The following is a 144,179-nucleotide window of genomic DNA, read 5'->3' as shown; positions in this document are numbered from 1 at the left end:
TGCAGTGGTTGAGAAAGTTATGCTTAACTTTCAAACGGATAGCGATTTAAGAAGAAGATTCGAAAAAGCTTATGTTGGTAAAGTCTGTATTACGAGTTCTGCTTTCAATGTACAGACTCATATGGAGATGGAGGGTGTTTTCGCGATCAAAGTCACTCCTCTAGGAGGCAATAGTTGCTTACTTGAAGAAAGAGAGGAAGGTTTTATCAACGATTTAATCAAGGAGGGCGAAACGTGATGGCAGTCTTGGTTTACGCATATTGAGAAGTGGGAGGCAAGTATGATTGACTCATCAAGGGACGCGTGGTTCAGGATTTACGGTATACCGGCCCATGCTTGGTGCTCTGATTTTTTCGTGGCTTTGGCTCAGTCTTGGGGAAGATTCATTTGTGTAGACGAAAATACGGCTAAAGGGGAGGCGTTGGATGTTGCAAGGATCATGGTGAATATCCCTTTATCGATGTCTATTCTCGAGTGCGCTTCAGTTATTATCGATGGATCTTGTTGGAAGCTGTACATTAGGGAAGATGCAGCAGGTTGGCACCGTAAAGAAGTTGTTAAACAGGATGCCCAAACTAGACGAAAATGGGATTATTAATCGCAACAAGGCCCGTCTTGTTGCTCAAGGGTATAGCCAAGAGGAATGGATCGATTATGAGGAGACTTATGCTCCGGTTGCCCGACTCGAAGCCATACGCTTGTTAATTGCATTTGCATGTTCATAAACTTTAAGATATATCAAATGAACGTTAAGAGTGCTTTTCTAAATGGGTTTATTAATGAACAAGTCTATGTATCTCAACCTCCCGGCTTTGAAAACGATGATCATCCCGATCATGTTTATAAACTTAAGCGTGCCTTGTACGGTCTTAAACAAGTTCCTATAGCTTGGTACGAGCGGCTTAGTAATTTTTTAATCAATCAAGGTTTCTCAAGAGGGGAGATAGACACCACTCTATTCATTAAAAGACATGAAAAGCATTCTATATTGGTTCAAGTGTATGTTGATGATATTATTTTTGGGTCCACTAACATGACTCTTGTCAAGGAGTTTTCTAAGCTTATGCAGGGAGAATTTGAGATGAGCATGATGGGTGAACTAAAATACTTTCTTGGACTCCAAATAAAGCAACTAAAGGAACGCTAATTTGTGAGTAAAACTAAATATTGTCAAGAGCTTATCAAATGCTTTGACATGGCAAAGTCAAAGGCCATTGACACCCCAATGCCTATCGCGGTCAATCTTGATTGGGATGGACATGGTAAGCTGGTTGATGTAAAAAGGTATAGAGGTATGATCGGTTCCCTACCAATCATGTCCTAAGGAGTCTCACTTAAAGGCCGTTAAGCGCATACTTAGGTATCTTGTTGGTACAACTAAGTATGGCTTATGGTTCTCCAAAGGTAGTGATTGTTCTTTGGTTGGGTACTCCGATTCCAAATTTTCCGGTTGCAAATTGGATAGGAAAAGCACTAGTGGTACATGTCATTTCTTCTCAAACTCCTTAGTTAGTTGGCATAGCAAGAAATAGGTTTCCGTTGCTTTGTCAACCGCCGAGGCGGAATATGTGGCGGCCGGTAATTGTTGTGCTCAAATCTTATGGCTTAAGCAACAATTACTTGACTTCAATGTCAAGCTTGATCATATTCCCATCTTCTGTGATAGCACAAGTGCTATAAATTTAACCAAAAATCCGTTCTTGCACTCTCGCACTAAACACATAGAAATTTGACACCATTTTCTTAGAGACCATGTGGAGAAAAGTGATGTAGTGTTTGTAACACCCTTCTAAACCCCCAATAAATTAAATGATATTTTCAGAGTAAACATGTGATTAAGAGTGTTACAATTATCTCATATAAAATAAAACATCTGCCATGCTGTTCTGAGGAACATAAACAATTGCAAACATGTTTAAAACACAACGGAATACTTTATTAGATGAATAATCAAAACCATCATCTACCACGTTCAAGGCATAAACAACATTATTCAACAACAAAACCAAAACTAGAGTTATCATCCAACTCTAAACACAAGAGCCCCCCAGTGTTACAAGACCAGAGCATGACACTGACACAACCGAACTACACGAAGTAACTCTACGAGTTATCCTCACCCAGCACAAGCCGCTAATCCTTAATCTGAAAAATAATCAACAATAAGGGTGAGTCTCATTCGCAATTAAACAATGTTATCAGTTCATAAAACGATAAAACCTCAACAGTATAATATTCACCCATCATCATCATATATTCAGGCTATACACACATACATCAAACACACAACATTATAACATTGGACAACTTCCATTCATGTTATAATAAATCAAACACCTAATGCAATGCAACTACATGCATGTGGTACCAATCATGGGACGAACCCATCTCACCGATCCACCATCGTCAAGGATACGGCGACACCCACTCACTAATTCCACGCAATGGGAATTAGCTACCACTGATCCACCATCGTCAAGGATCAGCCACATAATGATTATGAAATGCATGTATCAACCATAACATGCTCATCATCCACATAGACCAACCAATGTCATAATCATCAACCAATATAGTACCCAATAGCCACACACACAGTTATGCTATTCCCAACCAAATAGAATACATATTTTACATCGACAATATAAGTATAACAAACACCTATTACAACCACAACATCATAACAGATATAATATCCACCACACAGTGCAACAACAATAGCACCTCTCACAATCGTGTATCAAGTACAACAAATCAACCCAACAACAACAGAGCATTTACGTCATCATTCCTCAAAACACATGATAACCATATTTACCATGAACAACATCCATTTGCATAACAAGCAGGAGCAATCACATTATAACAACACACATCATTGCACATATTCAATTATGCAACCAACAATTCATTGCTCCTTATCAATTATGCAAAACAAGAATAAACCCCATTTGGAGAAAACGATACTTTTCAAAATAAAATCAAGTTATTGTTTTATTTATTTATTTCATATGGTAGAGCATTTAATTAAAGGAACAACGTCCAAAACAACGTCTAAAATGGATTTACAGTTCAAAAGATACGAATTTTTGAAAATAAATATTTTTCGTAAAAGCTGCAACGTAACGGGTTACGAAAAGGCGTAACGGGTTACGAAAATAATTTTTCAAAAAAAGCTTCAGCCGTAACGGGTTATGAAAAGGCGAAACGGGTTAGGAAAATAATTTTTCAAAAACAGTTTCAGCCGTAACGGGTTACGAAAAACACCGTAACCGGTTACGAAGTCGTAACCAGCCCAAAAACCCCATTTTCACCACCGTAACCGGTTACAAGCCTGACCGTAACCGGTTACATCACCTGTAACAGCAAAAAAAGCACTTTTGACAGCAACTTATTTCCATCCAACACAACCCAAATCGAATCATTTCGACCATACACGAAAAACAGAATCAATTCACAATCATTCCATGTTATTTCATGCCTCAACAACACATCCAAACATAATCAAACATCAAAAACATGCATTTACACATAATTTATCAATTTGAACCTAAATGTCAAAACCCCAACCTAGAACATACTCCTCTATTGAATCAATACCATACAAATCTTAATCCTATCATCTACAACCCGATAATAGAGGTTAATCGGAAGAGTCCCCCCTTACCTTAGCCAAGGATCTTGATTAGCCCTTTTCCTCTTCTGTTCCTCTTTCACGTATCAGCACATCTACTCTTCTGCTCCTCTTTCACATCTATTTTCCTTTTTTCCTCAATTCCTTATTTTTATGAAAATAGATTTTAATTTAGTAAAAGGCCTACTAGCATAGCACCCCCTCTTTACTAACACCACATCAAGCCCAATAACCTCTTTTTTTCCATAATTCTTTAATTAAATCCAATCAAATGCCAAATAATTCCAAATAAATAATTTAATTCCAATTTAAATCAAATAATGAAAATATGGGGTGTTACGACTCTCCCCCACTAAAAGAGTTTTCGTCCTCGAAAACATACTTCAAGTGAAAAGTTCCAGATAGAGCCCTTCATCTGACTCTCCAGTTCCCATGTAACATTTTCATCGGTCAATCCTCAAAAATCCATCTGACATAACCAACAGGAAACACATCTCACGCATTCAATCTCGGCTCTTACGTCGCACTTGACCACCCAAAGGTGTACTACTCGTTATACCTCCAAAAGGTTAACAACAATAGTACATTGAGGTACGACTCATACAATATGCCCAATAATTGAATAATATAATTACACAACCCGTGGTATGATCACACCTTATCGACACTGTAGCAATGCATTCCATATACGAACGTACCAACCTGAAACACACTTTTCCATTTGAAAGATAAAATAGTACTTTCACCAACTGCTTTTCTCAAGAACCTCAATAATAATATTCTTCATACCATTGAATCCCAATTATCTGACTTCTCTTAAGTTACTCCATCAATTATCCAACAGTTTACATTCTGCTTTTGCCGCATTACTCTGGTCACTCGTTACCACCATCATTACCAATTAGATTTCTGAGTTACACTCAACTCTGGTCCTCTTTACTCATTCGTTCAAGAATCATTCTTTACCATCCATGGTACTAATCTACCACTTAGCAATACTTACTCGCACTCAAAACAATTCATGAGTTACTACATCTATTAAAACATTCCAACCATCGGAACGAGTACACACAAGTAGTTATAATCACACTCATTAGCATCAATATATCGTTGTTTACAAAATAGCTCAAACTGAGTCCCGCTCTCTACTAAGAATCAAATCAACCTCATCCTTCATAGAGTATAATTACTCATTATATCTGGAATCTACAATATCACCTTAATAACAACACAAAATTATTACAGCATCATATAGCATCAACTCCTCGTTTCAATTTCGCCGAATACATACTCGTTAACTACGTACAACCATAATAACATATTCATCATCTCGGCAATTATTCAAAAGGGTTCTAATTCTCCGGTACAACATTCTTCATCCACTAGATCCTAAATCCAACATATAGATCAATACATGTTCTCTACGTAGGCTCCCGACATATTAATTCCTCACTGCCTATGAGTAGTACTCATAACACCACTCCACATCACACTTTCGCTGTGCAACTCCGATTATCTGTCTTAAGTCACCGTTCAATATGTTGCACTTTTTCATATTCACTTTTCCATAAGTTCACACAACATGGTGAGTGATTATTCTCACGGCTTAGTATTCATCCCTGTCGCACGCTCGCGAAAAATGAACAGAGTCGCCACCAATATATTTATCCCATAAGGGAAAGGAATATCAGGAAACCTAACAAAGGGTAAGAACAGGGTCTTGCGACCAGAGAATCAAGGTACGGGAGTCGGTTACGCAAGGGGAAGGTGCTAGCACCCCTCACGCCCATCGTACTCGATGGTATCCACCTATGTCTGTTTCTATCTAAAGGGTGTATAACTATGTCTATGTCTAAATGCGAAATGAATGCAAAATGTAGGGAAAATAAAGAATTGTACTCGCACGGGCCCTACCCCGCTGCCTACGTATCCTTTTCAGGAATCAGAGTTACCGTAGCTCGGCTAAAGATTTTCTGTTTGTTTTTGTGTTTTTTTAGTTGGGCGGAGTTAACGCTCGCGCTCTTGCATAAGGGATCGCCTAGGATGCAATAGAGCGGAGATAACATGCCCTTAGAAAGGAGAAAAAGAGATTGGTTTGTATCTTTTAGGGTAATTCCATGATGACGAAGACCCACTACAAGGCTTCGCATCACTTCCTTACTTTGTTTTAAATCTGACCATTTATTAGTGCTTTGAGTGTTTTTGGTTGGTGTTTTTTAAGGGAATTTGTTTGTGACTCAGATCATACCAAAAAGAGTTTGTTTTGCATATTTAGAGAACGCACATCGAGGCCTACGCCACAATCGTTTCTCTAAATAACGGTTAAGAAATACATCGAGGTTTCACACCTCAATCATTTCTTCTCCGCTAAGTAAAGGAAATACAAAAAGGAGTTCTTTTGTAAATATTTAGAGAATGCACATCGAGGCCTACGCCACAATCGTTTCTCTAAATAACGGTTAAGAAATACATCGAGGCCTCACACCTCAATCATTTCTTCTCCGCTAAGTAGGAAAGAACATACATCGAGGCCTACGCCTCAATCATTTCTTTCCTACCATGAAATAAAGCAACTGTATGATCTTCATCGATATTTATTAAGTATTTTAAAAGTTGAAAAGAAAAAAAGAGAATGATAAGGGAACTATTCCTAAAATCTAGTCTAAGTTGTCTATACAAGGGGAAATCCTAATGTTAACATGGGATAGATTCTAAAAAGAGCATTAAAAATGGTATTAACAAAGTAGGCCTAAAATAAGGCCAAAAATACAAACAATAAAATCATACAAGAGTCATACAAAAATAACATGGAAATAACGCCGAAAAACAATTCAAGCATTAATGCGAAATTAAACTAAAACTACTATTTTTATGAGATATTTATGTGGGAAATTTTATCAATTAATGACTAAAAGAAACTACAAATTAAACTCTAAAAAAAAAAATCTAAAATCTATCAAGTTTTTATTGATTTCATATGCATTTATTATCAAAAATGTAGTAAAAAAAACTAAGTAAAAAAACCTAAAACTATCAATTTCTTATGTGAGTCAGGGGAGTGTGAAATCAGAAAACAGTGGTGCAGTCAATGAATTGACGCAGGCCCAGCAGAGGAGGCCCATAAAGTTTTTGTTTGCTATTGAACATACCGAAAATGATGCTAAGGGGCTTACTGGGGGGTGAGAGTCAGAATTAGGCCCAATGAGTGTTTTGGTGATCCATTATTTTGTTCAGATTCAATTATTTTTTAGATTTTTATCTGAATTAAAAAAACGAATTAAATAAAAACTAACAAAACTAAGAACGAAAATGGAAATTAGGGTTCAAGTTAATGTGACCATTCATCTCTCAAACGCAAACCTTTCTTTCTCTCGTACATGAACTCCGGCGAGAATGTTCACCGCGAACTCCACCTCACGCCACAAATCCGGCGACCTTCTCCACCTTTTCTTAACCAAAATTTAAACCTAAACTCAAAAATAAACTTGAATTCGCAGAAAGCCACACCATCGGACGGAATCGGAGAGCCTAAGTTACGAAACCCTAGCTATTTCAAATTGCAATTAAACGGCGCATAAGAGGAATCCAGACGCGAAACCTTAGGGGAAACGCACATGAAGGTCTAATCCCCACATTGACATCAAGAATCGGGCAAATACTGTGCAAGAACGAATGATCAGGAGACTCACCGGTGACGACGATTCCTAGAGGCGCTTCAACGGAGAAGAAGATACCAGAGGTTCTTCAGGTAACTTCGTTCCTTCAATGCATCGCGACTCTTCTCCTTCTTCTCTTCTCTTTTCGATTTGCGAAATTCTGAGTTTTTTGAGTTGTTCTGGATTGAATGTGTGAAGAATTTTCCTGTGTGAATGTTGAAAGTATTGAGAATTGTTGATAGAAGGGAGTGGTGGCTGAGCTCGGTTGTTTAGAGTTTCAGAGGTTGGAACTCTAACAACAGTGGTGGTTAAGAGCTTTTGAGTGAGGGTGAGAAATGAATGGTGATGTAGGTTGAGGAAGATGATGATAAAGTGTGAAAAATGGTGGAGAGAGAGGTTGAGAGGTGAGGGATGAAGAGTGATAGGTGGACGGTTATGGCGTTGAGGTTTGAATTGTGGAGGGAGAACTGTTATATAGAAGTTGAGGTGGTATGAAATCAGTTAGAGATTGAGAGTGATTGAGGGCCCTAGGATCTGTGAATTAGTTATTGAATTGAAGGGTGGATTAGAGGTTAGTCTTTCTGTTAAAGTCTGTTTGCTGAACTGGAAGTTAATTGTTAGGTTGTTTATTCTGTTTTGGACAGTTAGAAGTTATAGGAGTTAGTTAGTCATCGGGATTGGAGGGTGGTGATTGAAGCTGAGCTGGCAATTCGGTTATGGTTAGTTAATTCTGTTTTTGATGGTTGTTAGGAAGCTGTTGGTTAGTTATGGGATTCAGTTAGATGTTAACTGTTGTGTAACTGATTTTTGGAGGTGGTTATGTGAGGTTGGGATTAGTTGAAGGCTGTTTTTTCTGTTAAAGATATTAATTGTTAATATGCTGTTAATGCAGGGAGGCTGAGTTTGGTTTGAAAATGATATCTTGTGCATGCGTTCCAGCATCAGAAACCGTGGCGGAGGTTAGTTCAGATCCAAAACCACCAAGGCTCAGGCTAACACACTCTGGAGTATGGAATTAGGGATGACTTGGAGTAGGTATATCAGAATTTTCCTCCTCCAAACTTGTATGGTCTTTCATGCTTGAAATCTCTTTGATCAAACCGGGCTTCCTGAATTTCATCCGACTTGTACATGCCAACTGTTAGTTTAACAGAGTCATGTTTGGACTGAATTTTGATTTTTGGATGATGATGCATGTTCTGATTTGGTTTTCTTTGTATTTTCTGCTGAACTGATCTTTGGACAATTGTTTCTTGTTTGATTTTCCTGAACTGGAACGAATAAGGAGTTTATGGCTGTTTGTGTTTGCGCTTGTGTGTATGCAAGACTGTTAATGTGAAAGGTTTGAAATTAGTTAAGGTGAAATGAATCGGTTAGTGATGGTATATGTGATGTTTGTGGCTGTTAGTTTAGGGGACTAATTGGTGTGTTAGCAAAATTGGTTCTTTGTCATGACAATTAGGATTGGTTAGATGTTGGTAACTGAATGCTAACAGGTTTATTCTGAGAATGTTATATCTAAGCTGGTTTATGAACTTTTCTTTGGCAGGGTACATGGATCTTGATATGGTCGAAGCGACATGAGGTCAAAGGTTGGAAGATGAATGGAGATGGCTAACGGAATAAGAAAGTGCAAGTGAAGGGTTTTAGCAAAACACGAGTCAACTGTATTTTTTGTTGCTGAAATTTTCTACGTAGTTGCAATATATGGATTTGTAATGGGAATTGGACTTTTGAATTTTTGTAATGGATATTTGTATTGTATGATTTTTGTAATGAAATTTGAGCGGGCTTTTAGTAACGGATGAGAACCTTTGGACAATTTTTGTAATCTTGTAAATTTCCCTTTATGAATAACTTTGAATCCAATGAGTCCTTGAATTTATCTCTTGACTTTGTGGGCATCTCAACGGTGTTTCTTTCGATTTTACCTCTAGATCTCAATGACATGAAGAATGAATGAAACTTGGATAATACTTGAATGAGCTTGAATCGAATGTTGAACTTTTCTTCAAGTATAAAAGCTTTTGCAAATATTCCAAATTCCTTCCACTTTATCTTCCAATGTTGTATGCCTGAGAACTTTGATTTATTTTACAAAGGTAACCACAAATTCAACTTCAAAGTGTTAATGAATCCAAATTCGACTTCACCCCTCAAGGAAACCTTGACTTCAATTCGATCTTCTAATCCATATCAAACTTGCATGACATGCGCCAAGTAACTGAAAGAGTAGAACTTAAAATTCCATCTTCAATTAATGGGCCTCAATGATCACATACCCAAATCTTCTCATTCCTTTATATTGAGAGGCAACTTCATGACTTGATTTGTTCGACAAAGAACCCAAGCAAACTTATTTGAACCCTTGATGGACCACTTAAATATTTGATCTCTTGAGAAGCCCTGAGTTTAATGAAGTTCATGATGACCAAATGCTTTGTGCCGAGACCCAAGTGAAACTCAACTTGCTTTATAACCTTTGGTCACATGCTTTTTAAATGTTAATGATGCATGAGTTATGTTAATGCCCTAATGGAGGTATGCAGATGAAATGGGAAGTATAAGCCAGTTAAAATAAGGGGTAGGACAAATTTGGGGTATGACAGCTGCCCCTATTTAATCGTCTTAAACCTGAAGGTGAGATTGGCGCTAGCCTTTCGAACGTTCAAGGTAGAAGAAGATTAAATATCAAGACCTGAAATTTGTCCTGAAGAGACGATGGTGTAAGTGTTATCCTCTTTTTTTTTCGTTTTTGATATCTGCTGGGGAAAGAGGTTTTTTTTTGGTGGCAATATTTACAGTGAACAATGGATTTGGATGGAGATAGCTTATAACGTGGTAGCGGTGCCGACACGGGGTTTTCAAAGAGGATGGTTGTATGAAACAATGACCGAAAGGAAAAAGATCTCGTACGATCTATGACTCAACATCGACTCGACATCAGGAGAGGACCTAAGCATGATCTTCAGGACTGAAAGAATAAGATCTATTACGATCTATGACTCAACATCGACTCGACACCAGGAGAAGACCTAAGCATGATCTTCAGGACTGAAAGAATAAGATCTATTACGATCTATGACTCAACATCGACTCGACACCAGGAGAAGACCTAAGCATGATCTTCAGGACTGAAAGAATAAGATCTCTTACGATCTATGACTCAACATCAGGAGAAGACCTAAGCATGATCTTCAGGACTGAAAGAATAAGATCTCTTACGATCTATGACTCAACATCGACTCGACACCAGGAGAAGACCTAAGCATGATCTTCAGGACTGAAAGAATAAGATCTATTACGATCTATGACTCAACATCGACTCAACATCAGGAGAAGACCTAAGCATGATCTTCAGGACTGAAAGAATAAGATCTATTACGATCTATGACTCAACATCGACTCAACATCAGGAGAAGACCTAAGCATGATCTTCAGGACTGAAAGAATAAGATCTCTTACGATCTATGACTCAACATCGACTCAACATCAGGAGAAGGCCTAAGCACGATCTTCAGGACTGAAAGAATAAGATCTCTTACGATCTATGACTCAACATCGACTCAACATCAGGGGAAGACCTAAGCATGATCTTCAGGACTGAAAGAATAAGATCTATTACGATCTATGACTCAACATCGACTCAACATCAGGGGAAGACCTAAGCATGATCTTCAGGACTGAAAGAATAAGATCTCTTACGATCTATGACTCAACATCGACTCAACATCAGGAGAAGACCTAAGCATGATCTTCAGGACTGAAAGAATAAGATCTATTACGATCTATGACTCAACATCGACTCAACATCAGGAGAAGACCTAAGCATGATCTTCAGGACTGAAAGAATAAGATCTCTTACGATCTATGACTCAACATCGACTCGACACCAGGAGAAGACCTAAGCATGATCTTCAGGACTGAAAGAATAAGATCTCTTACGATCTATGACTCAACATCGACTCGACACCAGGGACAAAAGAAGACATTGTGTCAGACACTCATCAGAGATTGAAGATACCTCGCCTCGGCACCGTGGTTGGAAGAGATTTGAAATGTAGTAGCAGATATCAATCAGAATTTGTAAGGACAACCTTTTGTGTGGGGATGTATTATTGTCTTGACTGGGTGTGGATTTGTATTATCTGGCTTATGCTTTGTATGCATGTTTGAATTTTTCTGTGGCGTAATGTTCCATTTTGATGGATATGCTACGCTTTTGAGGATGCAATGTTATATGCAGTGAACGCTATATGCAGAGTGCCAAATAAAGGCATTAGTGAGGTAAACACCAGGGAAAATCCCCTTAGTGTTAAGGACCATGTGGAGGTGCCAATAGATATTGGACTTTGATTTGTAAGATGCACTTTTCTTTGACTTGAAGAATGATTTCTGACTTCTCACCATGTGCCACTGGTTGGAGGATTTTCAGTTTGAGGAGATTCCCTCGATTCACCATGTTGGGGATGAGAAATCCAGATAAGGAGCTTTGATTAGGGAAGTAGAACGACTCCTAGGAGGAATAAACCCTTATGCTTGAGGAGAGACCAAATTTCTAGGAGAAATAAACTCCTATGGTCATGGAGCAACAAAAAACTCAGAATTGTCCCCCAGGCTTCGTGACTTATGGAGGGATTTGCCCCAAAGGATCCTTGGAGAGATTTGTCGAATCTCGACGTAACTGCCCCAGATTGGTTGAACTCAAGAGAGATTCCTCGACTTGATTGCCCCATATTGATCAAGGCTCGAAGAGATTTGTCGACATGATTGCTCCAGATATGCTGAATTTGAGAGGTCAAACCTCGACTTAATTGCCCCTAATTAGGTTCATCGGACTAGAATGCTCAAGCTTTCTTTGTTTTGAAGTCAAACAAACATGGAAATAACTTTACCATGCTCAACGGAGTCTTCAAACTCTTCACCACAGGGTAGTCAAAGAACGCATCAAGTATTCATGCCCCACAGAGTTCTTTAGAGAATCTGCCCCTCGATGGTCAGCATTTGGGATGATTAGCTTTTACTCCTTGGAGTTCTCAAGTCTCTTGTACTTTGACATGATCAAGTTACTCACTGATTCTGATCTTTGAAAATTCCTTTGATGTTAAGCACATATTTTGCATGCAAAAGAATGTTAATTCTAAGAATGATAATTCTAATGCAAAGCTATGTTAGTCTTGAAGTTATAAGCTTTTTATGAAATGAGGTTGCGACACAACCTCGATTTTTGCATGTGGGAGATAAAGCAAGCATACGATACCAACATGGATATGAGTCTCGCTTCATTGGGAGTCAGTTGAACGCTATCTCATCGGAGTGTGTTTTCAAAATAAACCCTACTTCAATTAGGACTTTTAAGGGTTGTAACTTGGCCGGGTTCACGGTTTAAAGAAACAAAGGATATTTAGGCTCAAAATTATTTGTACCCACCCCCTTCGTGATGTTCTCCAGTCCTATGTTCAATTAACTCGACACGAGTGCTCATCCCTCACAAGGAATTTTGAGATGGTTGAAGAATCAATGAGGATTTTTGGACATGGCGGTCGCTCACCTTTTATTCTTCTGATTCATTGTCACACGACTTTGGTCTTGCTTGGCAATTTCATCATCTTTTTCTTTTGCCATTTTCTTTTCATCTTTTTTATTTTCATTATTTTTTCGCCATTTTTTTTGCTATTTTTGAACAAGTCGTGTGACCTCGCATTATCTTTGATTCATTGGAGGTGATTGCGACCGCCTCACTCCTTTGATTTGATGAAGCATTACCATTGTGGTATCGTCATCTATTGATCTCTTGATGGAATAAGGATAATCATTGCGGTTTTGACATTCCTCAGCCCTTTGAAGGATAACCCTTGTTGTATCTTTAGATTCATACCTTTTGGTGAGTTTTGAACACTCGATCAAGTTAAATGAACACTACCCTGCCCCAAGGTTAAAATAAGGTTTTTTTTTTTTTATGATTAGAAAAGAAACTCCTACTTCAAGGCCCAAAGGGGTTAACGAGGGTCTATCTCCCTTATATCTCCGGTGTTTGGGGATTTGAAATAATGCCTGTACATCCTCAGTAGGGTTTTTATTCAAAAACACACGATTGCATTTTTGTTTTTCATCATTCTCCCTCAGCTTTTTGCCTAAACAAGCAATTAGTAAAGTTGGTATCGTATTGCCAAAAGCATTTTATGAGTGAAAACGAATGGATTACTTCAAGACAAACATAAACAATGTATTATGATTTTCATTCAGAAATTAACAAGTTTTTACATGCTATTGATACTTAAACAAACAAAGGAAGAATTACAATGAGAATGCAATAAGAAACTAAATGAATGCCATTGTTGAGGAGACTTGACTCCGTCTGGACTTATTGATCTTGAATACTTCTTGCAGTTTTGAGACCTCATAGGGACTTTAACTTATGCATGAACCTCTTGGAATGAACGACACACAATCCTCAGTTGAATGACTTTTGTGCTCCAGCAGGGTAGTCAATTAGTATTATCATGTGTTCCTTCCAAACACTTCAGATTACTTCAGAAGAGAACTCCAACAAAGTCACCCATGAGTTGTAAACTTTTGCCTTGCTTTAGGGATTCGAGCAATGCGAGTGATGCAATGCTCAAGATAAGAGTACGTCTTGCTTATCCCTCGTGCGGGAGCCCCAAGCATAGTTGCTAGAGTAGTAATCGCCATCCTAAATGGAAAGAATCTTGTATGATCATCAACTCAAGAGATACTTGTGGTGAAGAAGACCCAATACTAGAATCTTAACCAATTGTGATTCCAACAAACAAGGAAACGAATGAGTACAAGGCAATAGAATCACGTCAATTTGTTTCTCATATTCTTCTTGTCTCTGTTAACTAGCAAGGCCACTGAGAAGGAGATCCTGAGAAAAGGCAACTGATATATGAAGTAGAACCTTGAGAATGAGAAGCATTGTGAAGAACACTCTTGATTATCACACGGAAGAAGATTCTGACGAAGTCGCCCAAGAATTTGTAATGCTTTAGGGATTCGAGCAAGGCGAATGATGCAATGCTCAAGATAAGAGTGCGTCTTGCTTATCCCTCGTGCGGGAGCCCCAAGCATATTCATTGAAGAAGTATTTGTCATCAAACATGGAGGAACCTTGCGTAGTCACCAAACTTAGAGATGCTACATGTTGTAAGGAAAGACCAAAACACCAACAGAAACACTAACCTCCACAGATACAACTGAGCATAAGAACCTTGAGAACGAGGGATGCTTCTACAGAACATTCTTGATTTCTTTTTTTTGGAAAAGATTATGACGAAGTTGCTCGAGAATTTGTGGTGCTTTTATTATTATCATACCAATCAACTCAGACAAGGAAGTAGTCTCCAACAAAATAGGGAATACTGAAGTGAGAATACGGAAATGAAATGATGATTGCCAATGTTGAGGAGCCTTGACTCCATTTGGGCTTATTCTTCCTTTTTTTTTTTTGTGATACTTTCTGGAATGCGGGCATTCACTTATGCATGAACTCTTCGTTTTATGCGCAGGCCATTTGGAGTGAATGATATTACTTTGGAGTCAATGAGATCTTGGACTTTGTGTTTCAAAATATTACAATCCTCAGTTGAATGTCCAGATGTCCCAGAATGGTACTCACACCTTGCATTTAAGTCATATCCTTGAGGAATCGGTGTTGGAGGGGGCTTAAACTCCCTTAGTTGGACCAAGGAATCCTTGAGCAAATGGAAAAGCAGCTGACTGTAGGTCATAGGAATTGGGTCAATTCTTCTTGGTGGTCTCCTTGGCATTTGTGGACCCTGTTGATGGCAATGATTCAAGTACCCATTCTGTTCAGGTGTCTTCCTCTTTTGATCTGGCTGTGAAACAAACGGAGACTGATGAGGTGGGAAACCTGGAACCCACGATGGTGCCTTATGCTTCTGATTTGAAGTAGATCTGACATAGAAGTATGAATCAACCTTTTCCTCCACCGCAGTTGGAACTCCATTTCCTCGAACAAACATACCCTCGGGGGTGAACAAAATCACTTTTGAATCAATGAGATCTTGAATTTGCTGCTTCAGCGCCCTACAATTCTCAATATCATGACCAGGTGCCCCAGAATGGAACTCACATCGAGCATTGGCATCAAAGGTGGGGGGAAGCTTTTCAGGCGTAGCCAATTCTCGTAGCTCAACCAACTGAAGCTCCAGCAAACGGGGAAGCAACTGAGCGTAAGGCATCGGGATAGGATTGAGAATTCTCTGAGGTATCTTAGGCTTTTTCCCACACATTTGGCCTCCTTGAAGAACAGATTGGCATGGAGGTAATGGCACATGGAGTTGAGGAGGAACTTCCTGAGGTATTCCATGAGTGGGAAAGGATCCTACTGAAGAGAAGGGATCAACAACTTCTGTTGCAGCAGTAGGAACAACATCCCATTCTTTTCTTAGTACCGTCTTCAAAACTTCCATGACCAGGCTCAACTGAGTCTTCAACTGATTGTTTTCCTCTTTTAGCGCATCCTGATTATGGATCAAGTCTTGCATCTCCAACATAAGATGACCCATTTGTTCCCTCATCTCATCCATTTGCTCACGGAGTTGTTCCATAGTTGATCTTGGAGTTGTGGCAGTGAGAAGTCAAATCTGTTGTTGATCTTGAAATCGGGATAGAAATGGTCCCATAAGTCTTTGAAAGAACCATGAAATGCATGATAGTATGAATGCATGTTTCATTTATGAGAGATCCTAAAGTCTTTTCACACACTTTCATTCTTCTTTTTGGAATTAAAGCTTCTTTTTTTTTTTGTATAGAATATCTTTTCTTTCTTTTCTTTCTTTTTCTATTTCCTTTTCTTTTACATATCTTTTCTTTTCTTTTCTTTTCTCTTTTTTTTGGAAATAGACTTTAGGATCTTTCATAAATAGAGTGGACAAAGCAATGATGTTATGTAATGCAAAAGCATGGGATCAACGGTCCATATAATCTTAGTAACCACTGTACAATCCTCTGAATAACTGATACAGGTCAAATGTCACAGGATCAAAGGTCCGACACCTTTTTGAATACCAGGAAAACCAATAGTCACCAACAGAACAGAATAGTCACCAACGGTACCTGTCATGTATATCCCTCTCCACTCACGGGTGTAGTCTAGGTCAGGGTAGGTCAAAATGGCAACCAGCGTTATCAGTCCTCCTGAGGCACCAATGTTGTTGCATCTACATGCCAACAATGATACCCCATTTGGACCTCGACTGGGCGTGGGTCTCATGATCGCACTAGACAAGACCTGACATCTCATCGGCGTCATGACTATCCACTCTATCCTAGGTATCCTATGTGTCACTCTTGCCTGGGTATTGGGCCTTTTACCTCATAGAACATCCCACCCAACCTGCAAAACAGAACAGAAGACCCCAAGGAACACAGAATATAATCCATATGCATGATGTGCAACCAGAAATAAACATGATATGCAAGCAGAAAAATAAACATGCAAACATATATACAAGGTATAGACATAAAAACAAATAAACACCCAGTAAATAAACAAACAAACACAGGCTAGGATCGACTCGCTAAGGATGGACCAGCAACAGGTCTAGCAACATCCCCAGCAGAGTCGCCAGCTGTCGCACGCTCGCGAAAAATGAACAGAGTCGCCACCAATATATTTATCCCATAAGGGAAAGGAATATCAGGAAACCTAACAAAGGGTAAGAACAGGGTCTTGCGACCAGAGAATCAAGGTACGGGAGTCGGTTACGCAAGGGGAAGGTGCTAGCACCCCTCACGCCCATCGTACTCGATGGTATCCACCTATGTCTGTTTCTATCTAAAGGGTGTATAACTATGTCTATGTCTAAATGCGAAATGAATGCAAAATGTAGGGAAAATAAAGAATTGTACTCGCACGGGCCCTACCCCGCTGCCTACGTATCCTTTTCAGGAATCAGAGTTACCGTAGCTCGGCTAAAGATTTTCTGTTTGTTTTTGTGTTTTTTTAGTTGGGCGGAGTTAACGCTCGCGCTCTTGCATAAGGGATCGCCTAGGATGCAATAGAGCGGAGATAACATGCCCTTAGAAAGGAGAAAAGGAGATTGGTTTGTATCTTTTAGGGTAATTCCATGATGACGAAGACCCACTACAAGGCTTCGCATCACTTCCTTACTTTGTTTTAAATCTGACCATTTATTAGTGCTTTGAGTGTTTTTGGTTGGTGTTTTTTAAGGGAATTTGTTTGTGACTCAGATCATACCAAAAAGAGTTTGTTTTGCATATTTAGAGAACGCACATCGAGGCCTACGCCACAATCGTTTCTCTAAATAACGGTTAAGAAATACATCGAGGTTTCACACCTCAATCATTTCTTCTCCGCTAAGTAAAGGAAATACAAAAAGGAGTTCTTTTGTAAATATTTAGAGAATGCACATCGAGGCCTACGCCACAATCGTTTCTCTAAATAACGGTTAAGAAATACATCGAGGCCTCACACCTCAATCATTTCTTCTCCGCTAAGTAGGAAAGAACATACATCGAGGCCTACGCCTCAATCATTTCTTTCCTACCATGAAATAAAGCAACTGTATGATCTTCATCGATATTTATTAAGTATTTTAAAAGTTGAAAAGAAAAAAAGAGAATGATAAGGAAACTATTCCTAAAATCTAGTCTAAGTTGTCTATACAAGGGGAAATCCTAATGTTAACATGGGATAGATTCTAAAAAGAGCATTAAAAATGGTATTAACAAAGTAGGCCTAAAATAAGGCCAAAAATACAAACAATAAAATCATACAAGAGTCATACAAAAATAACATGGAAATAACGCCGAAAAACAATTCAAGCATTAATGCGAAATTAAACTAAAACTACTATTTTTATGAGATATTTATGTGGGAAATTTTATCAATTAATGACTAAAAGAAACTACAAATTAAACTCTAAAAAAAAAAAATCTAAAATCTATCAAGTTTTTATTGATTTCATATGCATTTATTATCAAAAATGTAGTAAAAAAAACTAAGTAAAAAAACCTAAAACTATCAATTTCTTATGTGAGTCAGGGGAGTGTGAAATCAGAAAACAGTGGTGCAGTCAATGAATTGACGCAGGCCCAGCAGAGGAGGCCCATAAAGTTTTTGTTTGCTATTGAACATACCGAAAATGATGCTAAGGGGCTTACTGGGGGGTGAGAGTCAGAATTAGGCCCAATGAGTGTTTTGGTGATCCATTATTTTGTTCAGATTCAATTATTTTTTAGATTTTTATCTGAATTAAAAAAACGAATTAAATAAAAACTAACAAAACTAAGAACGAAAATGGAAATTAGGGTTCAAGTTAATGTGACCATTCATCTCTCAAACGCAAACCTTTCTTTCTCTCGTACATGAACTCCGGCGAGAATGCTCACCGCGAACTCCACCTCACGCCACAAATCCGGCGACCTTCTCCACCTTTTCTTAACCAAAATTTAAACCTAAACTCAAAAATAAACGTGAATTCGCAGAAAGCCACACCATCGGACGGAATCGGAGAGCCTAAGTTCCGAAACCCTAGCTATTTCAAATTGCAATTAAACGGCGCATAAGAGGAATCCAGACGCGAAACCTTAGGGGAAACGCACATGAAGGTCTAATCCCCACATTGACATCAAGAATCGGGCAAATACTGTGCAAGAACGAATGATCAGGAGACTCACCGGTGACGACGACTCCTAGAGGCGCTTCAACGGAGAAGAAGATACCAGAGGTTCTTCAGGTAACTTCGTTCCTTCAATGCATCGCGACTCTTCTCCTTCTTCTCTTCTCTTTTCGATTTGCGAAATTCTGAGTTTTTTGAGTTGTTCTGGATTGAATGTGTGAAGAATTTTCCTGTGTGAATGTTGAAAGTATTGAGAATTGTTGATAGAAGGGAGTGGTGGCTGAGCTCGGTTGTTTAGAGTTTCAGAGGTTGGAACTCTAACAACAGTGGTGGTTAAGAGCTTTTGAGTGAGGGTGAGAAATGAATGGTGATGTAGGTTGAGGAAGATGATGATAAAGTGTGAAAAATGGTGGAGAGAGAGGTTGAGAGGTGAGGGATGAAGAGTGATAGGTGGACGGTTATGGCGTTGAGGTTTGAATTGTGGAGGGAGAACTGTTATATAGAAGTTGAGGTGGTATGAAATCAGTTAGAGATTGAGAGTGATTGAGGGCCCTAGGATCTGTGAATTAGTTATTGAATTGAAGGGTGGATTAGAGGTTAGTCTTTCTGTTAAAGTCTGTTTGCTGAACTGGAAGTTAATTGTTAGGTTGTTTATTCTGTTTTGGACAGTTAGAAGTTATAGGAGTTAGTTAGTCATCGGGATTGGAGGGTGGTGATTGAAGCTGAGCTGGCAATTCGGTTATGGTTAGTTAATTCTGTTTTTGATGGTTGTTAGGAAGCTGTTGGTTAGTTATGGGATTCAGTTAGATGTTAACTGTTGTGTAACTGATTTTTGGAGGTGGTTATGTGAGGTTGGGATTAGTTGAAGGCTGTTTTTTCTGTTAAAGATATTAATTGTTAATATGCTGTTAATGCAGGGAGGCTGAGTTTGGTTTGAAAATGATATCTTGTGCATGCGTTCCAGCATCAGAAACCGTGGCGGAGGTTAGTTCAGATCCAAAACCACCAAGGCTCAGGCTAACACACTCTGGAGTATGGAATTAGGGATGACTTGGAGTAGGTATATCAGAATTTTCCTCCTCCAAACTTGTATGGTCTTTCATGCTTGAAATCTCTTTGATCAAACCGGGCTTCCTGAATTTCATCCGACTTGTACATGCCAACTGTTAGTTTAACAGAGTCATGTTTGGACTGAATTTTGATTTTTGGATGATGATGCATGTTCTGATTTGGTTTTCTTTGTATTTTCTGCTGAACTGATCTCTGGACAATTGTTTCTTGTTTGATTTTCCTGAACTGGAACGAATAAGGAGTTTATGGCTGTTTGTGTTTGCGCTTGTGTGTATGCAAGACTGTTAATGTGAAAGGTTTGAAATTAGTTAAGGTGAAATGAATCGGTTAGTGATGGTATATGTGATGTTTGTGGCTGTTAGTTTAGGGGACTAATTGGTGTGTTAGCAAAATTGGTTCTTTGTCATGACAATTAGGATTGGTTAGATGTTGGTAACTGAATGCTAACAGGTTTATTCTGAGAATGTTATATCTAAGCTGGTTTATGAACTTTTCTTTGGCAGGGTACATGGATCTTGATATGGTCGAAGCGACATGAGGTCAAAGGTTGGAAGATGAATGGAGATGGCTAACGGAATAAGAAAGTGCAAGTGAAGGGTTTTAGCAAAACACGAGTCAACTGTATTTTTTGTTGCTGAAATTTTCTACGTAGTTGCAATATATGGATTTGTAATGGGAATTGGACTTTTGAATTTTTGTAATGGATATTTGTATTGTATGATTTTTGTAATGAAATTTGAGCGGGCTTTTAGTAACGGATGAGAACCTTTGGACAATTTTTGTAATCTTGTAAATTTCCCTTTATGAATAACTTTGAATCCAATGAGTCCTTGAATTTATCTCTTGACTTTGTGGGCATCTCAACGGTGTTTCTTTCGATTTTACCTCTAGATCTCAATGACATGAAGAATGAATGAAACTTGGATAATACTTGAATGAGCTTGAATCGAATGTTGAACTTTTCTTCAAGTAATAAAGCTTTTGCAAATATTCCAAATTCCTTCCACTTTATCTTCCAATGTTGTATGCCTGAGAACTTTGATTCATTTTACAAAGGTAACCACAAATTCAACTTCAAAGTGTTAATGAATCCAAATTCGACTTCACCCCTCAAGGAAACCTTGACTTCAATTCGATCTTCTAATCCATATCAAACTTGCATGACATGCGCCAAGTAACTGAAAGAGTAGAACTTAAAATTCCATCTTCAATTAATGGGCCTCAATGATCACATACCCAAATCTTCTCATTCCTTTATATTGAGAGGCAACTTCATGACTTGATTTGTTCGACAAAGAACCCAAGCAAACTTATTTGAACCCTTGATGGACCACTTAAATATTTGATCTCTTGAGAAGCCCTGAGTTTAATGAAGTTCATGATGACCAAATGCTTTGTGCCGAGACCCAAGTGAAACTCAACTTGCTTTATAACCTTTGGTCACATGCTTTTTAAATGTTAATGATGCATGAGTTATGTTAATGCCCTAATGGAGGTATGCAGATGAAATGGGAAGTATAAGCCAGTTAAAATAAGGGGTAGGACAAATTTGGGGTATGACAGCTGCCCCTATTTAATCGTCTTAAACCTGAAGGTGAGATTGGCGCTAGCCTTTCGAACGTTCAAGGTAGAAGAAGATTAAATATCAAGACCTGAAATTTGTCCTGAAGAGACGATGGTGTAAGTGTTATCCTCTTTTTTTTTCGTTTTTGATATCTGCTGGGGAAAGAGGTTTTTTTTTGGTGGCAATATTTACAGTGAACAATGGATTTGGATGGAGATAGCTTATAACGTGGTAGCGGTGCCGACACGGGGTTTTCAAAGAGGATGGTTGTATGAAACAATGACCGAAAGGAAAAAGATCTCGTACGATCTATGACTCAACATCGACTCGACATCAGGAGAGGACCTAAGCATGATCTTCAGGACTGAAAGAATAAGATCTATTACGATCTATGACTCAACATCGACTCGACACCAGGAGAAGACCTAAGCATGATCTTCAGGACTGAAAGAATAAGATCTATTACGATCTATGACTCAACATCGACTCAACATCAGGAGAAGACCTAAGCATGATCTTCAGGAATGAAAGAATAAGATCTATTACGATCTATGACTCAACATCGACTCGACACCAGGAGAAGACCTAAGCATGATCTTCAGGACTAAAAGAATAAGATCTCTTACGATCTATGACTCAACATCAGGAGAAGACCTAAGCATGATCTTCAGGACTGAAAGAATAAGATCTCTTACGATCTATGACTCAACATCGAATCGACACCAGGAGAAGATCTAAGCATGATCTTCAGGACTGAAAGAATAAGATCTATTACGATCTATGACTCAACATCGACTCAACATCAGGAGAAGACCTAAGCATGATCTTCAGGACTGAAAGAATAAGATCTATTACGATCTATGACTCAACATCGACTCAACATCAGGAGAAGACCTAAGCATGATCTTCAGGACTGAAAGAATAAGATCTCTTACGATCTATGACTCAACATCGACTCAACATCAGGAGAAGGCCTAAGCACGATCTTCAGGACTGAAAGAATAAGATCTCTTACGATCTATGACTCAACATCGACTCAACATCAGGGGAAGACCTAAGCATGATCTTCAGGACTGAAAGAATAAGATCTATTACGATCTATGACTCAACATCGACTCAACATCAGGGGAAGACCTAAGCATGATCTTCAGGACTGAAAGAATAAGATCTCTTACGATCTATGACTCAACATCGACTCAACATCAGGAGAAGACCTAAGCATGATCTTCAGGACTGAAAGAATAAGATCTATTACGATCTATGACTCAACATCGACTCAACATCAGGAGAAGACCTAAGCATGATCTTCAGGACTGAAAGAATAAGATCTCTTACGATCTATGACTCAACATCGACTCGACACCAGGAGAAGACCTAAGCATGATCTTCAGGACTGAAAGAATAAGATCTCTTACGATCTATGACTCAACATCGACTCGACACCAGGGACAAAAGAAGACATTGTGTCAGACACTCATCAGAGATTGAAGATACCTCGCCTCGGCACCGTGGTTGGAAGAGATTTGAAATGTAGTAGCAGATATCAATCAGAATTTGTAAGGACAACCTTTTGTGTGGGGATGTATTATTGTCTTGACTGGGTGCGGATTTGTATTATCTGGCTTATGCTTTGTATGCATGTTTGAATTTTTCTGTGGCGTAATGTTCCATTTTGATGGATATGCTACGCTTTTGAGGATGCAATGTTATATGCAGTGAACGCTATATGCAGAGTGCCAAATAAAGGCATTAGTGAGGTAAACACCAGGGAAAATCCCCTTAGTGTTAAGGACCATGTGGAGGTGCCAATAGATATTGGACTTTGATTTGTAAGATGCACTTTTCTTTGACTTGAAGAATGATTTCTGACTTCTCACCATGTGCCACTGGTTGGAGGATTTTCAGTTTGAGGAGATTCCCTCGATTCACCATGTTGGGGATGAGAAATCCAGATAAGGAGCTTTGATTAGGGAAGTAGAACGACTCCTAGGAGGAATAAACCCTTATGCTTGAGGAGAGACCAAATTTCTAGGAGAAATAAACTCCTATGGTCATGGAGCGACAAAAAACTCAGAATTGTCCCCCAGGCTTCGTGACTTATGGAGGGATTTGCCCCAAAGGATCCTTGGAGAGATTTGTCGAATCTCGACGTAACTGCCCCAGATTGGTTGAACTCAAGAGAGATTCCTCGACTTGATTGCCCCATATTGATCAAGGCTCGAAGAGATTTGTCGACATGATTGCTCCAGATATGCTGAATTTGAGAGGTCAAACCTCGACTTAATTGCCCCTAATTAGGTACATCGGACTAGAATGCTCAAGCTTTCTTTGTTTTGAAGTCAAACAAACATGGAAATAACTTTACCATGCTCAACGGAGTCTTCAAACTCTTCACCACAGGGTAGTCAAAGAACGCATCAAGTATTCATGCCCCACAGAGTTCTTTAGAGAATCTGCCCCTCGATGGTCAGCATTTGGGATGATTAGCTTTTACTCCTTGGAGTTCTCAAGTCTCTTGTACTTTGACATGATCAAGTTACTCACTGATTCTGATCTTTGAAAATTCCTTTGATGTTAAGCACATATTTTGCATGCAAAAGAATGTTAATTCTAAGAATGATAATTCTAATGCAAAGCTATGTTAGTCTTGAAGTTATAAGCTTTTTATGAAATGAGGTTGCGACACAACCTCGATTTTTGCATGTGGAAGATAAAGCAAGCATACGATACCAACATGGATATGAGTCTCGCTTCATTGGGAGTCAGTTGAACGCTATCTCATCGGAGTGTGTTTTCAAAATAAACCCTACTTCAATTAGGACTTTTAAGGGTTGTAACTTGGCCGGGTTCACGGTTTAAAGAAACAAAGGATATTTAGGCTCAAAATTATTTGTACCCACCCCCTTCGTGATGTTCTCCAGTCCTATGTTCAATTAACTCGACACGAGTGCTCATCCCTCACAAGGAATTTTGAGATGGTTGAAGAATCAATGAGGATTTTTGGACATGGCGGTCGCTCACCTTTTATTCTTCTGATTCATTGTCACACGACTTTGGTCTTGCTTGGCAATTTCATCATCTTTTTCTTTTGCCATTTTCTTTTCATCTTTTTTATTTTCATTATTTTTTCGCCATTTTTTTTTGCTATTTTTGAACAAGTCGTGTGACCTCGCATTATCTTTGATTCATTGGAGGTGATTGCGACCGCCTCACTCCTTTGATTTGATGAAGCATTACCATTGTGGTATCGTCATCTATTGATCTCTTGATGGAATAAGGATAATCATTGCGGTTTTGACATTCCTCAGCCCTTTGAAGGATAACCCTTGTTGTATCTTTAGATTCATACCTTTTGGTGAGTTTTGAACACTCGATCAAGTTAAATGAACACTACCCTGCCCCAAGGTTAAAATAAGGTTTTTTTTTTTATGATTAGAAAAGAAACTCCTACTTCAAGGCCCAAAGGGGTTAACGAGGGTCTATCTCCCTTATATCTCCGGTGTTTGGGGATTTGAAATAATGCCTGTACATCCTCAGTAGGGTTTTTATTCAAAAACACACGATTGCATTTTTGTTTTTCATCATTCTCCCTCAGCTTTTTGCCTAAACAAGCAATTAGTAAAGTTGGTATCGTATTGCCAAAAGCATTTTATGAGTGAAAACGAATGGATTACTTCAAGACAAACATAAACAATGTATTATGATTTTCATTCAGAAATTAACAAGTTTTTACATGCTATTGATACTTAAACAAACAAAGGAAGAATTACAATGAGAATGCAATAAGAAACTAAATGAATGCCATTGTTGAGGAGACTTGACTCCGTCTGGACTTATTGATCTTGAATACTTCTTGCAGTTTTGAGACCTCATAGGGACTTCAACTTATGCATGAACCTCTTGGAATGAACGACACACAATCCTCAGTTGAATGACTTTTGTGCTCCAGCAGGATAGTCAATTAGTATTATCATGTGTTCCTTCCAAACACTTCAGATTACTTCAGAAGAGAACTCCAACAAAGTCACCCATGAGTTGTAAACTTTTGCCTTGCTTTAGGGATTCGAGCAATGCGAGTGATGCAATGCTCAAGATAAGAGTACGTCTTGCTTATCCCTCGTGCGGGAGCCCCAAGCATAGTTGCTAGAGTAGTAATCGCCATCCTAAATGGAAAGAATCTTGTATGATCATCAACTCAAGAGATACTTGTGGTGAAGAAGACCCAATACTAGAATCTTAACCAATTGTGATTCCAACAAACAAGGAAACGAATGAGTACAAGGCAATAGAATCACGTCAATTTGTTTCTCATATTCTTCTTGTCTCTGTTAACTAGCAAGGCCACTGAGAAGGAGATCCTGAGAAAAGGCAACTGATATATGAAGTAGAACCTTGAGAATGAGAAGCATTGTGAAGAACACTCTTGATTATCACACGGAAGAAGATTCTGACGAAGTCACCCAAGAATTTGTAATGCTTTAGGGATTCGAGCAAGGCGAATGATGCAATGCTCAAGATAAGAGTGCGTCTTGCTTATCCCTCGTGCGGGAGCCCCAAGCATATTCATTGAAGAAGTATTTGTCATCAAACATGGAGGAACCTTGCGTAGTCACCAAACTTAGAGATGCTACATGTTGTAAGGAAAGACCAAAACACCAACAGAAACACTAACCTCCACGGATACAACTGAGCATAAGAACCTTGAGAACGAGGGATGCTTCTACAGAACATTCTTGATTTCTTTTTTTTGGAAAAGATTATGACGAAGTTGCTCGAGAATTTGTGGTGCTTTTATTATTATCATACCAATCAACTCAGACAAGGAAGTAGTCTCCAACAAAATAGGGAATACTGAAGTGAGAATACGGAAATGAAATGATGATTGCCAATGTTGAGGAGCCTTGACTCCATTTGGGCTTATTCTTCCTTTTTTTTTTGTGATACTTTCTGGAATGCGGGCATTCACTTATGCATGAACTCTTCGTTTTATGCGCAGGCCATTTGGAGTGAATGATATTACTTTGGAGTCAATGAGATCTTGGACTTTGTGTTTCAAAATATTACAATCCTCAGTTGAATGTCCAGATGTCCCAGAATGGTACTCACACCTTGCATTTAAGTCATATCCTTGAGGAATCGGTGTTGGAGGGGGCTTAAACTCCCTTAGTTGGACCAAGGAATCCTTGAGCAAATGGGAAAGCAGCTGACTGTAGGTCATAGGAATTGGGTCAATTCTTCTTGGTGGTCTCCTTGGCATTTGTGGACCCTGTTGATGGCAATGATTCAAGTACCCATTCTGTTCAGGTGTCTTCCTCTTTTGATCTGGCTGTGAAACAAACGGAGACTGATGAGGTGGGAAACCTGGAACCCACGATGGTGCCTTATGCTTCTGATTTGAAGTAGATCTGACATAGAAGTATGAATCAACCTTTTCCTCCACCGCAGTTGGAACTCCATTTCCTCGAACAAACATACCCTCGGGGGTGAACAAAATCACTTTTGAATCAATGAGATCTTGAATTTGCTGCTTCAGCGCCCTACAATTCTCAATATCATGACCAGGTGCCCCAGAATGGAACTCACATCGAGCATTGGCATCAAAGGTGGGGGGAAGCTTTTCAGGCGTAGCCAATTCTCGTAGCTCAACCAACTGAAGCTCCAGCAAACGGGGAAGCAACTGAGCGTAAGGCATCGGGATAGGATTGAGAATTCTCTGAGGTATCTTAGGCTTTTTCCCACACATTTGGCCTCCTTGAAGAACAGATTGGCATGGAGGTAATGGCACATGGAGTTGAGGAGGAACTTCCTGAGGTATTCCATGAGTGGGAAAGGATCCTACTGAAGAGAAGGGATCAACAACTTCTGTTGCAGCAGTAGGAACAACATCCCATTCTTTTCTTAGTACCGTCTTCAAAACTTCCATGACCAGGCTCAACTGAGTCTTCAACTGATTGTTTTCCTCTTTTAGCGCATCCTGATTATGGATCAAGTCTTGCATCTCCAACATAAGATGACCCATTTGTTCCCTCATCTCATCCATTTGCTCACGGAGTTGTTCCATAGTTGATCTTGGAGTTGTGGCAGTGAGAAGTCAAATCTGTTGTTGATCTTGAAATCGGGATAGAAATGGTCCCATAAGTCTTTGAAAGAACCATGAAATGCATTATAGTATGAATGCATGTTTCATTTATGAGAGATCCTAAAGTCTTTTCACACACTTTCATTCTTCTTTTTGGAATTAAAGCTTCTTTTTTTTTTGTATAGAATATCTTTTCTTTCTTTTCTTTCTTTTTCTATTTCCTTTTCTTTTACATATCTTTTCTTTTCTTTTCTTTTCTCTTTTTTTTGGAAATAGACTTTAGGATCTTTCATAAATGGAGTGGACAAAGCAATGATGTTATGTAATGCAAAAGCATGGGATCAACGGTCCATATAATCTTAGTAACCACTGTACGATCCTCTGAATAACTGATACAGGTCAAATGTCACAGGATCAAAGGTCCGACACCTTTTTGAATACCAGGAAAACCAATAGTCACCAACAGAACAGAATAGTCACCAACGATACCTGTCATGTATATCCCTCCCCACTCACGGGTGTAGTCTAGGTCAGGGTAGGTCAAAATGGCAACCAGCGTTATCAGTCCTCTTGAGGCACCAATGTTGTTGCATCTACATGCCAACAATGATACCCCATTTGGACCTCGACTGGGCGTGGGTCTCATGATCGCACTAGACAAGACCTGACATCTCATCGGCGTCATGACTATCCACTCTATCCTAGGTATCCTATGTGTCACTCTGGCCTGGGTATTGGGCCTTTTACCTCATAGAACATCCCACCCAACCTGCAAAACAGAACAGAAGACCCCAAGGAACACAGAATATAATCCATATGCATGATGTGCAACCAGAAATAAACATGATATGCAAGCAGAAAAATAAACATGCAAACATATATACAAGGTATAGACATAAAAACAAATAAACACCCAGTAAATAAACAAACAAACGCAGGCTAGGATCGACTCGCTAAGGATGGACCAGCAACAGGTCTAGCAACATCCCCAGCAGAGTCGCCAGCTGTCGCACGCTCGCGAAAAATGAACAGAGTCGCCACCAATATATTTATCCCATAAGGGAAAGGAATATCAGGAAACCTAACAAAGGGTAAGAACAGGGTCTTGCGACCAGAGAATCAAGGTACGGGAGTCGGTTACGCAAGGGGAAGGTGCTAGCACCCCTCACGCCCATCGTACTCGATGGTATCCACCTATGTCTGTTTCTATCTAAAGGGTGTATAACTATGTCTATGTCTAAATGCGAAATGAATGCAAAATGTAGGGAAAATAAAGAATTGTACTCGCACGGGCCCTACCCCGCTGCCTACGTATCCTTTTCAGGAATCAGAGTTACCGTAGCTCGGCTAAAGATTTTCTGTTTGTTTTTGTGTTTTTTTAGTTGGGCGGAGTTAACGCTCGCGCTCTTGCATAAGGGATCGCCTAGGATGCAATAGAGCGGAGATAACATGCCCTTAGAAAGGAGAAAAAGAGATTGGTTTGTATCTTTTAGGGTAATTCCATGATGACGAAGACCCACTACAAGGCTTCGCATCACTTCCTTACTTTGTTTTAAATCTGACCATTTATTAGTGCTTTGAGTGTTTTTGGTTGGTGTTTTTTAAGGGAATTTGTTTGTGACTCAGATCATACCAAAAAGAGTTTGTTTTGCATATTTAGAGAACGCACATCGAGGCCTACGCCACAATCGTTTCTCTAAATAACGGTTAAGAAATACATCGAGGTTTCACACCTCAATCATTTCTTCTCCGCTAAGTAAAGGAAATACAAAAAGGAGTTCTTTTGTAAATATTTAGAGAATGCACATCGAGGCCTACGCCACAATCGTTTCTCTAAATAACGGTTAAGAAATACATCGAGGCCTCACACCTCAATCATTTCTTCTCCGCTAAGTAGGAAAGAACATACATCGAGGCCTACGCCTCAATCATTTCTTTCCTACCATGAAATAAAGCAACTGTATGATCTTCATCGATATTTATTAAGTATTTTAAAAGTTGAAAAGAAAAAAAGAGAATGATAAGGGAACTATTCCTAAAATCTAGTCTAAGTTGTCTATACAAGGGGAAATCCTAATGTTAACATGGGATAGATTCTAAAAAGAGCATTAAAAATGGTATTAACAAAGTAGGCCTAAAATAAGGCCAAAAATACAAACAATAAAATCATACAAGAGTCATACAAAAATAACATGGAAATAACGCCGAAAAACAATTCAAGCATTAATGCGAAATTAAACTAAAACTACTATTTTTATGAGATATTTATGTGGGAAATTTTATCAATTAATGACTAAAAGAAACTACAAATTAAACTCTAAAAAAAAAAATCTAAAATCTATCAAGTTTTTATTGATTTCATATGCATTTATTATCAAAAATGTAGTAAAAAAAACTAAGTAAAAAAACCTAAAACTATCAATTTCTTATGTGAGTCAGGGGAGTGTGAAATCAGAAAACAGTGGTGCAGTCAATGAATTGACGCAGGCCCAGCAGAGGAGGCCCATAAAGTTTTTGTTTGCTATTGAACATACCGAAAATGATGCTAAGGGGCTTACTGGGGGGTGAGAGTCAGAATTAGGCCCAATGAGTGTTTTGGTGATCCATTATTTTGTTCAGATTCAATTATTTTTTAGATTTTTATCTGAATTAAAAAAACGAATTAAATAAAAACTAACAAAACTAAGAACGAAAATGGAAATTAGGGTTCAAGTTAATGTGACCATTCATCTCTCAAACGCAAACCTTTCTTTCTCTCGTACATGAACTCCGGCGAGAATGTTCACCGCGAACTCCACCTCACACCACAAATCCGGCGACCTTCTCCACCTTTTCTTAACCAAAATTTAAACCTAAACTCAAAAATAAACGTGAATTCGCAGAAAGCCACACCATCGGACGGAATCGGAGAGCCTAAGTTCCGAAACCCTAGCTATTTCAAATTGCAATTAAACGGCGCATAAGAGGAATCCAGACGCGAAACCTTAGGGGAAACGCACATGAAGGTCTAATCCCCACATTGACATCAAGAATCGGGCAAATACTGTGCAAGAACGAATGATCAGGAGACTCACCGGTGACGACGACTCCTAGAGGCGCTTCAACGGAGAAGAAGATACCAGAGGTTCTTCAGGTAACTTCGTTCCTTCAATGCATCGCGACTCTTCTCCTTCTTCTCTTCTCTTTTCGATTTGCGAAATTCTGAGTTTTTTGAGTTGTTCTGGATTGAATGTGTGAAGAATTTTCCTGTGTGAATGTTGAAAGTATTGAGAATTGTTGATAGAAGGGAGTGGTGGCTGAGCTCGGTTGTTTAGAGTTTCAGAGGTTGGAACTCTAACAACAGTGGTGGTTAAGAGCTTTTGATTGAGGGTGAGAAATGAATGGTGATGTAGGTTGAGGAAGATGATGATAAAGTGTGAAAAATGGTGGAGAGAGAGGTTGAGAGGTGAGGGATGAAGAGTGATAGGTGGACGGTTATGGCGTTGAGGTTTGAATTGTGGAGGGAGAACTGTTATATAGAAGTTGAGGTGGTATGAAATCAGTTAGAGATTGAGAGTGATTGAGGGCCCTAGGATCTGTGAATTAGTTATTGAATTGAAGGGTGGATTAGAGGTTAGTCTTTCTGTTAAAGTCTGTTTGCTGAACTGGAAGTTAATTGTTAGGTTGTTTATTCTGTTTTGGACAGTTAGAAGTTATAGGAGTTAGTTAGTCATCGGGATTGGAGGGTGGTGATTGAAGCTGAGCTGGCAATTCGGTTATGGTTAGTTAATTCTGTTTTTGATGGTTGTTAGGAAGCTGTTGGTTAGTTATGGGATTCAGTTAGATGTTAACTGTTGTGTAACTGATTTTTGGAGGTGGTTATGTGAGGTTGGGATTAGTTGAAGGCTGTTTTTTCTGTTAAAGATATTAATTGTTAATATGCTGTTAATGCAGGGAGGCTGAGTTTGGTTTGAAAATGATATCTTGTGCATGCGTTCCAGCATCAGAAACCGTGGCGGAGGTTAGTTCAGATCCAAAACCACCAAGGCTCAGGCTAACACACTCTGGAGTATGGAATTAGGGATGACTTGGAGTAGGTATATCAGAATTTTCCTCCTCCAAACTTGTATGGTCTTTCATGCTTGAAATCTCTTTGATCAAACCGGGCTTCCTGAATTTCATCCGACTTGTACATGCCAACTGTTAGTTTAACAGAGTCATGTTTGGACTGAATTTTGATTTTTGGATGATGATGCATGTTCTGATTTGGTTTTCTTTGTATTTTCTGCTGAACTGATCTCTGGACAATTGTTTCTTGTTTGATTTTCCTGAACTGGAACGAATAAGGAGTTTATGGCTGTTTGTGTTTGCGCTTGTGTGTATGCAAGACTGTTAATGTGAAAGGTTTGAAATTAGTTAAGGTGAAATGAATCGGTTAGTGATGGTATATGTGATGTTTGTGGCTGTTAGTTTAGGGGACTAATTGGTGTGTTAGCAAAATTGGTTCTTTGTCATGACAATTAGGATTGGTTAGATGTTGGTAACTGAATGCTAACAGGTTTATTCTGAGAATGTTATATCTAAGCTGGTTTATGAACTTTTCTTTGGCAGGGTACATGGATCTTGATATGGTCGAAGCGACATGAGGTCAAAGGTTGGAAGATGAATGGAGATGGCTAACGGAATAAGAAAGTGCAAGTGAAGGGTTTTAGCAAAACACGAGTCAACTGTATTTTTTGTTGCTGAAATTTTCTACGTAGTTGCAATATATGGATTTGTAATGGGAATTGGACTTTTGAATTTTTGTAATGGATATTTGTATTGTATGATTTTTGTAATGAAATTTGAGCGGGCTTTTAGTAACGGATGAGAACCTTTGGACAATTTTTGTAATCTTGTAAATTTCCCTTTATGAATAACTTTGAATCCAATGAGTCCTTGAATTTATCTCTTGACTTTGTGGGCATCTCAACGGTGTTTCTTTCGATTTTACCTCTAGATCTCAATGACATGAAGAATGAATGAAACTTGGATAATACTTGAATGAGCTTGAATCGAATGTTGAACTTTTCTTCAAGTAATAAAGCTTTTGCAAATATTCCAAATTCCTTCCACTTTATCTTCCAATGTTGTATGCCTGAGAACTTTGATTCATTTTACAAAGGTAACCACAAATTCAACTTCAAAGTGTTAATGAATCCAAATTCGACTTCACCCCTCAAGGAAACCTTGACTTCAATTCGATCTTCTAATCCATATCAAACTTGCATGACATGCGCCAAGTAACTGAAAGAGTAGAACTTAAAATTCCATCTTCAATTAATGGGCCTCAATGATCACATACCCAAATCTTCTCATTCCTTTATATTGAGAGGCAACTTCATGACTTGATTTGTTCGACAAAGAACCCAAGCAAACTTATTTGAACCCTTGATGGACCACTTAAATATTTGATCTCTTGAGAAGCCCTGAGTTTAATGAAGTTCATGATGACCAAATGCTTTGTGCCGAGACCCAAGTGAAACTCAACTTGCTTTATAACCTTTGGTCACATGCTTTTTAAATGTTAATGATGCATGAGTTATGTTAATGCCCTAATGGAGGTATGCAGATGAAATGGGAAGTATAAGCCAGTTAAAATAAGGGGTAGGACAAATTTGGGGTATGACAATCCCATCTTATCTTATACCACTAAAGTAACAAACAATCTCACACCATCTATATGATTCCATCTACTATCAACAAGAGATTAAGGGTGATCAAGTCCTCAATTTGTCAATAGATAGCCGACAATCATATTTAAGCATAAACTGTTGTTACTACATAATAGTGTCCTTTCTGAGTTTGCACTCAAACTCATTAACATCATCATAGTCCAATAATTCACTACGGTGTCCTTCTTCTAGAATACTCTTTCGAAGTTCAGCAACATCAGGAACACAAATTTTGTCACCAAACCTCAATATACCATTCTCGTCAACTCTGAATTCACCGCCCTTGCCTTGAATAATTCAAAGTCAACTTATCGACTAATTCAACATCAGCTTTCTGACCTCCTCTAATCTCGTCAAGAATACCACTAGTCAGCTTTAGCATACCCAATCTAACATTATTAGGAGTGTCTTCACATACCAAACTCAAATCTCTAAATTGTTCAGTTAAATCCAACTCTTTCACCATTGGCACCGACATATTTAAAGACTTCCTACGCAACGCATTATCACAACATTTTCCTTACCAGGATGGTAATTCAAACCAAAATCATAATCTTTAAAGAATTTTAACCACCTCATCTGCTTCATATTCAGCTCCTTCTGATAGAAGAGATACTTCAGACTCTTATGATCACTAAACACTTCGAATTTCGAACCATACAAACAATGCCGCCATAACTTCAAAACAAACCCACGGATGCCAACTCCAAATCATGAGTCGAATAATTCCTTTCATGCACTCTGAGTTGTCTTGAGACATAAGCTACTACTTGCTGATCTTGCATCAATACACCACCCAAACCTATCAGTGACGCCTCACAAATACGACTTCAACCGTTCTAAAGTTTATCTCACCTTTACTACTAATTCAATTCTCACTAAAATCCATCGGCACTCAAATCATCTTTATTACCGAACATCTCATCAACTTATTCATCAACAACATGTTCTACTCAACTTCATTTCAAACAATCACGGTAGTAACCATTCCTATTCAACAAGCTTCACGCTTTCTTAACCAACTTTGAAATATCTCTTTATAGGATCACCCCACTGTATTTATAACTCTCTTATAAGGTATAACATAATCTCTCCTCTTCGTAGGTTCAAACGACACGTTAATCCGACACTCGGAACTCAAGGTATGAATTTTCCAATCGTTATCCGAAATGCAACATCGACATCATGCAGCGACACACTATATGATATATCCAAAACTCCTCAATTGGTACATTTAATTCCTAAAATTGCTTCTCAACAAACCTTTTAATTATTCCTTTAATCCTTTCAACTCTGACACTGATATCCCGTGTAGTACCAACAAACAAGTCTAGTTCTAACAGCAAGCGTAACCGCAACTTCACCTCTTTCCAACATCATTTTGTCACAATTAAATTTGTTACAGCTTCTGCAACCATTTTTATAACAAGGTTCATCTCGTTAGATTTCTGTCGCTTCAAACGGAACTCAAATCGGATGCCCAGAACTCCAGTTATGAATTTTCGAAGTTTCATAACGATTCAACAACTTTCCTGCGTTTTGCTTGCGGAAATTCCACTTCGAAACTCATCATCTTCAAATCAATCACATTCTGTAGCAACCTGCCCTAAAAATTAAGCTTTTAGAGTCGCCACCTATTCTGAAGGGCGAATAGGAAACCCTACGCAGTTTAGAGATTCGGGTAAGTTATTATAATCAGGTCGAGGGAAGGTGTTAGGCACCCTCGACCCTTTCCTATTGGCTTTGAATCTAAGGGTCACGTTTTATGGCTAAAAGTTAAGGTTAATAGCTAAGGAATTGAATAGGGGAAAAACTGAGATTTTAGGGAGGGGGACTCGCCTTGGTTATCCAAGTGCCTACGCATCACTTAGGGAGAATCAGAGTCAACGTAGTTCGGGCACAGGGTTGTACGCCTTAGAATTAGATTTGAATGGTTTGAAGGCTTTTTGAATGGCCTATCGTAGTTTTGAGTTTGTAATTTGAAAGGCATTTTGAGTTGCCTGATTGAAAAGGATGAAAATCCGTAGTTTGTGGTTTGATGTGTTTTAAGTGTTTGGGCGTACAACCCTGGTTTGATATGGCACCGTTAGATGCGGTGACCAATAGATTTGGTCAGTATAGCTAACGGATTATGGGGCATTGCTGGTTACTCAGATCGATAGATTGATCGTCGCGGGCAGCAAATTAAAATGTATTTTAATTTATGTGTTTTTTTTATCTCTCGTCTAATGCGACTAATAGATTTAGTCGGGTCGAGGAGAGAATTAATCGAAGGTTAATGTTTTATTATTTTTATCTCTCGTCTAATGCGACTAATAGATTTAGTCGGGTCGAGGAGAGAATTAATTAAGGATTGATGTTTTTTTCCAAATGGGCGGTAGGATTGGGCAAACCCTAATAGTCATAAACCTTTCTAGGAGTTTTGTGATTTAATAGTTAAGGTTAATTAAATCAATTAAGTCGAATAATCGACATAACCGAATCATCGGGAAGATAAATCCTAAAACCTAATATAGCCCTAATCCTAATTTATTATTATAATCCTAATTGAATAATCTAATTAAATAAAATAAATTAAACATCATTTATAATTAACCTAAATAATAGAAATAGAAAAAAATACATATATGTATACATATATGAAAAACCTGGGCCATGATTCTGTGCAGCGTGGTCCTTGAGGGAGTATGGTGTGTCTGCGCTCCTGGGCCTCTTGATTACGCACTGGAGAACATCTGATGGCGCTGAGCGAGGGTGTATGATGACTCTACATGGAGCAGGCGCACTGGATCTAAGGGCCAAATTTGCTTAAAAAATAAAGTGTCTCGCCTGGGTATCGAACCCAGGCTCTCTCGCCTACTGCTAATCACAGTAACCTTCCACTACGCCATGAATCATCCGCTGATAGTAATGTGAACAACAAATAATATAAAAACAAACGAACCATTAAATTTTCAAAACAAAATCAAATGCGCGGTCCCTGTACTTCTTCTTCCTCATGGACTTTTTGAAACAAACACCTTTGGCCACGTTTCTTTACCGTTTCCGTATGCCCACAATTACCATGCATCATATAATCCGAATAAAACTAGATTAAACATCCAGATCAACTAAGAGACACCTTCCGAACGCAATGGGACTGTTAATTTTGTCCAATTTTGCTTCTATCCGTGATTCCTAATTCGAAGGTCCTAAAACCCTAGCTATGGCATATGCTTCAACATTCATCCAAACATAAATTAAACTGCCTAGAAATCTTCTAATCATCATTGCAAACACGATTATACCTTCAAAACATACTCATGATGTACAAATATGAACGTTCAATTCGAAAAAAGGAAGGAGCAAAACCGGGATCGTAAAACCGTTTTTCTGGGCGTGATGGCTCCTTGCAACGACCTGTAATGGCTCAGGGAAGATCGAAGGACACGTTTGGACGCTTCGTTTAGCTCGAATCGGTCTCAAACCTCTTCTCCCATGGCACTGGTTTTCACGTTTTTCAGAGCTCGGGATACCCTTCTTTTTTCACAGTTTCACCAATATTACTTCAAATTTCTATGTGCTGCCTTTTGTTTATGTTTGTATCAAATGTGTCAAACTTCCATGAATAAGAACTGAAAACAGAGAGAGAAAAATAACAGAAAGTATAGAGAAGATGAAGATTTTGTTATTCAATCGATAATTCTGTTACAAATTGTATTCAGTTAGTTCCCCAATGAACTAACTCTTATCACTATATAGCCAATAGAAAAACAGAAGGAAGGATTTTCTATCCTCTAAGGTATTGTCCACTAGTTCCTATCCTACACCTCTAATACTCCCCCTCAAGTGGGAAGGTATATATCAAACATTCCCCACTTGGAAGTTAACAGCTCATATAGTGGACGCGAGAGAGCTTTTGTGAGAGGATCGGCAAGCTGCTGGGAGGACTTGACATGAATCAGCTTGAGGAACTGAGTTTGTACATGCTGGCGAATGAAATGGCAATCAATGTCGACATGCTTGGATCTTTCATGGCTCAACGGATTTGATGCCAGCTGAATGGCTGCCATACTATCACAAAACACCATAACAGACTGCAATCGTACTTCAAAGGTTCGCAAGAGCTGTTTGATCCATAGCAATTCAGAGGTAAGAGAAGCTAAAGCCCGATACTCTGCCTCAGCAGATGATCTAGCCACAGTAGGCTGTTTCTTTGATTTCCACGAGATCAATGCTTCACCTAAGAACACACAAAAGCCAGTAGTTGATTTGCGTGTTACTTTACAACTGCCCCAGTCAGCATCCACAAATGCAGTAATGCGAAAAGAAGATTTTGCTGGGAAGAGTAAGCCTTTTCCCGGAGTCCCCTTAAGGTACTGTAAGACATGATGTACCCCTGTCAAATGTGTGGTACGAGGTTGTTGCATGAATTGACTCAGTTTGTTGACCGCATATGCAATGTCAGGCCTTGAAATTGTCAAATACATGAGTTTACCTATAAGTCTTCGATAGGCAGAAGCATCTTCAAGCAGTTCACCGTCAGAATCATTGAACGATACCGTCGAATCCAAAGGCACACTCATAGGTTTAGAAGCAAGATAACCCGTGTCTTGAAGTAGCTGCAGGGTGTACTTTCTCTGACATAAGTGAATCCCCTTTTGTGAAGTGGCAATTTCCAATCCTAGAAAATAATGTAGATCTCCCATCACTTTTAATTTGAAATGTTGCTGAAGAAGACCTTCAACTTGCTTCAATCTTTGTGGATCCGGTCCTGCAAGTACAATGTCATCTACATATACTAATAATATGACTAATGACGAGGCTGTACCACTGAAGAATAAAGAATGATCCGCTGATGACTGCTCAAATCCCAGAGAAGTAATGGTGGAACTGAATTTTTGATACCATTGCCTGGATGCTTGTCTTAAGCCATACAGAGACTTATTGAGTTTACAAACCAAGTTCTCCCCCTTTATAGGATAGCCTTTAGGGAGTTGCATAAAAACTTCTTCAGAAAGATCACCATTCAGGAAAGCGTTATTAATGTCCAGTTGAATAAAATTCCATTTATGTTGAGCAGCAATAGAAAGCAAAATCCTGACCGTGGTGAGCTTTGCCACAGGAGAAAACGTGTCTACGAAGTCAACCCCAGCTTGTTGTGTGAATCCACGGGCTACCAAACGCGCCTTATACCTGTCCAAGGACCCATCAGCTCTGTATTTTACCTTGTATATCCATTTACAACCCACAGCCTTCTTGCCCGGTGGAAGAGTTTGAAGGGACCAAGTGTGATTTGCTTCAAGGGCCGCAATCTCTTCTGCCATGGCTTGTCTCCATTCAGGACTTGAGACAGCTTGATGATAAAAGGAAGGTTCATAGATATTGGACACTTGGCCTATAAACTGTCTATAATCTGGCTTCAGCTTTCCATAGGACAAGTGGTGTTGTATCGGATATTGGACACTGCATTGGTAGTCTTGAAGATAAGAGGGAGGTCTGTGAATTCTAGATGCTCTTTGATGAGGGACAATTTGGTCAACAGGTATGGCAGCAGTGTGGTCATGATGTATATCCAGGGTATCATGTATAGGACTATGCAAGTCATCCTGTGGATGTTGAACATTACCATGAACCAAAGGATTTTGTGCATGAGGAGTGAAAGAATCCGCTATGGCTTTGGGTATCACAGTGTCAGAAAAGAAACCGGACAGTGCCGTGTCATCAGCAATGGAGTGAAAAGGAAACACATTTTCTTGGAACATTACATCCCTAGTGACAAGGACTTTTCTAGTGTCTAAGTTCAGAATCTTGTAGCCTTTGACACCATGTGGATAACCAAGAAACACACAAGGTGATGCACGTGGAGTGAATTTTGACCTATATGCAGGAATGGTAGATGCATAACACAAACATCCAAAAACTCTCAGAGATTCATAGTTTGGCAACTTACTATGCAGCAGTTCAAAAGGAGATTTGTTGTCCAATCCTGGGGAGGGGACTCTATTGATTAGGTATGCACTGGTATTGACACATTCACCCCAGAATCGTATTGGCACCTTGGAATGAAACAACACAGCTCTGGCAACATTTAGTAAATGCTGATGTTTCCTCTCAACAACTGAATTTTGCTGAGGTCGATGAGGACACGACAGTTGATGTATGGCGCCTTCAGCTTGCAAAAATTCAGTAAGTTGTAGTTCCTTTGCATTATCACTGCGGACTCCTTTTATGTTAGTATTAAACTGAGTTTTTATAAACTTAAAAAACAGTTTAATCAACATAGGTGCTTCAGATTTATGTTTCATCAAATGAATCCAAGTGTATCGTGTATGATCATCAACAATAGTTAAGAAGTAATAATAGCCATCATACGTAGGTTTAGCAAAGGGACCCCACACATCACAATGAATCAAATCGAAAGGTGATTGACTACGATTATTATGTGAAATAAAAGGTAAACGATGAAACTTAGCAAGGGGGCATATTTTGCAGAATTCATTATTCTCTTTATTGGAAGGAAATACATTTGGAACTTGATGATGAATAGACTGTAAAACCTGATCAGACAAATGTCCTAATCTAGCATGCCAAGTAGAAAAAGAAACATTAGCAACAGTACAAGTAGGTATATCCTCAAGAGTAGCTGAGGTATGAGTAGGTGCACATTTGAGGAAGTAAAGACCATGAGTGTAATCACCCGAACCAGTCACCTTCCCCTGCTGACTGTCCTGAATCATAAACCCAGACTTAGAAAAAACAACATACAAATGAGGGTTTTGTAGCAACTGTCCAACAGACAATAGATTTATGCGAAAATGAGGAATATATAGCACATTTCGTAAAATCAGATGAGAACTAAGAGTAACTGTGCCTATGGCAGCCACTGGAATTTTAGCATTGTTTGGTAAAGTCACAAACTTGTGTGATAGAGATTTATATGAATCAAACATTTCTAAAGAGTGGACAATGTGTGATGTTGCCCCTGAGTCCACTATCCAAGTATTGCTAATAGGATATGAATTTTGATAAGATGAAGTAAAAACCATACCAGCTGAATCACCTGATGGAGCATCTGAGCTGGAGTGTCTTGCCATCTGACCTTGAATGTAAGCAATGAGTTGCTGGTACTGCTTTGTGTTCAAGGGTGTGTCTTCCTCCCTGATGTCCGTGTGAACAACATTAGAATGTGAAGAATTTGAACCTTTTCCCTTTTTGAATCCAGGTGGATAGCCATGAAGTTTGAAGCACTTGTCCTTGATGTGACCAAGAACACCACAGTGTGAACATAAGGGACGATCCTTCTTACCAGCTTTAAGCTTCGCACCATTAGAGTCAGTAACCGCACAAGCAAAGTTTTCATTGTTTTCATTGGTAATTGCATTTACAACACGTTGTTTCTCTTCCTGAATTACCAATGAGAAAACTCGACTAACCGATGGTAAGGGATCCATGAGTAGAATTTGACTTCGAATAGGATTGAAGCTTTCATTCAATCCAAGCAAGAATGTGAGAACGTACTCACGGTTTATGTGTTCAATCAGAGGATTTACACCACCACAAACACATTGGTGAATAGGGCGAAATTCGGCGAGTTCCTCCCAAAGACCTTTGATCTTGGAGTAGTAAGCACCAACGGAGAGAGTACCCTGAGTACACGTGATGAAATCTTTGCGCAGTTGGAACAAACGAGGACCGTTGTTCTGCAAGAATCGTTCTTGGAGATCATTCCAAATCGCCGCCGCAGTGGAGGCGTAGATAACGCTGGCTGTGAGATCTTTTGATACTGAGTTCAAAAGCCACGAAGCAACGACATTGTCGTTACGTTGCCAGAGTTGGAACTGAGGATCATCGTCAGGAGGTTGCTGAATCGAGCCATCAACGAAACCAATCTTGTTCTTTGCACGAAGAGCAATGATCATTGCACGACGCCATGACGGATAGTTCTCCTCCGTCAACAGATGCGAAACCAAAACAAGACCGGGATGATCGGAATGATGAATGAAAAAGGGATTCTGCTGTTGATCATCCATGACGATGCCAAGGAAGGGAGATGACGAGCTTGACACCAAGAATCGGAAGCGGAAGTAAAATCAAAGCTTGCAATAGCAAGATTTGCAGAGAAAATCTACTGATACCATATCAAATGTGTCAAACTTCCATGAATAAGAACTGAAAACAGAGAGAGAAAAATAACAGAAAGTATAGAGAAGATGAAGATTTTGTTATTCAATCGATAATTCTGTTACAAATTGTATTCAGTTAGTTCCCCAATGAACTAACTCTTATCACTATATAGCCAATAGAAAAACAGAAGGAAGGATTTTCTATCCTCTAAGGTATTGTCCACTAGTTCCTATCCTACACCTCTAATAGTTTGCGTTTTAGTTTTGAGGTAACAACGGAAAGAGAGAATGTTCTTTCTTATTTTTTATGTGGTTGACTTCTTGGCGTATGTGTTGAAAGAGATGGATCAATGGTCGGTTAGAAAGAAAGGTTATATGTACATGTGAGTGATTTGTGAATCGGTTGAATTGTGGCCTAATGTGTCTATTTAACGAACATCCTTAAGAAAAACATTGGAGGTTATGTATATGAAGAGAAAAAAGTTAAGAAATTGTTGACTGTGGCTTTGATTTTGAGGCAAGGTTCTCCTGTGATAGAAAAAAGGTTAGAAATTCGGTTTTGGACTATGTACGTGAGAAAGTTAGTGCATAAAATTGTGTTGGCCTCCCCTAATGTCTACAAAAATATTATATTTATATTAGTCAAATTAGGGTTTTTTTTACACCTAATGGGCCTATTGCCCAATTAACTTAATAATTATAAAAAAGACTAAAAATAATCCTAATAACAATAATAATATTATTAACAAACTTCTGACTAATGTATGATTAATTCCTAATTAATTAATAACAAAAAGGTTAATGGTTCTATAATAATAAATACAATAGTAATTAATAATATTAGTTAGTAAAATATAAACATGCATATTGATAATAAAATGAGTATAGTAGAATGGTGAAGAAGAAATCCTTAGAATGAGATATATGGACCAACAGTTGGGCCCAAATATCTGTTAATTGCACACCTCCGTTTAATTAAGAAGAGTTTCATAAGAGATCAGGTTCAATAATAGATATATTAAACCCTGCAGCCCTTAATTTTAACACCCTTAATAAATTAACAGACGCGAATTTGATCGGGCAAATTTTAGGGTATGACATGTAACACTCCATTTATTTTCATAATTTAATTTAATTAAATTAATTGAATTATGAGGAATTAAGCAATTGGGCTTGAGTTGTGATTAGTAAGGAAGGGGGTGCATTGGTAGGCCCTATTACTAATTAAAATAATTTTATTTTATTTTTAATAAAATAGAAGGAGTGGTGGAATAGAGAAAGTTACAACATTTTGGGAAAAGAAGTCTGAACGTGAAAAGAGAAGAGGAACGGAGAAGTGCGACCGAGGAAGAACGAAGAATCAACCTTCAGGTAAGGGGGGACTCTTCCGTTTATCTTCTATTATGGGATTATAGATGGTATGATGGAATTGATCGTGTTATTCGTATCAATTGGGTTGTGCTTAGGTTGTAGAAATGTTAGGTTTTGGGAGGATTGATGCCTAATGATTATATTGATCATGTATTGGTGATAATTGGATGGTTGAATGTATTATAAATGTGCTACAATATGTGTTATTTCACTGTATGCGAAATCTAGTTGGAATGAGATTTGGTTGGTAGTGATTCGGTGAAAGAGGGACGAAATCGCAGGCTGTTTTCTGCTATTCGGAGCGCTGGGATTCGCCAGTTCGCGCCGCGTCCAGGAGTTGGCGCCGCGAACAGCTTGGCAGAAGGCCAGGAAGCTTTGTTGTGCTCAGTACGCGCCGCGAACATATGACCGCGCCGCGAAGGCGTAGTTTTTATTCGTTCCGCGCCGCGAACCTTTGTTTGCGCCGCGAAGGCGTAGTTCCTATTCGTTCCGCGCCGCGAACCGTGTGTGGCGCCGCGTGCTGTTAGTTGTTGCGACTGTCCATTTTGAAAAGCTTTAAAGAGGTGTAACTTTTAAACCGTAAACCGGATTTTGGTGCCGTTTCGAGTACAGTAAAGCTAATCAGATAATTTATATAATCAAATGGTGTTTTGAGTGGTGGCTTGAACTATTTTTAAAACACCGAGCTTATTAATTTGTGGTAGGATATGTTTTTAGGTACACTAATGAATGTTTACTTGTATGATGTTGTGGTTGTAACTGGTGTTTATTATACATGTATTGTTGGTATAAAATATGTGTCTTATTGATGATTATGACATTGATCGATTTATGTGGGTGATGAGCATGTTATGGTTGATGCATGCATTCATAATCATTATGTGGCTGGTCCTTGACGATGGTGGATCAGTGGTAGCTAATTCCCATTGTGAGGAATTAGTGAGTGGGTGTTACCGTATCCTTGACGATGGTGGGTCGGTGAGTTGGGTTATATCCCAGATTTCGGTACCACATGCATGTAGTTGCATTGCATTAGGTTGTTTTGTTATTATAACATGAATGGAAGATTGTCCAATGTTATAATATGTGTTAAATTTGGTTGTTTGCTTTCTGATTCTATGGTTTGAATCTGATCGTAACCGTGATTGAGTGAATGGCATGTGAAATGATATTTTATTATTTATATCTTATAACATTAGTTAAATGTGAATGAGACTCACCCTTACTGTTGTTATTTTTCAGATTGAGGAGTAGCTCTCGTACTTGGTCAGGATTAGCTCGTCAAGTAGTTCGTTAGAGTCAGTTGGGTCCGTGTCATGCTCTGGTCGTGTAACACTGGGGGCGTCGTTTAGAGTTACTTGTTAAACTCTTTTTATTTTGGATGGATTTGTATGTTGATGTTTTAAGTCTGTGACTTGGCTGTTTGTTATTCAGATGTTAAAGATAATTCCGCTGTGTTAACATGATGAATTTGAATAAATTTGGTTGACGTTCTCCTTTATGGCATGACATGAGTATTATTGTTTAATTATATGGAAGTTGTAATGCCCTTTTTCATGTTTACTCTGATTATTGTTTATTATTTATGCGGGGTATTAGAAGGGTGTTACAATAGTGGTATCAGAGCATAGTCGGTCGTTGAGTCAGAGTCTTAGTGTCGGTTAATCCCTCGTATGCGATTAGTGTAAGATTGACACTGTTGATACTTCTTGTTCTAATAGATATTGTTTGATATTTAGCAGAACAATGGCTGGAAGAGGAGGAAGGAACGACGACGCGATTGTTGAGGCTCTCGGTATGATTGCTGGTGTGTTGGGAGGGAATGCCAATGGAGCTGGAATTGGTGCTGACAGGCAGCTGAATAGTTTTCAGAGGAACAACCCTCCGTTGTTCAAAGGCACTCACGATCCCGAAGGCGCCTAGAAGTGGCTGAAGGAGATTGAAAGGATCTTTCGGGTGATTGATTGTGACGAAAATCTGAAGGTGAGATATGGTACTCACATGCTGTCTGAAGAAGCTGATGATTGGTGGATGGCTAGTAAGGACGAACTGCAAGCTGCAGGTGTTGCGATCACTTGGGCTGTGTTCAAAAGAGAATTCTTGCGGAGGTACTTTCCTGAGGATGTTAGAGGCAGGAAAGAGATTGAATTTTTGGAACTGACACAGGGTAACCTGACTGTGCCAGAGTATGCGTCCAAGTTTGTTGAGCTAGCAAAGTATTATGTCCACTACAATAATGATGAGGCTAGCGAATTATCGAAGTGTGTTAAGTTTGAAAATGGCCTCCGTGATGAGATTAAACAGGGTATCAGATACCAGAGGATTCGCAGGTTTGTCGATTTGGTTGACTGCAGCCGAATCTTTGAAGAGGACAACATTAAACTGAAGTCGTCGCACTCTCGCGAGTTAGTCGACAGGAAAGGGAAAAAGCATATGGATCGTGGTAAGCCTTATGGTAAGGGTAACCAGAAAGCTGGAGGCTGGAAGAAGCCTAGTGGGGGAGACTCTAGTGCCCCTATTAAGTGCTTCAAGTGTGGAGAACCTGGACATCGCATTCACGAATGCAAAAGTGAGGAAAAGAAGTGCTATAGATGTGGAAAGGCAGGTCACATTGCTATTGAGTGCAAAGGGAACACTGTAACTTGTTTCAACTGCGGGGAAGAAGGGCATATCAGTCCTAAGTGTCCTAAGCCGAGGAAGAATCAAGCTGGTGGTAAGGTGTTCGCCTTATCTGGTTCAGAGACTACTCCAGATGATCGGTTGATTAAAGGTACGTGTTTTATCCATGGCACTCCTTTAATTGCAATAATAGATACTGGGGCAACTCACTCGTTTATTTCATTGGATTGTGCTAAACGACTGAATTTGGAAATATCTGAGATTAATGGAAGTATGGTCATTGACACTCCTGTGTCGGGTTCAGTGACTACTTCGTTTGCTTGTTTGAACTGTCCAATTGATATTTTTGGTAGAGAATTCGGAATGGACTTAGTGTGCCTTCCGTTGGAACAACTTGATGTTATCTTGGGTATGAATTGGTTGCAATTTAATCGGGTTCATATCAATTGTTTCACGAAGACGGTTATTTTTCCTGAAGATGTCAGTGTTGAGGATTTAGCGATGACGGCTAGACAAGTGGATGAAGCAATGAAGGACGGGGCTGTCGTGTTCATGTTGATTGCATCCATGGAAGGGAAAAAGAAAGCGGTGAGTAGTGACTTACCGGTAGTAGGTGAATTTCCGGAAGTTTTCCTAGAAGACGTAAGAGAATTACCGCCAGAGAGGGAGGTGGATTTTGCTATTGAACTAATTCCTGGGACTAGTCCTGTGTCGATGGCACCTTATCGTATGTCGGCATCGGAATTGACTGAGTTGAAGAGTCAATTGGAGGAGTTACTTGAGAAGAAATTTATTCGTCCTAGTGTCTCACCGTGGGGTGCACCGGTGTTACTAGTGAAGAAGAAAGAAGGTTCAATGAGGTTGTGTGTGGATTACAGACAACTCAACAAGGTTACTATCAAGAATCGGTATCCCTTGCCGAGGATTGATGACTTGATGGATCAACTGGTTGGAGCTTGCGTGTTCAGCAAAATTGACTTGAGGTCGGGATATCATCAGATTCGGGTGAAGACGGACGATATTCAGAAAACGGCATTTAGAACGAGGTATGGCCATTATGAATATACAGTGATGCCATTTGGAGTAACCAATGCACCAGGGGTTTTCATGGAGTATATGAATAGGATCTTCCATCCTTATCTGGATCAGTTCGTAGTAGTATTTATTGATGATATTTTAATATATTCTAAGAATGAAGAAGAGCATGCGGGTCATCTTAGAGTGGTATTGGAACTATTGAAGGAAAAGAAACTTTTTGCAAAACTGTCAAAGTGTGAGTTCTGGTTAAACGAAGTGAGCTTTCTTGGGCATGTAATTTCTAAGGATGGTATTGCCGTTGACCCAACGAAAGTAGAAGCAGTGTCTCAGTGGGAAGCTCCGAGGTCAGTTTCCGAAATCCGTAGTTTCCTTGGTCTTGCGGGTTACTATAGAAAGTTCATTGAAGGTTTTTCAAAGTTAGCATTACCATTAACTAAGTTGACTAGGAAGGGTCAAGCTTTTGTGTGGGATTCGAAATGTGAAGAAGGATTCCAAGAGTTGAAGAAGAGGTTGACTAGTGCGCCGATCTTGATTTTGCCGAATCCGGCGGAATCTTTTGTTGTGTATTGTGATGCTTCATTGATGGGATTAGGAGGTGTACTGATGCAGAATCAACAGGTAGTCGCTTATGCGTCGAGACAACTCAAGGTGCATGAGAGAAACTATCCGACTCATGACTTAGAGTTGGCAGCAGTGGTATTTGTGTTGAAATTGTGGAGGCATTATCTATATGGTTCGAGGTTTGAAGTGTTTAGCGATCACAAGAGTTTGAAGTATCTCTTTGATCAAAAAGAGTTAAATATGAGACAAAGAAGATGGTTAGAATTTCTCAAGGATTATGATTTTGAACTGAATTATCATCCGGGTAAAGCAAATGTTGTTGCCGATGCATTGAGTAGGAAGTCCTTGCATATGTCTATGCTTATGGCGAGAGAATTGGATTTAATTGAGCAATTCCGAGATTTGAGTTTAGTATGTGAAGACACTCCTATCAGTGTTAAATTGGGAATGCTGAAGCTGACTAGTGGTATTCTTGAGGAAATCCGAGAAGGTCAAAAGACGGATGTAGAGTTGGTTGATAAGTTGACTCTGATTAATCAAGATAAAGGAGGTGAATTCAGAATCGACGAGAATGGTATAATGAGGTTTGGTAATCGTGTTTGTGTTCCTGATGTTGCCGAATTGAAGAAGAGTATTCTTGAAGAAGGACATCGTAGCGGATTAAGTATTCATCCTGGTGCTACCAAGATGTATCATGACTTAAAGAAGCTGTTTTGGTGGCCTGGAATGAAAAAGGAAATAGCTGAATTTGTCTATGCTTGTCTGACTTGCCAGAAGTCGAAGATTGAGCATCAGAAACCGTATGGAGCTATGCAACCGTTATTTATTCCGGAATGGAAGTGGGATAGTATATCTATGGATTTTGTTTCAGGTTTGCCGAGAACGGGGAAGAATTGTGAAGCTATTTGGGTTATTGTGGACAGGTTGACAAAGTCTGCTCACTTTATACCAATGAGAATGGATTACCCAATGGAGAAGTTGGCTCAGTTATATATTGAGAAGATAGTGAGTTTACATGGTATTCCTTCGAGTATCGTGTCAGATAGAGATCCGAGGTTTACATCCAGATTCTGGGAAGGTTTGCAGAGGGCTTTGGGTACTAAGCTGAGACTGAGTTCTGCTTATCATCCGCAGACGGATGGACAGACGGAAAGAACTATTCAATCACTAGAAGATTTGTTGCGTGCTTGTGTGTTGGAAAGAGGCGGTGCTTGGGATAGTTATCTACCCTTGATCGAATTTTCTTACAATAATAGTTTTCACTCGAGCATTGGTATGGCTCCGTTTGAAGCTTTGTATGGTCGGAGGTGTAGAACGCCTTTATGTTGGTATGAATCTGGCGAAAGTGGCGTGATTGGGCCGGAAATTGTTCAGGAGACAACAGAAAGGATCAAGATGATTCAGGAGAAGATGAAGACTTCTCAGAGTCGTCAGAAGAGTTATCATGATAAAAGAAGAAGAACACTTGAATTTCAAGAAGGCGATCATGTGTTCTTGAGGGTGACTCCTACAACTGGTGTTGGTAAAGCACTGAAATCAAGGAAGTTGACTCCGCGATTCATTGGTCCGTTCCAGATTACGGAGAGGGCGGGAGAAGTGGCGTATCGTATTGCGTTGCCACCGACGCTTGCGAATCTGCATGATGTATTCCATGTGTCCCAGTTGAGGAAATACATTGCTGACCCATCTCATGTGATCCAAGTCGATGATGTACATGTAAAGGACAATCTGACAGATGAAACCTTGCCTATGAGGATTGAAGACCGAAGGTTGAAACAATAGCGTGGCAAGGAGATAGCACTGGTCAAAGTAGCTTGGGGAGGACCAGCAGGTGGGAATGTGACTTGGGAATTGGAAAGTCAGATGAAGGATTCCTATCCAGAGTTATTTGCCTAAGGTATGTTTTCGAGGACGAAAACTATTTAGTGGGGGAGAGTTGTAACACTCCATTTATTTTCATAATTTAATTAAATTAAATTAATTGAATTATGAGGAATTAAGCAATTGGGCTTGAGTTGTGATTAGTAAGGAAGGGGGTGCATTGGTAGGCCCTATTACTAATTAAAATAATTTTATTTTATTTTTAATAAAATAGAAGGAGTGGTGGAATAGAGAAAGTTACAGCATTTTGGGAAAAGAAGTCTGAACGTGAAAAGAGAAGAGGAACGGAGAAGTGCGACCGAGGAAGAACGAAGAATCAACCTTCAGGTAAGGGGGGACTCTTCCGTTTATCTTCTATTATGGGATTATAGATGGTATGATGGAATTGATCGTGTTATTCGTATCAATTGGGTTGTGCTTAGGTTGTAGAAATGTTAGGTTTTGGGAGGATTGATGCCTAATGATTATATTGATCATGTATTGGTGATAATTGGATGGTTGAATGTATTATAAATGTGCTACAATATGTGTTATTTCACTGTATGCGAAATCTAGTTGGAATGAGATTTGGTTGGTAGTGATTCGGTGAAAGAGGGACGAAATCGCAGGCTGTTTTCTACTATTCGGAGCGCTGGGATTCGCCAGTTCGCGCCGCGTCCAGGAGTTGGCGCCGCGAACAGCTTGGCAGAAGGCCAGGAAGCTTTGTTGTGCTCAGTACGCGCCGCGAACATATAACCGCGTCGCGAAGGCGTAGTTTTTATTCGTTCCGCGCCGCGAACCTTTGTTTGCGCCGCGAAGGCGTAGTTCCTATTCGTTCCGCGCCGCGAACCGTGTGTGGCGCCGCGTGCTGTTAGTTGTTGCGACTGTCCATTTTGAAAAGCTTTAAAGAGGTGTAACTTTTAAACCGTAAACCGGATTTTGGTGCCGTTTCGAGTACAGTAAAGCTAATCAGATAATTTATATAATCAAATGGTGTTTTGAGTGGTGGCTTGAACTATTTTTAAAACACCGAGCTTATTAATTTGTGGTAGGATATGTTTATAAGTACACTAATGAATGTTTACCTGTATGATGTTGTGGTTGTAACTGGTGTTTATTATACATGTATTGTTGGTATAAAATATGTGTCTTATTGATGATTATGACATTGATCGATTTATGTGGGTGATGAGCATGTTATGGTTGATGCATGCATTCATAATCATTATGTGGCTGGTCCTTGACGATGGTGGATCAGTGGTAGCTAATTCCCATTGTGAGGAATTAGTGAGTGGGTGTTACCGTATCCTTGACGATGGTGGGTCGGTGAGTTGGGTTATATCCCAGATTTTGGTACCACATGCATGTAGTTGCATTGCATTAGGTTGTTTTGTTATTATAACATGAATGGAAGATTGTCCAATGTTATAATATGTGTTAAATTTGGTTGTTTGCTTTCTGATTCTATGGTTTGAATCTGATCATAACCGTGATTGGGTGAATGGCATGTGAAATGATATTTTATTATTTATATCTTATAACATTAGTTAAATGTGAATGAGACTCACCCTTACTGTTGTTATTTTTCAGATTGAGGAGTAGCTCTCGTACTTGGTGAGGATTAGCTCGTCAAGTAGTTCGTTAGAGTCAGTTGGGTCCGTATTATGCTCTGGTCGTGTCATGCTCTGGTTCGTTAGAGTTACCGAACTACACGAAGTAACTCTACGAGTTATCCTCACCCAGCACAAGCCGCTAATCCTTAATCTGAAAAATAATCAACAGTAAGGGTGAGTCTCATTCGCAATTAAACAATGTTATCAGTTCATAAAGCGATAAAACCTCAACAGTATAATATTCACCCATCATCATCATATATTCAGGCTATACACACATACATCAAACACACAATATTATAACATTGGACAACTTCCATTCATGTTATAATAAATCAAACACCTAATGCAATGCAACTACATGCATGTGGTACCAATCATGGGACGAACCCATCTCACCGATCCACCATCGTCAAGGATACTGCGACACCCACTCACTAATTCCACACAATGGGAATTAGCTACCACTGATCCACCATCGTTAAGGATCATCCACATAATGATTATGAAATGCATGTATCAACCATAACATGTTCATCATCCACATAGGCCAACCAATGTCATAATCATCAACCAATATAGTACCCAATAGCCACACACACAGTTATGTTATTCCCAACCAAATAGAATACATATTTTACATCGACAATATATGTATAACAAACACCAATTACAACAACAACATCATAACAGATATAACATCCACCACACAGTGCAACAACAATAGCACCTCTCACAATCGTGTATCAAGTACAACAAATCAACCCAACAATAACAGAGCATTTACGTCATCATTCCTCAAAACACATGATAACCATATTTACCATGAACAACATCCATTTGCATAACAAGCAGGAGCAATCACATTATAACAACACACATCATTGCACATATTCAATTATGCAACCAACAATTCATTGCTCCTTATCAATTATGCAAAACAAGAATAAACCACATTTGGAGAAAACGATACTTTTCAAAATAAAATCAAGTTATTGTTGTTTTATTTATTTCATATGGTAGAGCATTCCATTTAAGGAACAATGTCCAAAACGGCGTTTAAAATGGATTTACGGTTCAAAAGATACGAATTTTTGAAAATAAATATTTTTCGTAAAAGCTGCAGCGTAACGGGTTACGAAAATAATTTTTCAAAAAAAGCTCCAGCCGTAACGGGTTACGAAAAGGCGTAACGGGTTACGAAAATAATTTTTCAAAAACAGTTTCAGCCATAATGGGTTACGAAAAACACCGTAACCGGTTACGAACTCGTAACCAGCCCAAAAACCCCATTTTTCACCACCGTAACCGGTTACAAGCCTAACCGTAACCGGTTACAAGCCTAACCGTAACCGGTTACATCACCTGTAACAGCAAAAAAAGCACTTTTGACAGCAACTTATTTTCATCCAACACAACCCAAATCGAATCATTTCGACCATACACGAAAAACAGAATCAATTCACAATCATTCCATGTTATTTCATGCCTCAACAACACATCCAAACATAATCAAACATCAAAAACATGCATTTACACATAATTTATCAATTTGAACCTAAATGTCAAAACCCCAACCTAGAACATACTCCTCTATTGAATCAATACCATACAAATCTTAATCCTATCATCTACAACCCGATAATAGAGTTAATTGGAAGAGTCCCCCCTTACCTTAACCAAGGATCTTGATTAGCCCTCTTCCTCTTCTGTTCCTCTTTCACGTATCAGCACTTCTACTCTTCTGCTCCTCTTTCACATCTATTTTCCTTTTTTCCTCAATTCCTTATTTTTATGAAAATAGATTTTAATTTAGTAAAAGGCCTACTAGCATAGCACCCCCTCTTTACTAACACCACATCAAGCCCAATAACCTCTTTTTTTCCATAATTCTTCAATTATATCCAATCAAATGCCAAATAATTCCAAATAAATAATTTAATTCCAATTTAAATCAAATAATGAAAATATGGGGTGTTACGGTGTTTGAGCATGTTGATAGCAAAAATCAACTTGCCGATATCTTTATAAAACCACTAGCTACCGAGTCTTTCTTTCACATTTGTAGGGAACTTGGTGTCCTTGATATATCGGATAGGTTGCAACTATGAGTAGTTGCATGTGTTCTATTTATTATTATTATTATTATTATCATTATCTATGCTCTCATAAATGTGTTGAAGTGTGTATTCAAGATATGTGAGGGCATATTTCTCTATCTCCCATGTGTGAAAGTAATATCGTTTTGATCTTAGACTCCTCTTAAAATAATGCATCAATATGGTAAACTTGCTACTTGTTCATAATTGTGTATGTGGTATGCATATTTTGGTAGTCTCATGCATACATACATTAAAGTTAACTATTTTTGAAAAAATGCCAAAAATAGGTCGACCTACTCTTTCCATGAGTCGACCTATTGAAATAAATTTTTTAGCATAATCATGCATGAATCATTAGCATAATCTATGAACAATTTATATGTTTTGTGTACGTTATTTTATTTTATTGTCTGAACAACTCTTACCCGACTGTGTGTTTGTGTAAGAATGATACATTGAGCTATCTGCTCATGGTTTGTTTGTTATTTATGTTATTGTTGTTGTTTTATATTATCTTTAGTATCGTTTTATGTGAATGATTTCTATTTGACTATGATTGCAAAAGGGTTTGTTTATGATCAACATTGAATGATATTATACCGACCATATATGTATAACAATGCCTGTCTCTTTTTGATGTTGTCTAAGGGGGAGAAGGTATTGGATTAGCCCAGACATTGCAGCAAATATGTGCACCATGATAGGGGGAGCAAGCAAAAATGAAATGCATTATGACAGAGGGAGAATTTGCTTAGTGCACTCGACAAAATTCACAAATTTTGCCATCATCAAAATACACATTTGCCCTCACACATAAGACTTACACTGATACGTTTTTAATTAGACAATATTAAAACTTAAGCTTCTAAATATAATATTTCAATCAACCTACATAGTTAAAAAGTGAAGAATTTTTAGTTTACTTGTGTTGAGTTTCACATGATTTTACCATGCACCAAGTTATTACCTTAGATCATCTTGTCCAATAGTACTACAACTTATTTCATGCTTCAATTTTATGAATGTGGTGTGCAAGACATTGCCCAAGAGGTTGTGAAGAAGAGGCACTACGCCACCAAAAAGCCATACTCTAGGTTTATTGTTGGTGCTACCTTGAAAGTCATTCAGAAGAAAAGATCCGAGAAGCCTAAAGTTCGAGATGCAGCCAGAGAAGTTGCTCTCCGGTGTGTTTGAAAGCTTTTATTTTATTTTTACAAACATCTGTTTTCCAACATGTTTCATGTCTTTTATTTATCAAATATCATCCCGGTTTCAGAGTTTTATCTGCTCTTATTTTTTTCTCTTACAAATATGGATTACATATCTAACTATCTGAGATCTACCTGTAGTGAAATCAAAGAGAGGATTAAGAAAACAAAGGATTTGAAGGTGTCTGCAGATCTAAGGGCATCAATCTAGAAATAAATGTCTGATGTTGGGATCAAGTATATTCCAAGCAACACTTTCTCTTACTATGAGCAGGTACTTGATGCCACTGCTACCGTCGGTGCCGTTCCTGAAGGTACGGTTGGACCGGTGGGGAGATTTATCAAAATATGTATTCTTATGCTTGGCTAGTGTTATTTATCAAGGAGGAGGAAAACAATTTTAATTCTCATGAAGACAATATTTCTCAAGAGAAATTATTTTCAATTTTCTCTATAATATAAAGTGTCTATACTTACTATATGATTTAATTATAATGATGTTATATTTTCTCTTAAAATCTCAACAATTGTGAAATAATTTCTGTCATTCTAACTTTTTATCCTATGACAAATTGCTCCAATTTGTCAATATTGATCCGCAGGAGGTTAAGGTACCTGAAAAATATCCTATAGTTTTCTTTATTCTTCTGTCAGTTAGATGCATACAAAACTAAACCACTATGGGAAAAGGTTGAATTTGCTCGGGAAATTTTGCCAGGGGAAAACACCTAAAAAAATAACGTTGTTTAGGGTAAAGCCCTTCGCAACGTGCAATTCAGAAAAACAGAAAGAAATAAATATAGTTTGGGGTAACCCCTCGCAAAGAAGAAAGAGGGAAAATTTTAATTTTGAAAAAAACATTTTCCTAGGGGCAAACCCTGACAAATGGAAATGGCGCTAAAAAGTCAAATCATAGGTAGGTTTTTGACAGAGTTTTGCAAGGGGACACCCCTCCCAATAAACCACTAGGATATTAGCGAGGGACTACCCCAAGCAAATTTACCAACTCCTGCTCTTGCAGACTGCGCGTGCAGTTTGTGTTCCCCGTGCTGCTTTTTAGGGAGCGGGTGCCCCACGCAGCATTTTGATCGTTTTATTAGCGAGGGGATGCCCCTCGGAAATTTCGAGACCATTAATTCGTGCACCAAACTCCACCGCTTAAGCATAATATTTATCTCTTCTTCTTCCCTTCACATACTCTCATTCCCAACCAGAAAAATTCTTCCTTTTGCAAATTTGTGAGGGGTTTTTGCCTCTAGTGAGGGGTTTAGCCCCTAGTAAATTTGATTTATTCTTGTAGTGAACTGAGTGAACTTCTTTAATAAAACATATAAGTTTGTGTATCTCTAAAGTAGTACCATAGCATTTATTTTATATTAGACTTTATTCAAAAAAATTGTTGGTGTGATTCGTGGTAACATTTTAAGATTTTTAGTTTATACATATTAATATATATTTATTTTATACATTTTAAGTTTTCCACTGATCATGCAAGCGAAGAAGAATATTTAGCGTTTCTGTTGGAGAAGAGAAAAAAAAAGAAGAGAGTTGGAGAGAAAGAATTTGGAAATCTATGACAGTTCATGGCACTACAAGAAAATTGACTTTTTGTGACACTCAAAAAGTGTCACTAAAAGTCAATAATCCGTAGGTAAAAATCTTGCAGACATTGAGTGACGCCCACCCCTAGCGTCAACTATAAGGGGGTGTAATGCTACGGTATAATAAGTGTCACGATAGCTTTTAGCTACGGGCAAATATTTACATGAATGTCACTATATCATAGGTTAGTGTTACAAATATTTTTATTTTTACCTACAGTTTTTGTTTTTATAGGTGTCACTAGAACTCTATTAAATAATATTTTTTAATTTACCAAAATATAATAAAATTATAATTTTTTTTTATAATTGAAGAATATAATATTAAAATTAAATTACTCGATAAAATTTTTACAATACATTTTCTATTATTTCAATTTAAATATGACAAATTAACTTAATATTAAAATTAAACTATTATATCAATTTCAATTAAATTCAAATATTACAATATAGTAACAAAGAATTTCAACTCCATTTTCTTATTTTCTGGCTGATTAAGTATAACTAGAAAGACCACTATTTTGTATGAATCTAATCAATGACCAAGTAAAATATTCAAGAGGATTCAACATAAGCACCAGAAGCACCAGCTTTATTTAGTGTAAACCCACGGGAAACGGTCCACTCGAAGTACCAGAAGCACCAGCTTTATTTAGTGTAAACCCACGGGAAACGGTCAGTCTTCGTAAACTCATATCCAAAAGAGCTTCAACACGTTTCTTAGAGAGATTGAGCCCTGCAAATGGATATTTTCATTCATATTAATAAGCTACAAGGTCCAATATATTTTCTATCTATTAGTGCTATATACTTTCTATCCGATACAAATATGGCATTGGTCCAATATATTTCTATAATAGTACTAGATTCATTTTGCCCTTGCGGTGTACATTTCTATGGTAAAGACAATTTCCTAATATAAGTGAAAGCAAGTGGAATACAACACCCAAAACTGAAAAGATGTGAAATTTGAAAGAAAGAACAAAGGGTACCTTAAAAGAGTGGGATTTGAAGGGTCTATTTGATAGCTTGAGTGTAGAGTGCAGCAACTTTGAGATACTTGCTGGATTGAAAAACTCGTTTCCTTGATTCCAGCATAAAGCAAAGGTTGTATGAAGTGGGGTTGCATGTCAGCATTTTGAAATAGGTCACTGGAAAATAATTTCACAAACACACAATTCAACAAAGAGAATAATAAAACATTAACAATAAATTAGACAAAAATTGTAATTCAAACAACATAAAAATCATAAGGATAGATAGATACCATGCTTTGCCTTGCCATGAACTCGTGTTGTACTTCAGATGCACTTGCAGGATTTGAACTGCTAACTTTCTCACCATAAAAGATCCAACGAATGTAACCTTTTAGAAAACCTCGACTGATTAAGTGTTCGTAAACATCCATACTAATATCAAAATTAATTTAAATGGAACTTTTTAGAAATAATGCTAATGTACCTTTGTCTTTGAATTACTGCCATAAAATTGTGTAGCAGTAAGATTATATGTTCAATCAAACAATTTTTTCGTATGTTTAGTCTTTGAGCTGTTAAGATTCTTAAAATAAAAAAATAAAAAAGAAGCAACTCCATGGCAGCTGGATGCACATACTTTGCATTTAGTTTAAGAAAAGATAAAGTTTCTGAAGTCTCAATTTTTGGCACCTTATGTAGAGTGATCAAAATGTATGATCAACTTATATTCTAATGAACACTTATTGAGATAACACCCACTTCTCTAGCTGGTACAAGAGCCTCTTGATGGCTGGGTCATAATCTTCAATTGCCTTGAAAAAAGAGCCATCTGCTATTTCACGAGCTGAGAAAGATAATTGAATAGGTAGTCCACATTCCATTCCGGACAAGTTGGTCTCAGGTATCTCTGAAAACGTAGGATATGCATCAAATCCTGCAAGCAGAAGATACAAAAGGCAGTTGGGGACCATTAGCACCATAACAAGATTGGTCATAGGAAAATGCAAAAGGATCATCAGTCTCAATGACGAAGAAAAGGAGTTGAACATCAACCGAGTTGTTCCCTGGTACCATAAAAAAATTATTCCTGATATTGTTGGAGATGAATAAGGTTTCCGATTTTTTACATTATTCTCTCTCACTTCGGTTTCGACACACATATCCGAGTTGTATTTTAGACAATGTCAGATACGGTGTCTGGCTTTTATGTGTCTATACAATACAATACACCTTAAAGTTATAAAGGGAACCGAGAGTGACCTGGACCGGTTGATATTACAACAGAACTCTGCGAATCCATCACCCAGTCAATCCACAACACAAACCCATGACATACTCCAGTCTTAGTGAATTTAACCTGCAACATTTGTAACATTGAGTATTGCACATTTATTACAAAAGAGGACATAGACGATGAAACAGAGCTCGAAAGCATCGAGGAATTAGAATCATATTACACGAAACTAAACGTGTCGACGGAGAACACAACATTGGAGATGAGAATAGGAACTATGGGAAACACAAAAAGAGTTCAGTTCAACTTAAACTATAAGATGGATCTATAGTTCATTTATAATAAAGAGTTCAGTTCAACTTAAACTATGGGAAACACAATAAGAGTTCAGTTCAACTTAAACTATAAGATGGGTTTTTCTTATAGAGAAAGGCACTGCTTCATTTAAGTCAAAATACTAAGGTATAATAAACCGGAGGCAAAGCAGCCTCAATGTGGTTCAGACTGTTCCTGAGATCAAGTTGTCTCCAAGAGACTTGGTGCAAGTGCAACTCAAACTAAGGTTATGTTGACAAATTCATAACCAATTTTCCTAAATCACAAGTGAAATTAGAAAGAAAAAAATTTCTTTCAGAATAATTAGCAGGGTAACACACATTGATCTCCCATCTTAAAGCAGAGTCTCTCTCACCTATTACTTGCTTCAATAGTACAAAAGGTTAACAGCGGAAAGAAAATCAACTGTCAACGCAAAGGAGCGTAATTATCCAGTATACTTGAGTTTATCAGGAAAGAATGGTTAATAACCATTGGTTATCATAGAGTCACTCGACAATGAAGATGGATGCATTTTAGAGAACAGCTATGTCTTATGTATCTAGGACGAATGGCTTTTTATGTTTTTACAACAAAAAATAGAAGTTTGAAGAAAGCACGACATTAGGAAAGGGATTATATATATAAAGAGGAGGTATACTGCTATATCAGACAGAGAATGAGCAGGATCATCCTACAAAGTAAACAAGATAAGCATATAATGAAATCACATAAACATAACACAATCAGCCTATCCATAACCGAATCTCCACTCTCTTTTTCATGCCTGATCTTTCATTCACTAGAATTGCTTATAACCTATAGCCAGACAGTAACAACCACCACAAGAAATATTTGCACCACAAATACAATCAGTAACAAAAGAAAACATCCAAGTAGCACAACATGCATCCATACATTCAACAAGTAACACATACCAATGTTATTAATCACAGTGGTTTGTTCAAATTCCAATAACCTACAGCATTGTTATAGCATCTATTCAACAACATTTTGTACTAAACCGTGTACCGTCTTTGTTTAGATTCCACTGTGCTATAGTTCTATACCACCAATATAGTTGCAATTTAGCAACATTGAAACAAATCACAAATTCAACCATAGATAACCACAACAATTTTAAGCCAAAAATGTAAACAAATTTCAAGTATACCAAACCAACTAAATAACAGAAATCCAGATCAAGTCGCTATAGACAATTCAATTCAAATTATAGACAATCACAATCTCATAATCAAGTTTTTAATAAAAAAACAACGAGTGGCCTGCAACTATTATCGCGACCACTATTAAAAACGATGCTCAAAATCTGAAAGAAGTAGGGAAGAAAAAAGTGATGATGTTGACCTGTAAAGAAGTAGGTAAGTTATTAATTGTGGGTACTGCTGCTACAAAGTATTTTAGAAAAGCTTTATCCTTTGGAGGTAACTTATGGAGTGAGTTGTTATTTGTCCTGCTTTCTGTGAAACCTTGCTAGAAAAGATTATAAATGTACCTAAGTATCATAAGTAAAGTTCAGGTGGGGAAACTTGAACTCATATTGGGCAACCAGTACAGTGGCGTAACTTGTGAATGACAATAACAAAGTCAGAGTCATTGAGATAACATAATAAGCAAATCACATGATCAACAATAAAGAATATAATACAGTTAAGTTAGTTTGTGCAAGTTCACAATAAACATTTCATATGTTCCCTCCTTTAACTTATCCGTGAAATATCAATAAATTTATAACCGTTTCTATTATAACTGTTAACTATCACACTGTAATAATTCAAATGCACACTAGCTTTTTTTACATGTTGGCAGCAAATTCTTATTAGCTAGAAGTTAATTCAAATTGATACTTCAAATGACTAAAGAAGCAGTGTGCAAACACAATTTTACATAGTAGCAACAAGCAATATAATCCTTGAAATAGAGCATCCACTTAAGGGATTGTATGCACAACATTGCAGTGATATGGTAGGTAGGTATTAATCAGAAGGATTCTACTAGAACAGTTCTCAATATATATCAAATTGAAATGTACAATAAACCTAATTACGAAAAAACTATTGATTTACTACTGTTTTGCCACTATTTTGATTTGAATTTCTAGGTCATAATTTGAAAATGCAAGATAAAGATATGAAACTTCAAATCAATTTTCTCATTCACGTACTGAATCTTGTACAAAATATAAAATCACCTGAACTTGAAGATATGAAACTCAGATCAGTTTTTGGTTGAAAAAGGAATCTCACAGTGATTGAACGAATTATGTGAACGATTGAGCATTTTCAATTTGAGGGAGAAGAACGATTCTCGATTTCGACGTGAAGAACGATTTCGATTTCGGGGTGAAGAACGATTTTCGATTTCAGCGTGAACAACGTTTTCAATTTAGGGTGAGGAACAGTTTTCAATTTCGGTGTTAAATTTTATTTTTAAACAAAGTTATATAAATAAAAGGAAAAAGAGTATAAATATATATAAATAAAAGGAAAAAGGTATTAAATAGAAAGATAAATTAGTAATAAGTAAAAATTGTTATGGTGAGAATAAATTAAAATAATTTTTTTATCTATAATAATTTTTTACAATATATAATTAATTTTTGTCAAAAATTATTATTTTTTTATAAAAATAAGGTTATACAAATAAAAGAGAAAAGAGTACAACTATAAATAAAAGGAAAAGTGTATTAAATATAAAGATATTTTAGTAGTAAATAAAAAATTTTATGGTGAGAGTAAATTAAAATAATTTTTTATATCTATAATAACTGTTTTACAATCTACAATTTATTTTTGTTAAAAATTATTTTGTGAGCAAAATTAATTTTTGTTTAAATAAAAAAAATTATTTTAATTTTTGTTATCATAAATAACTAAATTATTTTTAATGAAAATAGTAATATTTTTTTTAAATATAAAGTTAATTTTGATTACTTTAAGAGTAAAAATCAATTATATGTTTTTTTGTCTAATAGAACAATAGTGATAGAGTAAAACTGTAGGTAAAAGTGGTCTTTAGTGACAAATATTAATGATAGAGTAAAACTGTAGGTAAAAGTGGTATTTAGTGACAAATATTTAGCCATCACTACAAATGAGTGTCACAATATGGCATTTTTTTTGTAGTGTGGTAATCAAGAAAAGACACGTCAGTGCTTTACAAAACAACAAAAACATATATCAATAAATCCAAAATCAATAACAAAATGTTGTGGTAGCTGCCAGTTCAGGATTCAGCTAGAATCAATTTTAGAAAACAAAAGTCTATGGGCCCGTTTGTTTTGGCTTTTTTTAAAAATGATTTTTATAGTGTTACAAAATTTTGTGAAAAAAAATTTTACAAAGAAACTTTTTATAGTGTTATAAAAGCTTCAAATGAAAATTCTGTTTGAATAGTTATTCTTAAAATGTGATTTTAGGTATTTCATCTATTTATGGGTAAAAAATTTGGATATCAAAATTTCAAAAAATCACTTAATTTTGAAGCTATTTCAAATAGATTTTCATAAAAATCATTTTTGAAATACAATTTTTTTGAAAAAATTGCGATTTTGACAAAGTTTTGGTCTTCAATAATCTATGTTTATGTTCTAGGATGTCAAAATTAGTGTTTCATTTTAGAAAAAACGAATATAAAAAAACTTGTAATATTTTGGAAAACGGTTTTGAAAAATCTATTTTCAAAAATACAAAGAAAAAATTCATTTTTTTAAAACTGAAACGAATATTGTACAAACCAAACAAATTCATAAATAAAGCAAATCAGTTTTAGCTTGTGATTTTCAGAGCTTAAAAATACGTCATAAAAATTCATCCTAGCAATTCAGTAAATTCTGTATCAAGATGTCAAGTAAAAAAACAGTAAAATAATGAAAGAAAACAAATTGCTAATGTTATATGGCAATAACATATAAAATTCTGTAAATTTTAAAATATAATGATAAAATAAGAAAAAGATTATGAAATTCTGTTCTGTGTAATAGCAGTTTCATTATTCTGATCTGCCTATCACTTCTCACAGAATTTTACCATAAATATAAAAGAAAATTGTTATTGTTATCTATAGTAATCTTTCTAAGTTTGACCAGTGTTGGGGAGTGAAAACAGAGACTCTGTATACACGACCAATGGGTATGTGTCTAAAAGCCGAGACTCTAGTAGCTGTCCTTTATCATTCAACTTCACCAATCCAAGTTTATTATTTGTTCCAACAATATCCCCGCACTTTGTTAAGCATACTATGTCTAAAGATTTGTGCAAAACAGGACAAAGAGAAAATTGAATAATCTTAGTCCAAGATGAGTGAACTCCATATTTTTGCATCACCCATATCTTCACTGTATTCAGGTCCTTCACCCATGCATTGATAAGTCCTCCAACTTCCAACAAATCATAATATATAGAATACTCACGACTATAACTGAAAATAAAATCATCTGGCAGAGCTATCTCTGATATCGTCATTTCCTTTATATCAAAGGCAATAATAACATTCTTTGAGGTCTCATAATTATGAACCATCCAATGGATAGATCCATTCAAGAACAACCCACATTTAGGGGTAAATTCCGCTACAGAAGTCTCCCTATAAGGCAAATGAGAAGCAACCTCAATTGGTTTCCACTTATCAGCTCTCAATGAGAAAATCATCAATTTCATTGGACTAGTTACGAGCGCATCAACATATTCGCAGAACCCGGAAACTATCAAGTAATCATCAGTTGGCTGGTAATATACAAAACCAGAAAGAAGTTCGAAACCATCATTAAGTATTATAGGAAAGTCGGGTATTTGTTTGAACACACCGGTGGATGGATTCAATAGATAGATGTGTGTGTCATTGTTGAAATACAGAAACCCTCTAAAACAACCTCTAATTTCAATACAACGTTGGGAACGAATAAAATCAAGGCTTAATGAAGCACATGCAGAAGCATCGTGGAACGATGAATCAACATCTATAGATAAAGGTTGAAGAGCAGAACGTTTTATGAAGAAACGTCTGTGTGTGGCAGCATGTTCAAAATGTGAAGTAGCAAAAGTGTTACTAGAAATTAGAGAAAGCCATGATTTGGAGACACATCTGAAACGCAATAGAGGCTTCACCGGTAACCTCAACAGGATTTCGATAATCAATTCAAAAGGCAGAAACACGCTGTTTTCCATCTGGCCGACCAAATCAAACTAATATCAAGTATATCATATATAGTGTATTTTTAGGGTTATAAGACTATTTTATAGTAACGTACTAAATTTTATTTGGCTTCAATTTATTTAATTCTAATCAAATGAATTAGATTAAAGAGTGCCATAAATACATAGAAAAAAGATTTTTATTTGGTTTCAATTTAATTAATTTCAATTTATTTGTTAGTAGCTTTTTTAGTAGCACATCATGATTCAGAATTAAAAAATAAATAATTTTTTAGTTAGTACATTATGATTGAATGCTTTCAATCTAATCTAATAAATTAATTAGAGTTAAAGAGTGTGGTAAATAAAAAGTTTAAAATAATTGAATAAAAGAAAGAAAATAATTTGTACACATGATGTAATCTAAAATAATTTTTTTTCTTTTATAATAAGAGATTAAAAATAATATTTTGCATCTATATACCTTCAAAGTTTTATGATAAATTTATTTTCAATTTATTTAATTTCAATTTTAACAAATTCAACCATTTGGGCTGTTTTTTAAACAATCAATTAATTTTTGTTATTTTATTGAAGGGTTAAATAAGATTTTAGTTCCTGTAAATATGACACTTTTTAAATTTAGTCCACTACAAGAAATCCTCTGAATAGCCGGAGGAATTAGCCAAGGGTAAAATGATGTTGCTTGGGGTTAAGCCCCTAGCAACACACAATTTAAAAAAAATAAAATAAAATGCACATACTATGGGGATACGAGGCCCTCGCAAACAGAAGAAGAGGGATTTTTTTTAATAGGTAATTCAATAAAATGGAGTATAAGGGATACTCCACCCTATTACAAAAAAGTCACCCTCTATAGCAAATGAGGGGATTGGTGTTCCAAACCGAAAAATTACACACGGGCGAAATATTACAGTAAGATGACATCCAATACCAGGACCTAGATACAATAACCGTCATGATTTCATTGAAACTAAATTCTGAGTTAATGAAAATGATTTCGTTTCTTACCAGCCATAAACTCCACACAGTTGCGAGCCTCATAATTGCTACTGTGATTCTGGTCTTCTTTTTGCTTAACTTATTTCAATGGTGAAAAACGTTTTGCAGCTCCTCCTTTGACACATGTAAATCATTTCCCAGCCATAACATGATTATCCTCCACACTCCTTCTGTGATTACACAACTGCTAAACAAATGCGACATAGTCTCTAATTCCGATTCGCAAAAGACGCATGTTCTGTCCAACATTATGCCTCTCCGGTGAAGAGAAACCTTTGATGGTAATCTATTTGAGGTATTTCCAACCAAACAGAGTTGTATTTGACATAACCTTTATGATCCAAAGACACATTACTGCTTTATGCAAAACATGATCTGTGGCCACGCTTCTCTCCTCCATGATGCTAATATAGTAAGAGCTAGTTGAAAAACTACCCTCTTCACTCAAGCTCCACTCAAGTTGATCTTTCTCATTCCTATGGAGGACCGTGCTATTCAAGACAACTTGGAATTCCTCCTATTCTTCCATCTGCAGCGTGTCCGGATCTTCAACAAGGCTAGAGGCATTCCATATCCATTCATTTCCTTTCCATGAACCAGCTGCAGCTATAATGTTGTGTGAATACAAGATTCCACTCAAAGATGTTTTTGATTTATGGCAAACTCAAATGAGCATCCAAACAACAAGGCGGAATCAGAAAAGCAAAGCATTGATCACTCATGAAAGCACAGGTTGATCTACTATGCATATAGGTCGACTCAACACAAGCAGAACAAGAAGAATGCAGAAAATAAGCAGTTAGGTCGACCTACTGTCAACCCAGGTCGACCTAAAATGGAGAAAAATCCATATACTTCTGCTAGGTCGACTCACAGATCATTTAGGTCGACCTAAAATGAAGAAATCTTCATATCAGTCTGCTAGGTCGACCTACATAACAACTAGGTCGACCTAATCTAAGAAATTGTTCCCAGAACGCATCAGAAGAGGATTCTGGTCGACCTACTCCTTCAACAGGTCGACCTAACTGGGAGCATAATTCTGCAAGCACTGCTAGGTCGACCTAAGCTCTACAACAGGTCGACCTAACTGGAAGCAAAACAAAGGCACTTCTGCTAGGTCGACCTAAGCTCGTCAACAGGTCGACCTAACTGATCAAGAAAGTCCAAAATTCAGTTATTCTTGGCTCCAACTGTTATGCACTCATATATATTGTGCAAGGGTTAATTATTCTGTAACACCAACGACTAAAAGATACACAAAGTCTTCTCATCTTCGTTCTTCGTCATCTCCAACACAATTACACATAATCATTCTTGCGTTGAGGGTTAGTGATGAGTTCGATAACGTCCATGGAACGGAATTGAAGATTCCTAGTGGGTGAAGATTTGTGGGGTTTTTGGTGAATAAAATCTGCGGGTTTTGTCCTCCACGACAGGTGGTTCTTGGGGGTTTTTATCAAGAGGTCGTCATTGAGGATTCGGCTGAGTGTAACGATTGAGGAACAAGGGTTCAAGGAATCAAGACACTGTAGAAAGGAATCAAAGTGAGACTCTTGGATAACCTTGATCTTGCTCAAGATTAAGGGGGAAGAAGATTCAAAGGATCGACATAAGTGGTTTATCGTTTATCGCTTTGTTATCTTCTTTGTATAAACTGCTTTCAACATTAATGAAAGTTTTCCCAATTTCAATTTGGAATTGGGGGCAGACGTAGTCGTAGCGAGGACGGTCGACGAACTGCCTAAACAAATATCGTGTTCTTATCGCTTTTATCTTTTCCTTTACATTTTGTTCATAATTGGTATAATTGCAAAATTGATTAATGATTCAAGTGTTAAAATTGTGAATTAAAAGTTCTGCATAAACATCACAATTCACCACATCTTGAATTAGCATCAATTTGAATATTGTCACCAAGTGTTTGTCTATTTGCTTAATCCACTATTACTGCATTGCAAATCAAAGCTTGTCAATCTAGAAGTTAGTTGATATTCAGTTGTGACACGTATTGATTCGATAGCATATCTCTTTATCTGTAATTTCAACTATTTTGTGGTTTTGTAACATATATAACCCTTTGCAATAGCGGTCCGGAATAGACGCAAGTCGATTCAGAACCGCTTTCGCTATAGTCTGTAATAATCCCGGAAAAACTGTGTAGGATCTATTCACCCCCCCTCTAGATCCTTAGGCCAGCGTCTAACAAGTGGCATCAAGAGCCTGGTTAATTCCGTGCTACGTGAAACACTTATTGGAAAGATGGCTTCCGGACCTAAAGGGGCTCATAATAGAGCTCCAGTTTTCAACGGCGAAAACTACGACTATTGGAAGGATTGTATGTGTGTCCATATCAATGCAATTGATAGGAACATCTGGACAGCTATTGTCAATGGTCCATTTCAGATCACTATGACAAATGAAGCTGGTGCAGTTGTTCCAAAACCAGAAAATACTTGGAATGCTGAAGATGAAAAGAAATATGCATACGATTGGAAAGCGAGAAACATTCTAATCTCAGCTCTAGGAGTTGATGAATACTATCGCGTTTCCCATTGTAGATCCGCTAAAGCTATGTGGGACACATTGCAAGTTGCCCACGAGGGAACTGATGATGTCAAACTAGCTAGGATCAATACGCTAACTCAAGAGTTTGAACTATTCCACATGGAAGATGGTGAAACCATCGAAAGCATGCAGAAAAGATTCGTTCACCTGAAAAATCGGTTAAATTCTCTTGATAGACCTGTTTCCAATGCAGTTGCTACTAACAAAATCTTAAGATGTTTGAACAGGGAATGGCAACCCAAAGTTACAGCAATAAAGGAAGCAAATGATCTCAACACTTTAGATATTACCACTCTTTTTGGTAAACTAGAGGAACATGAACAACACCTTAAATGCCTTGACATGCATGAGAAAAGGGCAAAGAAAGAAAAGAACATGGAAAAGGAGGTAGAGAAGAAGTCAATAGCTCTAAAAGCTTCAAGCTCCAAGACCTCAATACAAGAGCTAGAGGATAGTGATACAAGTGATGATGAAGACTCCGATGAAGAAGATATGGGACTCTTTGTGCGAAGATACAACAAATATCTAAAGAAAAATGGAGCAAAGCATTCTAACAAAGGATTGATCAACTATAGAAAGCAATCAACCAAGTTCAAACAAGATGACAACAACAAAGGAAAAATCAAAGGGCTGTGCTTTAATTGTGGGAAAGCCGGTCATTACAAACCGGATTGTCCATACCTTAAGAAGGAAAAAGAGAAGAACCAAAGCAAAGGTCATAACAAATCTAAAAGAGCCTACATAGCATAGGAAAGTGATTCATCTAGTGAGAGCTCATCAAGCGATGAAGAAGAAGCAGCAAATTTATGTCTCATGGCTCATCAACACAAGAAAAAGAAAGCTGAAAAATGTCTTGATATTGCCGAAAGGTTGTGGTTCCTTGATAGCGGATGTTCAAGACACATGACGGGAGACATATCTCTTTTCGTTGAGTTCCAAGCAAAGAAAAAGGGGTTTGTCACCTATGGAGACAACAATCGGGGAGCCATACTCGGTAAAGGAAGTGTAGGTAACCCTTCCACTACTACTATAACTGATGTGCTGCTAGTAGAAGGCCTTAAACATAATCTTTTAAGTATAAGTCAATTGTGTGACAAAGATTTTAAAGTTCTGTTTACAAATTCTGGTTGCACAATAGAACATACTAAGAAAAGAGACATTATGTTTAAAGGCTTAAGAGTGAACAATATTTACATGCTAAACTTGGATGAAGTATCTAAGTCCAGTACCAAATGTCTAATCGCTCTAGGCGAAGACTCATGGCTGTGGCATAGACGTCTCGCCCACATAAATTTTGACTTACTAAATAAAGTTGTCTCAAAAGATTTAGTAATTGGCCTACCTAAAATGAAGTTTTCAAAAGATCATCTATGTGATGCTTGTCAAAAGGGAAAACAAACAAAAATCTCTTTTAAACCAAAGAACGTGGTTTCAACATCACGCCCTCTTGAACTACTTCACATGGATCTCTTTGGCCCTTCAAGGACTAAAAGCATAGGTGGAAACATCTATGGTTTTGTCATTGTTGATGATTACTCTAGATTTTGCTGGACAATCTTTTTACCTAGTAAGGATCAAACCTTTCCAGCTTTCACACAATTTGCAAGATTATATCAAAATAAAATGAACAACAAAATAGTTGCAATTCGAAGTGATCACGGTGGAGAGTTTGAAAACTACCTTTTTGAAAAATACTGTGATAAACATGGAATTCAGCATAACTTTTCAGCTCCTAGACCACCACAACAAAACGGAGTTGTTGAACGTAAAAATCGGGTTCTAGAGGAGCTGGCAAGAACAATGCTGAATGAGAGCAATCTACCTAAGTATTTCTGGGCTGACGCGATCAGCACCGCATGTTATGTTCTGAATAGGATAATAATACGTCCTATACTGAACAAAACTCCCTATGAATTACTAAAAGGTAGAAAACCAAATGTATCTCATCTCCATGTATTTGGTTGCAAGTGTTTTGTCTTGAACAATGGTAAGGATAATCTTGGAAAATTCGATGCTAAAGCTGATGAGGGCATTTTCCTTGGTTACTCACAATCTAGCAAAGCATATCGGGTATATAATAAGAGATTGCTTATAGTAGAAGAGTCGGTACACGTATCTTTTGATGAATCTTATACAAAATATGTCGAGAAAGGTCTTTCGTTTAATGGTGCAGGTCCATCCACTGAAGACATTGTCCGAGATAAGGAAGACGAAAATGAAAGTATTGTAAAGAAAGATGCTGAGAAAGAGAAAGATGAGTCTTATGATGAACATAAAGAGGAAAGCATCTCTAATAATGAAGAACTTCCAAAGGCTTGGACAAATGTAAAAGATCATCCAATTGACAATATAATAGGAGACATCTCAAAAGGCGTTACAACACGATCAAGGATAAGTAACTTCTGTCATCATTTTGCTTTTGTTTCACAAGTTGAGCCGAAAAACGCTAAGGACGCATTACTTGATGAGCATTGGCTAATGGCCATGCAAGAAGAATTAAACCAATTTAAACGGAATGATGTTTGGGATTTAGTCCCTCATCCGGGAGATCATCAAGTAATCGGCACTAGATGGGTTTTTCGTAACAAACTTGATGAAAACAGCGTTATTACTAGAAACAAGGCTAGATTAGTTGCCAAAGGTTATAATCAAGAGGAAGGTATTGATTATGAAGAGACGTACGCTCCTGTAGCACGTCTCGAAGCAATTCGTCTCTTGCTTGCCTATGCTAGTTCAAAAGACTTCAAACTATTCCAAATGGATGTTAAAAGTGCCTTTCTAAATGGCTACATAAATGAAGAAGTCTATGTTGCTCAGCCACCCGGCTTTGAGAATTACATGTATCCTACTCATGTTTATAAGCTGAAACGTGCTCTTTATGGTCTTAAACAAGCCCCTCGGGCTTGGTACGAAAGATTGAGTAAATTTCTTCTTAGTCAAGGGTACTCTAGAGGTAAAGTTGACACTACTCTTTTTATTAAACGAAAGGATAAAGATGTTCTCTTAGTACAAGTATATGTAGATGATATTATATTTGGATCGACTAATGCAAAACTTGTCAAAGATTTCTCTAAGCTTATGCAGAGTGAATTTGAGATGAGTCTCATGGGTGAACTAAACTTCTTCCTTGGCCTACAAATCAAGCAACTCAGTCATGGAACGTTTGTGAGTCAAACGAAATATTGTACAGAGCTGCTCAAGAGATTTGGAATGAGTGAGGCAAAAGAGATCGACACACCTATGGCAACAAACACTAACCTAGACAAAGATGAGAAAGGTAAAGAGGTTGATGTAAAACTGTATCGAGGTATGATAGGCTCACTATTATATCTTACCGCCTCAAGACCAGACATTATGTTTAGTGTGTGTATGTGTGCAAGATATCAATCTTGTCCAAAAGAATCTCACCTCAAGGCTGTCAAAAGAATTCTGCGCTATTTACGTGGAACTACTACTTATGGTCTATGGTATCCAAACGGAAATGATTGTCACTTGGTAGGATTCTCGGACTCAGATTTTGCTGGATGCAAATCCGACAGAAAAAGTACCAGTGGAACATGTCATCTTTTCTCAAATTCATTGATAAGTTGGCATAGCAAGAAACAAGTATCGGTTGCATTATCTACTGCTGAAGCAGAATATGTAGCTGCAGTAAGCTGTTGTGCGCAGATATTATGGCTCAAGCAACAACTTCTTGACTTTGGCATCAAGCTTGATCACATACCTATCATGTGCGACAACACAAGTGCAATAAACTTAAGCAAGAATCCTGTCCTACACTCACGAACCAAACATATTGAAATAAGGCATCACTTCCTAAGAGATCATGTAGAGAAAGGAGACGTTACACTTGAACATATAGAAAGCAAGAAGCAACTAGCCGACATTTTTACCAAACCTCTAGCAACGGAGCAACACTTCGACATTCGTAGGGAATTAGGGATACTAGATATCTCTAATTTGGGCTAACTACGCTTATTCCTCCTAAAGTTATTCCTTTACTTTATTTCTATATATATTGTTTACTCTCAAGCTAACATCATTTCTTAAAGGTAGCTCTTTATCAAGTCAATGACTAAGGACTTCCATGAACGGTGACACCTATACACTGAGAAGACGGTAACATGTTTATTGTTCACTTCCAAAAATTTCATTGATACTGTAATATGCTATCAATTAACATGCTTATAGTGACTTTATACACATATATCTCTTGCTCTTGTATGTGTTTCATCTTAAACATTCGACTATGCATGCTCGAGTTTTATCTATGTTTCTCTTGTTACTCTCCTATTCTATTTCTTTGTTTCTCTTTTTGATGTTGTCAAAGGGGGAGATAGATGCAATAGATGCTGAGTGTACGGGGGAGCTTTGCTGAGTGTACGGGGGAGCTTTGTGAAGAGATTGCTTGGTTGAGAGATAGATGCTGGATGTACGGGGGAGCCTTGTTGAGTCTTTATCACTTACTACCAAAGCTTTGACTATTGGTTTGCCATCATCAAAAAGGGGGAGTATGTGAATACAAGATTCCACTCAAAGATGTTTTTGATTTATGGCAAACTCAAATGAGCATCCAAACAACAAGGCGGAATCGGAAAAGCAAAGCATTGATCACTCATGAAAGCACAGGTTGATCTACTATGCATATAGGTCGACTCAACACAAGCAGAACAAGAAGAATGCAGAAAATCAGCAGTTAGGTCGACCTACTGTCAACCCAGGTCGACCTAAAATGGAGAAAAATCCATATACTTCTGCTAGGTCGACTCACAGATCATTTAGGTCGACCTAAAATGAAGAAATCTTCATATCAGTCTGCTAGGTCGACCTACATAACAACTAGGTCGACCTAATCTAAGAAATTGTTCCCAGAACGCATCAGAAGAGGATTCTGGTCGACCTACTCCTTCAACAGGTCGACCTAACTGGGAGCATAATTCTGCAAGCACTGCTAGGTCGACCTAAGCTCTACAACAGGTCGACCTAACTGGAAGCAAAACAAAGGCACTTCTGCTAGGTCGACCTAAGCTCGTCAACAGGTCGACCTAACTGATCAAGAAAGTCCAAAATTCAGTTATTCTTGGCTCCAACTGTTATGCACTCATATATATTGTGCAAGGGTTAATTATTCTGTAACACCAACGACTAAAAGATACACAAAGTCTTCTCATCTTCGTTCTTCGTCATCTCCAACACAATTACACATAATCATTCTTGCGTTGAGGGTTAGTGATGAGTTCGATAACGTCCATGGAACAGAATTGAAGATTCCTAGTGGGTGAAGATTTGTGGGGTTTTTGGTGAATAAAATCTGCGGGTTTTGTCCTCCACGACAGGTGGTTCTTGGGGGTTTTTATCAAGAGGTCGTCATTGAGGATTCGGCTGAGTGTAACGATTGAGGAACAAGGGTTCAAGGAATCAAGACACTGTAGAAAGGAATCAAAGTGAGACTCTTGGATAACCTTGATCTTGCTCAAGATTAAGGGGGAAGAAGATTCAAAGGATCGACATAAGTGGTTTATCGTTTATCGCTTTGTTATCTTCTTTGTATAAACTGCTTTCAACATTAATGAAAGTTTTCCCAATTTCAATTTGGAATTGGGGGCAGACGTAGTCGTAGCGAGGACGGTCGACGAACTGCCTAAACAAATATCGTGTTCTTATCGCTTTTATCTTTTCCTTTACATTTTGTTCATAATTGGTATAATTGCAAAATTGATTAATGATTCAAGTGTTAAAATTGTGAATTAAAAGTTCTGCATAAACATCACAATTCACCACATCTTGAATTAGCATCAATTTGAATATTGTCACCAAGTGTTTGTCTATTTGCTTAATCCACTATTACTGCATTGCAAATCAAAGCTTGTCAATCTAGAAGTTAGTTGATATTCAGTTGTGACACGTATTGATTCGATAGCATATCTCTTTATCTGTAATTTCAACTATTTTGTGGTTTTGTAACATATATAACCCTTTGCAATAGCGGTCCGGAATAGACGCAAGTCGATTCAGAACCGCTTTCGCTATAGTCTGTAATAATCCCGGAAAAACTGTGTAGGATCTATTCACCCCCCCTCTAGATCCTTAGGCCAGCGTCTAACAAGTGGCATCAAGAGCTTGGTTAATTCCGTGCTACGTGAAACACTTATTGGAAAGATGGCTTCCGGACCTAAAGGGGCTCATAATAGAGCTCCAGTTTTCAACGGCGAAAACTACGACTATTGGAAGGATTGTATGTGTGTCCATATCAATGCAATTGATAGGAACATCTGGACAGCTATTGTCAATGGTCCATTTCAGATCACTATGACAAATGAAGCTGGTGCAGTTGTTCCAAAACCAGAAAATACTTGGAATGCTGAAGATGAAAAGAAATATGCATACGATTGGAAAGCGAGAAACATTCTAATCTCAGCTCTAGGAGTTGATGAATACTATCGCGTTTCCCATTGTAGATCCGCTAAAGCTATGTGGGACACATTGCAAGTTGCCCACGAGGGAACTGATGATGTCAAACTAGCTAGGATCAATACGCTAACTCAAGAGTTCGAACTATTCCACATGGAAGATGGTGAAACCATCGAAAGCATGCAGAAAAGATTCGTTCACCTGAAAAATCGGTTAAATTCTCTTGGTAGACCTGTTTCCAATGCAGTTGCTACTAACAAAATCTTAAGATGTTTGAACAGGGAATGGCAACCCAAAGTTACAGCAATAAAGGAAGCAAATGATCTCAACACTTTAGATATTACCACTCTTTTTGGTAAACTAGAGGAACATGAACAACACCTTAAATGCCTTGACATGCATGAGAAAAGGGCAAAGAAAGAAAAGAACATGGAAAAGGAGGTAGAGAAGAAGTCAATAGCTCTAAAAGCTTCAAGCTCCAAGACCTCAATACAAGAGCTAGAGGATAGTGATACAAGTGATGATGAAGACTCCGATGAAGAAGATATGGGACTCTTTGTGCGAAGATACAACAAATATCTAAATAAAAATGGAGCAAAGCATTCTAACAAAGGATTGATCAACTATAGAAAGCAATCAACCAAGTTCAAACAAGATGACAACAACAAAGGAAAAATCAAAGGGCTGTGCTTTAATTGTGGGAAAGCCGGTCATTACAAACCGGATTGTCCATACCTTAAGAAGGAAAAAGAGAAGAACCAAAGCAAAGGTCATAACAAATCTAAAAGAGCCTACATAGCATAGGAAAGTGATTCATCTAGTGAGAGCTCATCAAGCGATGAAGAAGAAGCAGCAAATTTATGTCTCATGGCTCATCAACACAAGAAAAAGAAAGCTGAAAAATGTCTTGATATTGCCGAAAGGTTGTGGTTCCTTGATAGCGGATGTTCAAGACACATGACGGGAGACATATCTCTTTTCGTTGAGTTTCAAGCAAAGAAAAAGGGGTTTGTCACCTATGGAGACAACAATCGGGGAGCCATACTCGGTAAAGGAAGTGTAGGTAACCCTTCCAATACTACTATAACTGATGTGCTGCTAGTAGAAGGCCTTAAACATAATCTTTTAAGTATAAGTCAATTGTGTGACAAAGATTTTAAAGTTCTGTTTACAAATTCTGGTTGCACAATAGAACATGCTAAGAAAAGAGACATTATGTTTAAAGGCTTAAGAGTGAACAATATTTACATGCTAAACTTGGATGAAGTATCTAAGTCCAGTACCAAATGTCTAATCGCTCTAGGCGAAGACTCATGGCTGTGGCATAGACGTCTCGCCCACATAAATTTTGACTTACTAAATAAAGTTGTCTCAAAAGATTTAGTAATTGGCCTACCTAAAATGAAGTTTTCAAAAGATCATCTATGTGATGCTTGTCAAAAGGGAAAACAAACAAAAATCTCTTTTAAACCAAAGAACGTGGTTTCAACATCACGCCCTCTTGAACTACTTCACATGGATCTCTTTGGCCCTTCAAGGACTAAAAGCATAGGTGGAAACATCTATGGTTTTGTCATTGTTGATGATTACTCTAGATTTTGCTGGACAATCTTTTTACCTAGTAAGGATCAAACCTTTCCAGCTTTCACACAATTTGCAAGATTATATCAAAATAAAATGAACAACAAAATAGTTGCAATTCGAAGTGATCACGGTGGAGAGTTTGAAAACTACCTTTTTGAAAAATACTGTGATAAACATGGAATTCAGCATAACTTTTCAGCTCCTAGAACACCACAACAAAACGGAGTTGTTGAACGTAAAAATCGGGTTCTAGAGGAGCTGGCAAGAACAATGCTGAATGAGAGCAATCTACCTAAGTATTTCTGGGCTGACGCGATCAGCACCGCATGTTATGTTCTGAATAGGATAATAATACGTCCTATACTGAACAAAACTCCCTATGAATTACTAAAAGGTAGAAAACCAAATGTATCTCATCTCCATGTATTTGGTTGCAAGTGTTTTGTCTTGAACAATGGTAAGGATAATCTTGGAAAATTCGATGCTAAAGCTGATGAGGGCATTTTCCTTGGTTACTCACAATCTAGCAAAGCATATCGGGTATATAATAAGAGATTGCTTATAGTAGAAGAGTCGGTACACGTATCTTTTGATGAATCTTATACAAAATATGTCGAGAAAGGTCTTTCGTTTAATGGTGCAGGTCCATCCACTGAAGACATTGTCCGAGATAAGGAAGACGAAAATGAAAGTATTGTAAAGAAAGATGCTGAGAAAGAGAAAGATGAGTCTCATGATGAACATAAAGAGGAAAGCATCTCTAATAATGAAGAACTTCCAAAGGCTTGGACAAATGTAAAAGATCATCCAATTGACAATATAATAGGAGACATCTCAAAAGGCGTTACAACACGATCAAGGATAAGTAACTTCTGTCATCATTTTGCTTTTGTTTCACAAGTTGAGCCGAAAAACGCTAAGGACGCATTACTTGATGAGCATTGGCTAATGGCCATGCAAGAAGAATTAAACCAATTTAAACGGAATGATGTTTGGGATTTAGTCCCTCATCCGGGAGATCATCAAGTAATCGGCACTAGATGGGTTTTTCGTAACAAACTTGATGAAAACGGCGTTATTACTAGAAACAAGGCTAGATTAGTTGCCAAAGGTTATAATCAAGAGGAAGGTATTGATTATGAAGAGACGTACGCTCTTGTAGCACGTCTCGAAGCAATTCGTCTCTTGCTTGCCTATGCTAGTTCAAAAGACTTCAAACTATTCCAAATGGATGTTAAAAGTGCCTTTCTAAATGGCTACATAAATGAAGAAGTCTATGTTGCTCAGCCACCCAGCTTTGAGAATTACATGTATCCTACTCATGTTTATAAGCTGAAACGTGCTCTTTATGGTCTTAAACAAGCCCCTCGGGCTTGGTACGAAAGATTGAGTAAATTTCTTCTTAGTCAAGGGTACTCTAGAGGTAAAGTTGACACTACTCTTTTTATTAAACGAAAGGATAAAGATGTTCTCTTAGTACAAGTATATGTAGATGATATTATATTTGGATCGACTAATGCAAAACTTGTCAAAGATTTCTCTAAGCTTATGCAGAGTGAATTTGAGATGAGTCTCATGGGTGAACTAAACTTCTTCCTTGGCCTACAAATCAAGCAACTCAGTCATGGAACGTTTGTGAGTCAAACGAAATATTGTACAGAGCTGCTCAAGAGATTTGGAATGAGTGAGGCAAAAGAGATCAACACACCTATGGCAACAAACACTAACCTAGACAAAGATGAGAAAGGTAAAGAGGTTGATGTAAAACTGTATCGAGGTATGATAGGCTCCATTTCCGACTGAAACATTAATTGTGCCTGCAAAATTACGAAAACCAGCCAGAAGATCGCACTCGCAATTTATAAGATCTCTCCATCATATAGAGTCTCTGCTAGTTAAGATTGAAGCATCACCCACCTGGACCTTGACCTTGATGTTGCCGTAACGTCTATTAAGTATATTTACCCATAGTTTGTCTGATTCTTTAAGAATCCTCCATTTCCACTTATTTAACAAAGCCATGTTCATGATTTCAATATCCTTCACTCCCAGTCCTCCTTGATCTTTTGTCTTACAAACTGTTTTCCAACTGGCCTAGTGAATCGCTCTGGAGTTTTCCTTCTTGATCCATAAAAAGGTTTCCTTGTAATTGACACAGTCTTTGCAATAATTTTTTGGGCGCTCTTTAAAAGGATAACGTGTATATTGGAATTGCATTCAGAACTGAATTGATCATCACCACCCTTTCCGCATGAGAAAGCCTTCTTCCCCTCCAAGCCTCCAGTTTCTTTTTTACGTGAGATATGATGTCTCCCCACATTCCTGAATTCCTTGGATTTCCTCCCTTCTTAACTCCTAGGAACTTAAAAGGCATCTCCTCTATGTCACAAGCAAAAAAATTCGACGCCGCTTACATCAACCAATCTCCCACGCCAATTTCGTAGAGCTTGCTTTTGTGAAAGTTCACTTTGAGACCGGATACTACTTCAAAGCCGCGAAGGATAGTTTTCATACTCCACAAATTGTCACTATTTCCATCTGCCGCTAGTATTGTATCGTCTGCATGCTGCATAATACTCACCTCCTCGTAGGCATTAAAGCGGAAACCGTGAAATTCACCTATCTCCAGAGCTTTATATGTGAGTCTTGTTAATACTTCTGTAGCCAGCACAAATATGAAAGGAGATAGAGGGTCCCCTTTTCGTAATCCTCGCTCAACTTTGAAGTCTTTTATAATGCTACCATTTACAATTATAGACATGGTGCTGCTGAAAACACTTGCTTCCAACCATTTTTTCCATTTTTCCCCAAAGCCCATGTTCTTCATAACATATCTCATAAAGTTCCAACTTATGGAGTCATAATATTTTTCAAAATCCACTTTTAAGATCATACATCCTCTATTTTCTCTTCTAGTCATGTCTATTATTTCGTTGATTACAAGCACCCCATCCATTGTGTTTCTTCTCGGAATAAAGGAGGATTGATTCTCTGACACCAAAGATCCAATAACCTATTTCAACCTTGCTGCTAGAACTTTCGATAGGATTTTTTATAAGCTCCCAATGAGGCATATAGGCCTATATTCTGAAAAATCATGGGGGTTCGCTCTCTTTGGTATAAGGGCTATGAAGGAAGTTGTGCACGCTTTTGTGAGAGTTCCATACTTGTGAAAGTCCTTCATGAAGTTTGATAATTCTACCTTAATCACATCCCAGTTCTTCTTGAAAAATTTGAGCGTATATCCGTTTGGACCTTTGCTCTTGTTTCCGTCACATGACTAAACAACTTGTCTTATCTCTTCCTCTGTGAAATCTCTTTCCAGGCTTGCCGCATCAGTAGCACTAAGGGAATGGAGGGAGAGTCCCTCCGGGATCAGTCTATTTCTGTTAGATTCTTTGAAAAAATTAGAAAAGTGTTCCATAACCTTTTCTTTAATGCCCGCCGGATCCTTTATCCACCCATTACCATTTTCCACCACCGTTATGGCATTCCTCCTACACTTGTCCTTCATAGCATTACAAAAGAAAGACGTGTTTCTGTCACCCTCTTGCAACTACCTTTGTCTTGATTTTGGGCGCAGCATTCCTTCCTTGATATTAAGAGTTTTCCACAAATCCCCCATCATGTTGCTTCTAACTTTAGCCAGCTCATCAATGTTGTCTCCATGGTTCTCCACTAGGTTGCCATCTAAATCATTCAACTCCTTTACTTTCTCATTCACTCTTAAATCCACCCAACCAAAGCCGTCGCAATTCCAGCCTCTCAAAATGGATTTTAATCTTTTCAGTTTTTCATATAGGACAAAGTCGCCTCTTCCAGCCATGCTTATCTTCTCCCACTCATCTTTGACAAAAGGAGAGAAGTTGTCATGTCTGAGCCACATATTATTGAAACGAAACGAGTTTGGTCCCCAGTTGATGTTGCTTGTGTTGATTGTGATGGGGAAGTGGTCCGATACGTCTCTTAATCCAATTCTTTGATTAATAACTCCCCATTCATCTATTAGCTTCTGTGACAATAAGAAGAGATCCAGCCTGCTCATAGCATTTCCTTTACCATTAAACCACGAGAATCTTCCTCCTACACAAGGGACGTCCACTAAATTCATGTCCAGAATGAATCCTCTGGATCTAGCCATGTTCCTTGCTCTTTTATCAACACTAGTGTCTAACCTCATTGAAGTCGCATCCTATGCACCGCACAACTCCTCCATTTCTCCTTTTTCTATCCACCAAGTCATTCCAGAGAACATTCCTCAAAGCTGAATTGCAAGACGCATAGACATTTCCGAAAACGTAATCCTTTCCCTTCCAGCAGCCATTCACCCCCACATAACTTGTACCTGAGAAACCATTGTTCATAACTATAGTATTTTGCTTCCACATTATCACCATTCCCCCAGATGCTCCAGTAGCAGAGGGAAATTTTGATTTTTTGAAAATATGCATTGCGAGGGGCTACCTCAAGCCAAAGAAAAGTGGCGCTAAAATGTGGTTTTATTTGACAGTTAACGCTACACTCAGCGAGGGGCAACCCCAAGGAAATATTGGCACTGATTTTAGCAAGGGGAAACCCCTCGGTAAATAGACAACATTGTCTTATCAACTATTGCTGGAAACTGCGTGTGCAGTTCCAAATTTTAAGATGACCATTAGCGAGGGGTCCCCCCACGCATGTTTTAACCGTTTTATTTCCAAGGAGCTTCCCCTCGCTGAATTTTGACCTCATTAATATCCGACCGTTCCACCAATATCTCATCTCCCTTTAATAAATATATCCATATTTCAAACCCATCTCTCATAATTTTTGTTTCTCTCCTCTATTTCTAACCAAAAAAAATCTCAATCCTCTTCCTCTCAACTTCTTAACACTATCATTTTGCACTTCTCAACAATACTAGAATTTTGCAAGTAAAAATTCTCCTCTACTTCCTCTCAACAATACAATACACTCTTACTGATTTAATGTATGTTCTAATGTTTGTTTTCTTTTTTATTTTTGATATAACAATTGAATCATAGACGACAAAATCTTAGAAGAAAACTTGGATATTTTGAAGGAAACCTTCGAAGTCTACACCAAAGTTGTCTTTAAGGTACACATAAAATTTATAAATTTTCTATGTATGTGTTTTTATGATGGAAGTATATATATATATATATATATATATATATATATATATATATATATATATATATATATATATATATACACTACGCCAAAATTGATATTCTGTATCACCATATTTAATAGCACTTTTAAAGAAAGTGCTATGAAAAAGGAAAAAAAGATATATAATAGCACTTTATGGCCAAGCGCTATTATAGAATGCTGACAACATGATTTCAATAGCACTTTTTAAAAAAATGCTATTATTAAACTTCACTAATATAGCATTTTCTATGAAACGCTATTATTATTTTTCACTAAGATAGCACTTCCTGTCAAATGCTATTAATATTCTTTATCTAAAAAATATTCTTCAATTTTTACTACTTTACGGTAGCGTTTTTAAATAAACGCTATTCTTGAATTTCATATAATAAAATAAATAAAAAAGGCGGAAACATTTCATTTTCGCGCACGTTATTTTTCCCAAAATTCCACTCACGACTTTTCTCACTCCAAATAACAAAACCTATTCGCAAAACCTTTTGATTCAGCTCTATCAAAACCTTATATTCACTCACGCCCAATAACAAAACCTATATGCAAAACCTTATGTTTTATCCGTAGGATTTACACCACTTTTGCTATAGACACGTCTACATCACTGTCGTGACAAATTCATTTATTGTTTTTCGTGCTTCCCTGCACCGGATGCCATAGAAATACTATCAATCAATACAAGTATTGCGATGCTGATTATTATCGTAGTAGTGTGAAATAACAGTAAAAAGCACTATCGATAGACACCTTTCAATACCGATTCTCGTAGTTGTTTTCACTATAATGGACTTTTTTTTAATCCTTGGTAGTGACTATACACATTAAATGAAATAAAATCACAAAATAATTCAAATTCAACCAAATGATTAACTTTGAAAATTAAGCATCCAACAAAGCCCTAATTATTTTGTTAATCAGGTACCTCTCTATATTCCTCAGACAGAAAGCTACCTATAGTCTTCCCAAAGATCTCATAAGTAGAAAAATGAAACAAACGCTTATTGTTCTCAGTATAAAATTTAATCTGCATGCATAATTACACCAACAATTACAAAAATCCTAACAAAAGATTCTACAAAGAGTATATTCATAAAACATCAATAAAAAAATCACCACCAGAATTGCATTAATGAAATTACTGAAAATGGTGTCCAACCGCCGCCGTGTATTATAATCTGTCAGCGTGCAAATTGCAGCAAGATTGATAGTCTACAACAAACCTGTTTCACATAAAAAAACTTATTTAGCATGTGTTTGGACCAGGTTTTCCATGTTATTTCTCAAGACAGATAAAAACTTAAGACCAACTTTTCCATGTTATTCCTCAAGACTGATAAAAAGTTGAAAATGTAGAAGCTCCAAATTATATGTCATGGATTTGGGAAAACCATATTTGGAAAAATCAACTCACAATAACCATAATCGAAACACAAATGTCATGGATTTGTAAAATGTAATGTTGAAAATCTGAAATGTGAAACGCATATGTGAAGAAAACATGAAGAAGAAGAAGAGCGAAGGGAGAAACTGAGTTGTGTGTTTGTGAAGAACACTATAAAAATCATAACTTTAACATCATTCAACAAAATCAGTAGAAAGAGAACTATAAAAATCAGTACATTATGTGTTTTCAACATGAATACACCATATTTTGGAAAATAAACTCACAAAAACCAGCATCGAAACTTATTTCCTCATGGATTCTAAAATGAAATGTTAGAAATGTCAAAATTAAAACAGAAATGTGAAGATAACATGAAGAAGAAGAAGAGAGAAGGGTTAAACGGGCCTGTGTTACATGTGGACAGCGCATAGCTGTGATGAAGAAATCGTCGAATGGAAAGGAGAGAGAAGGATGGATGCAGAATGGAAAGGAAAGAGGAGGATGGATGCAGAATGAATATAAAGGAGAGAATGAGAGGGAAATATGGAAATTTTGTGAACCTTTTGTCTACCGTGTAAAAGGCTTTATCAAACTTCAGTATTACACCATGGTTTAATTGTTGTTAGGAAATAAGCAATAGCAAAATTGAGAAAAGGGTGTCACTTGGTATAATGGGTACATTTGATTGGTCTAATATTAGTTTGATTTATCAAATTACCAAAATGGGCATATTTTAGTGCAAATTTAAAAAAACAAAAGGGCAATTAAGGGAGTTAATAGGCACATTATAATCTTGGTTAGGTAGTTGATGCCTCCCTAACGCAATTGGATCATTCAGTGTTTGTGTATTTAAATTGAATTAGTAGGTGCCTCCCCAATGTAATAATTAGTAATGATTTTGCTATATTAGAACTGAACTCTGTCGATTCAGTGGTGCAAAGATCTACCAAGAAAGAGGCATCATATTTATTCGTAGTGATTCACAGGTCATATAATTTTGATATGTATTGAGTTTTGGGTTTACTCATTTATTTATTAAAATATATGTGTTGTGTTTGATAAGATTTGTTTAATCTAAGTTTTACTAATATATAAGCTCTTTGTTGATTTTGCAGGATTTCTATTTCTGAACTCGAAATGTAAGAGGTATTTCAACAACCGTTTGAAACCTTTGAAGCTCACATGGACTACCATGTTCAGAAAGCAACACAAGAAGGTGATTACTTAACACTTACACGGATACATTTTTACAAACATCTGTTTTCCAACATGTTTCATGTCTTTTATTTATGAAATATCATCCTGGTTTCAGAGTTTTATGTTCATTTTTATGTGCTCTTTCTCTTACAAATATGGATTATATATCTAATTATCTGAGCTCTATCTGTAGTGAAATCAGAGAGAGGATTAAGAAAACAAAGGATTTGAAGGTGTCTGCTGATCTAAGGGCATCAATCTAGAAATAAATGTCTGATGTTGGGATCAAGTATATCCCATGCTACACTTTCTCTTACTATGAGCAGGTAGTTGATGCCACTGCTACCGTCGGTGCCGTTCCCGAAGGTACAGTTGGACCGGTGGGGAGATTTATCAAAATATGTTAATATAAATTTTATACATTTTTCGTTTGCACTGATCATGCAAGCTAAGAAGCATATTTAAGCAGTTTCTGTTGGAGAAGAGAAAAAAAAAGAGAGTTTTTTTTTTTTAGTAAACAAGATAACATTGAACGGAGAACTAAGGGTTCTCGAACCTGTTTACAAAAGAGCGGCACAAGACCGGATACAAGAGGAAAAGAAGAAAAAAACAAAGGAATTACACCCCAATTAAAATTATGACAAGTACCTCAATGGTTCCTTAACAAAGTCATAATAAGAATAATTGGCGGGTGTAATTTCTCCACAAAAAGACCACCTCCAAACCAAGCATTTGATGCTCCAAACCAAATCATCTAAATTCCAATCTTCCATCCGAAAGCACACCTCATTACGACTCAACCAAATGGACCAAGTCGTGGCCAACCAAATGACATCTAATTTCTTTACACCTACTTTTTTTGATTTACAAAAAGAGTGCCAATCCATAAAATTTGACAAGCTCTCTTCCTCCCCTAAACCATGTTTTCCTATCCAATTAGCTATCTCCCTCCATATACGCTTTACACAAGGGCAAGCAAAAAAAGAATGATCCCGGTTTTCCGGAACAATACCACAAAAAGAGCAATTTAAATTGTCGGAAGAAATAGGAATACCTCGTAAAACCAAGAGATCTTTTGTTGGGAGTCTATTAGCTAGGAGCCTCCACCCAAAAGCCTTAATTTTAAAGGGAACATCCGCCTTCCAAACCAAAGATTTATCCTCATAGAATCTACCATACGGACCCAAAGGAGTGCGATAAAGAGCATATACCTCATAGCAAGAAGCTACCGAAAAGGAATCAACCCCTTTACGGTCCCACTCCACCTCATCCTTAATAACGCCCATCCCTCCAAAAGCCTCCAATAAAGTGTATAAAGCACCCCATTCGGTTACCACACAAGGAGAGTGCAACCGAATATCCGGAATGCCACACGTCCCCCAAACCCACTTATCCTCCACCCAACCTCCCATCGCCGCCACCGAAACACCTTTCAAGCAAGATGCCTCAAAAAGCCTTGGGAATTCTTCCTTCAAAATCAAACCGCCTAACCACCTCGCTTCCCAAAATGGAGTATTATACCCATTATGAACAACGAACCTGCAAAAAGAAACAAACGGGTCAAAAAAAGAGTTGGCTCCCAATTTCATGATGTCTTTCCACCAAACGGACTCCCCGCCCTTGTTCCTCGAAGGAGTGACTCCACCCATAATCTTCACCCCTAAATCTCCATACCGCGCCTTGAGAATGTTTTGACAAAGAGAATCCTCCCCTTTAAGAATCTTCCACCTCCATTTACTTAAGAGAGCCAAATTAAAATCCAACACATTTTTTATTCCAATACCACCTTTGTCAAATGGTTTAGTAACCTCCTTCCAACTAATCCAATGAATACACCTCCTACCATCTCTTCCACCCCATAAGAAAGAGCTTTGAATACGAGTAATCTCCTTGACTACCTTGAGAGGCATCTTATAAAAAGACATAGTGAACACCGTTAAAGAACTCAAAATAGATTTCAATAAAGTTATTCTACCACCAATATTGAGAAACCTATTTTTCCACCCCGCCAACCGATGTTTCAACTTGGAAATGAGCGGTCTCCAAGTCTCAAAATTCCTCGGGTTGTAACCAACCGGAATCCCAAGGAAATGAAAATTGCTCTCTTCAATCTTGCACGCAAGAACAAAAGAAGCGGCTTCCAAAAAACCTCCATTAACGTTTATCCCAATCAACTTGCTTTTGTGGTAATTTATTCCCAAACCCGAGACCAACTCAAAAGCCTTTAACGCCGCTTTAATGGCCCACACATGTTTCCAAGTACCTTTCCCCACCAAAAGTGTATCATCCGCGAATTGAAGGATATCCACATCACACTTCCGATGAATAGAAAAGCTTTCAAAATCACCCACTTCTATAGATTTCCTAATCAACCCCGTTAACCCTTCCGCTACTATCACAAAAAGGAAAGGCGATAAAGGATCTCCTTGTCTCAATCCCTTGGCTACCTCAAAATCCTTAGTCGGGCTACCATTCACAAGAACCGACATCTGACTTTTGAAGATAAGCTTTTCCATCCAACCGACCCATTTATCACCGAAACCCATCCTTCTAAGCATATACCTCAAGAAGTTCCAATTCACCTTGTCATAAGCCTTTTCAAAATCAACTTTGAAAAGTAGACAATCCGTCCCTTCTTTCCTAGCATAATCCACCACCTCATTTGCCACTACAACACCATCCAACATATGACGGCCCGGCACAAAACCACTTTGACACGAAGATATGATCTTCCCAAGGATCCTCTTAATTCTACCCGCCAATAACTTAGCCAATACCTTGTACATACTTCCTACCAAACAAATCGGACGGTAATCATCTAAAGAAATGGGATTGTTAGATTTGGGAATCAAAGTAATGAAAGAAGATGTTACCGCTTTAGAAAGGGAGCCTCCTTCATAGAAACTTTTGAAAAAACCCACTACATCTTCTTTAAGGAAATACCAACACTTCTTGAAAAAGAGAAGAGAATACCCATCCGGCCCCGGGCTCTTCGAACCACCACAACTCCATAAAGCTTCTTTTATCTCTTCTTCTAAGAAAGGACTTTCAAGAATCGTCAAATCGGAATCACTCACCCTCTTGAAAACCATCCCATCCAAGAAAGGTCTCACCTCCTCATCCTCTTTAAATTTAGTATTAAAGTGCCTAAACACTTCCCCCTTGACATCATCCACCGCCTCAACCATTCCTTCGGGAGAAATAATTGGTCCAATATGATTTATACTCCTTCTTTCTTTGATCGCCTTATGAAAAAAACCGCTATTTGTATCTCCCTCCTTCAACCATTTCAATCTAGACTTTTGAATGAGCATATTCTCCTTAATTTGAAGATCCCTCCAAAATCTACTAGAAGCTTCCCTCCTCTTTTCGGCCATTTCCTTGATCAATTCATCGTCCCCCACCTCCAAACTCTCATCACATAAATTGATATTCCTCACGTCATTCTCTATGTTCATATCAAATCTCCCAAAAACCTCTTCATTCCACCTTTTTAATTTGAATTTAAGGGCTTTCAACTTCTCCTTTAAAACAAAGTCCCCTCTTCCCTCCACCTTTAAACAACTCCATTCCTTTTCAAGAAACGGAAGAAAAGAGTCCGAAGAAAACCATTCATTATTAAATCTAAATGGTTTAGGTCCCCAATTAACTTTGTCAACCACCAACCAAATCGGACAATGGTCCGAGATATCCCTCTCGCCCGTTAATTGACCCACCACACCCCACCTATCCACCACCACATCCGATATAAGAAAGCGATCCAACCTACTCATAGTCTTGCCATCACCACTATACCACGTAAAATTTCTTACCCTTACACGGAATATCCACCAAAGAAGACTTATGGATAAAATCCGCAAAGAGATTCATCTCACCTAGGTTAGCCGAAGCCGTAGAACCCTTTCTTTCTCTTCTATTTTTTACCGCATTGAAATCCCCTCCAATGATCCACTCCCCATCTTTGTATTTCTCCTTTAAACTCCCCAACACCTCCCACAACCTTTTCTTTTTTTCCGAAGAACAAGAAGAATAAACATTACAAACATAGTACCAATGATTTTCCCACTTCACCTTGACGCCAAGATAACCGTCCCCTCTAAAACTACTATCCACCTCCACCTTTCCTTCCTTCCAAAGAATTAACAAACCCCCCGAAGCTCCCAAAGCATTAGAATAAGAATAACCGATGTCTTGTTCGCTCCAAAAACTCTTTGCAAAAAAGTCCTTAAATTCTTTAATCTTCGTTTCTTGAATCAAAAAAATATCCGCTTTCCCTTTTTTAATGATAGTATTCACCCTCCTTCTCTTTAAAGAATTACCCCCTCCCCTAATGTTCATAGAACCAATAATCATTTCAAACTAGTAGTAAGCTCCTTCCTATCTTCCATTATGACTTTACCAACTTTCTCGAGATTTTCAATCCTACTCCTTAAATTATCCCTACCCTCCGCGTCCACCACACCCAACGAAACAATTGCCGACAACAATTTCTTACCAACATCTCCCTCTAAAAAATTCCATTGTCTATCATTGCACCTTTGAATATCCGACGCTTCTAGATGGTTACCGTAAAAAACAGAATCTTCGCCACTGAACTGATGAATAGAATCCGACTTAGAGATATTTGAAGTCACCTCCTTCACACTTTTCCCTAACATGTTCTTGATTTTCTGAGCGCAGCCACTGCCCCTTCCTCCCCTCACCTTTTTCTGTTTTATTTCCATCCTCTTGTCCCTGCCAATGTTAGCAATATTTCTGAAACGCACCCTCTTGGAGGTCCCCACACCACTGCCTGATAGCTGCAGCCTGTTATCCCTACAACAACCTCCTGCTGCTTCAGTACCAGATCCAATAACACTAACTTCCTGCCCCTTGCTAGAAAAAGAACCGGCATCATGAACCTTCTTCAAAGCATCATCAAAGAACCCAGGTTTATTAAGGAAAGAATCGGACACAGTGCAGGGAACATTCTCAGACTCAGAATTTGTTACCCGTAACTCATCGCACCGCTTATGCTGCGAACAACACCTATGACCGACAGAATTTTCATCCCTCCTAACTCCCCCACCCAGAACCTCCTTCGTACCAATCTGTTCTTCCGAAAAACTAGCAACCGGAACTAAAAGAGGAGCGATTTCCGGAACAGCATTGATCGAATCAAAAACTCCATCCTCGAATACGCAATTATCAGACCACAAATTCTCGGATTCTACAGAATCAGAAACAGAAGAAAGAGTTTTGCGGGTACCTGGAGAGTTTCTAATTGAACCGACGGCATCCTCCTTCAAAACAAGATTGAACTCCTTCCCATCAATTTGAACCATCAACGAATTAGGCAGCGAATAATCAATCTGAACCCTCACCATAAGCCTCGCCGTATCAAAGTTAGACCTATCCGCCGTTGACTCATCCGTGCAAATAAAACTGCCCATGGAGTTAGCTAAAGCAACAAAGAAATTTGCGTTCCAAGCGTGAATTGGAACCCCATAAATGCTAACCCAGATGACTCTCCCTTCATCGCGATCGAATTCGTTCCATCTCCTAATCTCAGAAAACCACTGCTTCCACCAAGTTTCGCCTTCCCCAATTAGATCTTCGATCACACCTTCCTCCACTTCTTCTAAAAGGCACATATTTCTCCCCATCGGTGTCACTTTTACTTGGAAAAAGCCTTCCATTTCGAAATGCGTTTGAATATTGTATGTCGATCCAGGAATTAGCACAAACCCCACATAAGCCCTTGCCAACCTGTTCCTATCTTCAGCACTGGTTTCAAAACAGAACACAGGTTTGCGAACCTCAGGAATTTTGACTCCACCCCCATTGTTGACTACACTGGCATACGATCTGTTATCGGTTTTACTCGTACCCACCTTCCCAACATCCTTCCTCCCCCTATTCACCGCCCCCTGAGATAATGGCTCTTTCCCCTGCCTCCCACTTGATCTGTCAAACCTGGGCAGATTCGCGTAGATTTGTTTCCCCAAAATCATCACATTGTCACACCTAATCGCCAATACCCTTCCATCCTCTACTTCTTCAAACCTAACAAAACCGAATTTCCTCCCAAATCGATTCTTTCTGGGTGATATAACCACCTCCACGACCTTCCCAATGCAGGCGAAGAGATCAAAGAAATGCTTCGCTGAGTAGTTATCAGGGAAGCGAGAGAAATAAATGGTCGTTATCTGCGCATCCTTGTTTTTGGAACCGCCGCCTCCCCATGGAAAAACGTCCCAACGCTGAACCTGACTCCTGAAGTTCCTTCTCATAGCTACCACCCACTCACCGCCTTGCCGGCTTCCACTCACGGCCATCGGAGACAAAGTAAAACCCTACCCCCTTTTAGAGAGAGGGCGGAGCACGCATCGTAGAGAGAGAAAGTTTAAATTTTGAAAAACAAAGAGAGTTAACGGTAATCAAGAAAAGACGTGTCAGTGCTTTACAAAACAACAAAAACATATAGCTGTGCAGATCAATAAATGCAAAAAAAAAATGCAAAATCAATAACAAAATGTTGTGGTAGCTGGCAGTTCAGGATTCGGCTAGAAACAATTTTAGAAAACAAAAGTCTATATTGTACAAACCAATCAAATTCATAAATAAAGCGAATCACTTTTAGCTTGTGATTTCTAAGCTTAAAAATCAATGTCATAAAAATTCATCATACTAATTCAGTAGATTCTGTATCAAGATGTCAAGTAAAAAAAACAGTAAAATATTTTATTTAATAGGCAATGGATTAATAATCGGAGTAAAAGGGATACTCCGCCCAAATACAAGGGGAAAACTCCTACGTCTCAAAACACGAGAACGGATGGATATTCCAATTATAAAAATTACACGAATTTACTCTATTGTAAAAAGAACCTAACCATCTCCAAGCTTTAAAAACAATCTCCGACCAACAATCAAGGAAGCTAAAGTTTTCGCTTTTAAAAACAACGGCATTCCTCGAAAGCCAAATATTCCAAACCGTCGAAAGCCACACCACCGCCCCAATGACTCTAATCTTGGCACACTTAATCTTTCCGCAATTGTGAAAAAAATTCACAAACTCCTCTCTAGTTAAGGTTGTGTCAACTCCAACCCAATCATAAACTTTCCTCCAAATCCGTTTGGTCACATCGCAATTAACAAACAAATGCCGAAGCGATTCTTCCTCCGAAAAACAAAGAACACATCTAGAATCATTACCATCTCTCAATATACCCCTTTTAACCAAAAGATCTTTCTTTGCAAGTTTATTAATAATGAAGCGCCAACCAAAGAAAAGAATTTTCGAGAGAACTTTAATTTTCCAAAGATGGGATAAAGCTAAAACCGTAGAATTATCAAGCCAAAAATGGGACAAATTACTAATGTTGATACGGCAATAACACATAAATTCTGTAAAATTTAAAATATAATGATAAAATAAGGTAAAGATTATGAAATTTTCACTACTAAAAATATGACATTTGCTTAAAGGAATTTACATCAGGTATTAAAATATATGATGTGAAAAATATTTGTCAAAAGATTTTACATCAGACATTAATTTCCAATGATATAAAAAACTGAAAAATATATAACACAATGACAGTATTGTAAATAAAAAGAAAATTAAATATGCGGTGGCATAATTGTAAATAACATGAAAATCTTGTTATAAGGTATTTTACATCGGGCCTCGATAATACACGATGTGAGAAATGTTACGCACAATGGACCTTTACATCAAGTCAGTTAAAATCCGATGGGAAATGTTATGCACAGTGGACCTTCACATCGGGCCCTTCAAAAACTGATGGGAAATGTTACAGCCATTTTTTTTTCTAAAACCCTAAACATTCATTAGAGACCCAAATCTTTTCTCTCTTTCTCCTTTACGCACAGTGGTCTCTCAATATTATACGCTTCCGTTACCTTCATAGCAAACACAGCCACCACCACGAGTCACAAACTCCATCTCTTCAAGACCGAACTCCATCATACTCAGACGCAAAGAAAACTCCCTCCGATAGCAGTACGGCGCGGACTCCAACAGCGCTGACGGATCTCCCATTTCTTCCGTTCGCCACCACCACTCTGTTTGCCTTGCTTTGTTCGCCGACCTCCTCCAAACTCCATCGGTCATATTTGACTTGTTAGGTCTTATGGATGCTTAGATAAGGTTAGTTTAAAATTTATTTTTCTGTCGGTGAAATGAGGGGGGTTGGTGGTGCTATGGTGTTTGTCGCTCTCTCCGTGTCTTTCTCTCCTCAATTGATTCATTGCTTCTGTACTCTTAGTTTTGATTAAGACATCTTTGAATAATAATAAAAAACAGTGGCAGTATTGGTACACCTACTGCTTTTCTAACAAAATCTTGATTGTTCTTTGTTCTTGATTGTTTCAACGCCGGAGTATCACGTCATTGTTTCTTTGGCAGATGGAATTAATTACTATTAGCCTGTTATTTCTTTCATAAATTACTTCATTTATATTAATTACGAATGGTATTGTTTGTTATGGTATTAGTAAGATTAATATATTATAGTTAGGAATTGTTAAAAATATGCTATATTAGATACAGAAAGGAATGTACTTCTCCAAGGTGATCAGACTCAGTTTATTTCTAATTTATGCGCCAAAAACGTGGTAGTTCTAATTTATGCACGTTTCATTGCTCAATATATAATGAACGTGTATATCAGATGATCGTGTTTACACATTTTTATACTTAATTCGTACATTTTATAAGAAAGAGTGCTTATTTCATCACATTTTTAGATGTAGTTTAAAACAGAGATTTATTAAAATAAGAAAAACTATTAGATTACAAATAATCAAATTATTTCATCCATAGTTATTTTCTCATAGTAGTTTCATAAATAGTCATTGAAACTAATGATTTCTATCAATTATTGATATGTTGTTTTGGTTTTTGTTGCAGGCAATTTTTCTCTTCACCTTTGTGAATCTCAAGTCAGGATTATCTACGAATGCTCGTGTGTCTTTAAGGTATGATTTCATCCTTAATTTTGAATGTGTCTTTAATATATCATTGTTTAATAGCATTAGACTAGAGAAATTTATCTTGAAAATAGTTGTGCGTGTGAATAGGATTTTAAGTCTAAATCTTACATTTATAACTCTAATGGTTGTGGGTACTATGTGATGAAAAATATGTTGGATATTGTCTCTGCCAATATAACTGAGTCTTTGATGCAGGTAATAAAAATAACTTTAATTTGTTATTTACTTTGCGTTTTGCAACTTAACGTGAATTTATCTGGTGAGTTATATGGAATTGTCTATATTTTTTATTCGAGCTAGTTTCTTGACTTTGGTGTTGTCTGTTGATGTTAATTAGTGTTATTGTTTATTCTCAGCAAATGTAATTTAGGTGTTGTCTTCAGAAGCTACATCTCATCTTCTCGTGGATGCATGTTGGTATTTCAAGTGTGCTAAAGGACTTAAATGGTTGGATATTTGTTGTTTTGTTAATTTATAGTAGTCCACCGTGTGTAAACTTTCTTATAATTTTGTACACTTGTGTATCCTAGATTAATACTCTTGTAAATTTTGAAGAATATATATATATATATATATATATATATATATATATATATATATATATATATATATATATATATATATATATATTAGCTATTTGGTGAAATGAAATTATATTCTTCATTTGTTAGAAAAATATGAAAATAGTGACCTAAATGTGGTCTGTGTGTTTTGGGGAAAACGTGAAAAATAGCGACCTAACTTTGGTTTGTGTGGTATTTGAAACTTATATGAAAAATTAGGTAAAAAAATGACAGGTTAAAATAGGAAAAAAATGTTATTATATGCTTAAAAGCAGAAAACATATTACATCGGGCAAAATGGAAAACTGATGTAAAAACTTATCTATTACATCGGGCGAAAAGATAAACCGATGTAAAAATAATCTATTACATCGGTCGGACAAGACAACCGATGTAAAATATGGTGTATATATTTTTTTTTAAAAAAATTGTATTATTTTTCACATCAGACATCTGAATTCAACCGATGTGGTATGTTAATTTTTTACATCAGGCCAAGGCCCGATGTAAAATGTCTCTGACTTATTACATCGCCTGTCTTTACATCGGATCCAGACCCGATGTAAAAAGTACTTTTCGTCCGATGTAAAAAATACTTTCTGCACTAGTATTTGTTCTGTCTAATAGCAGTTTCATTATACTACCTATCACGGTTCACTTCTCATGTTTCATGATACAAGATAAATAATAAGAAAATTGCTATCAATAGTAATCTTCTTAAGGTTTGACCAGCGTGGGAGTTAACGGAGACTCTTTATCATTCAACTTCACCAATCCAACTTCATTATTTCTTCCAACAATTTCACCGTACTTTGTTAAGCATATTATGTCTAAAGAATTGTGCAAATCAGGATCAAGAGAAAATTGAATAATCTTAGTCCAAGATGAGAGAACTCCATATTTTTGCATCACCCATATCTACACTGTATTCAGGTCCTTCACCCATACACTCATAAGTCCTCCAACTTCCAACAAATCATAATATATAGAATCATTACTATAACTGAAAATAAAATCATCCGGTAGAGGTACCTCTGATATCTTCAATTCCTTTAAATCAAAGGCAATAATAACATTCTTTGATTTCTCATAATTATGAACCATCCAATGGATAGATCCATTCAAGAACAACCCGCATTTAGGGTTACATTCCGCTAAAGAAGTCTCCTCATAAGGCAAATGAGAAGCAACCTCAATTGGTTTCCATTTATTAGCTCTCAATGAGAAAATCATCAATTTAACTGAACTAGTTGCTGGATCATTAGGAAAAAATTCGCAGAACCCGGAAACTATCATGTAATCATCAGTGGGCTGGTAATATACAAAACCAGAAAGAAGTTCGAAACCAGCATTAAGTATTATAGGAGAGTTGGGTATTTGTTTGATCAAACCGGTGGATGGATTCAATAGATAGATGTGTTTGTCATCAAGCAAAAACAAAAACCCTCTACAGCAACCTCTTATTTCAAGAGGACGTTTGGGACGAAAAAAATCAAGGGTTAATGAAGCATATGCAGAAGCATCGTGAAACCATGAATCAAAATCTATGGATAAAGGTTGAAGAGCAAAAGGTTTTATGAAGAGACGCCTATGTGTGGCAGCATGTTCAAAATGTGAAGTAGCAAAATTGTTATTAGAAATTAGAGAAAACCATGATTTGCAGACACTTCTGAAACGTAACAGAGCCTTCCCCGGTAACCTTAACAGAATTTCTATGATCAATTCAAGTAGCAGATACACGCTGTTCTCCATCTTGCCGACTAAACAAACTAATATCAAATACATTATATATAGTGCATTTTTAGGGTTTAGCTTGATATGTGAATTTCTATTTCTGGTTTATTCAACTAGAAGACTATTTCATAGGAACTTACTAGTATTTTATTTCTGGTTTATTCAACTAGAAGACTATTTCATAGGAACTTACTAGTATTTTATTTGGTTTCAATTTATTTTAGGGTTAAATATGTTTTTAGTCCTTCTAAATATAGCGGTTTTCAACTTTAGTCCTCCTAAATATTTTCTTCAAAGAATGATCCTTCTAAAAATTTTAACTTTAACTTTTGGTCCCTCATGGCAAAATCGTAGCTAAAATAGTCGATAATTTCGTCGCTAAATAAAAAACCGCCACTAAAACCGTCACTAAAATTGTCACTAAATTTGTAAAAACCGTCGCTAAATTGCAGGAGGGACCAAAAGTTAAAATTAAAATTTTTAGGAGGACCATTCTTTGAAGAAAATATTTTAAGGGACTAAAATTGAAAATTACTATATTTAGAGGGACCAAAAACTTATTTAACCCTTTATTTTATTTAATTCTAATCAAATGAATTAAATTAAAGAGTGCGAATAAATAAATAGAAAAAAATTAAAAATGAATAGCTTTTTTTAGTAGCACATCATGATTTTGAATTAAAAAATTAATATTATTTAGTAGTACTTTATGATTTAATGCTTTCAATAAAATCAATTAGAGTTAAAGAGTGTGGTAAATAAAAATATTTAAAATAATTGAATAAAGGAATTAAAAAATTTTAGAAACATGACGTAATCTAAAATAACTTTTTTCTATTATAATAAGATTTTAAAAATAATATTTGGCATTTATACACCTTCAAAGTTTTATATAATAAATTTATTTTCAATTTTAACAAATTCAACCACCTGAACTGGTTCATACAACAATCAACTGATTTTTGTTATCAGAATTTTATTTATCGAAGCCCTGATCAAGGAAGCAGAATCATGGTGGCAACAATGGTTTATCACTATCAAACCTTGGAATGAGATGGATGTGGACTCAGATAGGACAACGTGGATTCGTTTGTTCGGCGTTCTGTGTCATGCTTGGAGGGTGGATTTCTTTGAGAAGCTGGTACAGTCTTTTGGTTCTTACATTAGTTCAGACGAATCAATCACAGAGAGGAGTGGCATGGAGGTGGCCCGAGTATTAGTGCGTATTCCTGTTGATTTCATGGTGTTGGTGTTCGTTAATGTCAAGGTGGACGGGGTGGACTTCAGACTGAGACTGAGAGAAGAATTTACTTCACTTTGTAAGGTGGCAAGAAAAGAGAAGCAAGCGGAGGAATCTGAGTCAGAAGACTCAGTTTCAGTGGGAGAAGCATCAAGGTGTTCCGAGGGATTCAGTGATGAGGAAGCGGTTGTTAGAGAAACTGTGTCCAAGGAGGTGGCGGAGCAAAGGGAGGTATTGCTATCGGACGGGGAGGAACAGGAACCGTTGGAATATCCGGCGGATAATATGACTCTTGGGTTACCTAGGCAAGTTAAAGTCACATCCCAAAAGGTGATTATTAGAAAAGAACCTTTTTCATTTGATCAGGCAATTGTAGCAGCAAAAGAGAAAGTTTGTTTTTCAAAATCTTGCATGGGGATTAAGGAAAATGAGGACCAGGTGGCAGTTGAGGAGGGAAGTGGTGTTAAAGGGTTTGAGTATATAGATACTTTAAGCAGCGGGCCCACAAGAGATGAGGTGGCAGGAAAGAGAATAAAAAGAGTTAAGTTTAAAAAGATGGTGTGCAAAAGTGGGACAAAGGGGTTTAAAAATAAAAGGCCCAAAATTCAATCAAAGGCCCAAAGTAAAAGAGGGCAGGCACGTGATAGTAAAGAAAGGCGGAATCAGATGGATTCAGATCCTATTTCTATTTTCTCGGCAGAAAACGGTATCAGCGACAACAATGAAGAGGCGGTTCATTTAGTGGCGGCGTACGATGGACAATCGGAGGAGTCTTTAATACAAAGAAACAATATCAGATTGAAGGAGAATTTTAGTTCTAATGTCGGAAAGAAAATATGGAAGCTATTATCAGAAATGGGAGTGGAAAAATCTGGAAATGAAGATTGTGTGATAGAGCTTAATCGTATGGAGTCCGAGGATCGGAAATGTGCGGAGGCAAGGAAGGAGAGCAAAACTGTTTCTTAATGATCATTGGAACTCTGAATATTAGGGGGGGAGGCAACAGTGCAAAAAGAAGAAGAATAAATCACATCATTTCTAGAGGTAATCCTGATCTTTTCTTTATTCAAGAAACAAAATTAGAACATATTTCTGGTTCTCTGGCTGGTAGTTTTTGGAGGACAAATGGGGTAGATTTTTCTTTTATTCCGTCAGTGGGAGCTTCTGGGGGAATTTTGACTCTTTGGAACACAAACACAGTGTGCGCTGTCTTTAATTTTGGTGGTAAGGGATGTCTGGGAATGAAGATTATATGGAGGGGGAATTATTACTATGTAGTTAATATCTACTCTCCTATTTCCAGGGAGGATAAGAGAATTTTGCGGGATAAAATGTTAAGCTTGAAATCTAGATATAGTGATGGAGAGTGGTTAATGGGTGGTGACTTTAATGTTGTGCGGAACAGGAGGGAGAGAAAAGGAGTTACTATTCCTAATCCGCGGAGGGAATGGTAGGATTTTGAAGAGTTCATCAAGTTGACCGGTTTAGAAGATATTCTATGCAAAGGGAAGAAGTACACGTGGTTTGGTGGAGACGGGAGAACGAGAAGTCGAATTGATCGTTTCTTGGTGGCGGATAACATTGTTAGCGGTTGGGGGGTAATTGGTCAAATGGTTGAGGATCGTGATGTTTCGGACCATTGTCCGGTTTGGTTGATTTGTGATAAAGCTAATTGGGGTCCTAAACCGTTCAAAGTTAATATAGAATGGTTTTCAAACAAGGATTTCCTTCCGTTTGTGAAGAAAGAATGGATCGCTTTTAATGTTGAGGGAAGGGGCGATATTATTCTTAAAGAGAAACTAAGAATGCTTAAAGATAAGTTGAGATGGTGGAACTTTAATGTTTTTGGCATGTACGATTTGGCGGTGGAGGAGAATGTGCGCATTTTGAATGAAGGAGATGTGGATATGGAGGAAGATGATGTAGAGGATTCTTTTGAGATGATAGAAAGGAAGAAAAGGGCATCTAAAGACTTTTGGTTGAATTTGAAAATTAAAGAAAATATGTTAATTCAAAAGTCTAGGTTGAAGTGGTTAAATGATGGAGATACTAATAGTAAGTTTTTTCATGGGGTGATGAAAGCTAGAAGGACCCGAAATTTTATTGGCTCGCTTGTGAAAGGAGGTGAAATTATTAACTCGGTGGCGGAAATAAAGGAAGAAGTGAAGAATCATTTTGAGAAGAAATTTGTTGAGGATCGGAGGATGAGGCCGGTTTTAGATGGTATTTCTTTTGAGACTTTAGAAGAGGAGGATAAAGTTTTTCTTAAGAAACCTTTTAAGGAATTCGAAATAAAGGCGGCTATTTGGGATTGTGATGGGTTGAAAAGTCCGGGGCCTGATGGATACTCTTTCTTTTTCATTAAGAGGTGTTGGGATTTTATGAAAGTGGAATTCATCAATTGTTTCAAGTGCTTCCATAGGGAAGCTTTGTTATCTAAATCGATCACTTCTTCTTTCCTTACATTGATTCCGAAATCTTCTAACCCTTTGAGTTTGGATGAGTATAGACCAATTTGTTTGGTTGGGTGCATTTACAAAGCAATATCCAAACTTTTGGCGTCGAGATTGAAGAAGGTTTTAGGGACTACTATTTCTAAGTGTCAAAGCGCTTTTGTTCCGGGTAGGCAACTTTTAGATGGAGTTATGGTTGCGAATGAAGTGGTGGATTTTGCGAAGAGAGAAGGAATTGGGTGTTTACTTTTTAAAGTTGATTTTGAGAAAGCATATGATAAAGTGTCTTGGGATTTTCTTAGATATTTGTTAAGAAGAATGGGTTTTGGGGATACTTGGTTAAAATGGATGGAGGCGTTGATTTTTTCAAGCAAGATGTCGGTTCTAGAGAATGGTAGTCCAACGAAGGAATTCGAGGTGAGAAAAGGGTTGAGACAAGGTAATCCTATTTCGCCTTTCCTCTTTGTTATTGTTACGGAGGGATTACGTCGTTTGGTGGCTAAGGCGGTGGAGACGGGGGATTATGTTGGTTTCAATTTGAGGAGATCTTGCTCGGTGGATATTCATCAATTCACCGATGATACTCTTCATTTAGGGGAGGGGACATGGAAGCAAATATGGACGATCAAGGCAATTTTGAGAGGTTTTGAATTGGTTTCCGGTCTTGGGATAAACTATCATAAAAGAAAACTAATCGGAATTAATATCAATAATCACTTTTTGGATTGTGCTTCTCATTTTTTGTCTTGTAGGAGGGAGGATAGCAACTTCACTTTCCTTGGTATCCCAATCGGAATCAATTCGAGGAGAATTGCTTCATGGAGCGGAATTATTAGCAAGATCAAGTCAAGGCTTTTGGATTGGAAAGCTCGCTTTTTATCTTTCTGAGGTAGGTTAACTCTTCTCAAATCGGTTCTTAGTAGTGTAGCCATTTTCATGTTATCTTTTTATAAGGCTCCAAAGAAAATTATTAAGAAAATAAAAAGGTTGCAAAGTAGGTTTCTTTGGGGAGGTGGGAGTGATAATAAGAAAATTAATTGGGTGAGTTGGAAGAGTTGTTGCTTACCCATAGATAAAGGTGGTCTTGGTTTAAGGCGTATTAGGGAATTTAACTTGGCTCTTCTTCAAAAGTGGAGGTGGAGGATTATGGGAGGATCGGAGGAGTTATGGTATGGTGTTTTGAAAACAAGGTACGGAGATATTAATCTTCAAGTGGTGAAAGTGGCAAAGTCGGATAATAATAAGAGTTCAAAATCCTTATGGTGGAGGGATATTTTGGAGTTAGAACATGAATTCAAAGAGAGTGTTTTTGTTAATTTGTGTAGGTTCAAGGTGGGAGATGGATTTCACATTTCTTTTTGGCATTCTTGTTGGTTAAATGATTGTTCTTTAAAGGAAGCTTTTTCGGTAGCTTATTTATGTTCGGAGTTGAAATTTGTTTCTATTGCTTGTATGGGTGGATGGAAGAATAATGTGTGGAAGTGGGGAGATTTTGGGGTTAGGAGAGGAGATTTTCCGGGTTTGGAGGAAGAGATACGGCGGCTTTTATTGGTGATGGAAGGGGCACGGTTGGATTGGGGTAAAAGGGGGGAGAGGGATACGGTGCGGTGGGAGGGAGAACCGGAAGGCATTTTTTCGGTTAGAAGTTGTTACGGTGGGTATGAAAAATATCACATTCCATTTGGCCCAAGGGTGGAAAATTCGGAAGCTCTAACTCTTCTTTGGCACAATTTGGTTCCTCAAAAAATAAAAAGTTTTGGATGGAGGTGTTTTCTTAATAGATTGCCAATCAAGGATCTTCTTGCTCGTAGAGGTATTTCTCTCTCAAACTCAACTTTGTGTGTTCTTTGTGAGAATAATCAAGAATCTTTGCTTCATCTTCTTCTTTCTTGTCGGGCGTCTTATTTAATTTGGAGGGATATGGCCACTTGGATTGGTTTCGATATAGGAGAGGAGGTTTCTTTGATTGAGAGCTACATGAGATGGTATAGATTTTGCAAATCAAATAGGGTGAAAAAAGGAAGAGAAGGTGTTATGTGGTTGGCAATTGTGTGGTCGATATGGAATGTTAGGAATAGCATCATTTTTAGAGGAGAGGATTGGAATATTCTCGATACGGTTTGGAACATTAAGATCCTTTTGTGGCGGTGGTCTTTTATTGGTAATATTAATCGGACCAAATACAATTTATATGAGTTCAACAAACATCCCATGTTGTATCTCTCTTAAGTGAATTTGGTGATTAATCTTTCCGGTTTTCGGGATTGTTCGCTTTGTTGTAAGCTTGTAAGAACTTTTGGTTCTTTTTATATATAATATCTTGATTATTAAAAAAAAAATTGTAAAGAAATTTTTTATAAAAATTTTCTATGAAAATTTTGTTTGAATAGTTTTTTTTAAAATGTTATTTAGGTATTTCATCTTTTTTTTCGAAATTATTTTTGGATATCAAAATTTCAAATTGATTTTCATAAAAACCATTTTTAAAATACCATTTTTTTAAAAACTTGTGATTATGACTATGATTTGGTCTTCAATGATATTTGTTTATGTTATAGAATGTGAAACGTAATGTTTCAATTTAGAAAAAACAAATTTAAAAAACTTGTAGTATTTTGAAAAACAGTTTTCTAAAATCTCCTCGTGTCTCTACAGATAAAATACTTCATTCAAATTTTTCCTTGTTCGTAGGAGTTAAGTCTTCGAGGTATTGCATCCAAATGATTTCAAATTTAAATCCATCAACGAACACAACTTAATTTGACTCTTCTGTCCTTAAGACAAGTTGGGCTTTTGACTAAACTTGCCCAATTGAGTCCCCTTAAAAATGTGTATTTTGTTATGGAAAGAAATATTCATTTTTGAATATCACATGAAATTTCGACATACCAATATTCATTATAATAATCATTTACTATTATGACGTCATAAGTAATGATCACTTCTTTTCCTAAATGTCTATTCAGACGTGTGTGCATCAGTTCCATCATTACCACCTAGCAATAAGTTTCCAAGAAACCATAGAGTAACCTCTTTCTCCACTTATGGGAAAGCGACACGCATCCCACTAACTTTTGATGTGAAATTTCTCAATTGCCATGGCCTTCCTATAAGTACTTCATCTTCTTTATTTCCACATTTTCATTTCTGCAACTTTTAAATCCTCAGAAAAGTTTCAAAGCACACATATTTCCTTCTCTAATCAATTTCAATCAAACAATCTCATTTCTAAAAAATGTTGCCTTCCAAGAAGAACCAGAAGTCTAAGAACACCATGAAAGCGGGCACTTCAAAGGATTCTTCTCTTCAAACTGATCTGGTTAGCAAGACCATTACTTCTGGAAATCAGGAGTTCATATCATCTTCAAAGTTCTCTCTAGAAAAAAAGACAATTTATGTCTCCCAGGTACTCATTCCCTCCATTCTCTATAATAAAAGCTTAGGATTTATGGGTCCTTTGATTCCTGCTGGAAATTTAAAGAAGTTTAAAGAATTTTTCCCTATTTATCATGCAACCAAACCACTAGCTAATAAAGCCATACTCCCAAAGGAAAATGACAAAGACTCTACTAGGAACCAGCAAAAATCCTTAAGAGGAGAGTTTCTGAAGAAACTTCTTCAGTCTCTAAAACTAAGAGGGAAGTTTTCCAGTTAGATTACATAACTGAAAACTTTAGGCCCTTTCGATCATGTCCTACGCTGTAAAAACCATATCTAAAATAGCTCACTAAAATTGAGAAAAAGAAAGCCCAAGCTTGGAAAAATTTAGGCATCTTCTACTTAATCCAAATGTCGAAGCTAGAATTTAGCTATTGCCAACCTTTTCTACTAGCACCCGTGTACTTCTGGGATAGTTGTAGCGGGGAAAATCTGATATCGAAGCCATGGGATTGACTCGAATCAATATTTCGTTTGAAATCGCCACCGCGCTTTATTTTTTCCAAAGGAAAAGGGAAAAGAACGTAAAACCCAAAGTTTTGTTTTTAAAACAAGAAAGAGATCTCAGGTACGGGTGTTGATTATATGAGGGGAAGGTTTAAAGCACCCCTCATATCCGTGGTACTCCACGGGAACCTTTTTGAAAATCTGTGTCGTGTGTGCTAAAAAAGGGTTTGTTTTATTTTTAAAATAAGCTCGGCAAAGCGTTAAGCTTTGGGCCTACATACCTCCTCGGTGCAATGGAGAAGTCAGAGCTAATGTAGTTCCGCTTTTGGGGAAAACGGTTTTAAAAACGAATAAACACTTTGTTGTCGTTAGAGAGAAATACTCAGCCATTGATCTTGAGCATGAGAACAAACAAGTTCTTTGCATCGCAAATGAAATAAGGGCTCCAACTCGGATAAAATCAACGAGTATGCCACTAGCTCTCTCACGCGGAAAAGATCTCGTTATTATCAATCAATTTCAAAATCGTGGGGTATAACCACTCGTTTCGACAATTAACGGTGTCTAAACTTTTGAAGAAAAGCCACTAAGGGCGAAAGATATTTTTTGAGAAAAGGTTTTGAAAAGGTTTGAAAACATAAGAATATTTTGGAAAAAGGGAGAAGATTTTGAAAATCTAAGAAGTAGGAGGAGATGAAGAGGCTAGCCTAGTGCATAAAATAAAAACTAAGGAAAGAAACGGTCTAACCAAATTAAGAAGCCAACACTTGACATTAAGAGTCAAGGTAGTTTTCCCATCCTTTGGAATTATCAATACCAACACACTAACACTTGGGGATCCAGATGAACTTATTGTCTTAGCACCACTTTTCATTAAGCACATTAAGATTTTGACGAAAATTGGGCAGAGTAACGGCTGTTTTCGGGTAAAATCCTTATGTCAATGCCTTGGAATTAACCATCAAGGGCTTTCAAGGAAATACCTGCACACATAAACATACAACAGTACAATGCCAGACAGACAGAACAATCACAGGGTAGTAATAGAGTGGGTCCAGAGGTACTAGGTCCATAAGTCCGAATCTCCAAAATGCTAAGGATAGTAACCGATAGTCCAAAGAGAGCCTTATGTATTTTTTAGATTTTCGGTTGTTTATTAGTGTTTTAGCAAAAAAGTAAAGTATGGTCCAAGTGGACAAAGAAAAATAACGGAAGCATAAACATATGTCCAAGTGGACAAAGAGAAAATGGCGGAAAGTAAATATGATGAAATGATAAAATAAAGCGAGAAATATAAAGATCGGTATAGTAAAAGTGCGGAAATTAAAGTTAGTTGTTAGATGTTAAAGATAACCATCTTGAAACTTGTCTAGTATGTTATCAAAGTTAGTAATGGAGATCGATGGTGAGTGAATGATGTACTCGGATTTATATTCAATGGGGTTAATCAGAAGCTTGATAAAATCATAGCGACTACACGATAAAAACCTCCACAAGTCTTAAATCAACTGCATACAATTCTCTTCCATATTTGATCTTTTTTATTCGGGACACGAAATATTGCGCTATGTTAAGCAGATCGCCAAGTGATTTATGTAGAAATCACCCTACAACGAGGTCGGTCAAAACTTTATGTGCTAATGCATGCGAGAAGAACGATATGTAGATCGCCTTCCGAAAGCAATACCGCACGAAAAGAAAATAGGTAACGATCTAGTCTTTACTAAGAATCCATAAGAATTCTCAAAGTATTAAGACTTTCATCGATCAAAAGAAAAAAAGGAGAAGGAGAAGATAAAATGCATAAAGATAATCAACTCACACTATCATTAATATCATTCATCTAATATTATGGATTTGGTTCTTTCAAACCTATCAACATCCTAGATCCAATGATATTAATGAAATGGAGGAATAAGAATAAAATTCACAAAAGATAATCAACTCACACTATCATTAATATCATTCATCTAATATTATGGATTAGGTCATTTCAAACCTATCAACATCCTAGATCCAATGATATTAATGAAGTGGAGGAAGTAGGAAACCAAAACAAGCATAAAAAAGGCAAAAAACCACATTCTGCCAGCAGGAAATCGATTTACCTCTGTAGGAAATCGATTTCCTGAGTGCGGAGTTCAAATTTTGAAAAAAAATAAGGTGGAAATCGATTTCCTACAGAGGGAAATTGATTTCCTGCGCGCAGCATTCAAAAAATCAGCATTAGGAGGCATAAAACTTGACTTAAGCAAACATACAAACACCTTATGATCACACATCAATTGGAGAACGAATTTTCCATCAATTCACCATCAAATAGGACCAATATAGCATCAAAGATGCATCACACAAAAGCACAAAAGAATCACATTATGATGGATGAATAAAGATGAAGAAAATTACCAAATCTTGAACAAAACTTAGATCTACTTCAAGAATCACCAACACAAATCTTGATCTCTCAACAATTGAAGAAAAAAGAGTGAAATGGATGGTGGTTTAGCTCAAAGTTTGTGAGGTTCAAGATGTGACTCACAAACTTTATGAAAGAGAAAGAGCTTTGGTGAATTTGGTAAGGATGAGGAGAGAAATTGCAAGGGGTTTTTTGGCTCTCAAAGCTTCTGAAATGAGAGAGTAGAAGTCTCTATTTATAGAATTGGAGCAAGAGTAGTGGCAATTTGGTCTTTTTGCATTTGGTAATTAGCTTATGTTTAAATGGTGTTAAAATGGTATTTAAATGGTAAAAATGGTAGAATGAGGTTTAAGTGGGTTTAATGAAGGGGTTAATTTTGATGAGGTGGAAAATTGGTAAAATGACAAAAATAATCAAATAAAATGTGATTGGTGCCAAAATGGTGTCATGCTTCCCTCTTTTTTTTTTCAAATTTCGTCCAGGGAAATCGATTTCCTATATGGGTAAATCGATTTCCATAGTGAAATTTTCAAAAATTCCTTTTCTTGCATTGTTTTGATTTTGCCCGATCTTTTACCTGTAAAATATAAACCAAAGAGACAAAATACATATTTTTGGATTTTGGTTAGTATAAAACAAATAAAAAGCTAAAAGTGTTTGATGATTCCCCTCAAAGGAAAAATGATACCTCAAGATTGTGATCTTGATTGATGATTGAAATGCAAATGATGTATGATCTTAGGGTCAAAAATCGGGGTATGACAGATGCCCCTATTTAAGTTTCTTCTATCCGGAGATGTGAGGGGTAAAATCCTCAACTCGACGTAATTGAAGAGACTTAAATATAAAACACACAATTTTTGAACCTAAGGTATAATGCGATGCTAATGGATGCATCAAGTATGATTATGGAATTGAGAGAAGTATAACACCACTGGGGAGAAAGGATTTCACTGGGGAAAAGGTATACGTCATCTAGGAATAGAATCAGACTTCACAAAAGAAAGAAACTCTCGACAGAAGCTTTCAAGATAAAACATGATTGAACTTAGAGAAGAGAATATCTGAGGCCTACATGAATGTGGCTACATCAAAATGAATATCAAGGTAAAACATGATTGGACAACATCAAATGACAACCAAGGTAAAACATGATTGGATATCGTCAAAGGACAATCAAGGTAAAACATGATTGGATAATCATCACATGTCCATCAAGGTAAAACATGATTAGATAATCATCACAGGTCCATCAAGGTAAAACATGATTAGATAATCATCACAGGTCCATCAAGGTAAAACATGATTGGATGTCATTAAGGGATAATCAAGGTAAAATATGATTGGATAATATCAAATGACAATCAAGGTAAAAAATGATTGAAAAATACCAAATGACAATCAAGGTAAAACATGATTGAAAAATACCAAATGACAATCAAGGTAAAACATGATTAGGTAACCAAGATAAAACATGGTCGAAAGTGATCAGGATAAAGCATGATTAGAGACAATCAAGATAAAACATGATTGAAGGGAAACAAGATAAAACATGGTGTAAGTGATCAGGATAAAGCATGATCAAAGACAATCAAGATAAAACATGATCGAAATCTTTCAGGAATGACACTGAAAGAAGAGGGAGAAATCATAACATCCAGGAATGGCCCTAAATGAAGAAAGGATACATCAAGGAACAACAATAGACGGACAAGACAAACAAGTATATGTTTTGGATAGATGCCAAGTAAGTTGGATTTTGATCTCAAGGTGAAGATGTTGATAGCAACAGAACCTCGAAAAATGCAAATGAGTATGAAATTTGTTTTAATGCATGATGTTGAATTTTTCTATGCATGATATATGATCAATGCAATGCAAATGTTTGTTATAACTGAGGGAGACTCTTTTGTGAGACACGATTGGAACTCGATTCCTCAACACGGGAACTCTGCCAATTCTGCTTACGAAGAAGATGCTTGGACATACTTCTATTACACTGGTAACTGTATCAAAACAATGATCCTTTGAGAAAGGGCTGATAAAACTGCTTGGGGATTGCTGAAGAAGATCGCCCCTGATTGAGTGATTGTTGTAAGTTAACTGATCATGACTTCAGCTGAACTGTATTTGGGATGAACTGATCATGGCTTCAATTCTTGAAATGCATGTTGGGATGGCTTGCCCCAGTATAAGTCTTGAAATGATATTCTGATCAACAAATCTTGAATGAACATCTGAACAACAAGATCTTGAAGTAACATGCCCCTGATAGGATCACTGGTCAAGTTTCCCGACTGTTTGAAATTCCTGAAAATTGAATGCTTACTTGCAAATAAAATGTTCATTCAAGAATGGTAATTTTAATGCAATGCTCAAAGAATATTTTTGAAATCAAAATCATTATCGGAATAATGTTATTGATGTAAAGGAAATGGAATCATTGGTAAAAACAAAGGGTAAAGACATTCAAAGTGAAAGATAAAGCAAAGGCATGATATCAAAACAAATGATTGGAAAATCTCATGGGAGTCAGCTTACGCAACCTTGTTGTAGTATGCTTTCAAACAAACCTTGCTTCAATTAGGTCTTTCATAGGTTGTAATGTGGCCAGGTTCACGGTTTAAGAAACAAAGGATATAAGGCTCAAAATTTGATTGTTCCCACCCCCTTCGTGATGATCTCCAGTCCTACAACTCAGTTAATTCAACTTATGCATTCAGGTTCCAAGAGGCTTCTGGAATTGCACCTTTGATAATGATGATAGTTCACAAGCAAAGAGAACTTTTGAGATGGCAGTCACTTCTTCCTTTTGGTAGTCACAACATTTTGTTGTTTGAGGATTTATTGACTTCTTCTTCTTTTCATCTTTTCTTTTTATATATCCCTAGCTTTTGCCTGAACTGTTTATTTTTGTACTTACAGTCAGCGGGATGCCTTATTTTTTGCCTAAGTCATTTTTTGGATTTTTGACTTAGCAGGCTTTTCTTTGTATATATATATATTTTTTTGATACATTTTTTTTTGAAAGATAGTGACTGCCTTGCTTAATGATTAAGATGAACCATCTTTGGCTTTTGATTGACATATCCAACATTTCTTTGATGTATGCGGAGGAGAGCTTGTGATTGAAACCTTTGTGGAAAGGTGTACTGAATGATTCTCTTAAAATAGAATGCAGAGCCAAATTAACTGAGAACTACCCTGCCCCAGGTTTAAAATGCGGGTTTTTTCACACAGAAAGAAACACCAACTTCGAAGGCTCAGAGGGGTTGACAAGGGATTAACTTCCTTATTTCTCCAGTGTTTGGGAATTGAAACAATGCCTGTACATCATCAGCAAAGTTTTATTCGAAAGCATACAGTTCAACAACTTGGGTATTTCGTTGTCATCATCCTCCCTCCAATCTTTGCATAAAACACAAATTTGATAGAGAAAGAAAATGGAAGAAAAAGTTTTGTAAAATAAGGTATAAACATAAACACAGTGGATGTTAATGAATTCAAAATATGCAATGCTCGTTTCATTAAAATTACCATTCAGAAAAAAACAAAGTCTAAAAGTAAACAACACAATAAAGGAAATACGAACAGTACAGAAACAAGGCCTAGTGACTAATCAGAAACAGGGATGAGCTTTCCCGTCTGAAACACTTGGGCTTTGACTTGTTTTCAGCCACTCTGGTCTGGCAAAGGATTAGTGACGACATTAGGACCCATATCTTTGAAAGAAAGCATCTTTGATCTCACCAACTCTTGAACTCTTTCCTTCAGAGGGAAACATCTTTCTAAATCATGGCCTGCTGCACCTTGATGGAAAGGACAATGAAGATCAGATCTGAAACCATCAGGGAGAGGATTTCGAGGAGGCGGCATAGCTCTTGTTGTAATCAACCCTTTCTGGACCAAAGCAGGGTACAGTTCCGTACTTGTGTGGAGGAATCAGCTTGACGGTAGACAGACAAACTCTGAAGATGGAGACAGACAAGGATAAGTTTTCTGGACAACCTGGATGTATGTATGCAAATGATGCAATTGCTGTTTTTTTTTTATTTATTTATTTAGTTTTCAAAGAATTCAAGTTATTACTTTGTAAACATCAAAACATGAAGGAAGTAAATCCTAAATTGGATCAAAGCATTGATCAAGTTATCATCAAGATCAATCATCCATTTTGGTGGATTAAGGTTTTCACCCTATCGAAACCCAAGATCCATTGAGTTTGATGAAACTTATGATGTTTACATAGAAAGACCTATGAGTTCCTTGGAAACCAAATGAATGCATGGATGCATGGTTTATGCATCAATCACAATCAAGATCACACACAGTCGCACAAACAGGGTTCAAAGGTTCGACATCACGAGCATGGAGTCAAGGTTAAGAACCACCCACAAAGGTATGTACTAGGGGATTTTGTACCTGCCGAACGGGTTCTACAAAGGTTCCTAGAGTTTTCAATCTTCTATCGGATATTACCGCCACGCACAATTGCTCATGGGCGCCAATAATATGCCTAAAAAGACCTCGTCTGAGCGTAGTATCTGTCATACCCCAAAATTTGCCCATCCTATTTTTCTCGATTCAGATTCAAAGTCAAGGCACAATGTTCAAGGACACTCTTCCTAAACAATGGTTCGAATAACTAGGGTGTCAATCTCTCTGAAGAAAATGAATGAATCAAGAGCTCCAGGGCACCTCATATGGTTTATGATGTTTCAGACTATCTCCATGACAAAGTTCAGGCTCTAATTCAAAATATTTCCATCTCCAGCATGTTCATGACCCATTACAAGACCCATGAAGCCATTCTTTTATTTTTTATCATTATTATTTTATTTCTATTTTTGAATTTATTTATTTAAATTCTTAAATAAAAGTAAACAAATAATAAAAAACATAAAAGATACAATATTGATTTATTTTATGGTCAAACCCCGAGTAAATATTTGAGTTTACTATAGAGAAATTTGTGAGGAAGTACTATCTTAAAAAAATATTAAAGGTTTGAGTAAATGGGCCTAATTGATGGGGTGTGAAGAGCAAGCCCATTTATGCATAATTTTGATCTTGGTTCTATTTATTTTGATTTTTATTTAAAATAAATCAAAATAAATCAAGTAAATAATCAAACATGGAGGTAATGCACGAGGATTTGTTTTCATGATCAATAATCAATCAAGAATCAGACTTGCAGCTAATTGAAGCGTGATTGGTAACATCATTGGGTTCAAAATGGCAAATTATAAATCTCTTCCAAATCAAATCTCAATCTCCTAAAATTTGGAGATTTGACACAAATTTCTTGACCTAAATCGCTGCCCATATATATATGGAGATAATCAGACGGAAAAGGAGAGAATTCGGCATCCTTATGACCCCTAACAAACTCAAAAAACTCAAAAGTTGCAAGAGCCAACGCAAATCGGTTTCTAAGTTGGAGAATGATTCAAGAGGGTTTGAAGATCAAAGCATACTCCTGGAGTCTTTCTGAACCTATCTCGACTGTGATTGAAGCATAAAGCATCGGGCATCCCAATATATGAACTCGGTTTGCACTCTATTTTCAAAAGTTTCGATTTCAATAATTTACGAGTCATAAATGTAATTCGATCATATATTCTTGTTCGTCTTGAATTGTAGAACGTTTCTGGGCTATTTGATTGAGTTTTAAGTGCAGGTACTGAAATATGCCATTGTTAGGGTTCCGAGTTCTTCAAAAGGGGAATCCTAATTAGAGGCAAAATTAGTCCGAATTATGGGTACCGTTGAACTCAGAAGCTGATTTCCCATCGATCCATGGGTTCATCTGGAATTTATTTGCAACGTTTCATGATTTTGGTTTATGCAGGCTTATGGTGACGCTTAAAAAATCGTAGGTAAAAGTTTTACCCACGTTTGGTCCGTAGGCAAAACGTTGCCTCTGCTGCACAGTTCCAACGAAGAAGATGCACAGTACAGGCGCGCGAATTCTGTTTGAAACGCTGAGCGTTTGTTTTTCTATATTATGTTTTGAGTGTTCATTGTTGACAGCAAACGGAAAGTGGCCTGATGGAAGAAGGGACGCCCCATAGGCTTTAACCCACGAGGACGCTGGTTCGAACCAGCCCCCAGACATTTTATTTTAATTCCATTCTTCAAACACTCTTCTGCCGCAGATCCCACACAACTCTTCATTGGAAGACCACCGTGCGACCACAGTATCATCCCTTTGATCCTCAAGCCAGTAGATCCTGCGCCTTAGATGGTGAGGTCCATCATGCACTCTTCTGGGGGTCACATGCACCGGAATATTCAGCTAAGTTTTTCTTTTAAATTTTTTTTTTAATTATTTTAATTACATAAATGTTTCTTATTCCTCTTACTCTTTGCTTTATTATTTAAACCATTTATTTACTTTTATTTCTATAACTTAATCTTTTTATAATTTTACTATTGATTATATTTTATCAAAATTTCGATTTTTTTATTCTATTAATAATATTGTTATTTTAATTTAAACGATTAGATTTAAATTCTTTTAATTGTCTAATTGTTTCATTAATTATCAATGCTTTTTGATTAAAATACACATTAGGGTTAGTAATTTAATCGAAAATTTATCTTTGCCGATTTAATTAATTGGGTTGAAAACCAACAATTAACTAATTTGATTTTTACTTATTTTACTTTATTAACCATGGTTAACTTGTGCCCTGGTTAGGGTTTACGAGAACATACCCTACACTGATGAACTTTCCTTTTTCATGCTTTTTTTTCAGGGTCGACTCTTCAAAGATCTTCCGACTGTGCGCCTGATCAAATTCAAAGTTAAGTACACCCTTTTAATTTAAAGTCTATTTTATTTGCCTTTTTGATATTTAGGGTTTGCCCTTATATTTCTGAACAGTGCATGCATTCACTTTCTATTATTTTGCCTTTGCCCTTGTTTCAGGGTTTACCTCCGAGGCAACCTCCGACTCTAACCATATCAGATCAAATTCGAAAGCTAAGTATTATTTCGTATTTAGTTTAAATAATCACTTCTATTTCATTTTGTTTTCTTAACAAATTAGGATTAAATTTAAATATCTATGAACTGCCTATACGCTCACGCCTCGTTGTTTCTTCTTTCAGTTCTCAATGGTCAGAGTCAATGCTTCAGGCAAACCTTTGCCCACCAACCCTGTCAGGGCAAATGCCAAGCTAAGTACTTTTCATTCATTTATTTTATTAATTTCATTATTCCTTTTTATGGTTAATAAAGTTCGCCTTCGAACCGATAATGCACTCACTCTCTGTTTTCTGCCTCTTCTTTCTCCTTTTCAGGGTTTGTCAATTTCCAAAGCTACGTTGTTGGTAACCTTAAACCCTATTTTTATTTTATGTCTTTTATTATTATTACTTGTGCCAAACCCCATTGGGGATCCGCTGGTTTCACTTTCCCCTCCCCTTTATTGCTTTATAACTGCGTGGTTAGTAATTTAGGGAGTGCAAGATTGTAATTGACCTAGAATAACTAAATACAAGATAAATAATTGAATCGAATCACATGATTGGTGCACACACGCACGCTTTTGGGTAACCCTCTCTGTTGCCTTGTTGCCTTGTTGCCTGTTGCCTTGTGTTTTTGCAGAATAAGTCATGTCCCTCGAATTTGAGGATACCTCAGCCATGATGCCTCGATAATTAAAGGTCATACGACCCTAAATGATGCTGCCTTCGATACACAAATGTGACCTCGACCCTCGGAAGATGCCTACGGAAAAAGGCTGAGGTATCTTCTGGCTGCCTACGAATAAGGCTTATTCTGATCCTTACCTTAGACTACCTGCCCTTCTATGGCATGGGACAGTCTTATGGCAAAGGATGCTTCGACGACCCTTCAACCTCCAAACGAAAGGCTTCCTGCCCTCTTATGGCAAGGATTGACCCTTTCATTCTAAAAGGCTAAAAAGAGACCTATCATCTGAGTTTAAGGTAATTGCCCCTAATTGCCTTGCAATGCTCAATTTTCATATTCTTTCTCACAATTCTTCAAAAAGCCGGCTACGCTCATTTACGAGCTAAAGTCCACTTTTTTTCTTTCATCTACTTTTTCTAAAGACAAACGAGCAAGCAAAGCAATTAAGAGCCCATGGAAAACCATGGATGCAAAGGGTGCCTTACACCTTCCCTTTGCATAAATTACCCCCGAACTTAGATTTCTTTAAAAAGGTTTTTTTCTGTTTCTTTTTGCCTTTCCGAATTTGTTTGGATAAAATAAAAGTCGGTGGCGACTCTTGCTTACCGCGACATTTCAATCGATAAAAAGTTAGTTCACCGTATTACAGAACTGGCGACTCTGCTGGGGATATTTTTCTTATAAAAGAAGGGTTACCTTAAAAGTTTAGGATTCATTTTAAATGTTTTCTATTGTTTGCTTTGTTTGTTTTATTTTTCAGGGGCGTTTTGGGAATTAACTGAAGGACAAATCCTATTCCCGGATTCAAGTACATCTAAGATAGGAAGTGGCATAGTCATGGCGACCTCCCTTGTGTATGCTTGGGATTGGTCAATATGAGAGTTCACGCTTAAGTTAGGCCTCCATGGGTGTTTGCATGCTTCTCTTGTATGAGGGAGGTTCGTGCCGATGTCTGTGGGTGAGTCGGAGCTTAAGGACCTTTAGTTACCTTTAACCCATCCTGACTTTTATGAACGTAGTGGGGGGACTACTCTTGATGTATGTTGAGAGCATAGTCGCTACCCGATACTACAACTCAGATAGGTTCTTTCTCAAAGTATCATTGCATGGTATGTATGTATCATGTTCGAGGGTGCTTTAGGAGGGCTGACAATTCTGAGTCACTTGGTAGAACCCGTTGCTGAAATCTCCTTATCCATAGAAATATCCTTGGGAAGGACACCCGATCAGACTCCATGCAAGCCTTAAGCCAAAAATTGTGTGACTTGTGTGACTTGTTCGTGTTTACTACTAACCTTCATTTCCTCGCAGGTTTTATTGAAAGGACTTGTTCGTCCTTACTATCTCACACCATGACTAATGAACTGCATTTGCATAACATCATGACATCATGACATCATAAGCATAAGATGATCAACTAACCCTTTCAAGGATCTTAGGAATTTAGGGCGCACAATTTCAGGTGCTCTTATCAAAGACCGAATTCCTATCTAGGAGCAAGAGGATTTATTTTCCTCTGGTCACACACCTTCCAATTCAAAGACTCGGTATCTTGCAAGGGGCAAGAGGATTTACTTTCCTCTGGCCATGTATCTTCAAATTCAGAAGCATCCCGAATCAGAGATGATGACCCACTCGATATGGTGAGCTTAATTCTCAAAGAAGGATGTTCAAAGACAAGAGTCAGAATTCTTCAAACAAATATGCGACCAAATCACTTTCCAATGTTGCTAACTAAATTCCTTCAAGATCCTTGAAAACATTTCATTTGCATTCATGACATTGCATATTTCTAACTTCGTTTTCAGGTTCCGCCTTGACAATCATTCCTCTCAGATATAATCGAGCTGGAGATTCATTCTGACAAGCCTTTTTACATTCCAAAACTTCGACAAATAACTCATCGACTCTAACGAACAAACATTCTCTATCAGATATGGTCTAATATACGACCCGTTCCGGTATTCTTAATCAGATATGGTCTAATATACGACCCGTTCCGGTATTCTCAATCAGATATGGTCTAATATACGACCCGTTCCGGTATTTTTAGTCAGATATGGTCTAAATGTATGACTCGTTCTGGCATTATCCATCAGATATGGTCTAATATACGACCCGTTCCGGTATTTTTGTCAGATATGGTCTAAATGTATGACTCGTTCTAGCATTATCCATCAGATATGGTTTAATGTATGACTCATTCTGGTATTCTCCTTCAGATATGGTTTAATGAATAACTCGTTCTGATATCCTTCCTCAGATATGGTCCAATGTATGACTCTTTCTGACACCCTCCAACAGATATGGTCTAATGTACGACTCGTTCTACTAATTCCAACAGATATGGTCTAATGTACGACTCGTTCTGCTATTCCTCAATAGATATGGTCTAATGTATGGCTCGTTCTGACATTCCTCTGCAGATATGGTCCAATGTATGACTCGTTCTGACATTCCTCTGCAGATATGGTCTAATGAATAACTCGTTCTGACATCCTTCAACAGACAAGGTCTAAATGTATGACCCGTTTCCCTAATCACGAACAATGTTATGCACAATCTGAAAGGTCGAACCGAACACAACCAAACTGTGGGGACAATTCTGATCTCTACAATGGTTCCACAACAAAGACGCAAGTCAGATGCACCTAAGCGTCGATTCACCCAGATCAATATGTCACTGGCTCAAGCATTATAACACCTACTGAGGACGGAGTTGATCACCTTAAAGGATCCCCCTAAGAACCTTAGTACTTCTGCTCGTAGCTATGATCCTAATGTGAGGTGTGCATACCACTCTGATAGTCCTGGTCATGATACAAATAGCCGCTGGTCAGTGAAGAACAAGATTCAAGACATGATCGATGCTGGAGAAGTTGAATTCAACCATCCGAGAACTCCTGTGGCGATCACCGCTCCTATGCCTAGTCACGACAAGACTGATTAATGTCTAAGTGGATGAACTTTTAATCATTAGATTTACTTTCATGCGCAAATTTTATTCTGTTTGTTTAAACATTCGAATCATGATAGACATTATCTGTTTTAATAATTATCATCAGTGCATTGCATATGTTTGTCTTGAATACATTATTTCGTTATCACTCATTTTAAATTGCGTATTTACTTTGCATATGTTTTGTGCTTATTCAACTCCTGCTAAGCTGTATACCTTTTAAGGGAGGATGACGAAAACGATACCGCAACCTCATACAGTATGCTTTTGAGCGGACTATGCTGACGATGTACAGGCATTGTTTCAATTTCTAAACAGTGGAGATATAAGGATGTTAATCCCTCGTTAACCCCTTTGAGCCTAAGAAGTAGAAGTTTTCTTTCTTGTACTAATTAAAACCCTTGATCATAACCTGGGGCAGGGTAGTTCTCAGTTAATTTGGCTGTGCATTCTATTTTAAGAGAATCATTCAGTACACCTTTCAACAAAGGTTTCAATCATAAACGTTCAACCATACACATCAAAGAAGTGTTGGAGATGTCAATCAAAAGACAATGATGGTTCATCAATCATTAAGCAACGCAGTCAATATCTTTCAAAAGAAAAAAAAATGAAAAAACATATATACAAAGAAAAGCCTGCTAAGTCAAAAATCAAAAGACGACTTAGGCAAAATCAAGGCATCCCGCTGACTGTAATCTCAGAAATAAACAGTTCAGGCAAAAGTTAGGGATATCAAAAAGATGAAAAAAGAGAAGTCAATATACAACACAATGTTGTGACTACCAAAGGAAGAAGCGACTGCCATCTCAAAAGCTTTCCTTGCTTGTGAACCATCATCATTATCAAAGGTGCAAATCCAAAAGTCTCTTGGAACCTGAATGCACAAGTTGAATTAACTGAGCTTAGGATCGAAGATCATCACGAAGAGGGGTGGGTACAATCAATTTTTGAGACTTTATCCTTCGTTTCTTAAACCGTGAACCAAGCCACGTTATAACCCTTAAAAGTCCTAACTGAAGCATGGTTAGTTCGAAAGCATACTGTCACAAAAAAGGTATCCTGACTCCTTAAGGTTTACCACAAATGCTGAGTTGACACTTCGTTTTTTACAAACATCACGTTTTTATAAACATCATGCTTTTACATATCCAATTTTAATGTTTTTCAACAAACTCAGGACAGACATATGCATTGCATCTCATGAATTCATTATTAAACATATTCTGCTACATAATTTCAAATGTTAGCATCAGAAAGAACTTGCACATGATACAACTAATGACTGAAAGTTATCCCGACAAACAAAATCACTCCAAGAAGCCATGTCTCTTACGTATACAAGGGGCATGACATGTTTTGCCCAATCAATCTGAGGCAATCAAGTCAAGATTCCAAGAATCTCTCAAATGACAAACAGTCAAAGGCATATATCCCAAGTGGGTTTCATACTATTTCCCGATCAATCTGGGTCAATCAAGTCAAGATTCCGAGAATCTCTCATGGATGCTCGAACAATCAGGGGCATGCATCCAAGTATATCTAAAGCTACTCCCCAATCAACGTGAGACATTGTCATGAGTGATCGGAAAATAGCAAGTGTACTACTTTTGATACCGATGTAGTTATTAAAATGGAGTTGAATCCAAGTATCGATCACAAGGACTGCGAGTAAAGTATAAGCCAGTACTCAATTTCAATTGAACAAAAAGCTATTGTTGGGTTTTTGATTTGCTTGATGAAACTACTAATTGTTTATAATTAACAATGACAAGTAAATGATGATTTGGTTCACAAATGAGAAAGTATGCTAAGGTTGATGTATAAATCTTATGTAACCCCTTGAAAACACCGTTGTTCATGAAAAGATGTGACCACAATTGAGTATCAATTCTATAAAATAGTTTTCCCTAATTCCTTAGTGGAGAACTTCTTAATACTTAAAAGTCAATTTCAATTCCTCAATAATTGATTTTAGTATTAAGGCAATATGCATCGTGTTCTAGAATGGATGATCACTATGGTGAAATCCTTATTCCTAAGCGATTTACCGTTAATGTTTTGATTCAAAATGCATTAGAGTGGTGTGTCAAGCCTAACCCTAATCATAGATCGACAAAATATTTTCCAATACAATGAAGCATGAAAATCTTTGAATCATAAACTCAATTTATAAAAACATCAAAATCATCAACAACGGTTTTAACAATTCATTACATGACAAGATTTAGGGACATCACCCTAGCATAGTATAGTTTAGCTACTCATAATGTTTAAGAAAATAACAAGAGTAATTGAAGTCATTACAAGAAATTATCGGTTGATATGATCTCCAATCGCGAGTGCTCTTGAAGATCTCTTCCAAAACCCTTGACTCTTCTTTCTCTGTAATTCTCTATGCTCAATGATCCAAGATGCCCCATTCCTTCCTCCTGTTAGGTTTTAGTAGTGTTGGCAGTCATTCCTCGTATCCGAAAGGTCCAAATTACCCTTAATGAGTTCAAGGCTTTCAAAATTACAAAACTTGAACATCTGCCCGCGCCTAACAACACGGACCGTGTGCAGGAACACGGGTGCCCGTGTTGATCAACTGCTTCAGCACCACAAATTCACTTTCTGCGCAGCTTTTCACACGGACCGTGTGCAGGAACACGGGTGCCCGTGTGAAACCTCTGTTTTGCTTTCCAAAAACATCTTTCCAGCCATCTTTTGACACGGCCCGTGTGCATGCACACGGGTGCCCGTGTTGACCTCAACTTTGGCTCTTTTGGCTACTTTCTCCGCTCGTGCTCGCCATAAGTCTCTACCTTTCCCGTGCATCAACCTGGCCACACACAAACTAACAACCAACGCATAAAACGGCACTTGAATAATACTCAAAACACACTAACATGCAACAACATCACACAATCGAAAAACAAGAAACTTACTTCAAAAACATATGACAATGCCACTTAGTATTACCAAGATTGCGAATTTCGGTCGGAAAAAGATGCGGAAACTTACTGGAAATGGTGACCGATCACAACCCCACACTTATCTCATTGCTTGTCCTCAAGTGATGTATAGAGGCAAAACAGAGGTCACCAACGAGATTCTTTCCTCCACAACACAACCAGGTTTTTCGCAAGATTCCTTCACTTAGCAATCGAGTTTTTGATTTCCTTCTTCAAACTATCAACTGCATTCTCACTTTCGAGCACGTTTCCACCTGCAAGCTTTTCACACTCTCACAAAATCTCTCCGGGTTAAAGTGTCTACACTCGCAGTATCAAGGCATGCATATTACTTTCAACTTTGAATAAATTCTCAAATCACTACACACACAGATTACACACACTTCATGAGGTCTTAGGGCTGTAACGAGGCTTGGGTTTGGTGGGTAAACAAGAAACGGGATAACAAATGGTTTGGTGCTCGGCATTTATATTGGATTCACTTCTCTACTCAAACTGATTTGAATCGTAAAAGTGGGGTTTGGACCTTATTTGGTCTTTCTCAAAAGTAGGCAAAGGTAAAGATTTTTCTTGCTTGAATTCTTAAAACCTCTTCTTTTTTTTCACAAGATCCATATTCATCTTTTCTCTTCTTTTTCTTCTTTTTCTTTTGAGAAATCAAAAAAATTTTTTTTTCTTTGCCCCTTTTTCCTTTTTTTTTTTTTGTTTACAACCCCACACTTAGATTCTTTAGTGTCCTTCTAATGATTACTATAAATGCCGAGCGATAATATGAATGATGGGAATGCGGGTGGAAAGAAAAATAACTAACAACAATGAACAAAACACACATTACGGCTCAAAAGGGAAACAAATGATATAATGCATATAGGATGGCTAGAAAGGCTCGGGGTTTACAAAAAAAACTTGCCTCAGTGTGCGCTTTCGTAGTGTGCTTGTGTTATGAGAACGTACGCAAAATCAAAGTGAATAGTGCCATACCTGACTGGACTCTCATATGGAGTTATGAATTTGGCTCTGACATCTCACTGGCTCGGTTAAGCTTGCATGCTTCAAGGTGCTCTAGGTGTCCTGCAATTTCCTTTCATCTAAAGTCTACCATACTCCTCTCTTGGTTCAGTGTCGACTTCTTGCGTCCTACCTTCTTCTCTTTGATTGTGTCAGCTTCCGTAGTGCCTGCAGAGATTAAGTGTGGAATGTGTTGTTCAACCACTAACTGTTAGTTCGCTCCCTTCCGACTTGTATCCTTTATCTGGTAACACCATGGCAGCACTACCAACTTGAAATAAACACACTAACAGAAAGACAAAAGAAAATGGTTCAAATTAAACAAACTAAACTATGAATTCAAAACGGAAAGCAGAGCAATAAAGCAAATAAAATAAGAACCTCCCCCACACTTGAACTAAACATTGACCTCAATGTTTCAATTCGAGATAGCGAGGGTGAACTCACAGAGGGTACTGCGCCTCCAGCTTCCGCTTCCTAGCTTTCACCAGAGAGACCCACTTTTCTTTATTTTCTGAAAAACAAAACAAAAAGTAAACCGCATTATTAAAACCGTGGGTTGCCTCCCACGAAGCGCTTCGTTTAACGTCGCATGGCTCGACGGTCCATCACCCTAAATTAAGGAGGGTACTTCCTCCTCCAAACCTGGTTGCTTGTCACTTTTCCAAACCTGATTGTTTTTCTCGTCAAGCGACTATCCACTTTCATCTTCTCACTTTGATTGTCCTCTTTTTTCTTCTTTTTGACTTCTTGAATGAACGCAGAACTTATGATAGGTGTATGAGCTGAGGCCACCTTAGAGATGATACTTGAAACTTTTTCGGAATGGTGCGGACTTTTGCTGGCTCCCTCACTTCTGATCATACCAACTTTAGATTGATTATTCCTACCAGCAGCTTCTTCTTTGACTTCTAACACCTTCAGCGTTACCTCCTCATCAAATGATTTAACTACTAGTTCCCCTTTTTCAATATCCAAATTGCAGCGACTAGTAAGCAGAAAGGGTCGCCCAAGAAGGATTGGAGTCTCATCATCCTCAGGAATGTCCATGATGTGGAAATCAACTGGGTAAACAAACTTGTCAATCTCTACCATTACATCTTCGGCTATCCCAAATGAATTCTTAATAGTGCGATCAGCAAATTGCAACTTTGTTTCACTCTCGCTTATTTTTCCAATCTCCAGCTTTTTGAAAATGGACAATGGCATTAGACTCACACTAGAACCAGAATCAATTAGCACCTTTTTGAACACTCTGTCATTTATGGTGCACGGTATTGCCACCACTCCACGGTCTTTCTTCTTAATGGGGATCTTCCTTGCTGGCGATACTCTCCCACACTTTTCAGTCACAATTTCTGTTTCATCTCTCACTTGTCTTTTCTTAGAAATTACCTCTTTCATAAATTTCTTGTACAAAGGCATATTCTCAAGTGCTTCAAAGAAAGGTAAGTTAATCTCTAACTTCTTGAACATTGCAGCAAACTTCTCAAAATCCTTCTCTTTCGAATCCTTCTTGGCCACTCTAGAGGGGAATGGTAATTTGACCACCGGTTTAGTTTCTTTCTTATTTTTCTCTTCCAGTGGCTTAACCGGTGAGATCACTACTTCAGGATCTTTCGGATTTTCTCTAACTTCTAGATCTACCTCTATGACTAAGTTGTCATCTATTTCTTCTTCTTCTTCGGGCTCTGGCGCTTTCTGACTTCTTGTCGTAACAGCATTAATTTTTTCTTGGTTTTTTGGATTTGCCACAGTTGAGCTTGGAAGAGTACCTTGTGCTTGTGGAGTGAGATGTTGTGCTATCTGACTCATTTGAATTTCCAGATTCTTGATTGAAGCGGTGGTGTTCCTCAGATTGCTCCTAGTTTCTTCTTGGAATTGAGAGTTTTGAGCTGCCATTTTTTCAATAGCGATCTCCCAATCTTCTTTCTTCGGTACCTGTTGTTGAAATTGTTGTTGACCTTGAGTTTGGAACTGTTGAGGATGGTGCTGGAATGGTTGTTGTTGCGGACGATATTGTTGTCCCTGTGGTTGGTATTGTTGAGTCTGAGGCTGATATGGTTGTTGTCCTTGAACCGGCTTCTGGACGTTTCCTTGCTGGTCTTTCCATGAGAAGTTCGGATGATTTTTCCACCCCGGATTATATGTGTTGGCATAAGGATTGTTTTGCCTCAACATATGAATCTGCTCAACCTGTTCTTGAGTTGCTACACAATGCATAGCAAAGTGCGGTCCACCACATATTTCACAAAGAACCGCTTTAACTGGTTCCACCTGTGCTACGGTTTGAGTTCCAATATTCATCTTTTTTAACCTTCTCTCTACCTCTGCAGCAATCTGATCCTCCATCTTAACAACCTGCTCTGGCAATTTCAAATCAATTTTGCCCTCCGGTTGGTTCATGGTTCGATCATACAACTCAAGATGCTCATTAGCAGCAATTGCCTCTATGATCCTTTTCATAACTGTGGCTGTAGCAAAATTTGTTGAACCACCAGCAGCGGTATCAATAAGCTGCTTTGTCTTTAGTCGCAACCCATTCACGAAATTCTGCATTTGCTCGGTAGCGTCCATGTTATGAGTAGGACATGCAGTCAAACACCTTTTGAACCTCTTGTATGCATCCCCTAATGATTCCCCCTCTTTTTGTTTGAAATTGACAATATCGTATCTTTTTCGGATAAACACCGACGCAGGAAAATATTCATTGAGGAATGCCGTTTCCATCTCTTGCCATGTCGTGATACTTGCAGCCGGAAGTGAGTAAAACCACTCCTCTGCGTCATCAGTAAGTGTAAACGGGAACATAACAAGTCTCTTAGCCTCCTCTGAATGACCTTCGATCTTCAACGAAGTTGTCGTAGTGAGAAATCTCTGAAGATGCTTATTTGCATCCTCGTTAATTCTTCCGGAGAACGGCTTGCTCTCTAACTGGCGAATGGTGGACGGATGCAATTGAAAATGTGCCACATTCACAGGTTGATTAACAATAGTCATCCGGTTGGGGTGAGCATTTGCCCCTCCATAGTCCCCTAACAATCTTTCTGCAGGAGGTTGATTTCCAGCCATGTTAACTGGTTCCTGAACTACCTCCCTGTCAAAGTCAGAGTCGCTGTGCTCCGAGTGCACAGACACTTCGTCGTCGCTTTCCTGATGTGGAACACTAAGACTTGCACTTGGTGCTGCCAGTCTTTCAAGTCTTGCCTTGCGGCGTCTCTCGTGCAGAGCTCTTTCTGGTTCTGTGTCAAAGGAAAATTTAGCTGAGGTCTGACCTCGCATAAACAGTTAGACAACAGTTAAAACAGATACAAGACTGCAACGAAATTAAAATTAACAGATAAAAATAAAATTTTGGTCGCAGAGCAACAAAATTTCAATTGACTTAAAGTTCGGCTTATAGTTTGGCAGTCCCCGGCAACGGCGCCAAAAACTTGATCGGAAAATAGCAAGTGTACTACTTTTGATACCGATGTAGTTATTAAAATGGAGTTGAATCCAAGTATCGATCACAAGGACTGCGAGTAAAGTATAAGCCAGTACTCAATTTCAATTGAACAAAAAGCTATTGTTGGGTTTTTGATTTGCTTGATGAAACTACTAATTATTCATAATTAACAATGACAAGTAAATGATGATTTGGTTCACAAATGAGAAAGTATGCTAAGGTTGATGTAAAAATCTTATGTAACCCCTTGAAAACACCGTTGTTCATGAAAAGATGTGACCACAATTGAGTATCAATTCTATAAAATAGTTTTCCCTAATTCCTTAGTGGAGAACTTCTTAATACTTAAAAGTCAATTTCAATTCCTCAATAATTGATTTTAGTATTAAGGCAATATGCATCGTGTTCTAGAATGGATGATCACTATGGTGAAATCCTTATTCCTAAGCGATTTACCGTTAATGTTTTGATTCAAAATGCATTAGAGTGGTGTGTCAAGCCTAACCCTAATCATAGATCGACAAAATATTTTCCAATACAATGAAGCATGAAAATCTTTGAATCATAAACTCAATTTATAAAAACATCAAAATCATCAACAACGGTTTTAACAATTCATTACATGACAAGATTTAGGGACATCACCCTAGCATAGTATAGTTTAGCTACTCATAATGTTTAAGAAAATAACAAGAGTAATTGAAGTCATTACAAGAAATTATCGGTTGATATGATCTCCAATCGCGAGTGCTCTTGAAGATCTCTTCCAAAACCCTTGACTCTTCTTTCTCTGTAATTCTCTATGCTCAATGATCCAAGATGCCCCATTCCTTCCTCCTGTTAGGTTTTAGTAGTGTTGGCAGTCATTCCTCGTATCCGAAAGGTCCAAATTACCCTTAATGAGTTCAAGGCTTTCAAAATTACAAAACTTGAACATCTGCCCGCGCCTAACAACACGGACCGTGTGCAGGAACACGGGTGCCCGTGTTGATCAACTGCTTCAGCACCACAAATTCACTTTCTGCGCAGCTTTTCACACGGACCGTGTGCAGGAACACGGGTGCCCGTGTGAAACCTCTGTTTTGCTTTCCAAAAACATCTTTCCAGCCATCTTTTGACACGGCCCGTGTTGACCTCAACTTTGGCTCTTTTGGCTACTTTCTCCGCTCGTGCTCGCCATAAGTCTCTACCTTTCCCGTGCATCAACCTGGCCACACACAAACTAACAACCAACGCATAAAACGGCACTTGAATAATACTCAAAACACACTAACATGCAACAACATCACACAATCGAAAAACAAGAAACTTACTTCAAAAACATATGACAATGCCACTTAGTATTACCAAGATTGCGAATTTCGGTCGGAAAAAGATGCGGAAACTTACTGGAAATGGTGACCGATCAATGAGTCTATGATTACTGGGGGCATATCGCCCATAGTGAACATCTCATAAAGTCCTCGCGAGGCGAATCTTTCCAAAGTTCCCGCTAACTAGGGCAAATCTATGCAAGTCCAGTTCAACATCTTGATCAACACTCAGTGGCGTGTCTTGAATCGAGTAGTAAGTTACTATGATACTGGGGGCAACTTTCAAGACGTCCACATCTCCCCACAGAGTCAGGTTCATAAGATCATATCCCCACAAAGTAATCATTAAGATGATATCTTCAAAAGTTCTCGTCCCGACACAGATATGGATCCCCAACAGAGTTGACATCTTCAACACCACCGACACTTTGTTCTTCTCCAACATGGCCTACTAATATCTTTCATCCCCAGTCAGGATCCATCAAATTACTATTCATCCCCAAGCAGAAGTCATAAATCCCCAGCTAAACATCTTCAAGACGAAATCAAACATCAAAATCACAAAGACCTGGGAATTTATTTTCTCGACTAAATCATATTTGCATATCATATGACACAAACATATTCATACATCATATACATCACTGCATAACAAATCCATAACATACAAAGTTTCTCATTTATTTTGAGATACTCATTACATAAACACATGCATCACAACATAAGAGAACTAACCTCTACTTTTCAGGATACCACTATCTCCATTTACAAGAGTTAAGTCGACACCTCTGACGGTTCCTTAACAATCTATTTTCAAGTATTAAGTCGATACCTTTGACGGTTCCTTAATATATCAAGAGTTAAGTCGACACCTTTGACGGTTCCTTAACGACACACTTCAGATATAAGTCGACACCTTTGACGGGTCCTTATACAATCTATCTACATATCTGAGTCGATACCTTTGACGGTGCCTCAATGATATGCTTCGAATATTAAGTCGATACCTTTGACGGTTCCTTAATGATCTACCTTTGGAAGTTAAGTCGATACCTTTGACGGTTCCTTAATGATCCACCTTCATATCTAAGTCGATACCTTTGACGGTGCCTTAATGATATGCTTCGAATTTAAGTCGATACCTTTGACGGTTCCTTAAATAATCCAATTCAGACTTGAGTCGATACCTCAGACGATTCCTCAACATTCAAAGACTAAAAACAGAAACCTCGCAACAATCAATACTCCAACAACTACCAGATGGCATCTACAAGCCCATCTCCGACAAAAGTCCCTCCTTCAGCTAGGGCAAATTTCTTAGTATTCTAGTGTTCAATCACCTTCTACCTTCAGATACCGACTGGCATACAAACCACTCTACATCTTCAGGTTTAAGATAATTGAACAGGGGCAGCTGTCATACCCCAAAATTTGCCCATCCTATTTTTCTCGATTCAGATTCAAAGTCAAGGCACAATGTTCAAGGACACTCTTCCTAAACAATGGTTCGAATAACTAGGGTGTCAATCTCTCTGAAGAAAATGAATGAATCAAGAGCTCCAGGGCACCTCATATGGTTTATGATGTTTCAGACTATCTCCATGACAAAGTTCAGGCTCTAATTCAAAATATTTCCATCTCCAGCATGTTCATGACCCATTACAAGACCCATGAAGCCATTCTTTTATTTTTTATCATTATTATTTTATTTCTATTTTTGAATTTATTTATTTAAATTCTTAAATAAAAGTAAACAAATAATAAAAAACATAAAAGATACAATATTGATTTATTTTATGGTCAAACCCCGAGTAAATATTTGAGTTTACTATAGAGAAATTTGTGAGGAAGTACTATCTTAAAAAAATATTAAAGGTTTGAGTAAATGGGCCTAATTGATGGGGTGTGAAGAGCAAGCCCATTTATGCATAATTTTGATCTTGGTTCTATTTATTTTGATTTTTATTTAAAATAAATCAAAATAAATCAAGTAAATAATCAAACATGGAGGTAATGCACGAGGATTTGTTTTCATGATCAATAATCAATCAAGAATCAGACTTGCAGCTAATTGAAGCGTGATTGGTAACATCATTGGGTTCAAAATGGCAAATTATAAATCTCTTCCAAATCAAATCTCAATCTCCTAAAATTTGGAGATTTGACACAAATTTCTTGACCTAAATCGCTGCCCATATATATATATGGAGATAATCAGACGGAAAAGGAGAGAATTCGGCATCCTTATGACCCCTAACAAACTCAAAAAACTCAAAAGTTGCAAGAGCCAACGCAAATCGGTTTCTAAGTTGGAGAATGATTCAAGAGGGTTTGAAGATCAAAGCATACTCCTGGAGTCTTTCTGAACCTATCTCGACTGTGATTGAAGCATAAAGCATCGGGCATCCCAATATATGAACTCGGTTTGCACTCTATTTTCAAAAGTTTCAATTTCAATAATTTACGAGTCATAAATGTAATTCGATCATATATTCTTGTTCGTCTTGAATTGTAGAACGTTTCTGGGCTATTTGATTGAGTTTTAAGTGCAGGTACTGAAATATGCCATTGTTAGGGTTCCGAGTTCTTCAAAAGGGGAATCCTAATTAGAGGCAAAATTAGTCCGAATTATGGGTACCGTTGAACTCAGAAGCTGATTTCCCATCGATCCATGGGTTCATCTGGAATTTATTTGCAACGTTTCATGATTTTGGTTTATGCAGGCTTATGGTGACGCTTAAAAAATCGTAGGTAAAAGTTTTACCCACGTTTGGTCCGTAGGCAAAACGTTGCCTCTGCTGCACAGTTCCAACGAAGAAGATGCACAGTACAGGCGCGCGAATTCTGTTTGAAACGCTGAGCGTTTGTTTTTCTATATTATGTTTTGAGTGTTCATTGTTGACAGCAAACGGAAAGTGGCCTGATGGAAGAAGGGACGCCCCATAGGCTTTAACCCACGAGGACGCTGGTTCGAACCAGCCCCCAGACATTTTATTTTAATTCCATTCTTCAAACACTCTTCTGCCGCAGATCCCACACAACTCTTCATTGGAAGACCACCGTGCGACCACAGTATCATCCCTTTGATCCTCAAGCCAGTAGATCCTGCGCCTTAGATGGTGAGGTCCATCATGCACTCTTCTGGGGGTCACATGCACCGGAATATTCAGCTAAGTTTTTCTTTTAAATTTTTTTTTTAATTATTTTAATTACATAAATGTTTCTTATTCCTCTTACTCTTTGCTTTATTATTTCAACCATTTATTTACTTTTATTTCTATAACTTAATCTTTTTATAATTTTACTATTGATTATATTTTATCAAAATTTCGATTTTTTTATTCTATTAATAATATTGTTATTTTAATTTAAACGATTAGATTTAAATTCTTTTAATTGTCTAATTGTTTCATTAATTATCAATGCTTTTTGATTAAAATACACATTAGGGTTAGTAATTTAATCGAAAATTTATCTTTGCCGATTTAATTAATTGGGTTGAAAACCAACAATTAACTAATTTGATTTTCACTTATTTTACTTTATTAACCATGGTTAACTTGTGCCCTGGTTAGGGTTTACGAGAACATACCCTACACTGATGAACTTTCCTTTTTCATGCTTTTTTTTCAGGGTCGACTCTTCAAAGATCTTCCGACTGTGCGCCTGATCAAATTCAAAGTTAAGTACACCCTTTTAATTTAAAGTCTATTTTATTTGCCTTTTTGATATTTAGGGTTTGCCCTTATATTTCTGAACAGTGCATGCATTCACTTTCTATTATTTTGCCTTTGCCCTTGTTTCAGGGTTTACCTCCGAGGCAACCTCCGACTCTAACCATATCAGATCAAATTCGAAAGCTAAGTATTATTTCGTATTTAGTTTAAATAATCACTTCTATTTCATTTTGTTTTCTTAACAAATTAGGATTAAATTTAAATATCTATGAACTGCCTATACGCTCACGCCTCGTTGTTTCTTCTTTCAGTTCTCAATGGTCAGAGTCAATGCTTCAGGCAAACCTTTGCCCACCAACCCTGTCAGGGCAAATGCCAAGCTAAGTACTTTTCATTCATTTATTTTATTAATTTCATTATTCCTTTTTATGGTTAATAAAGTTCGCCTTCGAACCGATAATGCACTCACTCTCTGTTTTCTGCCTCTTCTTTCTCCTTTTCAGGGTTTGTCAATTTCCAAAGCTACGTTGTTGGTAACCTTAAACCCTATTTTTATTTTATGTCTTTTATTATTATTACTTGTGCCAAACCCCATTGGGGATCCGCTGGTTTCACTTTCCCCTCCCCTTTATTGCTTTATAACTGCGTGGTTAGTAATTTAGGGAGTGCAAGATTGTAATTGACCTAGAATAACTAAATACAAGATAAATAATTGAATCGAATCACATGATTGGTGCACACACGCACGCTTTTGGGTAACCCTCTCTGTTGCCTTGTTGCCTTGTTGCCTGTTGCCTTGTGTTTTTGCAGAATAAGTCATGTCCCTCGAATTTGAGGATACCTCAGCCATGATGCCTCGATAATTAAAGGTCATACGACCCTAAATGATGCTGCCTTCGATACACAAATGTGACCTCGACCCTCGGAAGATGCCTACGGAAAAAGGCTGAGGTATCTTCTGGCTGCCTACGAATAAGGCTTATTCTGATCCTTACCTTAGACTACCTGCCCTTCTATGGCATGGGACAGTCTTATGGCAAAGGATGCTTCGACGACCCTTCAACCTCCAAACGAAAGGCTTCCTGCCCTCTTATGGCAAGGATTGACCCTTTCATTCTGAAAGGCTAAAAAGAGACCTATCATCTGAGTTTAAGGTAATTGCCCCTAATTGCCTTGCAATGCTCAATTTTCATATTCTTTCTCACAATTCTTCAAAAAGCCGGCTACGCTCATTTACGAGCTAAAGTCCACTTTTTTTCTTTCATCTATTTTTTCTAAAGACAAACGAGCAAGCAAAGCAATTAAGAGCCCATGGAAAACCATGGATGCAAAGGGTGCCTTACACCTTCCCTTTGCATAAATTACCCCCGAACTTAGATTTCTTTAAAAAGGTTTTTTTCTGTTTCTTTTTGCCTTTCCGAATTTGTTTGGATAAAATAAAAGTCGGTGGCGACTCTTGCTTACCGCGACATTTCAATCGATAAAAAGTCAGTTCACCGTATTACAGTATCGCATGACAACAAGCTCAAATTGGTACTTGATCTTGTTTCTGCACTACATCCTAAAAAGGCTTAGATTGGTTAAAAAGGTTCTAGGCCATTCAGCTTCTACGGGCACTCACTATTGAAAGTAATAGCGTTATCACGATGATTCGTAACAACCTCTACTACCTTCCATGAGGCCTCCACTGATTGGGGTTCCACCATATGATGCTCATGTTAAGGATTGCTCCTGACATGCAACTATTGGTCTTACCACCTCCTATCTCAAGTTACTCACCAAAGTTCGGGTTAGAACTTTGTCTCATCACAGAGGAACCATCGAGCACCAAAAGAAAAAAAAGAAAATAACAAACAAAGCACACAACAATATATATAGATAAAAACACACAGATAAACAAAAATAGGCTTAACACACTTAAAACTGGATTCCCAGTGAAGTCGCCATTTTTCTGTAGCGGGGAAAATCTGATATCGAAGCCATGGGATTGACTCGAATCAATATTTCGTTTGAAATCGCCACCGCGCTTTATTTTTTCCAAAGGAAAAGGGAAAAGAACGTAAAACCCAAAGTTTTGTTTTTAAAACAAGAAAGAGATCTCAGGTACGGGTGTTGATTATATGAGGGGAAGGTTTAAAGCACCCCTCATATCCGTGGTACTCCACGGGAACCTTTTTGAAAATCTGTGTCGTGTGTGCTAAAAAAGGGTTTGTTTTATTTTTAAAATAAGCTCGGCAAAGCGTTAAGCTTTGGGCCTACATACCTCCTCGGTGCAATGGAGAAGTCAGAGCTAATGTAGTTCCGCTTTTGGGGAAAACGGTTTTAAAAACGAATAAACACTTTGTTGTCGTTAGAGAGAAATACTCAGCCATTGATCTTGAGCATGAGAACAAACAAGTTCTTTGCATCGCAAATGAAAGAAGGGCTCCAACTCGGATAAAATCAACGAGTATGCCACTAGCTCTCTCACGCGGAAAAGATCTCGTTATTATCAATCAATTTCAAAATCGTGGGGTATAACCACTCGTTTCGACAATTAACGGTGTCTAAACTTTTGAAGAAAAGCCACTAAGGGCGAAAGATATTTTTTGAGAAAAGGTTTTGAAAAGGTTTGCAAACATAAGAATATTTTGGAAAAAGGGAGAAGATTTTGAAAATCTAAGAAGTAGGAGGAGATGAAGAGGCTAGCCTAGTGCATAAAATAAAAGCTAAGGAAAGAAACGGTCTAACCAAATTAAGAAGCCAACACTTGACATTAAGAGTCAAGGTAGTTTTCCCATCCTTTGGAATTATCAATACCAACACACTAACACTTGGGGATCCAGATGAACTTATTGTCTTAGCACCACTTTTCATTAAGCACATTAAGATTTTGACGAAAATCGGGCAGAGTAACGGCTGTTTTCGGGTAAAATCCTTATATCAATGCCTTGGAATTATCCATCAAGGGCTTTCAAGGAAATACCTGCACACATAAACATACAACAGTACAATGCCAGACAGACAGAACAATCACAGGGTAGTAATAGAATGGGTCCAGAGGTACTAGGTCCATAAGTCCGAATCTCCAAAATGCTAAGGATAGTAACCGATAGTCCAAAGAGAGCCTTATGTATTTTTTAGATTTTCGGTTGTTTATTAGTGTTTTAGCAAAAAAGTAAAGTATGGTCCAAGTGGACAAAGAAAAATAACGGAAGCATAAACATATGTCCAAGTGGACAAAGAGAAAATGGCGAAAAGTAAATATGATGAAATGATAAAATAAAGCGATAAAGCGAGAAATATAAAGATCGGTATAGTAAAGGTGCGGAAATTAAAGTTAGTTGTTAGATGTTAAAGATAACCATCTTGAAACTTGTCAAGTATGTTATCAAAGTTAGTAATGGAGATCGATGGTGAGTGAATGATGTACTCGGATTTAAATTCAATGGGGTTTATCAGAAGCTTGATAAAATCATAGCGACTACACGATAAAAACCTCCACAAGTCTTAAATCAACCGCATACAATTCTCTTCCATATTTGATCTTTTTTATTCGGGACACGAAATATTGTGCTATGTTAAGCAGATCGCCAAGTGATTTATGTATAAATCACCCTACAACGAGGCCGGTCAAAACTTTATGTGCTAATGCATGCGAGAAGAACGATATGTAGATCGCCTTCCGAAAGCAATACCGCACGAAAAGAAAATAGGTAACGATCTAGTCTTTACTAAGAATCCATAAGAATTCTCAAAGTATTAAGACTTTCATCGATCAAAAGAAAAAAAGGAGAAGGAGAAGATAAAATGCATAAAGATAATCAACTCACACTATCATTAATATCATTCATCTAATATTATGGATTTGGTTCTTTCAAACCTATCAACATCCTAGATCCAATGATATTAATGAAATGGAGGAATAAGAATAAAATTCACAAAAGATAATCAACTCACACTATCATTAATATCATTCATCTAATATTATGGATTAGGTCATTTCAAATCTATCAACATCCTAGATCCAATGATATTAATGAAGTGGAGGAAGTAGGAAACCAAAACAAGCATAAAAAAAGGCAAAAAACCACATTCTGCCAGCAGGAAATCGATTTACCTCTGTAGGAAATCGATTTACCTCTGTAGGAAATCGATTTCCTGAGTGCGGAGTTCAAATTTTGAAAAAAAATAAGGTGGAAATCGATTTCCTACAGAGGGAAATCGATTTCCTGCGCGCAGCATTCAAAAAATCAGCATTAGGAGGCATAAAACTTGACTTAAGCAAACATACAAACACCTTATGATCACACATCAATTGGAGCACGAATTTTCCATCAATTCACCATCAAATAGGACCAATATAGCATCAAAGATGCATCACACAAAAGCACAAAAGAATCACATTATGATGGATGAATAAAGATGAAGAAAATTACCAAATCTTGAACAAAACTTAGATCTACTTCAAGAATCACCAACACAAATCTTGATCTCTCAACAATTGAAGAAAAAAGAGTGAAATGGATGGTGGTTTAGCTCAAAGTTTGTGAGGTTCAAGATGTGACTCACAAACTTTATGAAAGAGAAAGAGCTTTGGTGAATTTGGTAAGGATGAGGAGAGAAATTGCAAGGGGTTTTTTGGCTCTCAAAGCTTCTGAAATGAGAGAGTAGAAGTCTCTATTTATAGAATTGGAGCAAGAGTAGTGGCAATTTGGTCTTTTTGCATTTGGTAATTAGCTTATGTTTAAATGGTGTTTAAATGGTATTTAAATGGTAAAAATGGTAGAATGAGGTTTAAGTGGGTTTAATGAAGGGGTTAATTTTGATGAGGTGGAAAATTGGTAAAATGAAAAAAATAATCAAATAAAATGTGATTGGTGCCAAAATGGTGTCATGCTTCCCTCTTTTTTTTTTCAAATTTCGTCCAGGGAAATCGATTTCCTATATGGGTAAATCGATTTCCATAGTGAAATTTTCAAAAATTCCTTTTCTTGCATTGTTTTGATTTTGCCCGATCTTTTACCTGTAAAATATAAACCAAAGAGACAAAATACATATTTTTGGATTTTGGTTAGTATAAAACAAATAAAAAGATAAAAGTGCTTGATGATTCCCCTCAAAGGAAAAATGATACCTCAAGATTGTGATCTTGATTGATGATTGAAATGCAAATGATGTATGATCTTAGGGTCAAAAATTGGGGTATGACAATAGTACTTATAATACCTTCCGCCTTCCTTGTGGAATGATCACTCCCACTCTTTTCGATAGTGCTGCAATTACAAGACTTCCTCCTACTAGAGAAGCATTTGACCCTTACTTACAAGCAGACAACATTATTGACTTTCAAGTCAAAAATGCTACCTTTACTGCATACATAAGGAGACGGAGTTCCTAACGTGAAACATATAGCTTTCCTTGCACTGTGGTTGTCCAAGTATATCTTTTGTTGCAAATCCCTACAAGTAGATAGGAGATTCTTGACCTTGGCGAACCAATTATATTATGGTAGAAAGGTTTACCTGATTAATTTTGGCTGGACTTTATGAAATCTTAGGATCTGCTACTTCCATACTGAAATGATGCAAAGCTGGCACTAATTTGTTCCTGGTTGACCCATATTGGCTTCTTCGGTTGTGGCTGAATGCAACTTTCAAATCCTCCCTCCGCACTTCTAGAACAGTGAATGAGAAGGATCCTGATGTCTTGAATCGAACCATTGAAGGGACCAAACTACTTTAAATGGTGATGCATAAAATCTTCAAAACAGCTTCACTAGCTATGTATTGATGTTCTCAAAACGTCATAACTTCACCCCATTTATGGCTCCTTTCGCTGGTCGAACACACAACCCTGATTGGTTCACTTTACCACTTGATGATGCTTCAACAGATGCAAGCACAACAATTAAAGACATATGGCGCGCATTTCTTCTTTCTAGACTCATAGTTTATGGGATTATGCCAGTCAATAGTCATGTCTTCTTACTAGCCTACCAGCAAAACTTTGTTTCTCGACAATTTGGACTATGCCAACTCATCCCATAGCCTCTTTTCAAGATATTGCAAATTACCAAAGCTACCATTCCAACTTTTCTAAATTCAGACTTACTTCATTCCAACCAGCCTTCTATATGACGAAAGGCTTTCATTCTTGGTTGACAAACGTTTATATGAACAACATGTTTGAAACTGCTCAAATTAGCAAACATCTAACAAAGGCTTTTTCGTTTGTGCAGGAACATATCCAGAAAGGTAAGCACACGCTCACACATCAAGGAAATCCAGGCGTTCCAGAAATACTTTGAAATTGTCTATGATAAAAATAATCTTAGTTGAGCCGTTGCTGATGCAGCGAAAACCTTGAAATAGAAGTTTACTAAAAAAACTCCCACAACCGAAAATTTCCCCTTATATAAAGCATGAGGATAGATATAGTTTAGATTTTCATTTGCAACCACCAAAGTTTCCAAAGTTACCCAATGCTGATTTTGGTTTAGTATTTTATCCACCTTATTCAAGTTGGTTTACTTGTGGAAACATTTTCAGTGAAATAAAAAATATTCTCAAAAAGCTGCTAAAAGGGTGGATTCGGCTAAGCATACTCTGGACAGTTTCAAAGGTTTTCTTCACTATGACTTTAGCTGCATTTTAACTCAGACATGTCAAGGTGTGGAACTAAAGGATTCCTTGATCATTTCGATTACTCTTTAGATTTTACTGTTTTAATGTTTAACTAACCTCAATGATGTACCTTCTTCAGTAGTATACAAAAATTTATCCCGCTATCCAGGATTCCACTATTCTCACTATTCTCACTATTCTCACTTTTGGGAGTCGGCCGCTCCGGTATCTGGGATCCTGCTATTCCCACTTTCCCATTATTCCACTTTTGGGAGTCGGTCGCTCTGCCCCGCCATCTGAGATTAATAACTCTGGCAGTGTTTAGATTAAATTATATAAATAAATTGTCTCTGATATGAAGTTGTTCTTAGTGCTTTAGTATTAACAAGGATTTAAATTGCGGTTGAATTATTGAAATTCTAATTATGATGTTAAGTTTGCTTATTGAATGATAGGAGTGCTTGTAGACTACATTATTACACTACAAGAAAATTTCCCTATGCCCACAGTCATTTACTATATTTTACCTATAGACAACAAAAACCATCACTAATTCTTATTTATTAATTTTATTTACTTATGTGTTATTATTATTATTAATAATTTTATTTTATTATTATACTACATTGTAATGTTTTACACTCAGATCTTTTTCCTAGCATAAGCGAAGAACTTCCCACATATGTACTTTTTCAAACACGCTTTTTTTCAAACGCTATTCTCACGGAAGGCTTCACATGAGTGATTTTTCCAAACGCGAATTTGCAGTCTGACAGATTCTTCTTAAACCCAAAGGTGATTCGTAATCTCAATGCGTTAATTCAGTTGCGTTTAGGTTTTGGTTCATAACTTCTTCGGTTCAGAATGTTTATGATTTGGTGCATTTTTTACGGTAAGCTTTCACAGTTTCATGTTTACGGTTTCAACTGGTTTCTCTGGTTTTTTGTTTCGATATTCATTCTAGTTGAGTTAACACTAGCATACAACATTATAAAGCTAAATGGAGGAATGTTTACCGGTTACAAATGTAGAAAAATAGAGCTTTTGGTATTTTCCCCCAAGGTATTCGATAAAACGCCTCAACTGTAACTCTTGATTCTTTTTATTCAATTCTTTCACTTCATGATGCTAAGTTGTTATAGTGCTGCTGTTGTTGATTAATGATCATTTGCGGTGTTTGAATTGGCAAAGAATTGTTGTCGTTACTACCGTTTTGCAACTCGCACGTCACATGTTCGAAAAAATGTTTCAACCGTTTTCTTTCCTCTTTTCGCTTCTATTTTGATGTGCATTGTGATGCTAAATTTTCTGTTATTATTGTTGATTGTTGTTGAAATATTGAATTGTTATTTGATGCTTGAAATATTGACACTTTAGTTTTAGCGGTTTGTTATATGATAACTCTCCAAGACCAAAGCATGTTTATTATTGCGGTAGTCTTAGTACTTCGCCCTCTCATGAACTTCAATGTTAACTCCAAGACCAAAGATATATCTCTTTTTCACAATGATTATTGTTGGTGATCTTTTTCAGTTGCAGCGGAGTAATTATTCTTCAATGGAATGTGTTCTTTAGTGTAAGCCACATTTTGACCAACTCTTCAATGATCATTGTCAAGAACTTGTAATCACGTATGTCTTTTAGTTCTTCATGTATAATAAAGGTAATTTTGTTATTTTTTCCCAATCAACTGCCTCTTTAATTGACAATTACTTCATTTGGAGTCGCTGCAAAGCTAGTTGACAACTTTGATGAATTGCTTCCCTATTCAACTTTCACTTCTAAACCATTTTTGTTTATTTTCTCAATCATGAAAAAGGCTTAATGTATTCCTTTGTTGCTTTTAGTAACTTTATTTTATGCTACTTCTGTTTTAGCAAGAAATGATCCCTCAGGTTTGTCATTTTCACATTCATACAATAATGTACAAAATATCAATATAAAGTACACATTAATAGATAGGATTGTTTTTTGTTTATCGTTAGTGTCATATATTAATATTTTGCCTATATTTGGTGAAAAAAGTAGATAGGAATCTAAGATATTAAAATATGACTTGAAAGAAATATTTAATTTGATGTAACTTGTGATAGTAGTTTTGCATTTATTGCATAGGGAATGAATTGAACATGGAAGGGAAGCTTGCAAATGAAGGGGTGATAAAGCCAAACCAAGAAGGACCTTATGAAGATGAAAAGTTCAAAGGATATTTTCATCTGAAACACAAACACAAGGGATACTTTCACAAGAAACCAATTTATTACAAGCATATACAAAAGATCTTAACTTAGACTTGTTCCATGTTGTTCTTGGTATGGTGATCTTGGACATTTTGGAACTATCACAAGAGCTATAATTTCTCTTCAACCAGCCCCTAAAGAGTATGCATACTATCTCTACGTACTTCATAATTTCATTAAATGTTTTGTATAATGAATTTATATATTAAACGTACATGTTTGTTGTGTACGAGTTTCTTACTCAAATTTTGAACCTTTAATAAGGACCAAGGGTTTCAGATCTCTCTGCATGGGAAACCAGCGGGCCAGATTCGATTATGTTGGAGGTTTTGTGATAGTTTTGAGCAAGACTTTATTCATCCTTATAGAAATCAGATTCTAACTATCTATAATTGTAATATGGTGATTCTTTACTTTTCTATCAAAGCTTCAGTTACTAAATGTTCTCATTATGATTGTTTTGTAAAAGCCCTAGATTGTTGATGGAGGTTGTGAAGCTTTTGATCAAGAAATTACTTAATTGCAAAAGGAAATCTGTCAGCAGGTTTTGATTCGTATCTGAAGTAAACTGTCTGTTTTGTTTTAAGTTATTCTTGATTTTATTATTTACATAACTGTCTCTTTTGATCAATTTTAGAGCTCATCAAAAAGAAAGAAGGATTTATGAAATTAATTGAAGCAGTAGAAGATGGCAGGAAATTGGAACAACGGTAAAATATTTGACAATATATAGTTTATCTTGTTCATTAGTTTTTCTTTTTTAATTTATGTTGACAAATCCACATGCTGGCCCTCATTAATAGCTAATATGTATTATGTTAATATGCAGAACCCTTGAGCAAGTTGCTATGGACAAACTTGTTGAGTTGGCTTATAAGAAGAAGCTGGTAATATGCCTATTTAGTTTTTGTGATTATTCTTTGTTGTTTGTCGAGTTAGTTTTAGAATACAGATGTGGCAACTGAATTGAGCCATTTGACATATTGTCTGCAACATGTTATTAGTTCCTGATTCTTTAGAACACTCTATCAAATTTTACTCATTAATTTTTTGATACTAATACTAAATTGATACTAAATGGTTAAATATAGTGGCCAAATTGATAGTGGGTGGTCTTTTATAATATATAGACTTAATTGATACTAAGTTCTTATATATAGGTACCATCTTGACATGTTAATAGAGTCATGAATCTTTTTAAATTATTCAGTGCCATGGACCAGTTTGAGGGTGTTCTGTAGAGACGAGGATTGATTTGGCAGTTACACATTTTTATCCTCGAATTTATATTCTTTGCTTTCATGAAGAGGATTCTTGCTAGATATCGGGCGTTTGAGGAAGCCAGAAAAGTAGCTTTTTGAATCCCATGTTTAAAGATGTCCTAATTGCAACTCCTGCTCTTGACAACTATAGTACTGTTTCAATTGTTGCTGATAACTGACCACTTGCATATAATTGCAAGCCCAGACTACCTATATACCGTATGGGGGAAAAACCCATGTCTGGAATGTTGAATTTTTTTATTCTATGTCCTTAAATACTTGGTGTTATGAATTGATTTGGGTGGGTTTTAAGTAATGTCAATATGTCAACCTTACACGGGTATTATACCCCAAAATTTGCCCGCATCTTTTTCAGAAAGAAGACAACAGACTTCTGTTTAAAAATTGAGAGTTTCATATAATCTTGGATTTTATTTCCTGATTTTATGAATACTCGGTTTTTAGAATTTTTCTTATACGGTATTTTGGCTCGCTGTTGAATTTATTCTTACACCAACGCCAAGTACTGTTTATCATTTCACACATGCTGTTTATTTGAGATTTATTTGCAGATAAATAGTACTGACGCAATTGGTACAGAATTAAATCTTTTTTGCAGGCGCAAAGTCCGGGGATTCAAACTGTACTGGTAACGAGTAAATTATTATTAATTTTTGTTTCCCACTAATTTTTGTACTATATTTTATTATTTTCAAAATCTTTTCCTTTCTTTTCAAATCTCTTTCTTTCAAAATCAAATCCTAACTTTATTCTACACATCTCTCTTTTCAAACCCTACCATACACTTTCTTTCAAAACCTACTACCACTCAAATTTTCCTTTTTTGTACGGAATCACTTCATTCCCCAACGTCTCTATCCTTCTTTTCACTCTATAAATATCTCTCATTTTTTCCATAAATTCTCACATCAAATTTCAACTCATCTCTCAAATTTCTACATCATATTCATTCTCTCTTCTTCCCCGGCAAAAATGGCAAAGTGGATGGATACGTGTTTTCTTATGGTCATCACCGTCGTAGTGGTGATCATGTCCTTTTTCTGTCTGCATAGTCCTGAAAAATGCGGACCTGGGTTGTTTACATTCCCTATCATCTATATGCTGTTATTTATAGCATGGGTTTTTAATCGTCATTTTTAAGGTTTGTCGATCTTTTGTTTTCAAATAATGTACCGTTTATTTGTCGTACTGTTCATTATATTATGTAATATTTGTAGTGTTAGTATTAAATGTTGTACTATCTGTCGTACCGTAGTTTAATTATCCAGATAATACTTTGTGTGTTTTCTGCCAGTTAAATATTTATTTTTCTGTGCCTTAAATATTTTTCAAGGTTATTATCGGTAATTTCGTTCGCGTACAGTATATATTATTTATTTATTATGTCTGTGTTTTTCTAACAACTCATGTAAATAAATTTTCACCATTAACACAACAAAAACAAAAAAAAATATTAAATTAACTTTAACTGTTGAATTTTCACTTTAACTGCTACGTTAATGCCTGAACAGTCAGTTGACAGTCAAACCCGCTGATAGTGCAATTCTCCGTGTTTTGTACCATCAATCAAATCAATCTTTTACATTTCAAAATTCCAAGATTTTTGTTCTAGAAGTCTTCTGATAATCACATGATCAGCAGAGACTCAGCACTGCACAAAAATCAGGTACGCTTAATTTTCTCCTACACGAACAATCCCTAATTAGGGTTTTTGTTTTTTTTCAAGAGAACAAGTTTTTTGAGACCTCAAATGGATTTCATGGACCTCCATATATCTCAAAGTAACACCATACAAATTTTCAAACTTCAATTCGCTCAGACGCGACTCAGCAGCTCAAACAGTCAACAGACGACCAATTTGACGGAAAAGTCAACAGACAGTCAAAAATGAAAATTTTTGCCAACATCCTTATTTTGTCAAAGGATTCAACATTTGATCATTGGTTGATCATAATTCATCAAGAAAAGATCAAAAATCAACAAAACCCTAAGTTTCAAAATTAGGGTTTTCTCCTAAAAAGTCAACTAAACTTTGACCGGCCATAACTCTCTCGTCGTTCATTCAAAAAATTCCAACCAAAGCTTGTTTTAAAGGAAATTCAATTATCTTTCAAATTCAATTGATCCCATGGTCATTGGATTCACCATTTGAAAAATATGAGCTTAGACATTACAGGTCATTTTCAAAGTCAACAAAAAGTGGTTTTTTGTCAAAGGCCATAACATCAAGATAACGTCTCCAAATGAAAAAAAGTTTCCAAAGTAGCTTGTAGAGGACATCTTGAGGTTTCTAAAAATTACAAGAACTCCTTCATATGATAAAAATTGAGGTATTTATGCCTTGTTGAAGTTGGCTATATTTTTGGAAAATACATGAAACCATCATTGATCAAAAATGTTTTTTTTCAAAAGGGGCCAAGTTTTCATGATCCAAACATGATTCTAACAATGTTAAGGGCCTCCCACGACCAACCTAAGGCCCATAACATTTTTATTTCTTTTTTGGTTTAATTTTATTACATTTAAAGTTAAATTGAAAAAGAAATGGTGCAAGATCATTATCCAAAGCCTTGTCTCTTGTATGAGTCATCAAGATAGCTTATTTTCTACAACAAAGGGAAGTACAAAGCTGGCCTAGAGCTAGAGAGACCAAGAAGAGCAAGCCATGGTCAAAAATTCAAAGATTTTTAATATAAAAAAATCAAAAGTTCAACAAAGCAATCAATGCTTCTTAGCTTCAATTTTAAGCACCTCTTTGCTTATAAATGAAGTAGTATGCTTCATCAATAGGAGACCCACGAAATATAGCAAGAGCATAGCAAAGAAATTCACAAAAATTCTCAAAAAACACCAAAACTTTGTAATTTTCGTTTTATGCTTTCCAACCATTATCAATACAAACAAACACTTTCAATCATCTTCTAAAGTGGTACAGAGTAAGAATAAACTCTTAATATGGTCCCATGAGAGTCATAACTCATGCATAGTGTTTTCAATGAACATATATATGTAACTTTCGTTTTCTTATGCATGCTTGGTTATAATGAAAACTAATCACTTGAATGGACTCATGGCATGATATAGAGTAGATTTGAGTGATTACATGCAAGCTTTAACGTGGTTTTGAAGCTCCGCCATTTTTGAGCTTCAAACATGTGAAGCTTTCGTTCTCCATGATGCAAGCTCCAAATGGCAAAACTAACAACGCTATCATGCTTAGAAGGGTCCGATTAGGTGATCTGGGTGGCCCTTGTTCTTTTTTATTTTCATTTTGTAGGTCGTCCAAAAGATTGAAGATTTGAAGGAAAAATCCGCAGGAAAATCCGCATGTAAGTTTGCAGGAAATTCCGCAGGTAAAAGGAAGAAGATGATGAATAGTAAGGTTGAAAAATTGACCAGCACGCATGGCACATCTTTGCTCTTCCATTGGGCCACCTTGCGCGAGTGGGACCCAGTCTGAATAATGAATTCTCCTTGGATTCAGTGCACACCACCCACCATCATATCATGCTCCCTCATTCTTACAGCCATTAGATCATGATATTGCTACATCCAACGCATCAAAACACACAACCATACCATAGACCTTCAAATTAACCACACAGGATCACAGCTTTATTTTATTTTCTATTTTTATTTGATTTAACTTCTAAAATTAATTTAAATAGTTTAAAAAAATTAAAAAAATATAATAAAAATATTTTTTGGTTTATAAAATAATCTATTAATTTCTGACACAAAAATATTTTATTTTCCTTAATAATTAAAATATTTTGTATAATTAATTAGTATATATTTATATATTTTCTTTTTAATTATTTCAACCTATCAAAAAAATCAGAAAAAATTTGTTCTTTTTATTAAATTTAGTTTATATATTATAGACTAATTTTGTACATATTTAGAATATTTTTCTCTTTAAGTTTTAATTATTTGTATAATTGTTTATATAATTATATGTTAATTAGCTTAATAAATTTCCAAATTAATTTCAAAAATCCCAAAAAAAATTAGTTTTATTTTAAAATTAATTAATAAATAATATGAATATATTTTAGACTTAATTTTTAGGTTTAAATTTTATTTCTACCTTTTCTCATTTTAATTAAATTAATTATGCATTAATTCTAATTAAAATCAACCATATAAAAAATCCAAAAACACTTTCCTTTATCTTATTGCAATTTAAATTCCTAGATAAAGTGTATAGGTTGTCAAAATCTTGTAAATAGCGTAGTTTACATTTCCCGCACAATCGATGTAATAGCGTAGATTTACTTTCCGCATTTTACATTCCCGCACTTTAAATTCTGTACATATAAAACTGCGTATATGTCAAAGATAAAAACTGAAGCGTTAGGTCACTAACTTCAAAGATAAAAATATCTGAATCAAAACACAATCACACTTGCAACTCTTAGGGTAATCCCTCTGATACTCTTTTCAAAAATCAAATTCTACTATTTCAAATGCAAAATCGAACTTTTGTTTACATCCGGTAAAAGGAGAATTTTCTAAAAGAAATAGGAAAAGACCTTATAAACTTAGAGTAGATCTCCTAATTGCTTGCTCAAATCAAAACAAACAAATGTCTCATATATCATTGTTTTTTTTTAAAATAAAACTTTCAAAAAAAAACAATACTTGGTATATATCCAAACAAGGATCATTACGAAGTTAAAGCTCTTTTTCAAAACATCTTTCGAAAGATAAAAACACTTTGTATACATCCGCACAAGGATCATTACAAAGCCAATTTACAAAGGTATTTTAAAACCACATACAAGCATTTCAAGGCAAGACAAATGATTCAAACAAGTGAGCTAAGCAATTAAGAGCCCATGGATAACCATGGATACAAAGGGGTGCTAATACCTTCCCTTTGTATAACCTACCCCCGAACCCAAAATCTCTTAAAAGTCTTTTTCTGTTTCTTTTATAAACCTTTCCTTAATTGGATAAAATAAAAGTCGGTGGAGACTCTCTGATTTTCAAAATTCACAAACAAAAGAAGAGTCAGTTCGTATCTCTCTCACGAGAGGTATAAAAAACCGAGGGCGACAATGGGTAATATCAATAGGTAAACCTTTGCCTAGAACCTAGTATGATATTCAATGCTTATTAGTTATTGCATCTCTTATTTCAAATATTGATTTGCTTCGAAATTTGAACAGTTCTTCGATAGATGCTGTCGTTGTGTTTAGTTATAGTTGATTGATTGAGCAGGTTTTTAGTTTAGTATAATTAATATCACTTTTTGATTTCACACTAATGAAGTATATCGACTTTTTTCAAAGTTTTTGAAAGTAATGTTGCTGGTTGTTGTCAGTTCCTTATAATAATGTTCTTTTCTTTTTTTTACAGGGTATTTGAACAGTCAGTGCACTATGTAAAGCGTTTCAGCCGCTATATAAATCCTAATGCTCTTAGACAAGTTTGTGAGTATCCTCCAAAATTTAGCTACAATGTTGCTAGTTCATTTTCTATATCTTTCTTTTGCATTGTCAAGCATTTAAGCATTTAATTAAGTATGAATTGTAATGTATAGAATTTTAAAGATAAATTGTGGGTTTGGATTAGTTAATAGATTTGATGATTCAATATATTTTAATATTTAATTAACTATGAATTGTAATGTGTAGATTTTTAAAGATAAATTGTGGGTTTGGAATAGTTAATAGACTTTGAGGAAATCATTAAGGAGGAAATCAACTTTGAGGAGTTCTTGTTCTTTGGCGATTTACAAGTTAAGGTGAAGAATAGAAAGCGAAGAACTCTTGTCAATTTTGTTTGGTTTGCTACCGTTTGGAGTCTTTGGCTAACGAGAAATGCCATAATCTTCAAGGACGAGGGGTTTTGTTTCGATGTAATTTGTACTAATATAGTCTTTCTAGCTTGGCGTTGGTTGTGTGTCGGATACCCTAAGTTTAGACCATCTTATTACGAATGGTTTAAACTTCTCTTGTCCGATTATGTTAACCTTTAGGATTCTTCCTTTTTTGTAAGGGTTGCACCCCTAGTGCGAGCTTTTTCAATCAATCGCTTATTAAAAAAAAATTATTTTAATATTTAGTTGAGTATGAATTGTAATGTATTTTGTGGGTTTGGATTAGTTAATAGATTTGATGATTTAATATATTTTAATAATTTTATAATATTATTCTGTAAATTTATGGATTAAAAAATCAAACGAAAAAAATTAAAAAGCAATACAAGTTTTTAGTGACAGCAGCGCTGTAAGTATAAGATAAATATTTTTTATTCTATTTTCCAGGTTTTACAGATTTTACCGATGGCTAAATGACTTTGACAGACAGCCAAAATGCTGTTGCAAGTCGGCATCTATAATGCACGGAGTCTTTGTCCTTCGGTTAAAGCCAATCGGTGTTTTACCTTCGGATTTTGGACTTTTGGTGACGACTTTTGTCTGTTGCTACAAGTCAATTTTCTTGTAGTGTTAATATAGAGAGTTGATATAGTTTATGTACTATCTATACAGGGTTGATTGGCTGGTCCTTAGCACTTGAATATGTCAGACACTGAATACACCTTCGATTTAAGTCTCATGTTATAATTCCTCAAAAAGTCCAGCAGTATGATTTAGAGTTATTATGTCACCCATCCAAATTTCTTTGAAAGTAAGGTTTCACAAGTGTAAGTGTAAGATACCTTTAGTCTATTGCTTTCCATTGGTTTAAAACTCTAGTAAATTGACTTGATTGAATTGAAAGTAAAGATTATCTGATGCAAAGTGTTGATATGGGATAGACAGTTATATGATTAGGCTGCACTTATTGGTTGTGTTGACGACTTGCCAACATTTTTATCCTATCAACATATTTTATGGACTGATATTGTTGTAGACCCACTTGCAGCAATTATGGTATTCATTGTTATTTGGATCCTCAACTTATCTCTATTTTATAAGCTGTAAGAGATACGAGTTTTTTTTAGTTCTGGTTGGTGTAATTAATTTGTTTCGATCTCAAGTTTTCTGCGCCACATTTTGGAGGTTTTGTAAGTCTCGAGTATTTTCTAAACTCGCGTGCTTACGGAAACATTATTCATGTTATATAAACTTGAAAACATTATTATTGTTTCCAAGTTTGACTAGTGTTATTTATCAAGGAAGAGGAAAATAATTTTAATTCTCATGAAGACAATATTTCTCAAGAGAATTTATTTTCAATTTTCTCAATAATATAAAGTGTATATACTTACTATGTGACTCTATGATTTGATTATAATGATGTTATCTTTGCTCTTAAAATCTCAACAATTGTGAAACAATTTCTGTCATCCTAACTTT

General features: G+C 37.0%; 6 protein-coding genes and 1 long non-coding RNA gene across 9 annotated transcripts; 1 reads left to right on the top strand and 6 right to left on the bottom strand.

Moving 5' to 3' along the window:
• Positions 1-55,762: 55,762 nt before the first annotated feature.
• Positions 55,763-60,376, bottom strand: LOC131609662 (uncharacterized). Of its 3 annotated transcripts, none has more exons than XR_009286300.1 (6): positions 60,202-60,376; positions 59,303-59,450; positions 57,646-57,742; positions 56,676-57,319; positions 56,401-56,559; positions 55,763-56,144 (listed from the first exon to the last, which is right to left on the bottom strand). It is a non-coding gene; the product is annotated as an uncharacterized LOC131609662 (long non-coding RNA). The 3 variants fall into 3 exon arrangements; XR_009286299.1 differs by having other exon boundaries at positions 55,764-56,144; positions 60,147-60,376; XR_009286301.1 differs by lacking the exon at positions 59,303-59,450 and having other exon boundaries at positions 55,764-56,144; positions 60,147-60,376.
• Positions 60,377-62,028: 1,652 nt separating this feature from the next.
• Positions 62,029-63,120, bottom strand: LOC131614443 (F-box/kelch-repeat protein At3g06240-like). The gene has a single exon (XM_058886025.1). The coding sequence runs from the start codon at positions 63,118-63,120 to the stop codon at positions 62,029-62,031; it is 1,092 nt and encodes a 363-aa protein (XP_058742008.1).
• Positions 63,121-77,083: 13,963 nt separating this feature from the next.
• LOC131614441 (uncharacterized mitochondrial protein AtMg01250-like) lies at positions 77,084-77,629 on the bottom strand. Its single transcript, XM_058886024.1, has one exon. The coding sequence runs from the start codon at positions 77,627-77,629 to the stop codon at positions 77,084-77,086; it is 546 nt and encodes a 181-aa protein (XP_058742007.1).
• A 600-nt stretch (positions 77,630-78,229) lies between these two features.
• Positions 78,230-78,853, bottom strand: LOC131614440 (uncharacterized). Its single transcript, XM_058886023.1, has one exon. It carries the CDS (start codon positions 78,851-78,853, stop codon positions 78,230-78,232), a length of 624 nt encoding a protein of 207 aa, XP_058742006.1.
• A 7,362-nt stretch (positions 78,854-86,215) lies between these two features.
• On the bottom strand, positions 86,216-86,779 carry LOC131614439 (uncharacterized). Its single transcript, XM_058886022.1, has one exon. It carries the CDS (start codon positions 86,777-86,779, stop codon positions 86,216-86,218), a length of 564 nt encoding a protein of 187 aa, XP_058742005.1.
• Positions 86,780-92,907: 6,128 nt separating this feature from the next.
• On the bottom strand, positions 92,908-93,741 carry LOC131614438 (F-box protein At5g49610-like). Its single transcript, XM_058886021.1, has one exon. It carries the CDS (start codon positions 93,739-93,741, stop codon positions 92,908-92,910), a length of 834 nt encoding a protein of 277 aa, XP_058742004.1.
• Positions 93,742-96,573: 2,832 nt separating this feature from the next.
• Positions 96,574-136,690, top strand: LOC131614437 (uncharacterized). Its single transcript, XM_058886020.1, has 6 exons — positions 96,574-98,059; positions 98,169-98,305; positions 98,371-99,577; positions 136,225-136,297; positions 136,417-136,474; positions 136,679-136,690. The coding sequence occupies exons 1-6, from the start codon at positions 96,574-96,576 to the stop codon at positions 136,688-136,690; spliced, it is 2,973 nt and encodes a 990-aa protein (XP_058742003.1).
• Positions 136,691-144,179: the final 7,489 nt, after the last annotated feature.

The sequence above is a fragment of the Vicia villosa genome, linkage group LG6 (genome assembly GCF_029867415.1).
Source record: "Vicia villosa cultivar HV-30 ecotype Madison, WI linkage group LG6, Vvil1.0, whole genome shotgun sequence".
Taxonomy (NCBI): Eukaryota; Viridiplantae; Streptophyta; class Magnoliopsida; order Fabales; family Fabaceae; genus Vicia; species Vicia villosa.
Note: the sequence above shows the minus strand (reverse complement) of the source record. Positions and strands in the feature narration are given on the sequence as shown.

Excerpts from the sequence above, each read along its gene's own strand:
- LOC131614437 (XM_058886020.1), top strand. The coding sequence starts at position 96,574 with ATGGTTGAGGATCGTGATGTTTCGGACCATTGTCCGGTTTGGTTGATT. Across the intron at positions 98,306-98,370 it reads TCGCTTTTTATCTTTCTGAG|GCTCCAAAGAAAATTATTAA; the intron begins GTAGGTTAACTC and ends TCTTTTTATAAG. Across the intron at positions 99,578-136,224 it reads GTGGCGGTGGTCTTTTATTG|AGCTCATCAAAAAGAAAGAA; the intron begins GTAATATTAATC and ends GATCAATTTTAG.
- LOC131614438 (XM_058886021.1), bottom strand. The coding sequence starts at position 93,741 with ATGGAGAACAGCGTGTATCTGCTACTTGAATTGATCATAGAAATTCTG.
- LOC131614441 (XM_058886024.1), bottom strand. The coding sequence starts at position 77,629 with ATGGATGGGGTGCTTGTAATCAACGAAATAATAGACATGACTAGAAGA.
- LOC131614443 (XM_058886025.1), bottom strand. The coding sequence starts at position 63,120 with ATGGAAAACAGCGTGTTTCTGCCTTTTGAATTGATTATCGAAATCCTG.
- LOC131614440 (XM_058886023.1), bottom strand. The coding sequence starts at position 78,853 with ATGAGGTTAGACACTAGTGTTGATAAAAGAGCAAGGAACATGGCTAGA.
- LOC131614439 (XM_058886022.1), bottom strand. The coding sequence starts at position 86,779 with ATGATTATTGGTTCTATGAACATTAGGGGAGGGGGTAATTCTTTAAAG.